General features: G+C 40.6%; 2 protein-coding genes across 3 annotated transcripts; both read right to left on the bottom strand.

Moving 5' to 3' along the window:
• Positions 1-37,260: 37,260 nt before the first annotated feature.
• Positions 37,261-104,375, bottom strand: LOC310923578 (ephrin type-B receptor 5). Of its 2 annotated transcripts, none has more exons than XM_083884645.1 (17): positions 104,266-104,375; positions 85,487-85,705; positions 75,088-75,152; positions 72,435-73,131; positions 59,987-60,142; positions 58,646-58,984; positions 49,978-50,102; positions 48,795-48,957; positions 47,874-47,988; positions 45,053-45,108; positions 44,818-44,937; positions 44,175-44,422; positions 43,058-43,273; positions 41,865-42,014; positions 41,532-41,725; positions 40,155-40,310; positions 37,261-39,124 (listed from the first exon to the last, which is right to left on the bottom strand). In XM_083884645.1, exons 2-17 carry the CDS (start codon positions 85,578-85,580, stop codon positions 39,016-39,018), a joined length of 3,003 nt encoding a protein of 1,000 aa, XP_083740771.1. In that variant the 5' UTR covers positions 85,581-85,705; positions 104,266-104,375; the 3' UTR covers positions 37,261-39,015. The 2 variants fall into 2 exon arrangements, with proteins under 2 accessions (XP_083740771.1, XP_083740770.1); XM_083884644.1 differs by lacking the exon at positions 104,266-104,375 and adding an exon at positions 103,770-103,953.
• A 28,064-nt stretch (positions 104,376-132,439) lies between these two features.
• Positions 132,440-140,808, bottom strand: LOC310906508 (T cell receptor beta chain MC.7.G5-like). Its single transcript, XM_083855833.1, has 5 exons — positions 140,750-140,808; positions 136,361-136,696; positions 135,962-135,979; positions 134,711-134,817; positions 132,440-133,147 (listed from the first exon to the last, which is right to left on the bottom strand). Exons 1-5 carry the CDS (start codon positions 140,784-140,786, stop codon positions 133,121-133,123), a joined length of 525 nt encoding a protein of 174 aa, XP_083711959.1. The 5' UTR covers positions 140,787-140,808; the 3' UTR covers positions 132,440-133,120.
• Between the last annotated feature and the right edge of the window lie 1,038 nt (positions 140,809-141,846).

Here is a 141,846-nt window from a genome sequence, read left to right as displayed (position 1 = left end):
TTCCTCTGGAAATCTCATGAGCAAAACATGATTGTCTAGGTATATTCTTGGGTTGTGTTAATGGCCTTCACTTGGGGTGGTGCAGTGCTACAGCTCTTACTTTCCATATCCTGTTTGAATTTGAATTTATATTTTCTAGGCTAGCACATAACTGAGCAGTTCTCAATTATTTAAAACTTTTCTACTTAAAAAATTCCTTTGCGGCTCTCTCTCAGAAGATTATGATAAAGAGGTCAGATGCTGAGCCTCTAACATTACCCTAACTCTTCATTATGTCAGCTCAGTAAGTCAAAACATTTGCCTCTAGAAATTGGGAACTTATCCAAAATTTTGTTTGCCAAGTCTCATAATTTTATTATATTTTTTACATTTCAGCCAACTACAAAAGTGTTTGAAAAGAAAACCCAAGCCAGAACTATGAGAAAAAAAGTAGTCAGAAATAACTTTTAGCAAATAAATAAAGGCATTTTTATCATCAAAACATCACACAGTTGTCAGACACTCCTCTCTTTCACTTTTGTTCACTTAGTAAAAATGCAATTTAAAATAGGGCTCCATGGTGTATTTGCTTCATTCAGGCACTGCTATATTTGAAAACTACCTTGTACTCTGCAGTTATAATATTACCTGGGTATTTTCAGAAGGCTTTGTAAATGTGAAACTGGAAATGCAATCATTTTAATTGTAAAGGAAAAATTTCTGCTGAGCTCCAATCTATACTTGAGAAGAAAAATTTGAGACAATCAAGAAATTATTTTCCAATCTAGTTCATTTCAGTGCATTTCATCAAGATTGTTCTATGAAGCTAAATTTAAAACCAAATAAAGTTTTTGATGCTATCTTTTTCTAAAATCTATTAAGAAATGTCCAAAAAGTAGATTCCTGAAAACCTCAAGATAAGTAATTTTGGCCAGGAATTTTGATATCATTCAGGAAGTCTACAAGACAGGGCAATTGATCTCCAAACCTTGAGCTTAGAAGCTGAGCACCAAATTGGAGGGTTAGGTATAAGACAGCAGAAATATAATTTTTAACTGTAAGAGGACAACTGTAGGTTCAGAGAATTGTCTGACTAGAAAAACCAGAATTTCTCCATTCCATCTTTCTATTTTCTTGCATTCCACATTTCTAATAAATTTTCTGCTTCGTGTGGAGAAGATGAAGGAAAGGAAAAGAAATAATGATCAGACTGAAATAAAAATGACAAAAAAGAGAAAAGAGAGAGTGATTCCCAGAAAGTTTTCATCATGTCTGTATTATATGCCAATATGAAAATAAGGAAAAGTTTCTGTACCATCATCACAGGTGGTGGTGAATGCACCCTCTGAAACAGCTTGAACACTGCACAGTGCAGGTGATCACAGACCTGAACATGAAGGCATTGCCTCAGATTTCCATCTTTCATTTCATACACATGGGATGTATGAATTTGGTAACCCCTAACTAAAATGGGTAAAACATCACAGTCTGAGAAAGAACAAAGTAAAGGCTTCCATGGTCCACAGTCCATTCTGCCTTAATCTTGCCTTGAACAAATGGAGTGTGTCGTGTACAGGGAGTTGTATTAGCCTTGGAGGAGTCATGAGTTTCATGGGATATTTATGCATGAGCAAGGCAGGGTCTGTTCCACATCAGTGGATGAACTGTCATTGGAATGGTGATGAAGGGCTTGAGTTCATTCAGCCTTGGCTTGACTATCACAAAAAGGGAAACAACTTCTGTAGACAAGCCAACAGAGTGAGGATGAGATCCTGATACAGACAACAGAGCATTGCTAACTCCCAGAATTCATTATTTCTTATCAAAGCAATGAAGAACATCTGAAATATTTTCTTTACTAGCTGAAAGGACAGCTTGGAGAAATCTGTTTAGAGTCCCTTAAGCTTGCTCCAGAGCTGTGTGCATGATTTTTTTTTTTTCATTTGAGAAAGCATGAGAATCATTCCATCTGAATATGTGGTTCCAATTATTCCTCTAGTGCTATGTGGCTTCGTCTTTGCCAATTTTCCTTTCCAGAAACTATTTCTTCTTCTGTTTGTCAGACAATACCCAAGACAATAGACATTGTTTTACGTTGTCTATTGTCTAATAGAACAATGCTGAGGGATTCCAGGCATTATCAAAAGTACCCAGTACTTAGAAAATAAAGGCAGTCGTTACTCTTTCAAGCTACAACTCAGTATAAGTAGGAAAGGAAAAGAATCAATGATTTGTTAAGTGCAACATTTCTCATATTTACTAGAATAGGAATGCAAAATTTTTTCATTAATATATACTGAAATCCTGGCAAGCAGAGATCCAAGTGAATGGGATTAAGAGACATTCTGAATTCTCCATTTGTGGCTGAGTTTTTCCTGATCAGCATCCTTGGCCAGCCCATGGCTGAATTTCATTATTCTCTCCCAGCTCAGAGCCTGCCAGTGCATATGTGAGAAAGAGATGTTTCCCAGAGACATGTAGCATAATGTGACAGGAAACCCTAAAACATTGTGGCATGAAGATGGATCCAATACATTGCACATATCAGATGTTGCCAGGCCTTTTTCTTTTTGTTTTCTGCTTAAGGCATAAATAGAAGAAAACAACAGTCTTCAGTAACTGGTCTGCCAGACACAGTGTGAAATATTGCTTTGCCTTAACCTTAAAAAGTCTTAAAGATAAGAGAAGAAGATAGCAGAGGATCAGAGGGGCTAAAGGCAGATACACTATTTAGGTTTCTACCTATTAACTCAGTGACTCCAAAGAATGCAGAGATGAAAAAATCCTGCACAAGTTGAGGAACGTAAAAGGAAAAAATAGCTCCAATTTCTTATTACAGACAGAGAAGTGGCCATGAGGACATGGAATGAAACAGAAAAATGCAAGCTAGAAAAGCTAATGATCATTGAGGGGAGGCAATGAGTCTTAGCTATTCCCACAGTGCTTACTAGGGACAGCAATTTCCTTCCAGAAGATTAGAAAAATAAATGTTGTCCTCTAGATAAGGATAGAAAAGACTCTGAGCTTTGGCCTCAATCATGTCTGTGTGCCTGTCACTTTGTGAATATTCATGTGTGCACACTCGTGTGTATGAATTCACTTTCAGCTTCTGTAATAATATTTTCCTTTCAGTACTTATGAAAGGTGAATATCAGTCTGGTGGCAGTCTTTTTAGGGATACCTTTATAACTTGATGATGCTTTTAGCTGAGTGGTGTCAGATTAAAAGCTTTTTCTCATAATAGCTGCCTAATTTACTTAATAAACTGTCAAATTATAGTTGACATTTCCAGTACCTGTTCATGTTGGGCCATGTTAGTATTCAGATCTCCCTGCTTCAAAGAGAAACAACGTATGAATCAAGCTTCTACAGTGAGGAAAATATGAATGCTGCAGAATAATAATGAGTAAGTTCAACTGGAAAAAAAAAGGAGAAATTAAATGCATTTAGTAAATTCAATAAATTAGGACTCAGAATTGCAAACTAAACTTTGAAGTTAAGTGTGGGAAGAAAGAGAATTTGTGTTTATATATATATATATATATTCACATATATATAGGTGGCTGCTGATTCTGCTCAGCTATTTAGAGGGGTTATAGAAGAATGGAATAGAGAAGACAATGGATTTACATTTCTCCCTATTTCTGTCTTTCATACCTTTGATAGAAGTTGCTTTGTAAATGTAAAACATCTTGAAAACATTGAGCTTTTTCTCCGAACACACAACTCTTCTGCAGCATCTGTCTCTAAAAGAACAATGTCAGAATTGGTGCTTTTAGGCAACAGATGAAGCTCGTCAAAAGTCCTGTACTATGAGCTCCTATTCCCTGACTGTTCTGGTAAAAGCTTTCCTTAATAAGTGGAAGCATATGCAGATGTACAATGCTGGACATATGCTCCCAATTTGTGATTGCATCTTGGTCTGTAAGACCAAATCATGTGGTCAGTTCAGCTGAGTGTGCAATATATAACAGGCTTTCATCTAGTTTCATGTCAATTTATCTTGACTGTTGCCATTAAAATTTTACATTTCTGTATCCTTAACCATGCAAAGATGTCAAAACACTTGACATATCCTATGGAGTAGGACATAATTATTCATCCTAGCAATAGTCAAATTCAAGGAGTTGAAATGAAGAGTCATTTAAAATTCCCATAGTGTAGAGGGAGGTTACTTTCAAATCAGTCACACAATATTTGAAGAGTCTTAAATGTTCAAGCGAAATACTCCAAAATTGCACAAGGAAATACTACTGGACCTCAACAGAGAAAATTCAACTTCCCTTTGTTCCTACATGTTCCAACCACAGAGCTGTCTTCCCATTATGACCTTCTATAGCAATGTCATGTGGTCCAGTTTTACTGAGATTTTTAATTTGACTCTTTGTGGAGAGTTAGCTGATCTAGAATAAGACTGACTGGCATATTCATTAGAAATGAGCATTTCCTGTGCCACAGCATCTGACTGAATGCAGAAATTTGGCATTTTCCAGGAGCAGCAGGTAGGGCTGAGTTGTTTAGTGGCAGTTTTCCATGTTGACAATGCTCTCTTCAGCCCATAAATATCCAAATAATTTACAACTTCTTCTTTCTCAAGATTTTTTTTCCCGTTGGACATACAAGCAATCAGTAGTGGTTTTGTTTCTCATTCAGACAACAACTCTGTCTGCAGGGAATCTTCAAGCAATATTTCTTCTATTGTTCTCTATAGCCAGATCTTAAGTTTTAATAATAGCAAAATTACTCATGACTATCAGCTTCCAGATGTATGAGGCAAATGATGCTAATGATGCACAGCTAAGTGAATAAATTTCTCTATTTAGAGCAGCGATGTCCTAACAATGTGCTCAGGTGGGGCTGTTTCCTCCAACAGACCCTTTGTATTTGCCTTGTCTAAAGGCTCTTTGTTCAGGGGAGTGTTCCAACTGAAGAACACATTAAAATGCTTTTTCTTCATTCCTTATATACAGGTGACGTCAGTGTTTGTTAATATTGTTATATTTAGAGCCTGTTTTCAAGCTGGGAGGTATGTTAGCCTTTTCTTTTGTTAGTGCAGAGAGGTGAAAGAGTCAGTGCTGCAAAATTATATGTGCTGTGGGCCAGGAAGGGTCATGGAGGTTGATTCCTCACTATAACTAGTGATGACTACCATATAGTCCTGTTCACAAACTTATCAAACTTTAAATTAACCACACAAACAGTAACAAATAAAGAAATCTCATAAACAAATGCAGGATCATGCAAAACATACAAACAATGGCAATGGAAACCAGGCCTAATTCTGTAGATGAGCCCATATGCTTGATTCCAACTAAAACTGCTCAGTTAATTTCTGACATCAGGCAGTGGATTTCCCATAACTTCCATCATGTAAGTATCAGGCAACTGCTCAATGTCAGGTTTTCTCCATGGTCCATAGTGGGAGACAGTTCCAGATGGGAATTCAGCCTGCTTGGAGTGCCTCTTTCTGTTACAGAGTGAACTTGTTGGCTCTCTGACTAGTGGCATACAGATGTCTGCCACTTATATTGCATGTCTGCCCCTGCAGTGTTATGCTTCAAGGAAATTTCTTTTCTTAGCACTCGCTTAGCAGGACATCCCCGTGATAAGATACTTCTTACTTTTTAAACGTGCATGTGTGACTAGTCTAAATTAATAATGACTGCTGGTTAGTGATTTTTATGACCTCTGAAGGCAGAAATAGTTAGAGGTGCACATTTTGATTTCTCTGCAAGTAGTCTAATTTTTAACAGCAATTTCACCCACTTGGGAGCCTTTTCTATATTATGGCAAATATTTAGACAGCTGCATTTGAATCAGAACTACAGCGGCATTGAAATACTACATAAAACTTCCATGGTTTCCTTTCAATTTCCCTTTAAGGGAGGTTTATTGTACTTCCCCTTTTAAAATGGAAGAACAACACATCTGAACAGGTGACATCTCTGAGATTCCAGTGAAAGTGTCCATTTATTTCATATTTGCACTTCAGATAAACTGTAGTTACAGAAAACGAAAGGAATTCAATCCTGTTGCTTGCCTCAGTATCACTTTGGAGATCTGCCATCTGCTTTGACCTCAGTAGCCTCATTATTCAGTATGAACTGAATGCTTCCAGATCTCAGCATTAAGGCTGCTTTTCAATCAGAAATCCAGAAGGGATTTTTAATATGTCAAGAACACTTACTGGAAACTCCTAGTTCTGTGGTATCTCAGTTCTACCTCAGAACATTATTCCACAAGTATGAGGGTATTATTTATTGTAAGTGACCCTCTTCCAAATGAGATCAAAATTTCTAATACTTTAAAAACAGCTCCGTAAAGACTAAATGAGAGACTATAGCCACATTGATTTTCAGGATTATTTCCTCTTAATTTTTGGTTTGTTTCTTGGACCGTCCCTTCCCTTCCCTTCCCTTCCCTTCCCTTCCCTTCCCTTCCCTTCCCTTCCCTTCCCTTCCCTTCCCTTCCCTTCCCTTCCCTTCCCTTCCCTTCCCTTCCCTTCCCTTCCCTTCCCTTCCCTTCCCTTCCCTTCCCTTCCCTTCCCTTCCCTTCCCTTCCCTTCCCTTCCCTTCCCTTCCCTTCCCTTCCCTTCCCTTCCCTTCCCTTCCCTTCCCTTCCCTTCCCTTCCCTTTCTTCAGAATTTTGGAGTTCTTTAACTTCTGATTTTTTTTTCTAGCCTGTGTCTTCAGTTCTGTTTACTCACTAAGTATTTTTCCCTTTCTGAAGATCTTTTTGATTTCTTCCTTCCATCAAAATCCCTCCATTACCCCTGCATTTTTCATTATCTCAACTTTCTTTCCTTATCCTCAACCAACTATGAAAATGCTGCTTTAGGTTGTTCTCCCCATCTTCTACTTCAGAGAACATCAAGACTTGCTTACTTGAGGCATTTGTTATTTCCATGCTTTAAAAATGTCAGCAAGCCTGCCAGGGAGGAGATCCATTATTATACTATTTTGAGAACCACCACGATTGAGTATATTTAATTGTTTTCATATCTGTAATACTTTACAAGGCTGTATTTTATAGGATGAAGAACATGAAGGAAGATTTCTTGCCTCTTAGACCTCAGGTTAAATTTATAAAATAACACTTAATGGGGAGCTAGGCATTTTTAATTTTCAAATAAAAGTGTTGAGTCAGAGATTGTTCTACCAAAGAGTAGATTATAAATAAGAAGTTCTGTGTATGCTCCAACTTCGCAAAGCTGAATTGCACTTGAAAATGTCTGAACAAAGAAACAATAAAATCAGTATCCTCAAATCTTGTTTAAAGGAGGGAGGAGGGCCACAAAGATGACCAGAGGTTTGGAGCACCTCTTCTATGAAGATGAGTTGAGAGCTGGTGCTGTTCAGCATGGAGAAAAGAAAGCTCCAGGGAGACCTCATTACAGCCTTTTAGTACTTAAAGCCGATTAAAAAAAGCATGAGTCACCTTCTACACAGGCAGATAATGACAGGACGGGGGAATGGTTTTAAATTTAAAAAGTGAGACTTAGATTAAACATTAGGAAGAAATTCTTTACTGTGAGGTGTTGAGGCACGGGAACAGGTTTCCCAGAGAGATTGTGGATTCCCCATCCCTGGAAGCATTCAAGGCCATGTTGAAGGGAGTTTTGAGCCCCTGGTCTAGTGGAAGGTGTCCCTGCCCATGGCAGAGGGTTTGGAACTGGATGATATTTAAGAGTTTTTCCATCCCAAACCACTCTATGACTTTATTATTCTCTGAAATACCATTTTTTATTTTTGCTCTTGGGTGTTTAATGAAGGGAAGGGAGAAAATGGAAATGCAGGAAGGACTCTTCATATAAAGCTAGCTAACTCACTATCAAATCCTAATTGAGAGAAAGTTCTTGTTAGTGAAAGTGTTAGGAGATAGGCCCATAGCCCACTTAGGCTTAAACATGCATTGCTAAAGCCAGGGCAAAGTATAATCTTCCTACCCCCTGCAATAGTTCATCAAAGCAAATTCCATATGTAAATAATTCTCCTTCTTTGCCATGCACAATAACTCTCTTGCCTACGGAGAGTTGAAAATACTAAGAACATAAAGGTAATTTACCATAGTAGTATTTGTGATTATCATTGAAGATTGGAACCTAATTGGTCACACTAAGACAAATAAAATTTACTGTTATTGCTCCCATTTTGTATAAGATGGAATTGAGATATTGAGATACAGAGCTGAGCTGCCCAAGGAAATAGCTATACTTGGCAGCACAGCTGCTGTCACATTAATGTCACTTTAGAATACACCTGAGAGAAATACAATGGTGTGGTAAGAAAAAGAAACTTCTTTTCCTCAATCCGTCCTACTGGATATATACAGTATGCTCTGGGTGGTTTCAGATGAACTTCAGGGCATGCAGCCATCCAGAGGGATATCAGCAGGCTGGAGAAATAGACTGACAGGATCTTCATAAAGACAACAAGGAGAAGTGCCAAGTCCTGCAGCTGGGGAGGAGCAATCCCATGCACCAATACATCCTGGGAGCCACCAGCTGGGAAGCAGCTTTGCAGAAAAGGACCTTGAGGTTCTGTTGGACACCAGGTTGACCATGAGCCAGCAATGTGCCCTTGCCACAAAAAATGTTGCATTAGACAAAGCATTACCAGCAGGTCAAGGGAGATGACCTTTCCCCTCTACTCAGCTTTGGCAAGGCCACATTTGGGATTCTGTGTCCAGTTTTGAACTCCCCAGTACAAATGGACATACGGAGAGAGTCCTGCAAAAGGGGCATGAAAATGATTAAGGGATAGGAGCATCCCTTGTATGAAGAGAGACTGAGATAGCGGGGACATTTCAGGCTGGAGAGGAGAAGGCTATGGAGGGGATCCATCAACCTGCACAAATATCTGAGGAAAGGATGCAAAGAGGACAGAGCCAGGGTCTTTTCAGTGGTGCCTAGCAACAGGACAAGAGGTAGTAGGCCCAATCTGGAACCCAGGAGGCTCTGATTGAACTTCAAGAAATGGACGTTTCTGAGCAAAGATAATGGTCCAACTCTTCAAAGCATCTAAAGGATTGTTAGGGAGTGAGAGAGTCTGTTCCGAGTGGGCAGGACAGGATTTTAGCATTTCTAGGTTTTTTTCCTGGTATTTAATTTATTTCCTTGATATTTAATTACTTTTCAAAGGATTTCAGCTAAGAGGACTAAACGAAATTGTGTTTGCCTGATATTTCTCGTAAGTGCTTCTGAGAACACAAGCATCATTGCTTCCCTAAAGGAAAGGCTGGTCACAACCATCAACAGAACAGTGAGACAAATTAGGTTTTCTTGTGTGAACACAGGTTCCTACCTAACCTGAACCAGAACTTATTAAGACCCTCACGTGAGGGTCATGACAGGCAGCTATACAATACTGAGGTACAGAAGTTCCCCTTGCTCTTCATTCTCTTTGGACTAACACAGACCCCTCATCCTGACTGCCCCAGATACAAGGAGGCAACAGAGGTTTATGTTCCCAGTCACTGAGGTTCTCACACTTGTTCACATACAGCTCCCTCTCACCAGGCAATTCCTTTGAGAGCAAAGAATCAGTCTTATGTCCACAGGGGTAGTGAGACTCTTTGAGTTCATAGGGTTTATCCTCATGCACTCAGCAGACAGACTGAACCTAGAGACCTCACTCAAGCCAGCCTGCCAAACCTGCAGCAATTACAGTCATTCCAACTCATGCTTTAAAAATCTAAACTACTTTTCTTTGATTTCTGGTCATAATTAGAGAATGAAGCTGCTGTCCTTGGTTTATGGTGACAGCTAGATGATGCTGTGGCTTTGTTATATTTTTTTTAGCAAGAAACTTGTAACCTAACTGAACTTCCCACGTCAGTTTGGGGTTGGTGTGCTTTGCATGCTCATTCAGTTGAGTAGCATGAGAGATTTGAAATGACAGCCTGATTCCTGGGCCCTCACATGTGTTTTTTTTATTGCTGATATAGCATGATCGAATTTTCATTCAGGGATACCAAACACCTGCAGGGATTATTAAGTAGGCATAACAGAAACCAGCATTAAAGAGATCTTATAAAGGTGGCTGCTTTTCAGTCCCTCTGTTGATATACTTTTGTTTTTATGGCTCAAACAGGGAAAAAGAATGTCTTAAGACAGCTAAAGGCCATGGGCAGCTGTTACCCAGGGCTGGGTTTTAAGTACATGCAGATGGGATTGCTGTTGCCAGAAAGAGACACGAGAGAAGTTTGCCTGGAACTTTAAGCAGAAGAGCTTCAAGCAAACCTTCACATTCTCCTGTTACTAATAGTGTTCTTGAGTCTGCAGACAGAGACAAAATGCACCTGAAAGAGAAAGAAAGTGAAAGGAAGTGGAGGCAAATTGGAGTCCCTGACAATATTTGGTACTCTTCTTATAAGTCTGCTGTTCACCTTTGAAATCCAGAGTTGCAAATAAATACATTCTGCACATCCTGTGTGGAGTATAAATAAGATTATAGGAAGCACAGTAGATTTCTTACAGCCTCTGAAGAAAGCTGACTCTCTTTAAAAGAGGAAGTAGTTTGGGAGAGAGGTGTGTGCTTGCTGTCTTTCACTCAGCAACTCTCCATCAGGCTGTCTGTCCCTGAAAGTCAGCCAAGTTGCATCCTTAGCCAAGTGTTGCAATTCCCTGCCATTCTTCTGCACCAACATTTCCTGCAGAAGCATGATTCTCACTTGGGTAGTCTTACCTCAGGTGGAGTAGTTTTATCCCATGTGGAACAGGGGAAGTGCCATTTACACATGAGAGGGAAAAAGAGATGGAGGTGATGATTCGAGTTCAGCTGAGGATGGCACAGAACCATGGAGATGGCCGTGTCTAAGTATCATGGGTTGCTCTAGAGCACTTTTTAGACACTTTACAGGGTGACAGGACTCAGGTCAGGTGTCTGGATGAAATAACCAAGCACAGTAAAAAAAAGTATGTACAAGGCTTGCTGTGCCTTTCTGTATTTTGTTTCAATTTCTTGTGGGGTTTTGGGGTTTTTTTAGTATGCTGTCCCCTCCTGATGTTTACCTGTTTTCTGCCCTAAACTTGCTGTGTTCAGACAGCTTGGAAACAGTTTTCCCTTTCATATATCATTGGATGTTAAGAAATGGGCATTCCAAAGATGCTAGAAGCAAACTAAAGGACACTATAGCTCAATGGCACAGGTAATTTTACAACTGAGAATTCAGCAGCTCCAAATTGTGAGGGAGAGCACAACAGAGATCATAGTAATCTCTTGCCATCGTTAATGGTTTGTGGTCTTGAGAGAGCCACACTCTGAACTTTGGCCCAATTGCAACCAGAAATTTGGTGTGTCACACCCATGATTATCACAAATCATCTCTGTCTCTTCTCTGCTGAGATATTTATGGAGAGGGACAAATTTTTAAAGCATTTTAAAATTGTGTGACCGTGGAGAAGAGTAAAACAGAGATTACAGGAATGTTCCATCACACCCATGTAAGGTCCTAGGGGAAAAAAGTCGGCCAATGCAAAGTTGTATTGGCCTTTCAGTGAGGCTGAATTTATGTGACCACAGTTAGGTGAGGTTATGTGCTTTGAATGCCACTGAGAGCAGAAGTCTTCTCCCTGTGTCCAAACCCACCTTCTTTACTCTATCACCTTCCTTGTGCCAGCACCAATGCTAATGTTGCTGTTCTGCAGGCTGAAGAAGAGATGTAAGCTTGTTGCAGAAATGAAACCTGAGAAAAAGGACGTATTTTCAGTTGGATGGGCTCTGGATGTGTTGTTGTGAGCTGAACATGAATTAACTTCAACACAAGGAAGTACAGATGACTGCAGGCATGGGGCACAGACAAGGATGAAGCTGAGCCCTCCTGGTCTGCCCACCCCACACCAGTGGTGTGCTGTTGCATCCCAAGACACAACATATGCACTGCTGATCCATCTCTCTCTGCTGCCAGGCTTCTGGCATCCTTTTCTGGCAGAGGCATCCTGTGAGGTGGGAGATAGACAAACAGTTTGAAATTAGGCTGGCAAAGGGACTACCACTGCAGTCTGCTTGGTGAATGAGCATCAAACTTGTTCCTCTGAGCTTTAGCTATCTGAGAAGTATCATAACAATAATCATTGTGACTAATTTTCAAGATCCACAGCATAGGGGCCTTAGCATCTGTTTTTCTGAAACAACATTTAGGAGAGAGAGGGGGTGATCAAGGTGAGCTGCTGGTCTATAGCTGGGTGCTCAGAATACAACCAGAGGGGAAAAAAAAACTCTAGCTATTGTCAGGATAAAAAAAAATCCCCAATCCTAACATAGTACCTGCTGTGGACCCTGTTCTTGCGAAGTATTTGGGGAAACTGAGTACTGCAATGTGGGTGATTATTTCCTGTGTGTGGCCAAACACATGAATCACAGGACTGGCTCGATCAGCTATTTATTCTATTAAGTCTTAGGGTGTGCATACTGTAATTGTATCTGGTTTAATCATGATTAAGGCTTGCACCCAAGGAGCTCATGGACATGGAGGCAGTAATGTCTTGGCTCAGGAACTGAAGTTCAGAGGACCAGTAATTGTACAGTAACTAGAAAGTTAACAACAGGAAACTTTTCCTCTAAGCCCTCCTACTCTATTACCAATTAATGACACTGAATTAATGAACTGTTCAAAGCAAATAATGAAATTAATGGAATGTGTCTGAAAAGAGGAAAGCGGTGGAATGTTAGAATACTTCCATTGTTAGCAACTTCATTTTTTCAAATTTTGGTCTCTTTAAGAGTAGGAAGAAAATAACAATGAGAATATTGTAATGCTTAGGGCTGGAAGCAGCCACAAGTTGAAAAAGACAAGTGAACAGTAACAGAGCCAACATACTGCAAAAAAATTTCTCCTGTCCCAGTCTGTAAAGGAGTTCATTCGGCCTTGGTTATCATATCTTAATAAATGAGGTAAATGTAAGAACGGACACAAAAACTTAGATAAAGCATAAAGAAAATGTGACATGAGACAGTGTTTAAATTGTTTGGTTTAGGAAGATTAGAAACTGGGAGGGTGTGTACACAGAGGGAAAATTTTCTAAAACAATGAATGAGAAAGAAGAGGTTGATCCTGTCCTTCACATAGTGGAAGAAATCAGAGAATTTGTCAACAAAAACAAAATTTACTTTGCATAAGAAATGCAATTTGCTTCTAGAACAGTAAGTTTTCTACAATGAAAAAATTAAACTGCAGAAAACCTTGTTGTTCAGGGTGGGGTTTTTTTGTAAGGTAGGTTACGTTCATACCGATGTCCAGCAGCATGAATCTCCTATATGCAGTGGGAAATGCAAGAGACCTGTCGAACAGCATTCTCCAGGTGAAGCTCTGCCAGGAAAGGGACAGTTAAATGTCCTGCAGATTCTCCCATCATCAGTGCTGTTGTGTGCTGGTTCACAGGACACCACTCCCCAACAAGCACACTTTGCTGCCTTATATACTTAAATGCATGTGTAAGTTGTATCCATGAGTGAAACTGATCCTTAAATGTTGGCATTTAAGAAGCCTCTGCCATCTTTCTGCATTGTACATGTCACTGGTCATTCTCTGACAGGGCACTGAGTGAGCTGCCACTGTGACACAGTATGACTAAGGCTATGTTACCCTAGTTTCACAAAATAAAAAAGGAAATCATCAAAGCATCATGTAACCTTGAAATTTAAATGTAGTGAATGGCCTTGGATAACTTGCACTATCTCTCCTTATTTTCAACCTTACAACCTGTAGGGTAGAGCTCTCCTTTTGGTTATCTCATGTCTCCCAGTAGGTCTATGTTGATTGAAAACTTTGACTATATCTTAAGGGGTAATATATTGTAATTCTTGTATGCATTAAAAATAGGACTAGGTTGATTTTCTCCAGGATTTTGTTAATTTAAATTGTCATATATATTTTGATTATTCATTTAAAAATTATTAAGTACTACTAGATTATGCATATACCATTAGAACATGCATAGTATTTTTTCAACAATACCTGCATTCCTGATGCAGGAAAGGACAACTGCTATCAGTTCACATTTCATGTTACACCAAAGTTGTTTATTCAGATATCTAAAAAGCACCCCACTGCCCAGCAGGAACTGGAATTTCATGTAGAACTGTCTGGGACATTCTTCTAGATGATTACATAGATAACATGCCAAGGAATGCAGCACTGCTAATAGAGTATTAGGAAAGTAGTCATTACCATAAATGACTGTATTTTTAAGAGTGACTTTTTCTAACAGGTTTATCTAAAGGGTTATTATGTAACACAAACAGCCCACAGCTGCTGCATTTTTATGAGGTAAAGCCTACTCTCAGTGACACTGTCCAAACTCATTGACCTCAGTTAGCCCGTTCAAGTGGGTCCAAGAACAGATGACCTTTTGGCCAGCATTCACCTCCTCTTCTGTTGTCTCATGAAGCTGCACAAACAGTTTAAGGTTTCTTTCATGTTTGAAATACAGTTTAATTTTCGTTTAAAATTAGAATAGAATAATTCTTGTTGGAAGGTCCCTTTGGCAATCATCAAGTCCAAACTTAACCAAAAGTTAAAGTAGGCTTTTAAGGGCATTGTCCAAATGCTTCTCAAACTGACAGGCTTGTGGCATTCACCCACTCTCAAGGAAGCCTGTCCAGAAGGATTCTGTAAGAAATAGCATTGAAAGCCTTACTAAAATCCAGAAAATCTTTACTGTCTTTCCTTCATCCAATAAGCAGCTGATATTACAGCAGAAAGGCATCAGATTAATTAGACAGGTCTTTTCCTTTAACTGTGCCTGATGATTTCATTGTTTCATTGCTCTCTAAATACCTTTCAAGGGCATCCAATATGATCTTCTTCATAATTTTCCAAGTACTGAGGTCAGAGTAACAGTTTTGTCATTTCCTGGATCTTCATTCTTGTAAATTGGGATAATGTAGGCTAACTTTCAGCTTCCAGTCAGGAATGAACTTCCCAGACTCCCAAGGCCTGTGATAGATGAGTTCAGCACGTGAACAGACCTGTAAACTGAACGATTTAGTACTATCTGGTTTTTGGAGGAGAAATCTGGTCTTAGTAAGGAAAGACCATGATTATTTGTAATCCTGCAAGATTTAAATTTTCATGACCATAGTAGAGGGATATTTGGAATTGTTCCTTAAAATTGGTTTGATCAAAGAGTCTAAAATTATGTACAATAAATTTAGTGATTTTAAACTTAGACCGACTGTAGGCTTTTCTAACTCTGAGTATACCATCTTTGCTGATACCCTGTGCTACATGGTTTTGATGAAGGTAAAAGAGCACTCACAGTTAACACCTTGGAAAATAATTTATTCACTGTTAGCTTTTATTTTGAAACAAGGGCTGTGTTTTGAAGTTTTACTTGATTGTCCCTAAAATATTGCCCAATAATAATAATTATAATAATAATAATACTTTGTTATTATAAAGTATAAAGTACTTTATAATAATAAAGTATTATTTAGTAATCTAAATAATAATAGATTTATTATTTTCAATAATACACTTAATATAACATGTTGGCAATTCTGACTCTTAAAAAGCAAGCAGATATGATCTACCTTGTTACTTGTTCCTTAGGAGAGGAAGGGAGGAAATAACAGTTTGTCCATGAAGTAAATTTGGCTAAAATACTCACTATAGGATGCTCTGCTTGGCACTTACTCCTGAAAGCCTCCTGGTGATGTAACGTGACCTTTTCCTACAAAACTGTGTACACCTCCAAAACACAGTATTTGTTTATATCTGTAGAAAAGATGCATGTTTTCCTGGGATAGACTATCTTGCTACATAAGAGTTTACTAAGACAGTAATTCTAACCAATGTACTTCTTAAATTACATATAGGTATGGAGAAGTAAGGCAAGGAAAGCAGCAAGAGGAGAAAGGGTGTAGACAGGTTTGCTTAATTTCATGCCAGCTGAGTCCCCACAGCATATTCAGAGTGATGAACAGAAAGGCTAACAGGAGACATTAATACATAAAGAGATTGTGTTTTGATCAGAAACAGATGTGCTGAAATGAGATTTGAAAGGGCTGCTAGCATCAACATCTTGTGTAAGATATACTGACATCAATCAGTATATGTTGGAATTGTTCCTGATTAAAAACTGCATGGACTTTGCAGGATCACTTTCCGGAGAACACCTAATACTGCAAACAATGGTAGTGTTAGAGAGCCACTTCTAGTCTTCTTTGTTATGAAAATGGTAAATGTCATTGTAAATGCAAAAACTATAAGGAAATTTCTTTATTCATTTAGACCAACAGAACAATTTTTGATGGAGGTCTTTATTTCACTTACAGGAAACTTAAGGTATGTATTTAAACCATTTAAAAACAGATATATTTTACCTGTGTATTATTGTTGTTCATATTGTGAACTTTGCAAATTTTATAAAGTTATGTTCTCTGAAAGGAAGCATAAATATAAAGTTTTCTGTAATAGAGACTTCTGTCTTCCTACTTTTGTTTTTGTTTTGTTGTGTTACCCCTATGGAATCCTTTAACTTCCAGGAGAGTTGCAACTAGATTGACATCTATGAGCAACTTATTCTGTGAATTCTTAAAAGTATTCACAGAAATTCCATTTGACTAGCAGCTGGGATGTATCCACGGATTCTCTGCTACCCCTGGTGTTTTGGGAATCAAGTTATCAAGAAGTCATGGCGTCACCAGTGATCTCAGTGGAGCACAGAACATTCCCTAGCAGCAGAAATATCTGATAGTGTGGCACTGCTGGTATGTTTAAGTATCCAGTAAGTTCTCTGAGGTAAGAGCCACATGATGCAGTGAAATTGCTCTTGAACCCTGTGACCACCCCCGTGACAATGAGGAGCACAGCAGGTGTGCCTGCAGCACACTAGAAATTCAGTTCCTTTCTGTCTGCAAGACACAAACTGGAGGCTGTGGCTGTTTGTGTCATTGTTCTGTTTGTGACACAAGATTACTGTCAGAAAGATATTTGAAAAGAGAACACATTATTTTCACACTGTGTTTCATGTGTGATCTTTTCTGTATGAGTTTCCCCATCTGAAGATACTGTGATGTTAGCAGAACGGATGTTCTACCTTGTCACAATTATAAAACAAACATACCACCACAGCGGTGCCTATTCTAATGATCACTTTCCTGTCTTCTGTCCTTCTTTCTCCCTTTCTTTTTCCAAATAAGTTTTGCCTCAAGCCTGTGGATTTTTTTTTTATTGGCTACCTGAAAGGACATCAACAAACAAAACTTCAGACACATCAGTTCCATTGGTTGCCATTTGCCGTGGGTGTAATTAAATAACTGAAATTACTCATGCTCAATAAATGCCATTGGGTTTGTGTATGTTTAAACTTTTCCAGACTCTGTTTCAAAATCTCTGTAAAGGAGGAAGGAAAAAAACCCTTAAAATACAGCTTAGTCTATAGACACTTACCTAAAGTGGAAGGAATTAATCCTTCAGATTAATACAATAATTATTGCATTAATTGTAATTATTATAACTATTAGTTATTAATTAATTATTAATTATTTATTAAAATTATAGTGATTAGTTGTATAAAATACAATACATATGCTCGCAGATTACAGGGCTACAAATTGAGAGCAAACACTAACTGCTGGTTTTTAGAATTTATCATTTTATTCCAGAGGGACACAGAACCCTTTCTACACTAGTTTCAGACAGTGCAGAGTGGTGAAGAGGTGATGTGGGAAAACAGAAAATTCTAGGCCCATGCTTTCTTGTAGCAGAATGTAAGGTAAGAAGGCAGCATATCGTATGTGTGGATAAACCTTTTAGGACCAGGACATTGCTCCTGTTACTGTTCAGTCATTCTGTTAGGAAGATGGGAGAATGGAAAATGAGACCAGGTTCTTTTGCTCCTGGATTCTCTTTCAGGTTTCACTGTGAGCTTAGTGTAAAACTGGGTAACGTAAAGATTAATTAAAAGAGAGAAGGAGCATATCAATGCTGTTCACTCTGTCTTCAGCACTGCAACAATAAACAGAATAAAGATTAAAACAGAGGGGTTTTACAAGACACTGGGAGTTTTTTGGCAATTTGGATCCATACTTAGAGATGTAAGTCTTGTGAGTTTGTTTTCCTGTTTTTAATAATACAGCTAAATAAACCAAGATTATCAAAGAAGAAAGCTGTCTAAAACAATGGACAAAGGTGTGAGGGGGAGCACAGAACTGAAAACCATTCTGGGGTAGTAGAGGACAAAGGAATCAACACAGACAATCAGTGTGAAACTCTTGGTGTGCATATTGAAAGTATTATGCAAGAGAAAGAATGTAAAATGTCAATTAATATGCAAATTGTTAAAGCATCTGAAAAGTTAAAAAACTTGTTGACAGGAACCCTAACAATGAATCAATGATTGGGAAACATGCCTGATTCTGTAAAGCTTAAAAAGTACAATCCATACAAGTATTAAATAAAAATGAGAAGTGGCATGTTACAAGTGTTAAGTATGTCCAAAAGGAGAAAATACCAGCCTGGCAGCAGCTCTGTAAAGTACCTGAAAATGATGTAACAAAAAACAGTGGCTTGGAGCTTAAGCCAATGTTAATTTTAAACAAAAAGAGTGATATTATCTGTAACAGCAGCATTGATTAACTGGGCAACAAAATTCTGCAACAAATGGTAAATTTTTAATCCTCAACAGTTTCTCAAAAACAAGCTCCATCTTTACCCAGAGCTCTGGTATGTGGAGTTACAAGCATCTAAGAGGTGTGGAATGTCAGGCTATGTGATTTTAGGGTTGCTTCTGGCCTTAAATTCTAACAATCTCCTTTATTTCAATGAGGTAGTGGGCACAAACTCCGTAAACATGAGAATGAGGTGGAGAAGACGAGTAATGAGAAAAAAGCTACGAACAGCTACACATAACCAAGTTCAGAACTTATTACGTACAAGCATCAACTTCTGCCAAAATGGTGATAAAGCACATTTTGTCTTTGACCTTGTACTGCTCCTTCTACGCTGTCTAAAGCCAGAGGTGAAGAACACCCTGTATTCTGAGGAGCCTGTTAGTGCTGTGCTAGTCAGCTGGAGACCTATTTATTCAGTAAGAAAAATGCCTGTGCCTCATTAAACTGTTCCTTGTATGTTGCAGTTGAAATGGTTTTGCTCTTTGTCATGCTACCATTGCATTCTGTGTCCTCTCCTGTTTTGTAAAATGGAGCAGAATTAATAGAATCATGGAAAGTTAAGAGGTTGGAAGGGACCTTAAAAGGTCACCTAGTCCCAACCTGCTCTGCCTTTGGCAGGGCTGTCTCCTACCAGACCAGGTTACTCAAAGCCCCATCCAGCCTGGCTTTGAACACAGCCAGGGTTGAGACATCATCAACTTCTCTGGGTAACCTGTTCCAGCGCCTCATCACCCTCATAGTAAAAAGTTTCTTCCTAATACCTAACCTCTGCTATGACCAGAAGTTGTCAGTCACATGAGGAGTTCTGCTTATACTTTGAAATATTTGTGTGCATCTTGCTGGGTTAATCATTGCATATGAAGTTACTTCTTATAAGATTGCATCAAATAGTGATAACCTACATATTTAAAAGACAATAAATCTAGGGAAGAATTTCCAGTCTCTGTTTAGATGGTATATTGTGAGAGAAGTGGTTGCACAATGCACAGCCAGCTGCAATAAACATCATCACAGGCTTCTATCCTGTTTCTGGATATTGGCTAGTATTATAATCCAGTCTTGAGTGTTAGTCATTGGAGCCAAGGCAATTAGTGGCTGCTGCTTCATAACTCTTACATGGTCCTTTACCTCACACACTAAAGGTACTTGCCTTGAGAGTTACAATTTAGGGTTCTGGGCACAATTCTGTGCAACGGAGCCCATCCTATATTTTATGGGAGAGTGCACTGACTACAGCAAGACACATGTATGAAATAACTGTTAGGATAAAGAGAAAGCTAATTTTAGATAAGATTTCTAACTTCTGATACATAATATTTGATGATCTTCCCTTTACTAGCAATGCTATTTTTATCTGTGCTGTGGCTGGGATTGGGGTTCCATAACTGTAGAGCACAAACCAAAAGAAGGCTCCAGTGCCAAAGACCTTTGGTGTCTTTTGTGCAAGAGCCCATAGATCCTGCATTGAGCTGGTCACTAGTCACTCTCTTCTGATAGAAATTCTGTGTAAATATATGTGTAACAGCACTGGTGTAAGCAAAAAACTAAGGACAGACCAATATTAATTTGTGTTGCTGTACAATTTCCCAGTCAGCTTATTTTTTCAGTATTTTAAAATCCTTCAAATGGTCTTCACGTTTGCAAAGGTAAAACCTCATCTTTTCCTTCCTGTGTTTCAAGGTATATGTGCTGGCTTTCTGCGTGCTTATCTTATTCAGGGGTTTTTTTTAAGCAAAGGACTAAATGCTATGGCCCTGAGTGCAACAGATCAAAAATTAGGAAGACAATAGAACAAGAAAGTGTGAAGAAACTCCCAGTTCGAAAGATTTTATGTAGGAATGTTTGTGGAAGGTTGGGTGCCTGGGATTTATTCAGCTTTTTGAGTAGGTTTTTCACCTGTAGTGATGCCTGTGTTGCCTTGGTTGCATTTAAAGCTTGCTCAGGTAAATAAGCTGGAAGACACAGTTGTGACATCAGTTTAAAATCCCCAAGTAGGATAGCATTTTCAACTACTCAGAGAGAACAGCTATATTTGTTCTCAGCTTAATGTTTCCGCTGTTTGGAAGTGCAGCACACACAGAGCAGAGACATGGAAGTCTTAGTACTCTGCAGCCTGTATTCATAGCCATGATGCATTTTGAAATTTTTTTGGTTTGTATCCCCACTGAGAAGCAGAATGCTGTGAGTGGTCAGGTTCCTGGCATTGGTTTAAATACTTCTGTGATGTGTAAGAAAGAGGGGTCAATCATCAACTCCCTTAAAAAAATTGCTGAACCCATTCATCCCCAGCCTTTGGCATGTTGAACAGGTCTACACTCTTTCACTAAGGAAATACAAAAGCCTGCAATCACCTGGATCACAGCTGATTGCAAATAAGTATATATTCAGAATCTATAATAAGGAAAGCAGAATTCTGGCACAAATTAGTGAAACTAATCTCTGAGGGATTGGCCTAGATGGGTTTCCTTTTGTGTGGAATCCAACTTAACTCTGTCAGAAACATAACTCTGATTAAGAAAATGTCAGCCCTCTTAAGGGGGTCTCAGACTCCTGATTTGAGAAGAGTGGCTTTAATTTCAGAATTGCTGGCATTTTTCCAACTGTCATTATTCAGAATAAATTGCCACACAATTATTAAAGAAATAATAAAACATCAAAGCTTTATATTTGCTAACATGGAGCCATCTTGGGTTAAGAAAATAAAAAACAGTTTATGTTTTGCCATTATGGCTTCTGAACCAGAACTGCTTCAAAGGAAAATGTCATTTCAGCAGGTATGTAGACGCAGATATCAGAACTTTTCTATGTCCAAGTAGAGATTAAATAAACTTCTGTTTGACTGAGCATTTTCAGCAATGAGTATCTTCACATTCAGGTGATCTGATTTTCAGAAAAGCTAAACTCCTATGAATTTTGATGGAGTGCTTAGCCATAGAGCAATAGATACCACCCATATAGAAAACTTTTTGCTATTTACATGGGCTGCATGTCTGCTAACCTCACTCGCTGTATTGTGAGTCAGTGGAGACAAATTATGCAGCAGCTGATGCTTATCATGACCAGAGTGAATCACCTCTATCATTCCCTTCTGCTGCTGCCTGGAAAGTTCTATTGTTGCTTCTTCTAAGTGGAATCTTGAGAACAAGCCCAAATCATTTGTTCATTTATGTAGGTGATTTTTTTTTAGTTAGAAAAGAATGTAATATGTTTTATTCAAAGATGACAGGATTTTTGTGGGGAGAGAGGAACTTCACTGAAAACTCTTTTCAAGGGATCTTCAGTGTCTCAGAATGCAAACCATTATGTACAGCAAGATATTCTTTTCTTCTAAAATATCTTTTGGGCAAATCTTGTTCTGTAACTACCAGCCCTCCTCCTGTGCAAATAGCTTCACTCTGAGCAGCATGCAGGAGTTTGTACTGAGGGGCTCAGGAGCCAGAAATGTGGCACAGCTAAAAAAAAAAATGTAATTAAATCAAGCAGACAAAGAATGCTACCTTTAAAAAAATTTAAAAAATCAATTATTTATATTACAAGAGCTCTGTTAGCTGATATAGCATTTTCAAATGAACCAAGTGAGACTCATTGTCTGAGCCAGGTTGCAGTCAAGCCTGGGAATGAGAACCAGGTGTATAGTTTTATGGACAAAAGCCCGGACATTTAGAGGTAGCAGCTGCATTCCAAGGTTGTAAATCTGGCCTCATAAAGCCTGTGCACTTTTTATATATGGGGTCTGACATACCCCCAGGTGTCAATGGTTTAGCCAAAGCACAGAGTTTAGGGGGGGGTTATGTTGATGTTTGTAGCCACTGGAACTAAAACCTAGTTCAAATGGCATGTGTTTAATTGGAGTTGGCAAATACATGCCTTCTCCAAACAGAGATAAGCTGAGCAAGTCTTTATATGTCAGGTTCAGACAGATTAATTTCCTCAAGCCCTCCCTGTCCTCCACTCAAATCTCTGCTGCTGCCTTGTGTTCATTTATTCTCACTGCAGCAGAATGGCTACATCCTCACCGTGGCCTGCCTGTGGTCCTAGAGTGACCAGCAAAATGAGAGTTTCAAGTTTAAATAAACATTTGAGGTAGGCCTTTTTGTGCTGAGTCAAGCAAACTCTCAGCTCAGCAAATCTTTTTTTAGTGTTAGAAAAATCAAATAAACTGTTGTTCCTGTCTCAGATCAAATTCATTACATTTGCTTTCAAAAACATAAATCACCATCAGATCTGCTGCCAATTCAATGCTGGGCTTTTCTCGAGGAGAGGAGAGGAGAGGAGAGGAGAGGAGAGGAGAGGAGAGGAGAGGAGAGGAGAGGAGAGGAGAGGAGAGGAGAGGAGAGGAGAGGCGCTCTTCAAATTAAAGCACTGCAAAACGAAACTGGTCAATATATGTATCCTGCTGTTCTCCTTGAAAAATCCATGTTGCTCAGCTCTGTGTCCTAGAAAAAAATTTATATGTTTATCTTTTGCAGGCCACTAACACACCTGTGAGAACTGTTGTTACCTAAATTAGCCAGCCAAGCCAATCCAACTGGATATCACAAGACAGCTACCAAAGGGAGCAGATGCTCTTATTTTATTCAAATAAAAGCAAGTGAAGTTCTGTCCTTGGTTAAATTCTGTGACACTATTACAGTATTTAGACAAACATAAATGGAACGACAGCCTCAAAATCTGGAAGGGCTATCTGATAGTCAAACTGAAATCATCATTAGTGACCCACCATCAGGCTTTAAGGATTGCTTTAAGTATCAATAATTAAACAATAAAAAGATTTCGTAATTGTATGAACTTCCAAGAAAAGTGACAGAATCTCACTGCTTGAGTCAACTTAGTATGAATAATCAGTGAGTAACACAATCAAACACGTCTGGGAAGAATAAGTCTAGTGAGGCATGAGCAGAGATTAATTCCTCTATTGAAAGGTAAGAGGGACAAAAAGGCAGGGAGCTTCTCCTTTTTCTCTTCCTCTGTTGAGTGGGACTTCATTACAGACTAGCAATAACATTTCAGAGCATGGAACTACAAGTCAAGTGGTATTTTGATACTCTTCAAAATAATTTTAATCAAAATATATTTAATGTTTCCTTACTAAAATCATCAGGCTTTAGCCATTCTGAAAATTTGACTTTAGCTACCTGGGGAAAAAAAAAATTCTGCAACAAAAGAATGTAGTTTCTTGATTCCTGAACACTTTACAAGTAGTACATCAAGACACACACTCTTCCACAGCTCTGTTACAAAAAGTTCGTGAGATCTGTACAATTATCCAGTCTTATGTGGATACACATATCCAATCATGTGATGAGCACCTACATTAAAAATCATTACAAATAGTATATTATATATTTTACAGTTTTGATTAAAGTTTTAATTAAGGGGTATTGCATTTACTGCATCTTCACAAAATTTTAATAGTAGAATTTAAAAATTCACTTTAGGCATTTTAGCATAATGAACATCCTGCTGAGAATAAAGACAGAGAACATGTCAGGCACAGATGCAAACAATTTTAAGGCAAAGGTAGAATTATACAGACAGTGATCATATCCTTAAAGATAAAGCAATAAAATGGATTAGAGTGGCTCGAATGAACACAGGGAACTAAAGAAAATAATCAGGAAAACCCAGAAGATTCAGGTAGAATTATAAGAGATTCTTCAGCACAAATACTGCTCTGTAAACCTGCAAAACAGTTCCCTCAAGCACAGAAGCCCAAACATTTGTAATCTAAAAGATCTAGACTTCGGCAACTGCAAAAAATGTGATTTTGCTGTTGAGTAGATCACAATGAAATTACATTCCAGACTTTCATGTATATTTTATTCTGAGAAAAAAATATTACTTTAAGCTTGACTTTTGTCCATATTTTAAATTTCCTGCAACTTCATGCTCGAAAATTTAATTATTCTGTAATCAGCTATCAGTTTGTTTTTTAAAAAAACTTATCTTATAAATAATTCAGACTTAATCTGATTTAATTCTTGTCTCTCTCTAGGAGTAACAACTGACAGGAAGACCTGATAAGTTTTCCTGAGGAACCTGCTAAACTGAGGGACATCTTCATTGCTGTCACCTACATTTTGGCCCTTTCCTAGGACTGAGGACATCATAGTCTGCATGGATAGAGAGAAGCTGTAAAGACTCAGAACTGCCCCTTTTCTATGAAGGGCTCAGGAACCATGCAGAAAAACATGAAGGGAACTTACAAGACTTGGTAGAAGGGTTTCTTCCATCTTTTTGTGGGAAACTAATGGAGAATCAGGACCTACTTTCCACACTGGGTTTAGGGTAAATTATGAGCCCTATATGTTCTTTCACTGTTTCATTGAGACTAACATCCAAATACATGTGCATGATACCTCTGTTTCCTTGAGCAGAAAGGCAGCAAAACAGAGATCCTGGGCTGTGATAGGAGATGTTTACCCACTGAACCATGAGGAACTATGACAACCATTTATCTTACCTATCTTTTTAATAAATCAAGTATTGCAGGGCTGGTAGAGATGAGTAGCTGACAGCACTACCTAGTGTTGTGCAAAGCCAGTGAATGCTGAACAAGGGCTGACTCTATATTCAAGTATACTCCTGTCTCTTCATCCTTTTCAGCTCTTTCTTCTTTGATTTCTGTATCACATTTTGGAGATGCAGGTCAGAGAGACACAGCTCTTTTCCTAACTTTGTTCTGCAGCCTTGTATTTCTGTGGTGTGATACCTGTTGGCAAGATCTGCTGTTACCCTAATCTTGCCCTTTCAGCATGTTTGTCAGTAACTGCAGGCTTGACTTCTCAATTTATTAAGCACAGCCCACCTCATTAAAAGCAGGCAGAAGGGTTTTCATTCTCTCCTTTATGAAAAGCATGATGCTGCATGTTGTTAGTACATTTTCGTATGGTATCATGTTATTTTACTTAAGTTAATAAAGAGATGAAGAAGAAGCTTCTTTTTTTATTTTGATGATTTTTTTTTTTTCCATTTTGGCAGATTAGGCTGGCTGGGTCTTTACAGGCAGAACCCCTGTGGCTCTCAGTATCAGAGATAATTACAATGGGCATGCAGCCAACCTTTATTTTACTTAAAAATTATTTATTTCTCTTAACAATGACATCTTTATTTTCAAACTTTCCAGAGGGGTCATTATGTATTGTATTGAGCTGAAGCTCCCATGCTGGGATGGAGCAAGATGAAAGGTTTGAATCTTTAATTAGGATTCCTTTTTATCTGAATTTCCTGGTTAGAGCAGGAGGATGAGAATCAAAGAGATGGTTTTGTGTTCTATCTGTGTATTTCCATCTGTCAGAAAGAAAGGATTTGGTTACTGAATATTGTACTATGGCAAGAATCAATGATCCAGTCTACCTGAGACTGGTTGATGAATGTGAAATGGGAAGAGAAATCCAGAAATAATGTCAGGAATATGTGCAATTTCTGCATGGATCTCAGATGTCTCGTGCTGGAAAATGCTGAGGCCTGGCCATGTAAGATTGGAAGGTAATTTGACACCTTGTACAAAGTCTAGTCAAGTACAGTAAATGTGCAATAACCCTGGAATGCTGAATTACCACCTGGGTCAGAATTATATTTCCTTTGTGATATCTTCATCAGCTCCCTAGTCATGTAAAATCTGAATTATAGATCTTCTGGTTATGCAAAACGTCTGACCAATAAAAGGTGGATCATTTATATGTGTGTCTTGAGAGTTCTCAAAGTGTCCGCTACCTTGAGAACAAAAACCTCTAACCAAGTCTGGTTTGCTGATGCAGCAAAACTCCTTTCCTGTAACAAATGTATTTATTTTAAGACTGTGAATGGGCAATTTTTATTGTTCCAGGCTTTGAGAATCTCCCATGCTCCAGGCCTTGGAGGATAATGAGGTATTCAGAAACTACTTGCTTGTAAAATCTGTGGTACTTGTGAGACAGGTAATGCCCCTTCTTGTACTAGCCTAGGCTGCAATATTTTTTTAGAAGGAAACTACTGGAGCCTGTGTGTTTGGACAATGAGTACCAGACTGTAGCTGTAGAAAACACATTTGCCAGTGTGAAGGGGAAATGGCTGAACAGTGAGGACTCAGGAATGGGATGGTTAATTTATTAAAATGTCTCTAGATGCAGTGGGAGAAGCCCCTCATGTGACTCCCTTGCAGGACAGCGTGGGTGTTACTCAGCTGTGATGGACACAGCCCCAGAGCTTGGCAATGGAACAATGACATTTGAGCTGAAAGCAGGTATTAATACATGAAAGGACAGCATCAGGACATCCAAATGATCAAAAATGGTCCAGTAATGATCCAGAACCATGTTAGAGATTCACTCAGGATCCCCAAGAGCTAGTGAAAATTACCTACTCAAGGGTGTTCTATTACATTTACCTATGACTCAGTTTCTTGATCCCTCTGAATAATTTGCTTTCATTCCAAGAGATGAACTGTGTACCTACATGGCCTAAAACACCCATGTTCCTAAACTCTGTATTTATGATGACCTAAAAAGCCCATAAGTCAATTTGGTCCTTGGAATGTATCCCATTCTCAGCCTTTTTTCTCCATTTCTTTTTCCTATATGATTTGTCTGGATTGATAATTGAGAAAGATCATGTTGTGATCACCTCTGCAGACACGTTTCAGTGCTGACAGAAACAGTGTGGATCCAGATGATGCTTTTCCTATCTGGAGCTCATTCTCACAAATGTTGCTACACAGACCTGCCAGAGAAAAGCAATGTAAATAGTCATGGGGAGGAGCCTCCTCCTTGAATAAACATAATTCATGAGAGGAGAATGCATCTGAAGGTCTTGTAAGATCATGTAGCCCTCAGGAGCCGTAGTATTTATTTGTGGTTTTGCCCAAATTTCAGGGTGAACACTATGTTTTACCCTGTGAATTTTTGGAGGGCTATGTCACTTTCTTAAATGCTTTCATAGCAACTCTGCATTGTGAGAGAATTGCATCCACCTATTTCAGAAGCCTAAAAAAAGGTAGGGAATAGTGATTTATGTGTGAAACCTAGTTATGGTCAATTTCCTATTTATGAACAAGGATCTTCATTTTTCTGTGCCTTAGCTTCTCCATCTGTAAAAGATTATTAATTATTTCAGAGCCATAAACAAAGGCTACTTCACCAAAATCTGGTGAAGTAACATTTCCAAGGGCTTGAGATACTCACACAGAAGTGATCAGAGAGTACAAAAATATGACTGGGAACAGAAGTGGAATAAACAAAGTGCTAAAACACTTTAATGAGAAATGCTGAAAGTGAATTTGTTCGCTCTGAGTGGCAATTCATTTCACAGATCTAATATCTGCCTTTGGGTCCAAACAAATTGAATACTGCATGGCTGAGAGAACAGATCAGATCTTATGGTCCTTCTCATAGGACAAACCTCAGATTGTCTTCTACAAAGTCACGCCTAACATGAAAATGAGATGAGTCTTGAACTGACAATTTCCTGAGACTTGAAAGAAATCTTATGCTTCATCTCCCGTGTTCCATGGATATTCATCACTCATTGTCATGGAAATCTTTGAAAATCCTGTAGTTTCCTATTATCTCTCAGTTTTTCGCTAATAAAATACCTGTGTCTGTGCAGTGGATTTCTAGTTGTTGAAGTGTTTCTGGCACCTTTGATACAGTGTGAGAGACAACAAGGAAATTGTGTGCTGCAGGAGAGAGTGCTCTTCTCTGTGCTGTGGTGAAAGAAACCATCAGTTTGGTGAAGGTGATAATGGAAAAGGGAGATGATGTCAGGAAACCTCGGGCCACTAATAAATTTTCAGTCACTGACTCTCATCTACTTAGGTATTCATCTGTGGGTTAAACTGCTGTGTTTTCTTTATTTCTGACATGGGGTGTCTCTGCAACTGTCCACTGTTTCTTCCTCTTTCTATCAACCTGTCTAATCAGTAGCATGTCTGTGTCTCTTCCATAAATCCTAACTTCAGAATCGTCAAGGAAGACAAATCTTTTCAGAGAACTTTTCTGCAGAAGTTTGATCTTAAAAAGGAAAGCAGTTTTTTGTCCCTGTACCCATATGGAACTGTGACCCGTGGGGAAATGCCTGCCTGAGCCTGCAGGCAGCCTGATGCAGTGAAAAGAAACAGAAAATTTTAATCCTGTAAGATAATGGTACTGACAAGAGCTGTTAATAACCTCACTGTCACCCATTACAACACTAATACAACTAATCTGAAATTTCATACCATGCTTTCTCTCTCATACCGTGCCCAAAAACATTGGCTCTTCATATGCAACTATGAAAGCATTCTGCAACCTCAACTGTGAATACAAATATGCAATATGAAGTCCTGATGTCTGTGGAAAGTGATTCTAAACCAAAGTCAGCACAAAAAAATCATTGAAAGAACCCAAAAGGGCAGATTGTGCGAATGCATCTACATTGTTAATAATGTTTTCTTTTTGAATGGAACTGTTGTTCTGTGGGTCCAGATATATTATAAGGTAACATTTGGCATCAGACATGGCTTCATGGTTTGCCCCTTCAATTAATAGAGATGGCTTTGTGACAGTGATATTATTAATTTAAAATTTAGATGTCTGAACATATGTATACATGAAATATTCATATAATCTATAATCTACCCTTCTGAAATTGAAAAGTATTGCTTCAGAGTGCACAAGACTTGTGATTTTCTTTCCAAAGCTGTCTTTCCAATTTCTTTCTCATGTGGATGCATTTCCTTCTTCCATTCTCTCCTATAGTCTTCGTGTCATGTCACATCACAGCACGCCACATCATCTCATCCCACCTAATCATACACTTCAAAAAAGCATACAACAGTCACAGACAGCATATTCAAAAATGCCTCAAAAATACACCAACAAAAAAGGGGTTGAAATTTGATAAGCAAAAGTGTGGGCTGAGTATCAGGAAATATTTGTGATAGTATGGAACTGGGGATATGAAGCGTTAGGCACTGAGTAGACAAATCCCTGCTCACTTCAAATTAGAGTAGATAAAGTAAAGAATTATTATTAATATGCTAACACTCAGTAAGTCTCTCTCTTGACAGAAAACATCTGTCTATGATAAAAAAAAAGTCTCTGAAATGCTGGAACGCCTCTGCTGGCAGGATTTGGCAAGGCAGAGATGGAAGATCAGCATAGTACCTTGTTGCAGGAGAGAATAATCTTTTCATTATACTGTTAATCTGAATTACCCTTGAAGAGCAGAAAATCTCTGCAGGACAGGTGGAAAAGAATGCAAATCCAAAACAATTTTTTTTTATTTCCATATTTCATTTCTGTTTTCATTTCTCCAAATTCTGTAGCTTGCTTGTTGTATTGCTTATTCCTATAATGCTGTTTTTTTTTCCTAAGATACTACTGGGCTAAATTGTCATTTGATAAAAACTGGAATAATGCAATAAATTCCAGTATTTTATTTATGTTAGTCAATCAGCTGGCTACTGTATTTAGTAATTGTCAATGAGTGTAAGGAAATAAGAAGAGAAATTTACTATTACTTTTATACTGACAGTTGGATTCATTTTTAAGCCGAGCATCTATATGGTGTATGTATGTATATACCTGTGGTGTGTACAGAAACGTGTACTTTGTTCTTATATATGACTGTACTTTGCCTATATTACATTTTTGCTTCCATTTCTTTCCTGGGAACATCAAAATCTTCTCCTACTGAAACAAATATCATAGATCTTTCCATTCCATTGAGTTTTCAATATTCTCCTTTAAAACTGGTCTATTGTCTAAATTCCAATTGAGAAAGCATAAAAATTTACAGAAGAAAGTTACTTATCTCTCCATGTAGATACTTAATAAAAGCAACTTTTCAGAGAGTTAAGACATTTTTCAAATCAAATCTGCTACAGATGGTGGTCTAATCTTACTCTTGATTACTTCACTGTAAATATAGTGACATTTCATTGAACTAAAGGCATTTTAAGTGAACTACTTCTGTGAGGAAAAAAAAATATCTTTGTAAATAGAGCCATTATGAGGCTGATGAACTCCTTTACATCCTACTCACACTATAAAATAAGATTGAAGTGGGACGTAAGGCTTGCTCTGTGCATGATGAACTTCTCTTACATGATGAATTCTAAGTAAGTTCATCCACTAAGGTTCTGTATTGCCCTGCTAATAGACACCATGAGTAAGAGCTAAGATTATAAACAGGAGTTATGATTAATACAAACAATTCCTTTCCCCTTTTGTTTGCCCTTTCTAATGTTTGCAAATAATTATTTTCTTTGTTATGCTTCCACTTGTATTTCACTACATGAATAGTTCTTTCTCTCCATCCCCCAAAATCAAGGAGACATTTCTCTTTTAACTACTTCACTAAAATGAAATGCTGAAAAAAACCCACCCTGTTATAAATTATGCCTCTGGCTGTATGGCTTTGCAGAAAAAGTCTGGGGATACTGAAGTACCACAAGTTGAACATGAGCCAGCAATGTGTCCTTGACCCCAAGAAAGCTACTCCTGGGCTGCATTAGTCAAAATGCTGCCAGCAGATTGAGAGAGGTGATCCTTCCCCTCTGCTCAGCTCTGGTGGGGACCACCTGTATCCAGATCTGGGCTTGCAAGTTAAGAGAGACATGTAGCTGCCACACAGAGTCCAACAAAAGGCCACTAAGACAATTTAGGCAGTGGAGTTTCTTTCCTATGAGGTGAGACAGGGAGACCTGGGACTGTCCAACACGTACAGAAGTCTGAAGGGAATGTCTGAAGAAGGCAGATCTGGACAGGCTCTTTCTGTGGTGTCCAGTGACAGAAAAAAACCCAATCAGCATGAACTAAAACACAGCATGTTCCCTCTGAACATCAGGAAATGTATGTTTCTGGAGGGTGATAAAGTACAGGAGCAGGTTGCCTAGAGATTTTGTAAAATCTAGATTTGCTGCATTTTCAGTCATTCTGAAATCCAAAGCAATTGCTAAATCCAAAGCAATTTCTTACTTTAAAATTCTTCACAGGTTTGCTTGTTTGTGTCTTATGTATTTGCACAGTCTGTAAGTTCTTACTCTCTTTTCCTTCTTCTCTGAAGAACATAAATCTTTCATTTGCTCTGTCTTTACTCTCTGCTATGACTTGATTCTTGTCAAAATAATTTTCTCTCTCTTTCATGCATCCCCCCCCTCCCCCCAGATTCTTTTACTGTTTTTGCCTTCAGCAAATAATTCTGGAATGTTGTTGTGGGAATTTCAAATGAAGTGGTGGTGTGTAAATGGAGGCATTTGTTCACACAGAGTCCTCCCTCTGGATCATTTGAATGGTACTTTTCAACCTCATGGTGAAAAATATTCAGTCTTAGGCACTGGTATGCTACAAACTTGAAGAAAATAAAATTAGTTCTCCAGTTTAGATTAGTTTGGATTAGGGATAAATCTATACTTCTTTTTTACCTATGCCACCATCTAAACAGATGATTAAACACGACATAGGAGATTCAAGAATAGATCCTTGACCTGACTTGGTATGCCAAAAAATGAAAAAGCAGAGGAGATTGACAGATCAGTTTGAAAAGAGGACTGTAAGGGGTGCATGTTATTTTTATATGTATGATCAGCTTAAAAGATGCAGTAATTCACTTGGTACATTCCCATGTGAATGGGATCACAGATCCCAAGTGATGTATGGACAACCATTGAGTTGCTATGATGAAAAACACACATCACAGCCCTGTGCAATCCAACAGCACAGCCAGTTTTTTAACAAATGACAGGATAATTTTACAGCATGGCCATCCAGATCCACTAAAAGATTTGAAGACCTAAATGACTGAGCCTGTGATCCATAGCTGCTCCAGCTAATCTATTTCAGTTTCAGAGAGGATGTAGTTAAAGAATTTCTTGACTGAGTTATTTTAGACCCTAGGATACTGCTGCTATGCTTACCCATCAGATCACACATATGTGACTTAGAGTTTATCTCATCTAGCTTTGCCCTGGCTGTAACTTGTAAGGGACCTATAGGTATTTCTCTAAGCAGGCATGGAAAAAATGGAAATGTTTGACAGGATACAAACCAGCAGTCATGAACCAGCATCTGGCAGGTGGTAAAGCCTACCTTTGATAGGGCCATTAGGGATTCAGAAGTTCTGGATAATTTTCATTTTTAGACATCTTGTATTTGTAAATTCATGGTTGTAATTAAAAAATGCTATAGCAATATGGCCCAGAATTTGTAACTCCTCTGCCCTTCGAGTTTCACCAAATTGAAGTCACAGGTTCATTCCTTATTGCATTTAAGAAGGGTTTACAACCCAGGAAGAGCTAGATGCTGGATTCTTCTGACGAGGTGCTGAACAAGCAAGGGAAAACTGTGTCTAGGGAGAAGTGACAGACACTGATACATTTTCCTTAATTTAGGTGGTTCTTGTGAATATTTACTTTGAGATTTGGATAGCAAAGTTCTCATAAAATTGATCTTATGTAGTCCAGACTCGACTTATGGATCATTTTGTGGTCTGTTAGATTGAAAATACTAATTAAAAACTGCTTAGCACTGTGAAATGCCAATATGAAGATCCATTTTTTGAAAACTCTCCTCTAAGAGTAGTGCTTGACAGCTGGGAAAAAAAAAAAAAAGAGTGCACTTTCTATCTACATAGAATGGGTTTCCTAAAAAAACATTTACGTCAGATGGATCAGAGTGTCCTGATTGAGTCAAAGAACTCAATTGTGAAAGGCTTACTGTGATCTGTGGGTGAATAAGCAGCAGTCAGTGTGAGAGGCTGGTTTCCTGTCCATGGAGAGTATTAGTGAGACTAGTTCTGTCTGTTCTTCACATACTCTTCTTAGAAAAGAAGGCAGAAAATGTGATGAAGAAGAGAACCATAACAAGGATGGGAGAACCAGACAGGATGTGTGACAAGCAGACATGTAAATATTTCCTTTTTTTAGAATATAAAGAAGCAAATATGTGACCCAATGATGGTGGAAAATGCAGAAGTATCAGATTACAAACAGCTCTTTATCCAAATTGGGTAGTATACAAAAAATGCCAGGCAAACTGCAAGTAGAAATTATCACAGCCATAGGAAAAAACAGTTCAAGGTATCTTGTAGATTCATTATTCCTGAGTTAACCAAGATTAGAAGCCTTTCTAGCAAAAAAATTCTTCAGTCAAACTTAACAATGGGTCAAGAGGTGAACTGTACTGTCCTAGAGGGTAAAGATCAATGTTCCCTCTTCTACCTTAATAGTAGAGACAGTAAGGCACATTGTAATTACTATCTTTTCTAACAGAGCAACATGAATAGAGCCATTTTAAAATAGCTTATTTCAGATAGTGCCTTGCCATCATATCTGTCCAACTAGCTGACTTCTCTGAATAAATCTGATTTTCTTATTTTTAATCTCTAATTCACTTGCAGAGCTAGTATGGTTCAAAGAGGGCAAAGTGTCTGATCTCAGCAACAGAATTGTTTATAAACGATCAATCTCTTCCAGCTGTCCAAATGCATAGGAAGTAGTAGGTTTGGCTAAAAGTGTCCAAAATGTGATGAGAGTTGCATAGATGTAGCTCAAATTCCAATTGTAGCCAGCACCCTGTGTAGTTTCTAGTGTCACTGTAAACTAGAAAAAATCCTTACTTAGCATGGTCTGAATTTAAGGAATTAGTTTTCAGAAGCAAACAACTTTATCACTGTCAGCTAAGCACACTTGGTCTTGTATAAGAGACATAAATAACAGGCCAAACTATTAACTATTTGAGACTGATGTCAACCCATTGCACTCATACTTGTGACTTGGCTCTTGCAGCAGTTGAGTAAAAGACTATATTACTGGTGGCCTCTCTTTGTTTGAGGAACAGAGGTCATGGAAAAGCCAGAAGGAAATGGTTTCATCAATCTGCATGTTTCAACTGAGAATATTTCAGGAAGAAATTTTATCATCACCTGGGAATGGGAAATGAAATAACCAAACTCCAAGGCTTTTTGAGGGCAGTTCTGTACTTCAGCACACTGGGACACTTCAGTTCTGTATTTCAGCACACCAGGGGGAGCGATTCCCCTTTGAACAGATCCCAGTCACAGCTCTGCATGGTCTAGAAGGCACAGTGGCCTTTCATGAGCTCAGCGCAGCCCTTTCAGCAACACTGAAGTGGAACAGCTTTAAACAAAAGAGCACGATGACCTTGAATGCCACAATAAAATGTAAATTCTCAGAGAGATGCCATTTTTTCAATATAGACTTGAAGCCTGAAGGATTAGACTAGCTTTCAGGTAAGAGCAATGAGGTTTGCCCTTCCATACTATCTTTTAATGACATCCAAAGATTTGAATTTATGTGTGACCTGCAATCCTCTGGATGCCTGGTATTCATAAACAGTTGCTAACACACAACACATGAGATCAGCTGATTGCATTGCCTCTCTAGCATTACCTGGTTTCAGGAAGAGAATTTATCACTTTTGTCCTGAACCCAAATCTACTGTCTAGCTGCATCTCTAGGTGTAGAAGACATGAACTTCATGTAGAAGACATGAATTCTTCATGATGAAGAATTGTATAGCCAGCTGGTGAGAAAATGTGCCAAAAGCAGGATGGATTCAAGCCGATTACCTTCACTTGGAATAGCCCTCAGGTAGACTTGTTGACTGGAATTGTGACCAAGGAAAATCCAGTGGTAGGGACAGATCTACTCTTGTTTGCTTAGTAAAGCCGAGTTCCTTGGTGCTGTGCATCATTTCCCACCACACCCACAGGTTTCATTCAGCTTCATAACATATAAATTGTCTGAGACTAGCTACAGCAGCTTCTTTCTAGCCCTAGCAGCTGAATATATTTGTGCTAAACGGACAGACACTTTCAGCATTTCTCTCCACTGAGCAGCTTGTGCTCAATTAGCCCTAATACAGTGTTGCTGAAGCGTGCACTAAGATCACACCCTACAATTTTAAAAACAAACAAACAAACTAACAAAGAAACAATCAAGAAACCAGGGACTTCAGCCATTTCACCCACACATGCATTGAAGCTACTTGGGTGCAAAGCACAGAAACCTCTGTGTAAGTCACACTGTCATTGAGCCCATCCTTAAAATCATTTCAGGCATGGAAGAAAAAAATCTTAGCTTACGTGCTTGTCTTTGAACACTCTGGTGAGCAGGGCCTGCTTCTGGCAGAAACATGCCATGGCTTAGTGAGGCAGGAGTGCACAGGCATGTAGCTCCTGGCTGAGGATTTCACTTGGCTGCCAAAGCAGCATAGGTGGGAACTTGCTTGCCCGACTTGCTCTCTGGCAGCACAGAACATTAACTGACACCCTGGTGCAGATCCAATTATCTGTCTGGGAGGCTATCCAGCAATAGACACCAAAAAGACAGGTTCAAGGAACCTCATCAGGAATAATTACAGAACAGCTTGCCTTAAGGTGAAGTTTCTTCCTGTTTCCAGACAGTAAAAAGTTGGTGTTCAAGCACAAAAGACATTAATCTTTGGAACATATTCTTTCTAGCTATAGGTATGACTCTTCTGAGCTTTCATACAAATGCCTAACACCCTTAAGGTCTGTCCACTGATCCCTGTGCATTTAGTTTATTATTACTCTCGTACACTGCCTGTTACAGAAATCATATGGAGTAAGGGTGGGCAATAACTTGTTAGTCTCCCATTGCTTCTCTGGCAAAGAACACAGCTCTGTAAGACTTTTTTGGCATTGTTTTTCACTCTTCTGGTGAAGGGCAGGTAACAGGTGCCTAGGTGACCCCACTCCTTTCCCTCCTCATTCTCATGCCTACCTGTTAAGGGTGCTCATATACTGCAGAATATCCAATATAGCTGTGGAAACAGAATGTAAAATTTCTGGTTTCAGATGCTTGAGAAAAGTAAGACCACGGTATTTCTAATGCTTCTGCCATGACTGCCTTTCCTCCATGCTTGCAGAGCTAAGGAGTGACACAATGGCAAATAACACAAGCTGCACTGCAACTTGAGAACCTTTGCATCCCAAACTGTGTAAGAGAATAACCACCTGAAAACTGGGAAGACACTGGGGATAAAGAGAATGGAGACAATTCTTACAGAAAAGAGTTATCCATTTGCACTGAAATGTGATGCCAAGCCTGTTCCTTGTGCAGTTCTAAGCCTCACTGTCAACACAATAGAATTAAGGCAAGGCTGCCATTTAATCTCCTGTTGCACAAAGAGAGAGAGAGATGATGTTTTTTCTGCATGTAAGTTTCTACTAGGCTGAGAAGAAGATATAGAATTTGATCTAGATTGCTAATCTCTCCAGTAATCCTGACCACTCAAGGCATGGAAAAGAAAGGCTGCCTTGTTTCCCCAAATGGCACACAGAACTTCTAGAATACACTCATATATGAAGATGCATACATGCACTGTTGTCCTCTGGTGAATATATATGGAAGGTGCTAGAGACCACAGATTCCCCTCAACATCTTGTGCTCAATATGCTTTCTGAAGAGGACAACACTTGTTCTGTCTCGGATGCCGTGGGTGGAGCTGACAGTCAGTCAGCATACATGTGACTGGATGTGTGAGTATTACAAGTTTCCAGAAACCCCTTAAAAAGCACAGACTGAGATTTTCTAGGTTGGACTCTAGTCGGATGTGATTCGGGGTTTTTTTAATCTTCACACTCTCTTTGTACTGTCATGAATGTTTTATTCATGTTTCCTTTTATTGTTTTTGTATTGACTTTTTTATATCTTGAAAAATGCACTGCTGTTCTCCCTCTTCAGCTAAAAAAATTAAAAGTAACATTACTCTAATGCTGTAACAAAAAGTCTGAATTGCATTGGATATTCCAGTGCAACTATTCTAGAGCACCTTCCATCATTATTGGACTCTTCAATCACTCTTAAATGTGGTTTCTTGGTCTTCAGTTGTTAGGTTGACGAGGGGAATCTTTAAATCCATACAGGAATAGTATGTGAAGAAGTTGTGATGTTCCAATCTTGACAGCTGGAGAAATACACGAGGTTCATGTCTAGTTCACAGCAAGCCAACAGAGGAGCACACAGATCAGAGCAGTTGGGGTTATTTCCTCTCTAGACACACAGAGGGTCTCATAACCAGGGTCTTGTTTACCAGGGCCATTTCCATTTCCCTTCCTACATGTTGATGAGGTAGACAAGTGTATAGTTTATGAGTTTTCCTCTCAAGCTCAACTTCATAGGGATTGATAAAGAGATACAGTCCCCAGATACTGCTCCTTCTCGAAGCAGATTTTCCCATAAGCAGGTACTAGTCTGTCTGAAGGGATCCATAAGCTCTGCCATTCTGGTCACCCTCATGTTCCTGTACCACACAACATTGTTGATCCCAAGAACACTGTTAGCCCTTTTTTAAGGACTGAAGTGACTTATGGGATTGGTACTATTCCCTGATCTATCTTGGCAAAAATTTGTGAAAGAGTTTCACCTCATTCATTCCAACTGTCTGTTTGAAGTTGACTACTGCATGTCTGCCTTTTCTTCAAAAACAGTATCCAAACAACTGTGTCTAATGGCTAGGGTGAGAAAAAGAGGAAGTATTTTTCAGCAGCAAAAGGTTTCAGATTTTTTCATCCTGCTTTTCATCATAAGGGGCTCAGAAGAAAACAGAACCCAAGATCTGGTTACTCAGGATTTCAGAGTATCACAGGTTATGCCTTTCCTCACAAGAATGGGCTTGTGAGAACCAGAACCAATTTGTTTCCTCATTCACTTGCAGATCTTGCAGGATGGATTTTAGGAATTGTTATTTACTCATTCTGTTGCAGTCCCATAAACAGAGATGGACTGTGCCTCACATCAGCACAAAAGATTAGCAATTCCCATCATGGAGCAACCCAAGAACTGCACACGAAATTGCATTGAATTTCGAACCCTTTACTCTGAACCTGTTTACCAGGTGACATCTGTTTTTGTTTACCACATACTGTGCACTAGCTGGAACTTCAGTTTTGAACTGAGCTGGCACACCAAGTGATAGCCTGATGCTCATCTCCATCTGAGGAATAATCTCTCACACCACGACGGCATTCTTCTGAAAAAAAAAAAGCTAATTTTTTGTTGCCTTTACTATGTCTTTGCAGCTTTGCTAGGCTCTCAGCCATAAATAAAGCCTGCTGATGACTTTGTAAAGTTGTCAGATACCTTTTGTTGGCAGACAGTAGGCAACAGGTGCTTGTGATCTGTCCAAGCCATTATTCCATCTCCGCTCCATGTTATTATAACCTTCCCTCCCCAAACCCATTCCCAATGTATGACATCAGCCACATGTAATTGTCACCAGTCACTCAGTTCTGCTTTCAAATCACAGCAAGGCTTTGTTGTTGTTCATGGAACAGGACATGTAGTGAGCACTCTGTGGGTGCATTAAGTCTCCAAGTGGCATACCGACATCTTTTTCTTACATTGAAAATCCCTCTGAATTCCCCCAGAACCTTTCCAGAGTTTGAGACTAGTGGAATGAGGTTGATGTAAACATCACACTTCAACTGGTTCAAGTTGATTCAAATGGACTCGCATGAGCTGGATGCTGTTTAGAATTTTCTTCTGGTGACCAACAAGGGTGATTCCAATACGCTGGATATCTCTGCAAAAGAACAGAGGACAGCGAAGTTGTTAAAATGAACTTGCTTGCTCTGAACAGTCTCAGTCTATTTTGCTGTAGATGCAAATCAACGTTTATGGATATGTGCGTGTGTGCCTATCTGTGTCTGGGAAACAACTGACGAAGCTTCTGCTCTTGCTTGACAAATGTGTGTGGGTGGAGGGGGTGTTGGCAGAACTTGGTAGGTACAAAAAGAAGCAGTGTAATTGGGCCACAAAAAGGATCAGAGGGCTGATCTCCTAGAGAAAAAAGAGAGAGCTGGAGTTGTTCAGCTAGAAGAGAAGGCTCCAGAAAGATCTTTCTCAATATATGAAGGAGGCTTAGAAGAAAGATGGAGAATGACTTTTTACCAGGCCCTGTAGTGACAGGACAAGGGGCAGTGGTTCTTAACAGAAAGAGGGTAGGTTTAGACTGGAGATAAGGAAGGATGGTGAGACACAGAATAAGGTTGCCAGAAGAAGTTGTGGATGTCCCCATTCCTGTAAGCATCCAAGGTCAGATTGGACAGTGCTGTGAACAATATCATCTAGTGAAAGGTGTCCCTGCTTATGGCAGGGGTGTTGGACTAGATGATCTTTAAAGGTCCCTTCCAACCCAAACCACTCTATGATTCCGAGAACATTTGTTTTCCTGGATCCTGTCTTTTACGTAACATTTCAACCCAGTATATGGTGTGGCTGGTTCTACGCATCTGCTTAAAAGTGGTTGTTATTATCTGTGCTAGTTGTCATGAACACTGATACAACAGGCTCTCTGGAGTACTGATAATACAGTTTCAGAAAGCATACTGGATCAGAATTAGTGCTTATAGATACAGATTACAAGTGTATCAGAGCATGGATGGTGTTCAAAGGCCCTCCTAATATGGAAGAAACAGTAGCTACTTTGGTTTGGCTTTCCTCTCCTTTTTCATGTGTATGTATTTTCCATGTAGCCAATTCCTCAGTTGCTTTCACCTTCTGCATGGAAAACTCAGTGTCTGGTATCTGTTGCTCTCTGTTGTGTTACTTACTCAAGAGTCATGCGTGATATAACATCGAATGTAGCCAGACCAGCCTGGTCAAAGTTCTCCTTGTAGCGGCCCATCTTGATAGCATCCAACCACTCATGGGCATTGCTGAGGGAAGGGAAATCTGGAGGACAGTTGCTCAGGAGAGGCTGAGATGGTCTGCAAAAGAGGCAGATTCTAAAACCCAAGTCACCAGCATCAGCTGAGCACACTAGTAAAGTAAGAATTATGAGAGGAAGAGAATGCAGCCTCTGAAGAGGACAGAATGAAGAACAATGACATTTGTTCTTCATGCCCTGACTCCTGAAGTCCCACATTGATGTGCTGTTTCTAGGCTTCCATTGTCCCCTTTTCTGCCTGAAAACAATCCACCAACCCAAGAAATTGATTCTCCCTTCCCATTTCCCATTCTCTCTCGGGCACATTCTCTTTCTGTTGCCCAAGATCCTTCCACAGTTTCTTGGTCTAGACCTATTAGCTGGGCAAAGAACTGCAGTGAGGAGGTTTCTGAAAGAGACATGAGACCTTATACACCTTTTTACCTTTGTGAGTAGGTCTCCCTCTCCTAAATGTTCTCTTTCAGTCAGTGACCCATGAAACGAGTGTGTTTTTTCAGCTCCCACACCCATCAGATAAAAAAAATGCAGTAAAAGGCCAAAGATATGAATGTTTACATATGACATTTGCTCTTTTCCCCATCATCTGAATCTGTCCCAAAGCTACAACTCTTTATGTGCTGCTTTTAGTAAACGAGATACTTTTCCCCTCCCTGCTGTGGAGTACATTCCACTGAGACAAGATTTATAACCACAGGGAAAAACCCTCCAGGCCAGCAGGATGTAATTTCGTCATTAGCCCAGCAGCCAACTAACCTTGGCACCGTTTATCCCTCCAGAGACTTCTTCTTTGCTGACCTCCTGCCTCTTGTTCCATCAGACTGCAAAATGCAGTTCGGAAAATATGGGATGTAAGCTGCAGTTCTAATTATTCTTATGTAGAAACTTCCTTCCCTCCATAAGCAAAGGTCTTCTTCATCATCTCTTGTGGTCACACAATATGGTGTGATCACAGAATATCTTGTGCCACTGCACCCAGATGTATCCCTCCCTTCATCCCCTATGACCCCTCAGTCATTCATCCTCAGTGCAACTCGAGATTTATCTCCTGTCACATTCAGCACTCAGAGCTGCCCATTAACTGAATCAGGATATACAGTTCTTCCAACTTCCTTCCTCTCTTTTTTTCTGCTTCCTGTTTGCTCTCAGTCTCAAATGAGGGGGTTAGAAAAAAACCCTATATAGCCTGATTGATGGCTTTCTTTTCCTCATGATGCCAGCTAAGAGACAAGTCCTATTATTTTACATTAAATCCCCACCTCACCTGCTGGTCCCAGTGCCAATGGCTTTGAGGGCTGATGGCTTGCGAATCATTTTATCCAGGGCACTGACTATTTGCTCAAATTTGGGTCTCTGGACCCGTTCCTTCTGCCAGCAGTCGAGCATCAGCAGGTGCAAAACAGTAGGGCAGTCTGGGGGTGGTGGTAGGCGATAGTCCTGGTCAATGGCATTGATTACCTGCAGGAAAACAAGAACAAAGCTTTATCACAATTGGGAAAATAAAAGAGCTTCAATCGCTCGGTGTGTGTGGCTTTTTTCTGCTTGAACTCATACAGGACAGAGGCAGATGTACATCCTCACCACTTCTAGAACTTACATCCTGATTGGACATGTCCCAGTAAGGCCTCTCACCGTAGGACATCACCTCCCACATGACAATACCATAGCTCCAGACATCACTGGAGGAGGTGAACTTGCGGTACTGGATGGCTTCAGGGGCAGTCCAGCGGATGGGGATTTTGCAGCCCTGGGAAGCAGACAGAAAGCAACCAGAATGTAGTGAGGTAAGGACTGCTTGTGAAAATAACATCACTGAAACAATCAGATGTTAGCAGCACAACACAACCCAGAGCACAGGGTGACAGCCCCATTGATCCTGTCTTGGAAACACTGCTGGGTTAAATTCAATCCTATGCTCAAGGTCTCCACCTTGTTTTACTGACAAGTATAAATGAAAAGAGAGAATCATGCCTACTTGCTGCTACAAATCCCATGATTTTATACTTTGACAGCTTTACTTTGCAGCATTTCAAAGTGGCATATAGCAAAATCCTCCTGAGTCACAAACCTTTGGAAATCTAAAGCCATTTAAATAATGCCAAACAGCAGCACTAGGGACAGACAGACTGAGTAGCTAGCATTAAGACCTTTCTCTTTCCATCCTGACCTCTCTAACTGCAGGTATGACCTGTAAGATGAAATATCATGGAGGTGCTGGTTCTTCAAAATGCACAGATCTAAAAATTGTTCCACTTTTCAGTGATTGAATTCTTCATCCCCTTCTTTTTCAATCCACCTGTTACACTCCCACCCCTTTTGTAGTATGTGTGACAGGTGTCACAACTTCATAGGCAATAAGCTCATTTGATGGCTGGTTGCAAGCCCATAAATACACTTAGGCCATTTATCTTTTCTGTTGGAAAAAACCCAACTCTTTCTTCAAAGAGTGGTAGTACAGGATTGTAAACTCTTGTTCAGTCCCTTATCCTTCCTATAAAAACCTAATGAAAGGAGAAAGATAATAGCTACATCAGGCTGTGAGGTTTGACCTATTCACCATCATATTACAAAGAACAGCACTGAGATTTCACAGGGCAGAGTGGCTCAGATACTCAGTTATTTTTAACTTTTACTGCTTTGGAAGAAATAGCCCACAAGACAGAAGGCTCTACTCCACGCCTCTCTATGGTCCCAAGATGGACTAAAGAGGGTACACCAAACCCAGGAGGAACACAGGAAAAAATTCTATCTGTCAGTACTACAGTAACTCCCACCAGAGCAGTCACTCACCAGACCCCCAGTGTAGGTGGGATTGGAAGCATCATCCTCCAGGAAGCGGGACAAGCCGAAGTCTGACACCTTGCACACCAGGTTGCTGTTGACCAGGATGTTTCGCGCTGCCAGGTCACGATGCACGTAGTTCATGTCGGACAGGTAGCGCATGCCAGCGGCAATCCCCCGCAGCATTCCCACCAGCTGCAGCACACTGAACTGCCCTTCTTTCTGCTGCAAGGGAGGGGGCAAACACAGGCTCTCATGGCCACAGAACATGAAGCCAACAGGGGAGACTAACAAAGAGCAAGGTAACAAAGTGGATTTATGAAGTTAGAGAACACACATCTTAATTTCAGCCCAAATCTGAAGGTTCAAGGATGACAAATAACAAAGGAGGGTGGACTTAAAGCAATGAACCTCAAATAAAATCAGACCTTTTCCAGAAGGCAAATCTCCTCTTGTGGCCACACCCCCTTTAGCATCCTACACGTAATCTCAATAACTACTAATAAATGAATGTCAGCAGACAAAACTGCTTTTACTAAGATCTTTACAATCAATGGCTTCCATGCAGTTCTACTCAAGGGGTTAATGTGCTCTTCAAATTGTACCTGCCAAAGAATTTGTGGCTGAATGAGCACATGAATCAGTAAAAATGGAGAAGTGAAGCAGCTATACTACATAGATTGTCCATATTTGTGTTTCCTTACTAGAAAACTCAAAATCCAAAAATAACTGCAAGTTTCATTACTTCATTACAATGTTGAAATTTGAAAATATTCTGTGAAATAAAGTCTGAAAAACATTATTGCAAAGGAAAAATTTGGAACATGCACATAAGCAACTGAAAGGGTGTGTACAAAGATTTGGTGCTGTTTACAATAATTATTGGAGTTGAAGAAGTCTAAAATACTGAAATTTTATATGGTTGTTGAGCCCTTGGAGTATTTTCACCATGTTGACCTGAAACCACTAACTGTGGCTATTTGCCATCATTTCTATTGCACCTGAAGAGGGTAACTGAAGACTTAAGGAGACAGGAGTGAAGAGGAAGGACAGACAAAATTATCAGGTCTGAGACTGGCACACAGCAAGATGGAGAGGTTAATGGTTGTGGGAGACTCTGTGGTACCCTGAGGAAGGAATCCAGCGATCCATTCTCCATGAACTCTGTGACAATCATGACTGGTCGGCTCTTGGTGACCACCCCCTCCAGGTGGATGACATTGGGATGCTCAAACTGCCCCATGATGCTGGCCTCGCTCAGGAACTCCCGCCGCTGGTCCTCTGTGTAACCTGACTTCAAGGTCTTAATAGCTACCATGTATTCACGCTTCCCTGGGTGTTTTAGGCGCCCAAAGCACACCTCTCCAAACTCTCCTGGCAGGGAGGGAAGAAACACACCCCAGGTAAGGAAACACAGCAATGGATTTTAGTCACACGTACTAAAGCATTCTACTGTGGATGACTTTGGGTGGTGCTTGGAAATAGGGTTATGAGACCACGTAGATTAAGGGAAAGTTTTTGGTGAAGGCTGGAGACTACTACATCTTCAGGGTTCAAATGAGGAGTTCTGAGTCTTCAAACAGTGTTTTAAACTTGGTTTAGAGTCAGCATCTAAGTAGGTTAAAATGAATCTTGTTTAAAATGACGGTTTAGATATCCTGGGACACTTGATGTATCATGGATCCATGGGTCCATTTCAGGCCAGTAGTGTGCCAGGTCTCAAGGTAAACAAGAAGGCACTTTAAATAATCTGCAGATTCTCACACTACCTGATCCAATGACCTCCTCAATCTTGATGAGGGACACATCAATCTCCTTGGCAAATTCTCGAATGGCTTCATTGGGATCTTCATAGGTTGAAGGATCAATGTAATACTTCACTCCGAGTCCTGCAGTGAGGGAAACAGCCCAAAACATGACCAGAATCAAACCCTGAGACACACAGCTGTTAATGAGTCCTGAAAAGAGACAGGCCCTTGCCATCTGTTGCTCAAACACACTTACCTCGTGCACCGATATACTGCTGCAGGCGGTCTGTGTATGGAGTCTCTCGCCTTTTACTGCAGGACACAAAGGAAAAGAAAGTCAAAACACACACAAGAGCCTCTCATCAGATGATGGGGTAGGCTTCTCCATGCAAGGCTCAGAGAATCCTTGAAATTAGGGGAAGAAGATGGATGTTAAGATCCTGCCCATATTCTGGTAACCAGTGCATGCTTGTTTTCTATGTACTGGTTTTTATACCACTCTTGGCATCCCCACTTTAGAAATGACAAATGATAGGGCTTCCAACACTATCCTGAAAAAGAATATTGCAGTTTAATGATACTGTCTTGGAAGTTTTCTTGCTATTCAGGCTAAATTTGCATTTTAATTTAATTTAATTACAACAAATTATTCTTTTCAATTATAATGTATGCCGCCTTCTGTGATGCCTTTTAAGTTCTTCAAAAGCATACTAAGAGCTATTTACTCCAATGCTTAATATGTATAGGTCTCCCCCAATTATTCTTCCTCCTGTTTAAGAGCATTTACTTTGGCCATTCTATTCGTAAGTATAGTACCCAAACCAGACCACACAGACCCAAACAGATGGAAATCTGTTCCTTGATGTGACTTTTGCATATGCAGATAAAAACAAGTATAGTATTTATTATTGTAAGGTTTAATGCATATATGCATCTAATTTCCACTAAGCATAGGTCCTTCTCAGCACAGGCATTTCTCAGATTTCATTCTCCTTCTGAATGTGTATGATTCAACCATTTTTTTCCCACACAATCTAATTATTTTATAAGTTTCCTTCTATTCTTTGTTTGCGCTAAATCTATTTGCTATTTTCAAGCTACTTCCTTTGTTCCAAGCAGTGTTCATTTAAAAAAAAAAAAGTACATTTCATGCTAGTTTCCAATCATCCTATTAATTAGACCAGATTGTAAATCAAACCCTACAGTATCCTGCAGTATCCCTGCTGTCTGCATGGATTTGTGTCAACTCATGTTTTGCTGTTTCAGCATGAGACCTTTTAGCTGCTGATTCAATTAGCATTTGAAGGCAAAGTATCATGAAACATTATGTTACTTTTCTTTACGAACATAAGTAATTCTGACATTCTAACAGCTAACTGTATCATTCTTATTTGTCAGACTTATCTCTTTAAATTCTGCTTTCAAAACCACAGACAGTTTATCTTGAAAATTCTTCCTCCTGTGCAAAGAAATTGTCTTTTCTGGGGGCCTATACCTAAGAACTCTAACTCTGTTGTTGAACCTGAAAGTCAGGTCTACACTAATGGTTTTTATATGTTATCTAACAAATTAATTGTTTTCCATATAAAAAGCCAACAAAACAATTAACTAAAATAGGTGTTTCATAGTGCATACTGCCTGAAAAATGTGTACCAACAATTTATAAAAACAAGTTAAAGTCACAGCATTTGACTCTACATATGTTCAACCTTTTAAAGAACTACTAATTTCATCTGGTGTTCCTCATTTTCTGCATATTCAAATTTACTTTTCTTATCAAGGACAAATTTAAAATAGAAATTTGGTATCTCCACTTTTTCTGAAAAACTGTCTATTAAATGTACACAATTCTTTAATGATAAATGAATGTATTTTTTATGATATTTCCTCATATGTATATTTACAGATGCCATTAATGTCTTTCCCCAACACAGTTTTGGTAATATTAACTTATTCTGGGTTTGGTTTATTTTTTTTAGAAAAATATATGCTTTATTGAGTTGTGCACATAGTATCACATTTCCAGCTGTAACAAGAAATTGTATTTTTAACAGTTCAAAGCAACAAAAGGAGCCAACATTTCAAATATAACAATACTTGATAATTCTTTTCTTTCTCAAAAAAATATTAAAAGAAAATATACATAGGAGGAGAAAACAAATGTAGAAGAGTGAAGAGAACAAAAAAGAAATCATTAAAACTAGATGTCACTTCCTAAAGTTAAGTAGTTTATACATTTTTTTAGGTCAGCAGAAAAAGCTAAAAAGTCCCTCTTGTGCAGAGGCACAGTAGAGCAAAGATACAGAAATCCATTACTGACAATCTAGGGGATTAAGTTCAAACCTCAGTAAATTCAAGGAGCAGGTAATGACTGTTTCTTTTCTTCAAATAACAAACCTCCCACTGTTTACTTTTGTACCTCTACAAAAATAGCAACCCTTACTTTTTTCTTTAGAATTAGTCCCTTTTTTTTTTTTTTTTTTTTTTTTTTTTTTTTTTTTTTCTGTAACAGATTATCTCTACAATCTTTTATATGCCCTTTACTATTTCCTAAATGGAAAGTGGCATTTGCTTTCTCTAACCTATATTTTATGAGCTAGTGTTCAATGGAACCATTTGAATTGTATAGATTTTATTCTTCAGCAAATGAGCCCTTCTCTCTTGGTCCTTGGTGAAAGGGTATTTATCACATTCTAAATAACTGGGTATGCATACTTATTCCACCAGTCCTTCTCCACTACATTATTTCATTCTCCACTTGCTTGCCTAAAATGCAATTTACAGTCCCTCCTTCACAGCGATGCATTTAAATACCTTTTGAGTACCAGCTTTGAAGTGCTTTCCTTGTGTTCATATTGCTAACTAGCCAAATATCAGCTAAGTACATGAGTGGTTTACCAAAGGAGAGGCTCCTCAGATAGGAGTAATGGGGCAGGATCTTTCCTTAATTAGAGAATGGCATCTCAAGGACATCTGGATAAATGCAGATCAGGCTGTTTCCCTTGGGACGGGGTTATGTTGCGGGGGTAAGGAAGTTCCACTGTCTGAAGTGCACATGAGCAGGTCAAGGAATTCACCTCTTGAAGATGATGGCAAGGATGGCAATGGCAGCAATTACCAAGAAGGCCAGACCCCCGAGCGCTGAGCCCACGATCAGAGGCAGCCGGTCCTGCACCATCTCCGAGCGCTCCCCTGGCAAGGAAGACACACATACATGCACACGGATGCTGAGGACAGGAACTGTGCAGATTTTCTCTTCTGCTCACTGAGGTCTCACCCACAGTTCCATCCCTTCCAGCCTTTTGCTCCCCAGTCACAGTGCTTCTTCAGTGCCTTCTTTCCTACATCTGAAAAGTCACTGCTCCCTCTGAATCTATTTTCTCTTCCCCTGGCCCATTATCAGCTGACAAGGCACTTAAGCACAAGGCCAGCTCTACACCTGGGCTGTAATCCCACAGCCTCCTGTTAATGTAGCTTGCTGGTGACGTACTTGAGTACCTTTGATCCATACCAAAAGGATGGTGATCCTGCTGGAAGGTAAGCTTCTGCACATATGCCTGTGTCCCATCTACCTTTGTGTCCTGTGTCCCACCTACCTTTGTAGAACCTGTGTCCCACCTGTCTTTTAGACATTCACAGAGCTTTCAGCTGTAAGATGTCCCATGACAGCTGAGGGCCAAGCTACAGCAGTGTACAGTGCTATGTACTGCCATATTCCCCTAAAGAGATTTTTACTGGCACACTCTGCATCTGCTGGTCAGAGGCACAGAAGCAACAAGGAGCAGGGCTGGGGAGTTTAAGCAGTAGCATAAACAATATCCTCTGACAGCATGAAGCTTCTCTGAGTGAGCAAATCTGCATATGCAAATTATTTTAAACAGAAATACAAGTTGAGTAGGAGTGTCTGTTGCAGTCCTCCAGAGGATAAGCCAATACACTCAGGGACATAGGCAAGTGGAAGATCACATGCAGACCTGGGCACAAATGGCAGCACTTACCTCCCGTTAAAGTCTGGAAGTACATCTTCCCACTGTAAGGGCCATAGCCGACGGCTGTCCTGGCACGCACTTGGAAGGCATAGATCTTGCCTGGGCTCAGACTTGATATTGTGGCCATGTTGGTCTCACTAGTTAAGGTCAATGAATTATCCTCATCTTCTGCCTGTGAATTTCAATGACCAAAAAGGAATGTGAAACTTCTGCTTACGCTGCTCACCCTCCCCATCAAGGCATGACAGTTTCCATGTCAACTCAATATTCTTTGAACTTTTACAGAGCCTCCCAACAGCAGCTGCTATTCCAGACCTTACTTCTTGCACACTACCCATTCCTCACTGCAGCTTTTCATTCCCCCAGGCCTGGGCTTCCCACAAAGCTCAGCTAAAGTCTCAATCTAAACAAAAATGAAAGACAAAACTTTGTCCTGTGGCTCGCTTTCTATATACTCCAAACTCATGTATTTTCCTAGGAGAATTCAGAGCAAGAACACATGTAAAGCTGTATCCAGGAAGCTGCTACACACATTATCACAAATAGCAGTCCTTTTTACCACTAAAAAATAGTAGCCCTGCCAAATCCTACAAAGATATTTATGTGAAAGATCAGTAATATGGAATGGGAGTTTGTCTGAATACCCTCAAACATCTCTTCCCCTCAAGTCAGATGGATTGGGAGTCACAAGACACGTGAATGGAGGACAAATTTGTATTTGCTACCCTGTAATTCCAGGACACAAAGAGTTCTTTGCCACTTAGCAAATGAAAGAGTCCATTTGTCCTCATAAATTTTCTTAGAGATGTCTGTCCAGGCATAAATGAGGACACAAGACTTCTCCTCATAAACAAATGACAGACTTGCAGTGAATCTAATTCCAATAAACATATTTAGAAACTTCAGCTGCTTCCACTGTTACCTGTGTCAGCTTATACTAAACTTATTGTTAGCCGCAGCTTTTAAGCTTAAACAAGTATCTTCTCTTTTCCTAAAATCTGCCTTGTCTTTAGGTGTTTCCAAGTTGGGAAATGCAGATGGACTGATGTCAGATGACATGTATATCACATACTTCTAGTATTGCTGAAGTTTGTTCCTTACTCATAACTGAAGCATTTTTTCCCACCTTGTTCATCCTGATGCAGGGGTGCATCTCCCAGAGAGAAAAGTCTCAGTATCACTTCTTGCTCACCTTGTCAAAGTAGCGTAGCTGGTAATCCAGGATGATCCCATTGGGCTGGTCTGGCTGAGGCCACGACAGTGTGATGCTATTGGTAGTACGACTCACCTGATGCATCATAGGCACAGCAGAGGGGACTGGAATAAAAGACAAAAAGGAGAGATTACAAAGGGATAATCTTAAACAATATCTGGATATTCCATGCAATGAGTTAATAAATTAGGCCAGCTCTTCCTTTAATTTTCCTTAATTTGCTTTATGAAGTAGGTTGTAAATAACCAGAAGAAATCCAGGCACAATACTACCCCACTGGGAGACACCGTCATTGACAACTTGGACTAAAGAAAATGAAGAAATCCACATCCAACTGATTATGCACAGGAGTTAAGAAATTATCTATATTACAGCTGGAATACAATTCTGGTCTTCAAATGTGCAAGTTTTACATGCAAGATAAGAAGGTGCTCCATGCCACTGCCTTGTTTTAAGATCATGCTTGGACAAAGATTACGACAATGGTCACAACAAAAGCAGTGGCTTTTCTCTTTCTGCTTCTCCCCCAGACTGTAATTTTTTTCCCTGGGGGGAAAAATCAATTATGGGTTACCAGAGTAGTGGAGGCCTTGCATATGAAGCATTCTGGAGAATAGAAATCCACTTCTACCAAAATCATTCATGAACCCATGTGCACACACATGTACACTCTCCAGATTTGTGCGAAATCTAAGAGTGTATGAGTTTCATCTTGAAAAGAGATTTCCAAGCAGAAATTTCAGGACAATTTTACTGTCTTTCCACAAAGCTCTTCTCAAGTTTTCTTTCTCTCTGCAAAGAAAATGTCATGTTGCCAAGAAACCTACAGGTAAGCAGCTAGGGTATCCTCATTTTCCTAATGGGTGCAACATTTTCAGCAACATTTAAATCTTCCAGAAAAAGCATACCAATGAAAAGCTGCCACCAAACCCCACTGGCTTTAGAAAATAGACATAAACTTCCTTGATGTGAAGAATGAAGCAGAGATATTTGGCAAATGATCAAAACCTGCAGAATGGCATTTTCTTCCCTCATTAATCATGAAAAAGATAAAAGGATTGTTTTTAATAACAAGATAGAATTATTCTGAAAAACATATTTCAGATGGGCTTCAAACAGCTCAGGCAAGTGGGAACTAATTTAAAAATGCAAATGAAACAAAATAAGAGTCTAAGCAATAAAATGCTTTCTCTCCTTGTTACTTACTCCTTTTATTTTTTACCATTGCTTGTCCTTCAAACAAGATTACACAACTACTTCACCTGCCAATGAGAATGTTGTGACAAGAATGGAAGAGTAACAATTAACTAAGACCATATGGAACACTTAAGATGCAAATGAATAAAGCTGTATTAAAATGTCAGGAGGTAACTGGTCAGTTAACATTTGACCAAGACAGATTCTACTACATTTAATGTCCTAAAAAGTTTAACTCTCTTCCACTGAGACACAAAGTAAACACAAAGGAGAGATGCAAACCTAAATGCATAGCTACATTGCCAGGGAACAGCCCACTTCCTTCTAAGATTTTTACAGAATGATCAAAGTTAATTGTTCCCTCAATTCCTCTCCTTCCCACCTCTAAAAGTTATTCTTCTCTTGCTTCTCATTTCTTTCCAATCCCCAATTTTTCACCTATCTGCAAGAATTAACCAAACAAAGAAATAATAAGAACATCACTCAAGTGTATCTCTCGACCATGTGCCACAGCATTCTAGAATGTTCCTATAATCCAGATATGTCCATCGCTCAGGGTAATCAGATGGTGGCAGGGGGAAACAACCAGGATACTGCAGTCTGTTGTATCAATTGTAGTAATTTCAGTGATTTGTACCTAATAAACAGACACTACTTAGAGCAAAAGCCATTAAAACTTCTCAGAAATAAAACCAGCTAAGAATCACTGGAAGGCAAGTTGTCTTTAATCTGCCCCTCTGACACACAATTTAGATTTTTATACATTTGCCTCTCTTCAAAGAACCTAAGAAACTATGAAACACTGGCCAAGGAGCCCTTCTATCACTTAAACTAAAAGAGATATCAAGATTTCTCCTTTGAAAAATTTCATACTAACATGGCATGAATACTAATACTAATATGATATGCAATGCAAACATAATTATTGGTGGAGTTAAGTACATATTTCCTGTTAGAGTTGTATTATAAGGTTATTCTCTCAGTGTTAATACATTAGGAAAATATAAAATTCAAGATTTTATGTCTATAGACATTCAAAGTACCGTATCTCTGCTGCCACAGAAGTGCTAGATTAGTATTTTCCCTTATTGCATGCCAACTATTAATAATGTTTATAACAGAACTTTGCTTTCAAAGCTTTCTTTTGTATACACAGATGTGTCCAGGTCTATATTGATTTGTCAGTTTTATTCTTTTCTTTTTACATGAGGTTTATAGACATAGACATGTTAGATCCCTGTCTAATGGCAGAATCAGTGTCTGATTTATTCCAGTCTGGGCAGCTGGACTAGATGACCATTGTAGGTTCATTTCCAACTATTCTATTCTATTCTATTCTATTCTATTCTATTCTACTCACTGAGAGCAAAAAACATGCTGTGAGATCAGATCTTTAATTAAGACTGAAAAAGCAGCTAGCTTTGTATGCAAATTAAATAAAAACAAATGTATGGAAAATTCTTGCCCACAAAACCTAGTTAAAGTTGTAAATAAATTCAAACACCAGTTAAATACAACTCCTAGATTCTATATTTTGTGGGTTGTCAGTTGCCAACCCTTCTACATTGCAGGACAGATTTTTTCCTGGCAGCAGACACGTGCCTTCAAGAGCAAAAATCTATCTCAGTCAACAGACTAGGCAAGTAAGGAATATGAAGGAAGTGCAGACTCATGTAACAATACATGGCAATCCCCACATCTGCAGAGCACAGCCAAGTGCTGTTCTCAGCAGACCATGAGCATATCTGGCATGTGACATTCAGACCATATTCTATTCCATGAAGATACTTCAGGAGAGCAGATGTAACCCCTTTGTGGTTCTGCCTGGAGGAGTCCCATGGGACAACGCCCTGGAGGGAAGAGTGACTCAAAAAAGCTAGTTCACGTGCAAGGATTACCTCTTCCAGGTGCAAAAGTAGTCCATCCAAACAAGCGCAAGAATTCAGGCAAAAAATGCCAACAGGCCTGCATGTTTGAACAAGGAGCTCCTAACTAAACTCAGACACAAAAAGGAAGTACATGGAGGCTGGAAGCATGGACAGGCAGCCTGAGAGGAACATAGAGGCACTGTCCAAACACGTAGACACACTGCTAGGAAAGCCAGAGCCTACCTGGAATCACATCTGACACAGCATGTCAAAAGTGAGAAGGATTTCTCTAAGAACAGAAGTGGCTCAAGGAAGACTAGAGAAAATATGGGTTGACTGCTGGGTGATGCAGGGATCCTGGTGACACAGGGCATCTTCTTCACATCAGTCTTTCCCAGCAAGTCTTGCCTTTAGGAACTCTAGGTCCTGCAGACCTTTGGGAAGTCTGCAGATGGGAAGATCTTCTTCCTCGTGCCAGATCAGGTGACTGAACATTTAGGCAAACTGCATCATTCCATGGGCCCTGATGGGATGCATCCTTTGGGCTGATGTGATTTGGAGGGCACTCTTGATAATCTTAGAATCATCTTTGTGACTGTGAGAGGTGCCTGAGGACTAGTGAAAAACAAACACTTCTCAATAAGAGAAAGAAAGAGAATGCAGGGATATGCAGGCAACTAAGCCTCAACCTTCATCCAAAGGGGTTGTTGAGTCTACCACCTTGGTGACATTCAAAGGTGTTCTGGGTGTGGTCAGGGGCAATTTGCTGGAGGTGACCCCGATGAGCAGGTAGGTTGGAGAATATGTTCTCCAGTGGTATCTTCCAAGCTTAGCCATTTTCTGATTCTGAGGAGACTCATTCAGCAGTACTGACTAGACATCCACAGAGTACAATAGGAGTTCAGACACCTGGCTGGTGGGTCATCACTCACCTGGGATTCAAACTAAACCCTGCCAAGACCTGGGTGTTATATCTAGTTATGCATTATCTTTCCCTTCCATCTTGCCCCACAATCTTCAGAAGTTACACAGTTTGGTCAACCTCAGCTAGGCCTCTAATGTTCACTAACATGCCTCTACATTCTTTCATAGTTATTTCACTTTTGTTACCTCTTCAGGTATTCTATTCTCCTCATATTCCAAGCAGATGACATGAAGACCCTGGCTTTGTTCCTGGCTTTTTTCCAGTTTCCCAAATATCATCTTCTAGGAAGATCAGTCTGAATGCAGCATGGAAATTCCCTTCTTGATGTGTTTATTATCTTATCTCTATTTTAAAAATGTCCTACATTTTTCTACGCATTTAAATTTAGTCTTGGCCCTTTCTCTAAATAACAAAAAATCCTTTAAAAGTATCTTGAATTGTCTTCTGTCATAACCTTGTACTTTTGCTCCCTATGGATGAAGAGTACTTTAAAAGGGCAAATTAGTCAGTTATTTTAACTTCCTTTCCCTCTCTTATTATTAGTTTTTGTGTATGCATTCCATTCATGCTTAATGAAAAGGAAAACAGCCTTTATGACACAAGGTGCCATGTTTTACTTTTGATTTTATATTTATACTTGCTTAAAAGGTTTCTGACTTCATTTAAACAGTAAGTGAAACCTGAATTTTGAAAACAAGCACATTTGTTCTCTGCTCATACTGCAGAGATTGGGCATAGTAAAGAGTGAAACTGGAATAGTTCCTTTTTGTGGAGTGACCATGGAGATTGTTATTAATTCCCAGTCATAGCTGGGCAAATCCATTAAAGATGGCTAAGTTGACAAATGTCATTAACGTCACTAAGGGAAAAATTAGAACTTAAAAGAGCATTTTTGTTGTTCCTGAGTGAATACAAAACAAAGAAGTTGAATTCTTAGGGAACTTTGGTGAATGCTCAGGATTGGCAATTAGATCACAAATAAGCAAACAGCTAACTTTGAAAAACGATGTATTTCATTCAGAGGACAATGAATACTCACACTCCACTACTTTACCTGCCAACTTTAGCCTGGCAAAACACAATGACATGTAGCTTTTGACAGCTCTCTTCTTATTTCTTTCTTGTTTTGAACTAGAAAATGCCTTGCCTTTGTCCCTGTTTTTGCTAGCTAAGTCTACTGTACTCTTTTGTGTCTCTTGTGAAAAGCAAACATCTTCAAGCAATTCATCATTTCCCTACACTATCTCATAATCATACTTGGCATTTAATTCCTTTCCTCTTCTCACATCGTTTCATGTGAAAATATTCTGTCAGGTCCTCTTAAACTTCCTGGTGCTACCCAAAAGTGTCCTTGTCCCCATTCAGCCTCTTACACAAGCCTTCAGACTGTCTAGCACTCATTTCTGCAGCGCTACAGATTTTTGGTATTGCCGGGTCCCACTGCTATGATTCCCACTGATGCAGAAGGCTGCTACATATATTTTCACAGGTACAAGGCAACCTGGTCAAATAACCTTTATCTTCACACACCTCTAGTAGGTCTCAGAATGTCTGGACTCAGCTAAAAAAAAACCCCAATACATTTGCTTTTAAAAGTCTGCATTGATTTGTTCCAGCATTTAAATCTCTGCTGCCTTTCTTTTTTCCTCTTCTTTCTAGGAATGTAACAACTGCCTGAACGAATAAGTTCAGCAGCATTTCTCTGGCAACAGACATTACTACATGCTTCAGTGAAAGCTGCAGAGAAAAAAAAAATGGTAGTTACAGGTAGTTACAGCTGTGCACAGAAAGAGTTTCTTCACAGTTCTTTAAATGAAAACCTGACTTCTGTTCTGAGACATGATAAGAGAGATTTGTTTACCCTGATAAGTACATTTGAAGATGTTAAAATAATGAATAAAAATTTAGTCAGTTTTATTTTTTGTAATAATATGGTAGGAGTTTAAGTTCTTTGCATTTTTGTGTGTCAGGTTCACACCTGTGAAGAAGTATAACTTCATTAGAATTACATAATTGCCTTTCATCATGCGGTTCCTGCTATCTGGAACAGCCTTCCAACATCCCTCTATACATCCTGACATTTATTTAGGTATTCACCCTCAGCGCTTCAAACCTGAGCTGAAAGCAATTCCCTTCTCTTGTCTCATCTTTGTACAGTTTTCCGGTGATTAGCATATCATATTTGCATTTCACACTATTACTATCCAAACAGGTTTTATTACTGCTATCCAAACAGGCCTCATATTTCAGGTTAAGTCTTACAGTTAAGGAGGTTTTTCAGTGCCAGTCCTTCTAATTCTGATTTCAAGTACATGTTCACTGAAGAGTAGGAATATCGTAATCAGTCTGCCACAGAAATATGTGATTGTGCAACCAAAGGATCCTATCAAGGTCTGAAGAAGGGCCAGAAGACTGTGAGGGGTAAGCAAAGTCCTACAGGAACAGTGTTTTGGAGACAAAGATGAAGAGTGAATAGGTATCACAGGAAGAAGAAAAAGTAGACTGTTTCCACACAGAACATTGCCTAAGACACCTCTAACAAAGAAGCAGGAGTATTTTTTGGAAATAACAGCAATTATTCTAATTGCTTCCCAGCAATTAGAAGAAGAGAGAGAACTCAGACTGATGTATGAGTAAGCAGAATCTCCAGAAACTGCCAGGACTGGAGGGTCTTTTTTTGCATCATCTCTAATTCAATGGAGAGAAAAATTTTGCTATGGCCCTTTATCCTGACACTGTACATTTTTCTGATTTGCCTTTTTTTTTTTTTTTTTGGTACCTTTCATGTTTTCCTGTACCCTTTTTTCCTCAGCACATAAAATCCTGAAAGTTATATCTCTGCTCATGTAATAATAATAATAATAATAATAATAATAATAATAATAATTGTTGCTAAAACAAACATCAACAAGCAGTGCTAAAGTGAAAAGCTGCTGAAGGGATCAAAATGAGGGGGTATGGGCGAGACAGACCATGTGACGGAGGAAGCAGGGCTCTGTTAGTATGAGCTGTCAGTACAAATCGAGGGCAGCTCATCTCAAGCTCACTCCTAACAATCCCAAGGAAAAGCAAGGAAGAAAAACTGTGACCAAACACAAAAAGAAGTCACTCCCTACACACTGATGTTTAAGGAAGTTGTTCTCCCCTGAAACAGCTTTACTGCACAAGAGAGGCACCTTAGAGAGAAGCACCCAACATAAACAAGACACCCAGAGACACGATGAGACACCTGGAAGAGGAGTGGTCAGAAAATTCAAATAGAAACAGAAGAAGAGGGCAGATTTTTTTGATTCCGGGAAGGAGGAGGCTCCTCCTTCTCAATTAAGTTATCTCTGATATAGATAAAGAAGGTTGAGATGAGAACCATGAAGAAAGAGAATTCTGTAGCATGGTAATAGAACACCCACTTTTCTCCAGAAGAAGCCAGAGGAACTGCCTGGAATTATCATACAAATTACCCAGCCACATTTTACTGTAAACAAAAACTGATCACCCACTTGCAGCCAGCCTCTTAAGGGGACAAGGCCTAGAGGTGCGTTGCTACTTGATGTCTGTCAGGTAACATTTCAAAGGGAACAAACAGATCAACCCCCTGGCATCTGTTAACAGTAGGAAATGAGTTGGGGGGGTATAAACTCCCTTTCTTTCTATATAATAGAAGCAGAAATGATAAGACCTGATTTAACCAAGCCCATGATGCCACATCTGGTTTCATAGCACTTCTCTGGAGCTTTACCAAAACCTTATTCTGCAGGGGTTTCCACTCTACACTCTGGAATTGCATGCAGGATTTGTTTCAGTTTAAAATTTACACAACTCTAAATGTTTGCAGACATTTTGTGTCACTCAGTTCCCCCTCTTTCTCCTCTTCATCACATTATTCTTCATTATATCCTCTTAAACAAGCTGTGTATAATTCCTCTCCGTATTAGCTTATACATGCTTGTGAAGAACAACATATGCCCAGTCTCTTAATTATGACATTTAGCAGAACTCTATGCCTGGATGTATGTGTCACTCCAGCTCCAGTCCATGTAAATGATATTTACAGGAAACAGAACTCCTCTGACTTGCCCACACAACCCATTAGTATCTTAGTTTAGTCATCCCCACGGTTTAGTTTCTAGTTACAAGGATCACGACATCTTTGAATATAATTGCACAACACGTTTTAATATTTCTACCATGTAAAGAGGAAAAAAATAAAATTGTTTCTTATAAGAGGAAAGTAAGATGTTGAGACAGAGAAGAGTAGGGGATAGAAAAAATTATTAGCTTCTCTGTCAAATTGATGCTCACAAAGTCCTCATCAAACCCTGACAGTGTCCCCTCTCTTGCACAATGAAACAATGTGCTTTGTCTGACCCACAGCACAATGTATCTCATTGGAATCTTTTCCAGGGCAGCTTCTTCCCCAACAATCACATCAGCTGCCAAACTTCTGTTTTTCTGCCAAGAGGGAAGAATGGAAAGCCCATTTATAGATAAGGCAAGAACGAGAAGGGCAAAAGTGAAACTATGGAACTAGCAAGGCAGGATAAAAAAAGGCACAAGACACGAGTAAAAAGACAAAACTCCAGGACTCAAAAGATAAAAGCAAATCAAGTGAGAGAGAGAAGGAAGAACTCGGGGACTCGGGTGCAGGGGGTCTCCTCACCTGCCTGGCTGGTGCTCACGTTGATGGTGGCGAAATGAGGCGCCTCTGAGCTGAGCTCCGTCACCAGGTTGACGGCCTGGATCTCGAAGGTGTAGTGCACGCGGGCCAGGAGGTTGGAGACCTGGACGCGGCTCTCGGTGAGCCCCACCTGGCGCGGCTCGAAGTGCACGCTGTCCCCGCAGCGCACGCACGGCCCCGCCGCCCCCGCCGGGCACACCTTGCAGACCACATTGAAGAAAACGTCCTTGCGCCCACCCAGGTCCTTGGGCAGGCGCCAGGTCAGCAGCACGTTGGAGCCGACGATTTCATAGCTGAGGTCACGAGGAGCAGAGGGGATGCCTAGAAAACAGAATGGAGGATCAAAATCCCATGAAAGAATGGGAGAGAGGTCGGGGAAGGCAGGAGGCAAAACAAAGGGAAAAGAATAGAAGAACAACTTGCTGCTTCTTCTCATTCTTACTCTTCTTCAGCTCTTTCTTTGAGCGAGGCTAAGAAAAAACATACTCTTTGCTACATCAAGTACATGCATTAACAAAAGAACAACTGTATTAGCACATTTTAGACAAACAAAATTACAAAGAAGAGTCTTCGTTTCAAGGGTGTGACTTCTTCATTTCCCTAAAAGAACAGCCATTGTTTAGGGAAGTGCTGATCCCTTGAAATTTTAAACTTTACCCAAGCTTAGTAAAGATTTCTCTCTACTGAGACCTAATTCTCCCCTTTGGCACCAAGTATATCTAAACTTTCTCAGACTTCAGTTAACCTGTTGCATATGTTCCAGGAACTGGACACCAGTTTTGCCCACAATTATTTCTGGTGCCAGCCAGATTCCTCAACGGCATCAGAGGTAAACTCTGACAGCTGAAAAACTGCCCATTCTGTGCATCCAACACTTCCCTTGATGGCACAGACACAGTGAAGAGAAGAAGGAAAATGCAGAGGATGAGAAGAAGACATGGGCATGAGAATGGGACAAGACACTGCAGCTAAGAAGTGACAAGTTCAGAAAGGTAGAAGTAGGCAGCAGAATTGCACTGTTAAAGCTGGGCTCAGACACAAAGCAGGACAGGAAGGGGAGGGACAGAGAGGCTGAGCTCAGTAACAGGGAGGGGTAAAGGAAACATTATTTACAGAACATTTCCCTCTGAAGGCTGTAATGAAACCCAAGAATCCTCATTCTCACCATCACTCTGTAACTGCATGCAGGAGCAAAGGGAAGTTCTGGGTTATTTCAAAGGTCTTGAGAAGAGGGGAATTGCAACCCTCCCCTCAAATCATTTGGGCACATTCTCTCTCATTAACTGCCCTTCTTGCTTTCAGACACTTCATCCAAACACTTACCAGTGCAGGGAGCATCGGAATTGTCTGAAGCAGATCGATAGTACCGGTTCTGACACACACATTCCCGGGAACCTGGCAGTGGAGCGTGGCTGTGGGCAGGGCACAGATGGCAGGGATCATCTCCCACAGATACTTTAAAGAAACCAGGGGCACAGGCTAAGAGGAGGAAAATAAGAGATGCAAAAGCAGGAAAATCATTAATTCAGATTTCAGAAACACTGTAATCTTATTTACATTTAACTTGTACTGCTCCTGCTGGGAGAAGTTATTGCACAGAACTACTACTGGTTTTGGTTCTTTATGGAGCATATTTTGTTCAAGTTGCCCTTTTAAAACAGTTTATTTTATTCTATATGTAAGTGCCTAAATTGATTCACTGGCAGATGAAAGAGAACCAGTCCAGAGACAGCTTTGGCCACCTTGAATAATTGTCTTCTCATTATTCAGTCAAAGAGCTTTTAAATTGCAGAAGCCAAGGAGCCCAGCCAAGTGATTTGTCTTGAAATATCAAACAGTTACCCACACCTCCTTCCCCCACCCAACACAGCCACAAAATTGGATTTTTTATGCTGCCTACAACAGTTTCATTGCTTAAAGTAATATACACTACCACTGCTGATTTTGCATTAAAACTAAGAGCAGACACTAAGACTGGCAGTGCTATTTTTTCCTGTAGGTCTGAAAACTTCCCAGTAATGGATAAAAGCATGTTAATTAGTCAAATTTAATCTGCAAAGGCATAGGAACATGTATATGCAACAAGCTGAAACAAGGATGGAGATCCATCCTACAGGGAAAGAAAATGAAAAAATAATTTATTAACAATATGGGAGTATAGTACATTATAGGTTTGGCAAAGAGGCTAGGCTGAATTGCCTAATAGGAGGTTCCTGGACCTTACACTGAAGTGCTAGGATACAGCTTTTACTATTTTTATGTAAGTTTTCTAAAGCTGATTTTCTATATAAATAGATATAGCTCTTTTAGATTTTATGGACTAACAAGCTCAGGTGAAAGTTCATTTGCAGTTGCCATTTGGTTCATTAACTTTGCAATAAAGAACATTTACAAGGAATGGGAAGCTTTCAGATAGACCCCAGATAAGCATTTGATGTCAAGAGACACAGAACTGTTCTTAGTGTTTACTGTAAGCAGAATATTACAAAGGACTGAGGATAGCAAAAAGTTACCTAAAAAAAGCAAAGCAAGTAAGAGAAGAATATTGTATAGAGGCATTATATGAAATTAGGATCATATGTGTTCAATCCCCTTTGCAGCTACAGGCTCAGCCCAGAAATAACAGCCAATAACATCTGTGGAGCCCCATCGGGTTTATGCCTCTTGTATTACCTCATCTTCTCCGTCAAAATTCTTGGATGCAGAGGAACGTCCACATGTTCACAGAGAGTGGTAAGTCATTGAACAGGTCAGACTATAAAGCAGACTTCAGTATCTCTGAATGATTGCTATCAGATAGGAGAACACTGTTTCTTTCCAGCACTCAAAATATGACAACATTCAGTGTGTGATACATTGCCATTTGGAAAGGAAAGGGGAAGAAGAGACTGTAATTTTTCATGTGATGGATGATGGTAGGAAAAGTACAACTGTCTTTGCCTTCAGGACTTTGTCCAGCACAAAATCAATTTATTCCCATACGGAGAGATACGCCCATATGTTTGTATGGAAAAAAAATGAGTATGAAAGATTTTATCCACTTTATAAATTATACACCTTTCACTCAATTTTAGGATCTCCTAACAGCCACAAATGTAGAATATAATATTCACACTTCTTGGCAAATGCACATGTAGTGAAACTATGAGTAGTATGAACAGGAAGTTCTCATTCAACACACTGCATAATCACTCAACAAAAATTTCAGGGATCTTTCTTTCTTTATTTCAAGTCTGAAAATGCTGAACTTAATGTGGATGTCTTTATTTTCTTAATTTTATCTCATCTATTTTTTCTTGCATCAAACTCCTTCTTGAGTTGTTGAGGCTTAGAACTAATGACACATTCATTCCACTTGTCAAGGCAGACCCTGTAGAATGGTTCTTTCACTCAGTATTACAGCCTGATATCAAGTAGGACAATGACCTTGCTGCTCGTCACAATAATGAAAATGAACAGGTAATGGTAGTGTCTGCCATGGATGTGATGCTAAAGGGAAACATGTAGAAGGTACAGACTTTACCCTTGAAGTACAAAACCATATTTACCCTACAAGGACAGTGCAAAAAGATTTCAGGTAAATTCACCTTTAGCCCAATGGCCATTCATACAGAAAACCAGCAAAGGTATGAATGGAGAATTTGCCTGGTATTTAGTAAACAAAGTTAATTTAAAAATAAACATGTTGCGTTACAATAAACAAACATTTATTTTACAGTTCTTTGAAGTCTACTGGCAACTTGCTGTTGAGCCTGGGGATGCAGGGATGAGGTCTGCAGAGATGGCACACTGTTGATGAATTAGCCAAAAGTAGTAAGCCCAAGTGCAGTGCTGAAGGTCTTATGCAATGGAACAAAATGGTGCAGCACGTCCTCAGTAAAGGCAGTCTATGTAAGAATGCCTCTATTGCTTAAAAGGCCATGCAAGATTTCATCCATGTTATGGGGCAGTCACTCCAAGTGACCATGAACATTCAAAAGCTGCTTGTAAAAACCAACCAACCAACACAGAGAGCAAGAACACAAGCCTCTGGACAGGGACTTGATGTCAGCTAATGGATAACAATGTTATCCGGCCAGATCACTAAGGCAGATCACTACTGTAGGGGTAACACTTTGGAACAGGTATGTGCAACAAACACTAGTCATCAAACACACCTGTTCTTAACTGCCTCACAAAGCCTAATTCCACTGTCCATGCACTGTGCTTGGCATTGTATGTCTGAACCACAGGCAAAGGTAGGTTATTGCTGTCTCCCCAAGCACTGCCCAGTGTCCAATGCCTTGTCTTGCCACACTGAGCTGATTCCTTGCTACCTCAGAGATCTCTCACTCACTGAGGGAGCATCTATTTTTGAATGCAATTCCAGAACTGTAAGAATCATTCAATGAAGAATTGTTTATTTAGACTCAAGAGTAATGACAGCATGAGAACAGGTGACTTTACAGTAAATTACAGGTTTAAACAAGAATAATACTTCCACCAATTAAAGTAGTAGGCCACTGAGAAAAACTTCAAATATGAGCAGTAAACAAAAAAGAAGAGCAAGAAAAAAAGCCTAATCACATTTAAAAAGGAACCTCGCCCTGTTCCTAAAGTGATTTTGATACAGTTGCCATTTACAGTAAAGTAGCAGAATTAATGTAAACATATCTCTTCCTTCCAACATTTCCAGGTCAAATTATTCCCTTGTCCTTAATTTAACTTAAGCAGAGTGAAGCAGCCACACAGGCTTATTAATAAGCACTCCACTAGAGCTGAGTAAACAAGAAATAAAACTTCACTGCAGCTGTTCCACCAACTAAACAAATTTCAGTAATATGCTCTCATGTCCTATGTGCTAGACCAGAGTAGACTGATGTCTTGGCTACACCGGAGTGTCTCAGATGGCTTTCAATATTTACCTGTGAAAAACCGGATGGAGCTCAGACCTCATAGCTGGAATTAGCCTCCCATTCAGAGGCACTGATCTTCAAGGGGGGCCACAACCACCCTACTATACTGGAGGAGGAACACAGCAGAGTAGAAGCATTCCAGGGAGTTCCTGGAAAGGATCGAGAACTACTTCCTTACCCAAGCAATAGAGGAGGCAATGAGGGGAAGTGCCCCCTGGACCTGATGCTCACAAACAAGAAGGGCTCACGGGTGATGTGAAGGCTGAAGGCAGCCTTGGCTACAGTGACCATGACGTGGAGGAGTTCAAGATCCAGAGGGCAGTGACCAGAGCAAAAAGCAAGCTCATAACACTGAACTCTGGGAGAGCAAACGTGACCACTTGGGTGATCTGGAGGAGTCCCGTGGGACAATGCCCTGGAGGGAAGAGTGACTCAAAAAAGCTAGTTCATGTGCAAGGATTACCTCTTCCAGGTGCAAAAGCAGTCCATCCAAACAAGCGCAAGAATTCAGGCAAAAAATGCCAACAGGCCTGCATGTTTGAACAAGGAGCTCCTAACTAAACTCAGACACAAAAAGGAAGTACATGGAGGCTGGAAGCATGGACAGGCAGCCTGAGAGGAACATAGAGGCACTGTCCAAACACGTAGACACGCTGCTAGGAAAGCCAGAGCCTACCTGGAATCACATCTGGCACAGCCTGTCAAAAGTGAGAAGGATTTCTCTAAGAACAGAAGTGGCTCAAGGAAGACTAGAGAAAATATGGGTTGATTGCTGGGTGATGCAGGGATCGTGGTGACACAGGGCATCTTCTTCACATCAGTCTTTCCCAGCAAGTCTTGCCTTTAGGAACTGTAGGTCCTGGAGACCTTGAGGAATTCTGCAGCAAGGAAGATGATCTTTGCCTTCTACTCAGCTTTGGTGAGGGTACACTTGGAGTTCTGTGCTGAGTTCTGGGTTCCCCAGTACACCAGAGACATTAACATATTGGAGAGAATCCAGCAGAAGGCCACAAAGATGGTGAAGGGGATGGAGTATTTCCCACAGGAGGAAAGGCTGACAAGAGATGCTCAGCCTGGAAAGGAGAAGGCTTCCAGCAACCTCAAGAATGAGCACAAATAGTTGAAGGGAGGATGTGAAGAGGATAGAGCCAGGCTTTTTTCAGTGTTTCTCAGTGACAGGCCCAGAGGTGAACAGCACCAAGTGAAACACAGGGGGTTCCCTCTGAACACAAGGAAACGATTTTTTACTGTGAGAGTGACAGGGAACTGAAGCAGGTAATCCTGAGGGGTTGTAGAGTCTCCTTCCTTCGGGAAATTCAAAAATAGTCTGGACCTAGTGCTGGGCAACTTGCTAGAGATGACCCTGTTTGTGCAGGGAGGGGGTTAAGGTAGCTTCTTTCCTTACTTTTTTAAGACTGCTTGTTCTATGTTACTATATGGCAGATTTCTCCAGCTAAATAGAAGAGTGAAACAGCAAGGTGTATTCCAGAGATCTCTTCCAAGTTCAGCTATTCTGTTTTCCCTAAAACACAAGCCAATTAAAATGTGTGGATAGAGCCCTGTGGTCTTGGTTGCCTCATTGCCAGATCATTCATCACATATATGATTATGGGTGGGTGGATAGGGAACAATGAATGGAAAGTTCTTGACACTAGACTACATCTCATTTCAGATGTTCAGAAGTGAAATGAGAATAGGATTGTCAGGTTCCCTCTGAGGGAGGAGCCTGAGAAAAGACATTAAACAAGAGAGAAAAGTCTAAAGAAAAGCAATAAGGAAGAGATTCACCTGCCCAGTTCCACTCACATTGCAGAAATTGCACCTGAAGAACTGTGGAGTGGAATACTGAGCAACTTGGGAGGGAAGATCTCTCTGCAGTGATTATTTTTTATTGTCTAGTGAAAAAAATAATTACTACATAAACCTATAATCTCAGGTTGTTATTTCCAGGAGGGATGGCAGATACAGAGAAACAATCATGCTTTGAAACTCTCGTTCTGCCCCTGGGTATTTCTATTTCCAGAAGAAAAACAGCAAAATGAAATCATATAGCATACTGCAAGCAAAGCTGATTTACAGTGATTAAACATGATTCACATCTCTCTCACCTTCCTAATAAAATATTGTTGGAAAAAGAATACTATGGCCTGAATTTTGTTGTTTCTTATATTTTAGATCTGTAATTTTGGCCAAAATAGCTGGACTGCATAAAGTAGACACTAAATGGCCTCCAGCCACCCATATGGTAGCTGGAATACGAAGCTAAAGAATGGCCTCCAAAAGCAGACATTGCAGCTATCACAAACTTTTTGCTTCCACCTGAACCCTGCCTCTGCATCCAGTCTGAGAGCTGCTTACATTCACGAGCACCTTTATCCCTTTCCAAAATTGCCTAAGATAGGCTGCCCACAGCACTCAGGACTTCAGCCCACAGATAGTAATAATAATTGTTCCCAGGACATGGAGCTTTTCCTGGCATTGCCTCAGTCCAGTCACTATAAATAGTATATCGAAGGTCAAGTCAGGAGGAAAGAGAAAAAAACTCCCTGGCAATCTAAATAGGCAAAAGCCACTTCCTTTTATTCAAGCAGTTACAGTGAGCCTAGGGCTGTCTTTGCATAGACAGAATCCATCTCTCATTTGTTTCTGAATATTTTACCTTGCATTCCCTTCTTACTGCAGATCATGGCATCAGGTCCACTTGCTGTGGTCCTAGAGCCTCTGCAGATGACTCTGCTCGCTGGAGACAGTCGTAACAAATATTCAGACTGAAGTGGGCCCAGTGTCACTAGGACTAGTATGTTTTCCTTTAGTGAATACTACCACTTCAGGACCATCCCTGAACAAGAGCAGCTTCTCCTGGAACACCTCCACTGTGTTCCTGCAGCACAACTCCACACAAAACATGAACACCAGCTAAGCCACAGGCCTTGACCCTGGCAATAGTACGACTTACCATCCCCCAGCACCAGGACTTTCCAAGAAAACACGGATCTAGCTCTGATTGATTCACAATATCCAATGCATGGACAGAGGGTTGCAGAGCTAGCCCCTCAGGGGGCAGAGCAGGCTGCCACTTCCCATCAAGTCAAGCCTACTATGAAAGGAGAAGGCAGAGTCTGGAGTGCGCAAGCGCTTTTCCCTCAGCTTGTCTCAGTCATTTTTCATATCTTGGCACAGTGTCAGAATGCCACAACAGTTCAGCTGGGCACAGCTCATCTCAGACACTGACCCAGTTTTCCTCAGCTCCCCCTACAACATTCGCCCCCGTGCTGCCTGTGTTTGCCTGACTGCTCACTGGAGACAAGTTCCACCCGGGAGGCTGGAGGAGCAGCTTCTGACAGACTTCTAGCAGGAACAAATAGCAAAACCAGCAGAGAAAAGTGCTGGAATCATGGAATGGCAGTGGGGAGAGGGGTAAAAAAAATGAAAACGAAGACAGACCAAGAACCAAAGAGGCAAGAGAAAGAGGTATCAAAAAGCTCACTTGCACAGTAAGGGCAGAGAGGGAAATATTTAGAGAACTACACAAATTGCAGCAAGGGGAGGAGGACCAAGAAAGGCAGTTGGGAACTTCAAAAGAGCTTTAGGTACACCCAGCAGTGACTTTAGGGAATTTGATACAGGTGACACCGACTTCTTGTATGCAGCTATCACTTGGCACTGAACTGGGACACAGGAAGACACTGAGAAGAGCATAAAATTGCTCTCTTCTTGACTGAGACAAGTGATCTCTCAAATGAGAATGACTCAAGGCAAAGGGACGGAGTTTGGCACTTAGAGGGCAGGATGAGGGAAAGGAGTTAGCAACTGATAATATTGTAGAATCATGATGTAGGCATTTAGACATTACATTTCTCAAAATTCTAGAAAGATAGCATAATTAGCATGCAGAAAACACAGAGGAAAATAAAAATTGTAATGTCTTTCAGATAAAGCACTTCTTTCCCCCTCTCCCCCAGTAAATGTATCTATGGCTAGCTTATGGTGGTAGTAAATTCCTACTGGGACAGGCTATTCCACAGTGACTGCAACTGTGCATCTTGCATCTTGTTCTGAATAAGGTGGGATCAGCCAGCAATAGAAGCAAGGCACAGTGATGCAACAGGGCCCTGGGTTGATCTAGAGTTTCACAGTTACTACAACTGTTTGGGTGGGGAAGAGAGAGTGGAAAATGAAAGAAGCATAAGGAGAGAAAAGTGTGTCTTTTGAGTCTTAAAGAAGAGCATCAAATCAACTGAGATAAAATAAATGAAGTGACTAAGAACTCTTTCCTGCTTAACTGTTGATAGGAGATCAGTTGAGTAAGGGATTTTTTAGGTAAAAGAGGTGGAGCTGAAGCAATTACTGGCTAATTATATGTGGGAGAACTGCCAGGGAATGGGTTGTGTGAGGAAAAAAAAGGCAAAAAACATGAGAGGAAAGATTTGGGCAGGGTAGGACAGAGTATGGGTAGACAGCAAACACTTGATACAAGAAAAAAAGCAAACTACTTGAGAAGCACCAAAATGTACAAATGTGCAAGTATCAGAAGAAGGCTGGAGAAGCTGATGAAAGGAGCAATATGGAAGAAAAAAAATGAAAAAGGTAATCTAGATCAAGGCACCAAACATCACTGTCAACTGTGGGTTTACCTTGAAATTAAAGCTCTTACCCAGGAGAGGCTAAGACACTGGGCTTGCTCATTTTAAAGCAGAGCAGGCTGTGGGGCGGGAGCTTACGGCTGTCATCAGCCACCTAATGGGAGGATATGAAGGTGTAGGTGGCAGAACATGAGATAACAGACACAAGTTGTAATAACCTCTTACTACAACTCGCTAGAATCTTCTTCTACATAGGAAAAAGTAACTTCACCATGGGTGTTGTCAAATATTGGAACAGCAGCCCAGGGACGTAGTTTAATCTTCATCTTCAGTAATAACTAAAACTAGACTAGAACAGGCCTTGAGTGACGTAACCCAATTTGGTGCTTCTTTGAGCACAAGGTTGGAACAGATGACTTTCACAAGTCCCTGCAATGTAAATTATCCTGTGGTTTTAAAGGAAGCATCCTTTAAGTGATTAAAATTGAAGAAGAGCTTATTGCGCTCTTTTCTTCCTTTGCTACTAGTATGTGCATATTTTTAGCAGACTATTGAATCTTTTACTTTAACATAAATCTTAACATTCTCTTAGCCTCACATACTGAAAAAGGTTTATCCAAGCTGGTGAGAAAGGGCATTTTTTTAATAACACAAAAATAATCATGCAATATTCTTGCCAAATGGGACCTCCAACAGCTCTGTGCACAGTTGCTTGCTCCTGCAGTTATCAGTAATACAGATGTGATTCCTTCTGCAATCAGAAGGGACTGCATATAGGCAAAGGACATGGGCAATTTTATGGAATCCTTACAGCTACTGCAGATGACAGGCAGACCTTTTGCTTGCTAAATACTCTTAGAAACAAGCATCCAGAGAAAGAAGAGAGGAGAAGCAGCCATGTGGATGGCTAACCTTGGTAAACACCCAAATGCCCACCCAGCCACCCTCTTACTCTCCCTCCTCAGCAAGACATAGGGAGAAAAGTAGATGAAAAAGCTCATGGGCAGAGGTAAAGAAGTTACAAAGACAGGGAGCTTGTTTACCAATTACTATCACAGGCAAAACAGACTTGGCTTAGGGAAATTTAATTTATTGCTGATTAACATAGATTTAGGTAATGAGAAAACAAAAACAAACATTAATCCAACACCTTTCCTCCTCCCTCTCCCAACTTCAGCTTAATGCTTTTCACTCCAAACTTGTTCCCTCCTCCTCTTTCTGGCTGGTGTTTTCTGCCTCCGGTTGTATATGTTTGTACAGAGGTGCCACACACACAGCTAATCAGCTCAGCTCTGTCCAGAGCTCTGTCCTTCTTTATTTGGAATTCAGCTTAGCACTTTATCAGGCATTCATCTTCTCTTTTTTGTCTACATTGCCGTTTTTTAAATACTTTTTAAAATGTCCCAGTCATAAATTCTAAATATTCTTTTCAAAAGCACCTGGTAATTTAAATCCTATATGATTTTGCAAAGCAAGGCACCCTGTGTGTATACATCTACAGAAAGAAAAGGAACCAAGGTCCCAACCTTCTTTTTTCCTCTGTAGACTCCCATTCTCTTTTCTGATGGTTCAGCATGACAAGTCTACTCAGATAAAGTCAGAAGTGAATCCCACGCAGATTACACCCCACATCACCAAAGGGCTTGCTAAGGATTGCTGTTTCACTCTTCTATTTAGCTGGAGAAATCTGCCATATAGTAACATAGAACAGGCAGTCTTAAAAAAGTACAGAAAGAAACTACCTTAAATCATGATAGGGGGCAGGGGGGAAAAAAGGGCTTTCTATCTATCTGCCCAGAATGGCTCTTGGCAGATTTGTTGTTCTAAATAAAGAGGTAACAGCTGGTCCAGGAAGGACTCCACGGGCTTGCATATGGTGAGGGGGAAGGCAATGCCCACACACTCATCTACCAAAGTGTAAGAAGGAAACTTGCTTCTCCTTCTTATCCTTGGTTGATTCTTCAGTCTTATTAAGAACACCTCTCTGTATTATCATCAGTAGAAATCTGTCCTTGAGCTACTGCTTTTGTTCTGTGTTTCATCTAGAACACTATGGCAGCTCTGTATCATGGTGTATGTCTGCTGTTAGGAAGGGAGAACACATGTACAGAGGAGAAGGGCTGGAGAGTATTCCATGCAGAGAAACACCAAACAACAGGACACGAGCTGAATGTGACTTCAATCAGACAGGACAGCAACATGTGGTTAGCAGGACAAGAGATCAGGAAGGATGATCAAGCCAGAGGAGTTTACAAGAAACGAGGAGAAAAGATTACCCTTTAACATTATTATTAGTATTTGGTTGTCATTGGCTGCTCCAGGGTGCTCATGGAATCTTAGGAAGTAAATGGTGGGAACTGACTTGTGTAGCTTGATAAGACTGTCATTATTTCAGTTACTCCTAATAATATTAACCATTGTCATCTAACTCCAGCTTCTATGACAATGAGGCTGTAAGGAAGTATCAGCTTTTACTGAATACTACAAAAAATGGAAGACAGATTTATTTTTTTTTAAACCCTTATTTTTATTTGGTAAGCCAAATTTCTTTTCTTTTTTTTTTTTTTTTTATTTTTTTTTAACTGCTTAAGACTACTATCTGAAACTAAATTATTGACTGGCAGTTTATTTAGACCATGAACTAGTCCTGCTACTGACACAGACAACAAATTTAGTGCCATACAGAGCTGTTCTATGTCAGCGCTTACTGTCTCTGGAGCAGCACTAAATAAATGTAGCTACATTTCTCTCAGAAAGAGCAGGATAAAAAGGCACACATATTTTAATTATTCTCAAAGTTTAAACAAATGAAAAGCATGTAACAATTTTAATTGCTTTTTAAGTCTCCAGCACAATGACCTGTATTTTAATAAAGCTATTTTGGATGACCCAAATCACTTAATGAAGCAGGAATTTAAGGTAACATATTGACAACCATTAATTATTCGTTGCATTTGCACTATTTGTACGTTCTGAGTAGAACCCTTGTCTGAATAAATCAAACTTGTAAATTTTGTCTGCAGCCAAAACTGGGCGCCACATGACTTATTTTTTAGACTACTGAGTGTAGGGCAGCAGCATTACACACTGCTGAGAGATTTCGAGTAGATGTGCATTAAAACAAAGGAAGCACCAGAAGAACATCATACACAAATTATATAATCAACATAAGCAGTTTGCTCTAATGGACTGCTCTAAGCTTGAGATAGGAACACAGTCATGACATTACACTGGGTGTTCAGGCTGGGCCAGATTTTAGCCCAATACTTCCTCCTACAAACAGAAATACCACTGACACTGGGGAAGAGAGTACATTATGGGTAATGATGATACCACTATGATTGCTTTTTCTAGTCAGTACAGGCTCACAGAGCCACATTTTCTATGTCCCATGACCAGGCTGCTGATATTTCCCCTTTTTTATTTTATTACTATACACTAGCAAAAGGGCCAGAAATAACTAGGACAGAGAGTGTATTATCTCTGGGCTCAGCTCTCCTCCATGTGGCATCTTTCTTCTAATGCTGTTGCCTCTTGGTAAAGAAGTAAAATCATGGTAGATCTGGCTAGTGACAGCTTCTGCTAGTTCTGTATAAGTACCCTGAGAGGCTGTCTCTGGTGGCAGCTGTAACTAAGGCCTGAGTAGAGTTTCCAACCACATTCATAGCAGCAAGCAGCGGTGTCCTGTTTTCAGTCAGGACAAGGACAATTTTTTGCACTAGCTGGGAGTGGGTGTGGCTGTGGGGGTGTAACCAGGACCAGATGTTACTCTACACCACCTCTTATCATTGACAGGGGTGGGGGAAAGGCACTCACACTCCAAGAAAAAGGGCATTCCTTTCTGTTGGGAGAAAACATATTGGAAAGAGCCAATCGGATCGGTATTTGTTTATTGTCACTCCCCATGTAAATCATCTGTCCTACACATTTTGTTGTTATTATCATTGGGGTTAGTGTTCATTTTATTATCTCATTGCTGTTTCCAGTAAACTGTTCTTATCTTAACCAATGATCTTTGCCTTTTGTGCTTCCAGTTAGAGAGAAGCGAGTGGCAGCTTGATTTTAGTGGCAATACCAAACTAGAGAACACCATTCCTAAACCATGACAACTGGTCACTCCAGCTCCATTCTGAGGAGCTAAATGTGTGAGAACGGGCTGCTACAAGGCAATCTCTGTGAGAAATGATTTACTCGCCCAGCTCTGTGAAATTTTGGCTAGGTTCAAACATTGCTGACACAGAGAATCAATGAAGGAATGGCTGCCTAAGGGGGAGAGGAAAAAAGTTCTCTCACCTTGGCAGGCTCGTTCATCATCCACAGGCTGGTAGCCAGCCTTGCAGGTACATCTTCCAATGGCCACCATCCACTCCCCTTCTCCATTGCAGTGCAGCCGAACACTGGAGGACCCCGTCGTGCTCGTCTCCTCAGCGTTGGGTACACACGTCCCCGGGGACTCCACCAGTGAGGTCCTCTCCCCGCCAGCAAACGTTTCAGGAAAGGAAGCAAATCCTTTCACCACAGCTGGGCACTTGTAGAAAAAGACTTGGACTGCCACCAAGGACATGCAGGCTCCCGAATCCTGGAAGGCCAGGTAGAAGCCGTGCTTGGTGAGTGGCCCAAAGCTACGTACTTTAACATTCATCTTGACCACCTTCCCAGTGCTGTCCACCTGGGAAAAGCTTTCATCAGCTGCAATAGTATCCACTTTGGTCCAGGGGCCCTCATGCCACTCTGGCACATCCTGAGAGGCTATGTCAGCCTCTGACTGGTGGTAGTAGAGTGTGAAAGTCTCCTTGCAGGAGGAGGCCACGGTGCGCATGCTGGCACAGTCCCTCACGGAGAAGCGGAGGCGCACGTGGACGCGGTGGGCTCCGCGCCGCTCTATGAAGTGGGTGCGTAGCCAGTTATTCTGACCTGGTTCAGCCACGTTGCACACTTGAAAGGTTCGGATCAGGCGCTTCTTGTCATCCAGGACACTTACCTCATCCCACTACAATGGATATAGAGGAGAAAAAAAGAAACAGTAAAAAAAAATAAACGGATTCAGCATTCAACTGCACCAAAAATACAGTACAGGTCTTTTTCTTCCCCTTCCCCTTGCTGTGTCTATGACAAGATTTGAACTTGTTGATGCCATTTGCAGCAGGGCATTCTAGATAGAGTATGACCCTGTAAAGAAGAGCAGTCAAAACTGTGAAGTAAGAACTGTTGTGACAGAAAACATAAATCATGCAAACTTGGTCACACGACATCGAGAATCTTAAAATGCGAGTGTCACACTTTCTTCCTTTCTATCTTCCATCTCTTATCTCCAGAGAGAAAACAAAGGACACAAACAAATGAGACAGAGCAACATGGCACTGTTCTCTGGAAAACACATTGAAACAGAAGTCCCTTTACCCATCTTTACCACAGTGGGAGCTGTGTTCTGACATCTCCTAGTGGCACATAAACTACTCAGCATGGCCACTACAGGGGCAGGTCCAGATCTGATTTGTGCCCGGAGGAAGGCACAAGGGAGGGGTAAGGAGGGGTGGAAGCAGGTTCCTGTACAAAGCTTAGACTACAAAGGAGCTACAAAGGTTAAGACAGAGGTTAGCTTACAAAGGTTAAGACAAAACCCTCCTTACCCTCTCAACAAGCTTTACAGAATAGGTACAAGGCCCTGTGTATGACTGGTATCATGCTGGGACATGACAGGATCCACTGCTCTGATGGAAGAAATGTATCTTTGCTCTTAAACTGGAGGGGACCGATTGAGGGATTTAATCTCTAATTGATGGAGGAAGGGCATATCAGCAGGACACCTGAAGGAAAACCAAGGATTGCCACAGCATAGACTTAGGATGGCAGTGCTAGTTGGGATCATATATGCTGCTCCTGGGAGCACGGAGGGCTCAGGAGCACAACTGAAATGTTTGTACACCATGGACAATCATTCATGGCACAAAACTTACCAAGTGCCAGATCCTGCACCTGGGATGGAGTAACTGCAAGCACAAGTACAAACCGAGACAGGAGTGTCTGGGGAGTGCCCTGCAGGGAGGGCCCTGGGGGTGCTGGCGGCAGCAGCTCAGTGAGAGTCAGCAGGGTGTGCCCGGGCAGCCCAGAGGGCACAAACCGTGTCCTGGGGGGATCAAACACGGCAGCACAGCCGGGCAGAGCAGAGCGGGATCATCCGCTGTGCTCAGCGCTGCTGCCGCCTCACCCGGAGTGCCGGGAGCAGGGCTGGGCACCACCACGCCAGAGGGGTGGGAAAGTCTTTGGATGTGTGCAGAGGAGGGAAACAAAGCTGGTGGAAGGGCTGGAAGATGTGTCCTGGGAGGAGTGGCTGAGGGCTCTGGGCTTGTCCAGTTTGGAGAAAGGAGAGGCTGAGGGGTGACCCCCTTGCTCTTTGCATCTCCCTGAGGAGGGAAAAGAGAGACAGAGGTGCTGATCCTTTCTCCCTCAGATCCATGACAGGATGCATGGGAATTATTCAAATCTGCCTCATTAGAAGCTCAGAACTGACATCATGAAACACTTCTTTACCTTGAGGGTGGTCAGACAATGGAACAGGCTTCCTAGAGAGGTGGTCAATACCCCAAGCCTGTCAGCGCAAAGGAGACATCTGACACTGCCCTTTATAACGTGCTTTGACTTTTGGTCAGCCCTTATGTGGTTAGGCAGCTGGACTAGGTGATTGTTGTAGATACCTTCCAACTGAAATATTCTATTTATTCTATTCTATTCTGTATTTGCATGGGGGTAAGGAGGTGGCATTAGCATCCCACTCAGCATCCTTCTCTCTTAATAATCTGGCTTTGCACAACACCCTGTGTTCAAATGTTCATATGACATGTACAAAATCTATAAACCAAGTCTCAGTGCTTCCAGTTTCCCTTTCTTCATCACATGCATGCATGTCTTCCCAGAAGAGGTACAGTCAAGAAGAGGAAATGCTTACCCCATCAGTAGGGTGTGCAGTCCAGCCAATCTCTGAGGTCTCTTGAGTTGTATCCAGAAGTATTTCTGTTTGTATTTAAAGAAATTAAATAAGGAAAATATTTTGTGGTATTCCAAGTCAGACTAAAATTTTATCTGTTCCTTACAAGACTGTCTTGTAGAGGGCTTCCATACACGAAAAATAAACGTTCATGTTTTGAGATCAAATATGACAGGTTATGTCCATACTAATAAATTAAGAAAGGCCAAGACAAGGGCAGAGGCACTGGGCACATAATCAGGCTAACTCCTGATTCTCAAGTTGCTTGGCAATATTCTCACCAGACTTTCCCAGGCAAAGTATAAGCACACTGACAGCATGGAGCAGAGTTATCATAATGAGCACTACAGATGAGGCCACTCTCTTTTTGGAAAGGAAAGGGTGGGACACATGATGAATTACATGAATGCATGCAAGACTCCTGAGAACTATGGCTGCCCATTTTATTTGCACATGTAAGTGTGGACATGAGGCCAAGACATGTTTGTTCCCAGTTCTGGAACCAAATTTCCTTGAGAGTTTAAGACTATGACCCAGCCGATCTTGTAATGGATTCACTTTGTTCTGGAGCTGGGCATTACACTGCAAGCCTGTGTAGGAATCCCAGTATTAAATAATCTCTTGGGTTACACTGCTCAAGAGTAGGGTACATGCAGAACTTCACAGGCCTAGTTTATTCCCACAGCTAGTCTGCATTTCCATTTTTACTAAATCTACCACTGGAGACGGATACTAGCCTTGACTGCTCTTGGGCACGTTATTCTCTGCTTGGGCAGAAAGAAACACAGAAGAGATTTTGACAGTTCAAACTATAAGCATTCTAAAACTAAAAACTTTCTCCAAAAGAGAATGTCAGGGTCTGAGACCACCGTGGTATGCAAGCATGTGCTCTTCACTCTGTGTATTTAGGACACAGAGTAAGAAAATTACTCATTTGATTAGGTATATACATGTGTTGATATACACTGTATAAAACAACTGGCTTTTCCTAAATTCTGGGAAGCTTTATTTGCGTATTTTGATTTTCATATTTCTATCTTATTGCTTAAAAAAAAAAACAACTCAAAAAAACAGATTAATAAAAACCAACTCAAAACCTAACAGCAACAACCAGCTTACTTGCAAATAAAATTCATGATCCACTATTAAACCTTGTAAAGATTTATTAAAACGATTGTTCCATGTTTTATGCAGGAGAGAGATCCTCAATGTTCTTCATTTCCAGTTTATGGATTGCTTATGTCACTAGCCCTACCAATACTCCTGGGGATTCACTCCACATTAATCACTGGAAAGGAAAGACTAGGCTCATCCTAAAGCAGACATGATCAAGTGAGCAAGTTTATACAGACCTCAGCCTTCACTGATGCCCCTGAACTATATTCTCTATATTCCTACAGGATGTTTTATAATTTTTAGACCCCCACTGAGGATGCAGCTCCTTGATTCAAAAGCAGTGCAAAATACCTGGGCTGGCTTGCCAAAACTGGAAAGAACTATGGTTACATCTAAAGTACAACACCACTAAAATTATGTAACAGACCTCAGGAAATGCTGAGCTGCTGAGTTCTCACAGACAGCTCAGCTCAGACAGCCCCTCTGAGCAGCAGAACATCTGCAAAAGGCCTATGTCTCCCTGAGGCACAGTCTTCCCTAGCCTGTCCTGGCAGCAGAGGAACTTGGCATTACCCCATGCCCATTACCTTCTCAATTGCACAGTCTGGCACAGGGATTGCACTGTGTCATGTCATTACTTTGCCACTGGGATCCCAGAAACTGCCTTGATATGCTGAAATAATATACAAGGCCATTTTTCAACATAAAAAGAACTTTTTTCCTAATCAGAATTGAGTCTCCTGTTTACTAAAGTATAATGCTTCTACCCCATGGAAACTTTAGGAGAAAGTAAAATAGAGAAAAGTTAATCAGGGCATGGAAAGACATATAGAAAGTGAGAAAGGAATGGAGAAGAAAGAAAATAGAGAAGACTTACTCAGTATGTCAAGCATATTCTCCAGACAACTTCTCACCAGTGAGCAAGGTAGTATTTACCCAGCACATGAGTATTTTACAAGCAAACAGAAATAGGCAGCCTGAAGCAGACAGAAGGGTCCCTTTCACAGTGAATACTTTAAGTCAAAAATCATTAGAAAAATAAGAAAAGTACACAAGTGCATAAATCTCATTTTGCAACCTACAGGCAAAAGTCCTTCACTATTTTTCTTCTTCCTCCCTCTCCTACTGGCTGTATGCCTTGAATCACATCCCCAGTCATACTAGCTGCATGCACACTCATAAATCTAACAAGCTGTTAAACTGCTCTCTAGCTCTGAGGACAACAGGCACAGAATGGTTCATGTTCCCATGGCTAGAAACTTCAATCCCACAGAAGTGTATGGCTGCATCCAAACTGCCTCCTAGGAATGGTCCTCAGTCCATCCTAACCTCTGACCTAAGTGTAGGCACTGTTTGTGGTAAGATTATTTGGCATGGGCCAAACAAACCCAGAGCTGTGCTCATAATTGAACAGTATGAATTACTACTTGTGTACAGGTCTAAGCCTTTCACTCTGACACTTTATTAGCACTGATGACTGATGTAGCATTCCACATCCTCACTGTGCTGGGCCAGACCAGTATTCTGCTGCTCTTCAGTGCAGGTAGAAATGATCTGTTCAGCCAAATTTACCACGCTGGAAGAAAAATGGCTTACACCCTTTCAACATTACTCAAAAGGAAGCATCTTGCAAGATCAGGTTAGACTCAGGTTCAGTCTAACCCATGATGACGCTAGAGGCAACACTGAGGTATCTCAGGGTATCATTGGAGCAATATTCTACTCTGCATTAAAAATTAGGAATAGGCAAGATATCTGAGCAATCTAGAAGCTTTCAAACAAGTGAAATTACAACAATTCTACAATTTTTCTTTCACTCCTGCTTTAATCTCAGTTTTGAAGAATGATATTCCAATTTCATATTACAAGTGTTATTTTAGTTCAAGGAAGATAAAAATAACTGATAAGAGATTCTCCTGTATTTCTCTTCCCTAAACTAAAAAGAAAAAAACATAACTTTTTATAGAAGAGTCAAGATGGGTTCATTACACTCTGTAAAATCTAAGCTCTCATTTTAGAGTTCTTGCAGGCCAGAAAGGGTGAAATAAAAATCCCAAATACTTCAGCTAGTACTATTCTATATTTACATCACAAACCAATCTCTTGGGCTACATTATGCTATAATGTCAACATCCAGAAAAACTGGGCAAAGGCTGGAAGCTGCTATTACAGATCAGGCTATTCAGAATAGGCACATTACATTAATGATTTCAGATTTTGGTCTGCCTGTACTTCCAAGCAAGACTATTAAGCGCTTGTGTTACAGACAAAATGATCCCCTGATGCAAGAGTATGACAATTCACCCAAGGACAACTGACCCTCAGACAACCTTCATGGAGGCAGAGATGGCCTAAGAGCTTTCTGGATTGAAGAACATTTGCCCTCAGTGTCTTAACAGTGCAGTGGTGCAAGAGGGAATTATACAACCAAAGCCTTGCAAACTACAGCCACAGACAAGAGGGACGATCCTGAGAAGAGAGTAAAAGAATCCCTTTACCTGTGCAATGAGAATCTGGTACTAAAACTGTAGAATCACAGAATGAAACAAGCTGGAAGGGAGGTACAGAGGTCATCTTGATCAACACCCTGCTCAAGGCCAGGCTAAATTACAGTAGGTTGCTCCAAACCTTGACCAGTTGAATTCTGAATATATCCAAATGTATGCTGGTAGGAGGCAAAGGGCACTATGGTAATAGGTAACATTCAGAGAGTTTGCTTTGCTAGGGAGCTGAATGCCCCAAGCAGTAAAACTTGCTTGCTTAACAGACTTGAACTGAAACATTTCTGAGCTTATTCTGCCTTCTATGATCATGCCTTGAACAAGTGGGAAGAGTGTGAATGCTCTCTAAGAAGGCTGGGAAAAGAAAGCATTCCCTGGGCTTGTGCAAAAATAGTGTTAGGAGTTGTCAAATCCAGTAACTTCACACAAGCCAGGCTGCTGCAGCTCTGTGGCCCCAGGTACAACCAATAGCAGGGTTAAGTGGGTATTCCCAACAGGCACACACAAACACATGCAGGCACTGCATATCTATGAATGGCCAGCCACAAAGATCAACACAGACAGAAGCACTCAGCAGCCATGCAAACAGAAACAGCACCACCAACAGCCTCATCCTGCTCCCCTTTCTGCTCGGTCAGGATTAAGGTCTGTTAGTGGGAAGTATATATGCATTTATATACAATGAGGATCTCTGCAATAACCGTCCTCAAAGATTTACCCTCCTGACCTCTGGATCTGTGGTCTCTCCACCTGCTGGCACCTGAAGCTTGCAGCCCCACTCCTGGTGTGAGTAGTCAGCCAGCCTCACTCATCCCTTCACACAGAGGCATGCTATGGATCCTCCACTAACTGGCTTTAAGGGTGCAGCCTACCCAGCAGCTAGCCCTGGGTGCTTGCCCTCCTGGGCTGCTATTCTATGGATCTCTCCATGAAGCTGTCTTTGACACTCAGCCTACCCAGGAGTTGGCCCTGGGATCATCTTGTCTCCAGGTGCACTGAAATACACAACACATAGAGAGCACTCCCTAAGAACTCCCAGAATTTATGGCAACCAGAATAACTGACCTGGACCACCTGATAGTTGACCTTCCCTCACTAGATAAACCCCTCCATTTGTCTCGCTCACAGAGACACAAATATTCAAACTGGTTTCTCCTTCCTCCGCCAGACTCTGCTCTTTCCCTGCCTTCTCAACCCACGAACTCCACCATCAAGCTAGTCAGGCTTGATATAGAGATCACAGACTCACTAATACAAGCTCGGTCACTCCAGCTGCTTGCATCACAGATGCACAGATCCTATGACCTGTGGTCCACCTTGAGTTTCTAGCACTTGATTTTTCATCCATTCTGTGATCTCCAGCTGCTGGTAGTGCTGACTCATGGGCCACTATGACCTGTGGTTCAACTCCAGTGCTGATATATAAATGTGCATACACACACACACACACACCCCAAAGCTCCCTCATCCAGATAACTGGTGAAAAATGGAATTTAATAAGAAGATAGGATAGACTGTGGTGATCAAATGCCTGACAGTCATACTGACCTGCAGTTGGTGTATGTGACCCTTATCTCTCTACTTTCTCACACTTATTCCTCCCTTTCCACACCTACGGTTACTCCCCTAAACAACCCGCAGTAAATTTTGCCAATTATCTTTCCTACATCCCATAATGAATCCCATGCCCCTGTTGGCAACAATCTCCTTCAATCTGAAAGGCATTCCAGAGAGCACTTCCATTGATTTAACTTAATGGGCTCCATTCCTATCCCATGGACTGATCACACTCCTGTGATAGCTCTGGGAGAAGCTGTGTCAGGGCATTTATTTCCCTGTTAGGTTATTCAGGTTCCCCTGCCTTTCACTGTTCCTCTGTGCTCCTTTGAGTATGGGGAGAGGACCCTTTTATCAGGAACCTTTAATCACCCATATAAACAAATACATTTATGCATGAGGTCTATCATCTGGAAGACAAAATACAGTGAAACCTTTGGGAAGCCTTAAATACACTAGAACTCCTTCCAAAAACTAAACAGCAATTGTGGTGAAGTAAATAATATATCAATAGCTAATGACATATGCAACTATATAAAGTATTCTGTTTTTCAAAAATGAGTTGATGAAACAAGTAAATAACCAAACAAAAATAGCCAAAATCCCACTTGTTCATAACTATCCAACACAAAGGTTGCTGATATTTTTTAAAAGAAAATGTCTTAAAGTTTAGCTATGACTTAACATGAAAAAACAGGGTTCAGAGTTATAGAATATGCCTCCTAATATAAGAGAATATGTACAAAATTAATCTATATGAGACAAATGAGTTTGAATTTTTTCTTGTATAAAGCTGTACTGTCAATTCTGCAATGAATGATCCTGTATTACTTTGGCAATACTATTCTCAAATGCAATTAATTTTAGAAAAGCTATTTGGAATCAATGGCATATGTGTTTAGTAAGTTCCATGAAGTATAATGTAATTTAACTGCTTGCTATGTCACAGCAAAATGCTGACACTATCAGAACATCAAAGTTGTCATCTGCAAGGAGGAATTCTCACACTCTAACCAGGAGTTATGTACCATCTGTGAAAGAGAGGAATGACAGCCAAATGGTGTAGGATATGGAAATACACAGCTTTTTGCAAGGTAACACAGTTTTTAAGCTTTATGAATGATTGTGTATTTTCCTCTTTCCCAGCCCCTTTCTTTTGTTAAAGCTCTAAGGAAACTGCCGGGATTAGCATGTTGCACTACTACTGATGTCAGAAAATGCAGACATCAAGAAATTAAAATAAAAAAAGTTCCAACTTTGCATATGAAATCAAGTTAAATTACTATCTACAACCTTCCTAGTGATACAATATAGTATCTACTCTTCTACAGCTCAAGAAATTAATTATCCAAACACCAGCTATTAAGTCTAGAACTTGGGTCCAACTGCCACTGCCACCAAACCAGATACTTTTGATGACAGCGCAGTGTGACTTTTGATGGTTATCTATGTTTTCTTGCTTGCTTTTTTTCATGGACTTTAAAAAGTGAGCTTATGTCTTCCAAAGTTTTACCAAAGCATACACTGAAAGTCCCAGAGACCCTATATTACAAGAAAGCCATTTCCTTTTCTATGAAGCTTTAATTAGCTTTGAATATAAACAGTGTTAGTTGCAGCATGAGTAGTCTCTCCTGTCCTACTGGCCTCCATGCAGCAGTTTGGGAATGGATTGAACACAGGGCATGGTACAAACCTGGGAACAGGGATGGCCCTAGCACAGGAGCTACAAAGGAATCTATTGGGGAAGAAAACAAATCAAATGGAGCTGCTGAGACTGACCAAAAGGATAAACCCCTGTCTATTCCCCCTTTGAAAATAGGCTACACATCCAGCCCAGTCTCATTCACGTTCTGCATGTCTACAACAGGATATTCCTCTGCCCTGGGCGTTCCAAGCATGTGGCAAAGTTTTTGAAATGCAGGATTTAATACCTCATGTGAATCACAAACAATCAAGCTAAAAAGTTAATTTCACTTTTTTTTTTTTTCCCTGAAGTAAAATGACACTGATTTAAACCCTTCTTTGTATATACTAAACTGTATATAATAAACCAAAAGACAGTGGTATTTTTCACTCTGAAGCTTCCCTCTGAGGAAGGTACATTTTCCTCCACTTCAAAGGCAAGCCAATTTGAGCAATCAATACATGTTTTTGAACAGCCCAAAACAACAACCAGTTAGTAGAAAAAATACAGAAAAAATGAAATAAGAATATATGACCTCACTACCATTTTTTTCCATGTTCCCTTTTGCCAAAGAGACACTCCTAATGCAAAAATTGTTTTACCAAAGCAGAAGAATTATTCTCTCTATATCTTGAATTTCTGGAAGGTACTTAGAAAGATTGTCCAGCTATTCTACAGGCTTGAAAGCTTGTTGTAAAATAAATGCAGTCACTTACATACAGAACACATCATTCCTTTGGAACATACTTAATGAGTTCTGCAAAATGAACTCTGCTTGTGTTTACAGCTGTAGACACTTAGAACTCCATCAAAGCAAAACCAATATTCCTCATAAAATTGATCTCAGTGCCCTAGCAAGAGCTATTTCATTAACAAGTTATCACTTGCTCTCACCTGTCTTGACTGCAGCCCATCAAGCATTCTTAAATTCTATGCTTCACAAACTTTTACAGAGAGGTTAACCTAAAATGTTAACTTAAATATTCAGTGATAAACTGTAATTACATACATGTATAGATTTTCAAAGAAATAAAATTACTGTATTTTTATGTAGCTTTGAGAAAAAGGAAAAATCCATTACTTCATCCAGCATGTAGCTCAAAAATAATGCTCTCAAAAGTAAACCCTCAAAAACTCTTGTCATAAAGAGCCATAAACTTTGAGAAATGTGATCTTAATGAAAACTTCAGTGCAATTGCATTTCCTTTTACAAAGCTAAAATAACAAATGTACAAATGTTTTCTGTTTGCAAAGCAGTCTTCCCTCATTTCCATTCAGCTATTTTTTGGTGTAAAAATCATGTCCGAAAAACTTTGCACAGACGTGCTCATTCCTAGTGAAATCAGTGGGTCCAAATACTACAGCTCTATTGAATAAATTCAGCCAAATGTCTTTTTATGCATTAAAACCAATACCAACAAAATAATTTCAATTGCTTACAAGAACTTCCTTGCTTCTGAGTCATGAGGGAGTTTAAAGTCCAATTAGGTCCTGTAAAAGCACGTTGCCTTCTTTCTATCTGAAAGGCATTCTGCTTAACTATATTTGCTCTCTTCATAACATGTATAAAGATGGTCTGAATATTTTGACTATTTTCTTTCCCTTCTCTACAACTTCTCCCTCTTTTTCTAGTGATTAACATTAAGGTTTAAAAAAATTCAAATAATGTAGAAGCGTTCAAACAAAGTTTGAACAACATTTAGTTTGAGACAAAATGCGACTTACATTCAGACTTTAAATCTAACCCAAATGCCTGAGGAACAATAGGAAGAATTGATTGATTGATTGATTTTCCCACTCAGTCAATTCTCTGTAGTCAGAAGTGAAAGGTATTTTAAACACCATCTAAAACCTTAAAGAAGCTCCACAAAAACTAAAGACCACACTGGATATTCCCTATATTTTTCAACTCAAATCTGAAACCTGAATTTCAAGTTTCTTCTGTATATAATAATGAGTCAACAAACAAGCCATGGGCCTTTTTTCCTCCTTATGGACAACTCTGCACTAAAGCAAAACTTTCTACATAGTTATCATCAGATTTTCCTCCCTTACCTTATAATTTTTCTTTGACTTTTGACCACAACAAAAATACTACCTCTGAGATGCAAATCAGCTTGGAGTGCAAACTTAGGACCATGCTGTACAGTCACAATGAAGATGCTGACTCCTCTGACCCTGAATTGAGAGCTGAAGTTTGGCTCATGGACACCTTACTGTTCCCTCTCCATAGGCATAACTTTACTGTCCTATTTTAATCCAGGAAGGTCAACTATGTGATCTGTGAAGCTGTATCACACAGTACTTTCTAAACTCTTTTATCTCTACAAACTTTCAGGAGTGAGCACTGAATTAAAAAAAATGTTCATTTGTAAAGGCATCACTCAGTTACTTCATATTTGCAGAGAGAATTTACATTTTTCCCCCCTTTTTATCTCAGTTTCTCTACCATTTACACAAGGCATTATATAGTAATTTGTAATACAATTTTAAAATCAGTAATTCACAGAATTTCAGAGATTTAAGAATGTTATATAATCTTACATCAATTATTTAGTTTCTGAACTTCCCACACACACTTCATTCCCCTCCTGTTAAGAGAAGGGATGCTTTAACAAGCTTTCTCCTTTTTATTAGATCTCACACTATTTTCCTTTCCTTTCTTCTAGGTCTTTCCCTGTTTCCTTTGATGCCATCTCTCTCTTCTCTCCTCTTTCAGTGGCTTTCAGAAATGCAAGAGATGAACATTCATCATAAAGCAGTACAGTTCACTGAGCACATGTAGCTGCAAGGATATTCTTGGAACAAACAAGGGAAGTGTTTACAGTACCTCTGCCCTTCTCCAACTCTCTTCCACAGCTCTCATCTTATCTCCTGCTCTCATCGCCCTCCCTTCTATCATCTATTCTTTCTTCTACCGTTTTCTTGGCACTTCTTTTCCCCTGCCTACCTTTCCCTACCCTGCCTTCGGTGCTTTCTCCCTCCTCTCTCTGCTGCCTGAATGTGAACTGCCTCTTCTTGTTAATGCAAAACATTCTCTCCATATCTATTATTTGAGGCAAGTTTTTCAAAGGTGAGACATAAACTCTTGATTTCATCCCATTGTATGCTGTCTTCTCAAACAGTGTAAACGTCCAGAGATCATTTCACAAAAGCAAATGTGGTGCAAGAACAGGAACACAAGAATCAAAAACACAGAAAGGATAAACAAGGAGCTTATCCCTGGAGAAAAAAATCTATTCTTGGAGATGGTCACTTCTGAGATAGTTAGTAGTAATGTTCACTAATGATCCTTCATATAAGAGGGTTTGCCTCCCCCACCAGAAACAATGCTAATAACTTTTTAAATCCCAAGAGAAGGTGATCAATCATCAAACAAAAAGACATGTGCTCCATGCTCATCTGGACCAAGATACAAGCATACTGGAGAGCACACTTTTCTTTTTTTTTTTTAACCTCTACAGAAAACTCTTTAAAGTTGTTGCAAAACATCTGTTCTTACCTTCTAATGAGGTGACTAGATGAAAGAAGAAGACCATCCAGAGCCAACCCATTCCCGACACTCTTCTTGCACTGCTGCCAGCATTAGAATCCATGAAGATTCTCTGTAAATACCACCATCTTCAACAAGCACACACCACTCCCTTGAAATGGTCTGAGATTTCTTGGAGTGTTTTAATATCTTCCCAAATTAAAGCACAGAGGTCTTCACAGAGAAGTACTGTTTAAAAAAAAACCAGAAGGTAGAAACAGAAATCAGGTCACTCTAACACAAAACTGACAGTTTTTATACACCCATTCCATCATTCATACGTCCAAGATATGCGTGAAAAGGAGTAGCACTGACCCAGTATGTACCATGTACCCACTCCTCAAGACTTCAGTCAGTCATAGGTGTTTTGTGCACTGCCAGTACACACAGATTTTGAGACTTTCATGGCATCAGTGACAGTGTGGTTCCCAAATCAATGTTAACCAGAGTATAGGCTGTACTATTACTTAAGTCCTGACCCCTTCTGCATCTTGGCAATGCTTCTTGGAAGGTGTCCATTCCATTTCCTCTGCATGCTTTTCAAATTCAGTCTCTTGTAATTTACACTTTGCCTTTTAAGGACTCTGCAGGGCAGTAGCCATGACAGAAGTGTTTTTGCCAACACAAATCTGCACAGCTGACACACTTGCAACTGTGTTTCAGATGCAGGCATTTGTCCCTTTAAGCATATGACTGCACAACACTACTAAGTTGGACAGTATTTTTCCCACTGATACGTCGTACGTGAGGAAGCAAACGTTGTGATATTTAAGGTCAAATAGGGAGCCTGCATTACAGCCAGAAAAAGCACACAAGTCCAACTTTATTATCTTAAGTGGGAAAAAATCCAAACAAAACTCTACCACCACCATTAAGAACCTGACATAAAAGCTTATCTTACAGTAAGGGAGCAGCATGTAGCCTAATCCAGCATTGCATTAGATCAATACAGCATAACAATTTTGCTAAGCAAGGTAATTCTAGCTCCATCTGTCCAATTCTCAGCCCACCAGAGAAATATCACAGTAATATGTAGGTTGCATGCAAAAAGCCAGTATGTTTTGTTTCTTCAGGTGCTCTTTGAGCAGAGCATTGAAAATGCTCCAATGTCTTCAGTGAGACAGTGAAGCGTAGCTAAGGAGAAAGAAAAATGTCTCAGGCAATATACAGAAATGGCTCAATAACTTGGCTGAAAGAGGGGAGGGAAGAGTTGTAATTAAAAGGGGCAGCCTCAGTGCGATTATCTGAAAACCTTGCAATAGGGGATTTGAGCAAGTTGGGCATAGCAGAGGAAAAAGCAGCCTGGGGAGTATGAGAAAAGGCAGTGGAGTGCAATTAGATTTGCTTTGCTGGAGAGAAATTCTGGACAGGATGGAACAGTTCTCTCTTCTGCTGCCCCCAGTAGTAACCTGGAGCACCCAAGACAGTTGAACCAAAGGCACTCTGGGCATCACTAAAATGTAAGGAAGCTGAAGGGATCTCAGCAAGAGGCAAAAACTTTGATTCATGACTTCCGAGGAAAGAGAAAAATAAAGTCCGTTAAGTGTAACAGGAAAAATGAAGATTAAATATGAGGATGGGTATAATGCAGGTACTGCTTATTAAATATGAGGATGGGTATAATGCAGGTACTGCTTATTAGTTTATGAAGCATGTATACAACAGAACATGTCACAGAATAAAACACCACTGAATGCAACTGCAAAAAGGAGAAAATTTCAGGGTGAAAGATCAGAAAGTTCTTCTTTACCGAAAGAACTATCCAAGCACAGAGCAGAGTTCTCCTGGAACAGGAGTGAAGACTGCTGCCTGAGCCACCAAAACTAAGAGTGGGTACACCAAAATCAAGCCTGCAAGACACTTCTACATGGAGACATAAATACTCATCATTTTTACTGCCAGTCAATCTATATTATTATAATATCTAATGTTTTTTTATTAGACCAGTAAAATCCTAAGAGATGGGGACTTAAGCATTCATAATGAAGGCAAACAAATGCAGAAACAGAGGTCAAACAAACTGAAGAATACTTTAATCTCAGTCAATGGGACTTCATTTATCTGGAGAAGGCTTGAAAACAGCTCGCAATTCAGATTTTCTCACCTCACATAACTTCTGAGACCCGAAGCAGAAAACAGAACCCAAATAAACTTTGGCTGCTGGATTTCAGGCCAAAGTATTGAAATTACCACAAAACAGATACATCTAAAAAACCCCTTGTACATGAAACCAGACACAAAACAATTTCTGGCTCCAAGGAAACCAATTGTTCTTCTGCTGCTCTCCTCACCTGCGTATCTCTCTTACAACATCTGTTTCCCTTATCCTGGTTGACCCTGTATCCCACCAAAGTTACAGTGCTCTTCAAGAGGAATCATACAGCCTTTGTCTGGATTAGACTGGCAGTCATTTTTCCGGAAATAAACTGTGGCTAAGTCAAAAAGCCTGTTGTGATTTAGCAGATAAAAAAGGTAATTTTTTTTTGTTTGTTTGTTTTTTGTTTTTTTTTTTTTAATTATTTTTATTCTGACTCTTCCACACCTCCATGAAAAATGCTTACTCCACAATGAAGGATAGAGAGAACATTATGGAAGCATTTAAGGGAGAGTAGGAGGGAAGCACTAGCCTCTGTGAATTAAAGAGTACCAAGGCCCTAAATTGCTAACCACTGCCCTGCCCTTCCCCTTAGCACTTGATGTGTACAGAATCTGACTACACCCAAAGACGCTCATCTTTCATTCTTCAGTTCTCCTACCACTTCTACCCTACACCAAACTACGTAAACAGAAACCTCAAACCATCCCAACTTTTAAATCACCCTCTTCTCTTGTCCACACAAGCACCTTTCCATGGCCTTCTCAGCTAGTTACTTCTTCCAAAACTGCTTCCAGCAAGATTACTTCTCTTTGCTACGGAATCCACTATTCCCCACTCTCCTCCAAATCCAACTGCAAAGCAATACATCTGTGCACAGGATCCTTCAATAAACTTCCTTAAATACCCCTTCTCATCCTCTCTCTCTTCCAAGTACATGAACTTGCCACTCATGTGCCAGCTGTAAATCCTCTTATGCAAACCTTTCCATAAAGGATTTAACCCATTTTCAGGCATACATTTCCTCAGCTAGTGATCTAATTATCTTCATCTCCTTGGATATCCTGAAAATTTTAAAGCATCTGAGAAGTGACAGCTTTGGAGGATCAAAATGTCTTTTAATGATTCAACCCTATAAAACTGTGAAGATCCCAAGCAGTCAGAAAAGACCAGTCACATATTACTTGTACTGTAATACAAAGCTCCAGGATATGGGAGACAGAAGTTTCTGTGTTGCCTCCTTACATTATTCACCAAAGCTATCATGACTGCTTACTTTGGCACCATCACTGTGGTACCGAGATTACCAAAAGTTATGTTTGAGATCCCAGTTGAAGAGATAAATACAATCACCACCACTATTTTCAAGAATCCTGGTTTCTTAGTCGAACAACCAGTAAGGGAGAAGAGTTCTTTGTGAAGCTTGTCAAGGTGAGTTTTGAACACCAACAAGGACAGCGACTCCTCAACATTCTTGTCTTCTGTAGGACTGTTGAACTAGGTAATTTTAATTTTTTTTTACTGGGGATTTTTTTCTTCCTTATATGTAGTCAGAATGTCCTTTGCTCTCTTCTGTTTTCTATCTCAACAGACGAGAGTCAGCTCTTGCCAAGCACCTGAAAGCACCTTCTACCCAAGACTGAAAACAAAAGCCATTTCAGCTGGGAAGCCTTGAATGTGAAACAGCATGCCTGACTTGACTGGCACTGCTTAAGTCCTGTTTATTCTCACCAGACAGGGCCAGTGCTGTAATTTCTCACTTTTTCTGAACTCAATCTTGAAGTGGGAACACTTCAGTACCATCTCCAGGCAAATGATGCTCAGTGCCACAGAAGAGATAGTGATAGTGCTCCCACATGTGCTAAAACAACTGACAGTAGTACAGCTCTGTGCTTGTGAGATTCCTGTCACAAAGAGGGCTGCTGTCTCCCCATGCTGTATCTAAGCTGTGGCAAAGCATTTCATCCAGCCAGTACCTTTGCAGCAGCTTCTTTATGCAAATAAAGGATTCCCTCAAAGTTCAAGCACTGTCAGTGATGACACCTGAAGAGCCATAGGGCACCAGTGCTGAGAAACAGGTCAGCATTAATTGAGAATTCCCTTCCATCAGCGCATGTGTTTTTGTTAGAAAGGAAGCAGGTTTGCTCCAAGGTTTGTGCAATCACTTATTTTAGAGTACCCCAATGGTGTACGTCTGGAGCCTTGCTGGAGGTGGTCATGCATGTGACAAACCTAAGAGGGGTCTCCTTAGAATGGACTGCTTTTTTATTCTTCTGGAGATTGCATGGCACTCTGAGACTGATCGAAAACAGTGACAAATAGATAAACTGTGTAAATTCTGTTCTGACCACAGGTTCTGGACCTAGGCTTTGAACAATACCCCTCCTTTTCTAAACCTTTTGACTCCAACCATAAAACTGTAGACAGACCTTCACTGACGCATGTTCTAGCTTACTAACCAGACAACATGTAGTCACAGATCAGAAAGTAATGTACAGTGACCCTATTTCCCTCTGACAGATACCACCTGCAGAACCTGTCATCAAATAGCATCTGAACCATGCATCTGTCTGGCTTCCATGGGAGGAATCCAGGCACGCATTTAGGATTAATAAAAAAGCTAGGATTGTTCAGGTACTGCACAAGCTTTCTGGAGAAAACATGAGGGCCTGAATATAGAATTTCTTTGTACGTTTCAAACCACAGGAAAACATAGAAGCAGATGAATGTCCACCTAAGCCAAGTTTTTTCCATGTCTCCAGTGCCAGGAAGAGGTGCTGTGTGCAGATGGCTTGCAAGCCTGGCCTCTGTGTGACCCACTTCCCTACTCTTCCTCCGGAATCCACAAATATAAAATAGGGATAACTAGAGAATATCCCCCAATTCATTCCCTTTAGTATCTCTTTAGGAATTCATCCAATCCCTGCTGTGAACTTACTACAGATTTGGAAAGATACCTATTCTCATGCAACAAAGTATTTTCACGTACTTTAAATTGTTCTACTAATAGAAGCTGAAATCGTAACAGTGCCAAATTTTTTATGCTTTCAATTCTTCTTATCTGTTCCAAGAACTTTTCCAAATCATCTTGTTTCCTCCCACTGGAACAATGCTTCTTCCTCGTTCATTGTTAACTGACTCCTCTAGGCCTATTTCACAGTAGAAATCATTATATGGGTCTAACTTCCCTCTGCTACACTTACTCCACAATTTTTCCCCGTATTTGTCATACTTATTCCTCACACAAAGTATCTAGATGCAAAATAAATGCACTTCAAAAACTCTCCAGGGTAGAGAAAATGCTGTACCTTTACAAACAGTCTTTCCTTCTCCTGCACATTTTGCACTGTGACTCATATCAGCTTAATATTATCTCTCAGCAAGAACCATTAAAAAGATAAACGAGCACAACATCTGGGAGAGTCAATAAACTACTATTCCAATTAATTTGCACTGCACACTGATTCATCACATTTAGGCAGAGTACAAAAAGTGGAATTAATACCTCTCATTCATGATAAATAGGGAATCATGATAGTGTTACACATCAAGCAAAAGGCCTCTCCCCTCCTTTGCTGTCCCCAGTTCTGTCCTACTAAAATTGCTCCTTTGCCACTGGGATGCCCTTGCAGCAATGGTCATGCATCTCACTGGGATAAATCTCACAATGCTGTTGTGAAAAGCTGTCACTCAGTGCCTGTCCAGCACTCTGAGCATGACATAATACTGCCTACCTTCTTTCTTAGACAATAATTACAATAACTGCTATTCATAGAAATCTTTCTACGCCCCAAACAGGAAGTGAAGGGGAGGGGGGAGCAACACATAATTTATCGCTCAGAGTTTTAATATAATGAAGTTAATATCTTTTCTTCAAATATTCTATTACTGGGGCACATAAAGCACCACAGAAAAATGATTGATTAAATAAACAGATCATTTTGATAGTTGCTGTATCCTTTTATCCTGTTAATAATTGAGATTATTTTTAATGACTCCAAACTACTTTGAAAATATTGAGAGCAGAGTAGAAATTATAGAAAAAAAAAGCCCTGTGGATTTTTTACAGCCTGTTCAGTTGATTCATTTAATTTGGAGAGAAATGCTCTAGATGAAATGTATAACTAAGTTTAAAGGAATACTTCCTCAAGAGCATACTTCATAAAATATTTCTTCCAGCTGGCTTGATCATTTGCTTCCTACAGATTATCTAGATCGAGTTGTGTCTCTTGGGATCCCTTACGTTTACAATGACACTCCAAAAGCTGACTCTGAATGTTCTCCAAAGAAAGGCATTTATTTCCTTATTTACCATGGAAACACCAGGAGTCTTGAAGCTGATCTTCCATGCTCTGATTATACATTTCCTAGTGGGATCCAAATTAAGAACGTCCATAGCTCTTAAAGAGAAGAAAGAGATGCTGATTTTCATGAATTTTTATTAAACCCTTGAGGCTCGAATAGGGTGCCCAACTTAGAAGCATAATCACTCAAATGACCTCTACAGTCAGTGGACTGAGCTGAATCATGTTCACCGGGTAACTGAGAGCTGCGCTAATTAAAAAAGAGAGCTATGGACAGCTGAACAGCTCCCTCCCCATGACTCCCTAGGTGCAGCCCCAAGGTACCTGGGGAGATTCCAAGCCTCTGTGCGATCTCCCAACCCACACAGGCGGCCAGGTTAGCATCTCTTTAGATAACTACAGTGCTTTCCCTTAAATCTCTCTTCTCTGCCATGACACATACTTGGCTAGAGTAGCTTTACAGCTTAGCGTGTAAATCTGGTCTTTCTTCCTAAGCAAAATTCATTCATGGCTGCCCTGTTTCTGCAGACTTTTTCAATGCTTCCACATCACGTTTTGCTATGCCTAACAAAGATGGACACCGATCTCTTGAAACTACAGCAATTAAAAAAAATATTCTAATTAAAGATGCAGATTCTTTCTTCATCTATTATGTACTTGAATTACACACATATTAAACACAATTAAGCTCCTGAAAAAAAATCTCTTCACATTTCACAAGATTTGACTTCACTGACAATTTTTATAGTGATTTGTGTAGTTTTTAAAGAAACATTGGCAATTATAGTCAAGTTTCTAACACTAACTACTGGAGGCAAAATGCTCTAGAATATTAACAGCATTATAGAATGAAAAATATGAAGAAATTAATTGTTATTTATGTTATCCATTACTTTCTAGATAGAAACTCTTCTAAAATATAACAGGAATTGAAATGATACAGCAATTACTCCCTTTGAATTTTCATACAGTAAATAAAGGAGACTGTGCAAACAGGGAGAAATGAATTAACAACTGTCCATCACATTTATCTTCTTTGATGCAAAGAGAAGGTGACAACTGTACCCACTGGGTATGGTGGTTTCACTATCCTGTTATTGATTTTACTCCAATTTCTCAGGATACTTCTCTCAGTACAACTGTGCACAGATTCCACTTTTATCTATGTGGAAATAAACATGATGTTATCAACTTCAAGTGTAGTTTATCTTTGACAATTATACTTTCATCTGTACAAAAAGAAGACATAAGGCTTCAGCAAGGAAAAAAATACACAATTCACAAACTCTAGGCCACAGCAGCAAACCTTTGTCAAGCACAGTGTAAAACGTTGTATTTCCAAAATTCTAAGCACAGAATTTTAAGTTTAGAATACTAGACTCAAGTATCCCAGTGAAGATCACCACATGATTAACTTCTAGGTGAAAATAATCTGTGGTACTAAAAATTCTTTGAAAATTGACACTTCCTTCTCTGATACAACTAAAGTTTAAACAAACACCCCATAATTCACTGAAATTTTATTATAGAAGATGTCTGAAAAAAAGAAAAAATATGCATCCTGTTTTGGCATTTAAAAGGGGGAGGGAAATAACATATTTTCACAAACGGTTATTAAACAAAGAATGTGTTACTGTCCTGGTTTGGCTGGGATAGAGTTAAATTTCTTCTGAGGAGCTGGCACAGTGCTGTGTTTTGGATTGAGAATACTCTCAATAACACAGATGTTTTAGTTGTTGCTAAGTAGAGCTTACTCTAAATCAAGAACTTTTCAATTTCCCATGCTCTGCCAGTAAAGAGATGGACAAGAAACTGGGAGAGAGCATGGACGGAACAGCTGACCCGAACAGGCTGAAGAGATATTCCACACTATGGAATGTCATGCTCAGTGCATAAACAGAGGGGAGGTGGCCAGGATCTGTTATCACTGGTCAAGGATGTGTTGGCCATCCATCAGTGGGTGGTGAGAAACTGTACCATGCATCACTTGGGGTTTATGCCTCTCTCTCCGTTTCCTTTCCATCATCATCACCATTATTATCATTATTATTTTATTTCAATTATTGCACTCTTCTTATTGTTGTTTTCTCAACCCATGTCTTTTACTTTATTCTGATTCTTCTTCCCATCCCACAGAGGGGTGGGAGGATAGGGGCTATGCAAGCAGCTGTGTGCTGCTCAGCTGCCAGCTGGGGTTAAACCATGACAGTGACGTAAAGAGAATGTCCCTAAAATCATGTTCTCATCTATTCAGCAATGCTGATCATGCTTTTTTTTTTTTTTTTTTTTTTTTTTTTTTTTTTTTTTTTTTTTTTTCCTCAAGTGAATTGAAGTTATTATATACCAAGTTCTGATCACTGATGGGTGGAAAGTGGTAAAGAAGCCAAGCACAGTGTTTGCAATGGCCAGACAAGCAATGCCACAAATCAGAAAAATAACCCTGACATTTGCTGACCAAGTCGGCAAATGCAACTGCAAATCTGCACAGACAACCCAAACACAGAGCTGCAAAACAGCCTTAAAGGCACTCTCAGGACACTGGGAAAGAAATCAAAGGCCTGAAGGGTTGAGCAGGAGCAAAAGTGAGAGTGGCTTGCAAAACTAAGATATGAATAAGTCTAAGAAAAGAAGTCTTTTATACTAATGCTCTTTCCCACTGTAACTTTAAAATGTAGCTTTACATGCCATGTCTAGAAATGGATGAACCAAGATCCACGCACAAACACTCAAAAGATACAATGGAGGCAAAAAAAAAGAACAAGCTGAAAATACTTTTCTTCAACTGCTCATTGTGGACCAGTCTGCAAAATCCTTTAGTAAGGATTAATATTTTCTTCAGCTGCAGTAAAGAACTTCATTTTTTGCAAAAATATGCTTACTGTCTTCATCTCTAATTTTGCTTTTGACTTCATGAGGGTTTTACACTAAGAAATATTTAGCATAAGCAGAAAATGCTTGCTATTTGTATTCACAGTATCCAAGGTTATGTTGTCTATTGGGATATAGTGGCAGTACTGACAGCCAGTTAAAAGATAATGTTCCTCTTCTATGGGAATTCCCATCATTTTGAAATTGCTTTTCATTTCATGAGAGAAACTGTCATTTCAAAACAGATTATAGAAAGGACTAATAATATTAAAGCATCTTAAATTAAGTGCAGCTCTTTTTATTAACCTCCTTTCTGGCTTCAATCAGGCAGCTTGGGTTTTCAGAGAATGTACCTCATAATTTAAGGGTTAATTAAAACTACTTTTTTCCATTTTAATCAGTTTCACAGCCTTGGGCTGTCATAGAGCTTGGTTCACAAATTGTTGGCTTCATGCATTTGCAGATAGAGGCTACTTTTAAAACTATTTAATTACTAGCATTATTTATCATCACTGCTTGTATTCCAGTTAAGAGAAGCAAGAATGCTTCTTTGTAAAACAACAAGGCAGAAAAGCACTGAAGCACAATCACTTTACTGACTTTTTCACTGCCTTGACCTTGCTGTCTAAACCTACACTCCTACCTTCACTCCATGCAGATGATTACCAGGTACCTTCCATCTAGTTGTAAACCCACAGAATTGCAAATACCAGTTTTTGAGTTCATAAGGTTGCCATAACAGAGGGCTGTAACATAACATATTCTCCAAATGGTAGTGAGAATAAAAAATATATTCAGTCAAGCTGATTCCCTTACATTTTGCTGACTGCACCAACAGGCTGTACAATATACAAGCTTTAGCTCCAGCACGTAAATTAGAGCGTTTGATGTGGAAATATATGCACAAAACTAGGAAGCTGTGAGGGAGAGAGAAAATGGCTCAGAGAAGAGCTCTACCACACAGCCTTCCATTCTTTAATGACCACTGTTTGCCTAGATGGGAATTCTGTCTGTTCTACCATTAGTTTGAGTCTCATGCTCATGTTAGGACTAAAACATCACAAAACAACCCTGCACTGCACTGGTCATACTCTGAAGTGCACACCAACGGTTACTACAGTCTGTCTGCAACAATTTCTTCAGGTGGTGTTACTTCACGGGGCAGTAACAGGCAATTAGGTAGCTACCCTGGCAGCAATCTCTCAAGAACCCAGGAAAAAGAACTGTGAGACCTAGAACTTTTTCTGGAAAGACTTTGAGAAAAGAGATGGTTTCTCCAGTTTTTCTGTCTTCAGTTCCAGTCTTGATATCCATAATATTCATTCAGATCAGCTGTGTTTCCTCTTAGTGCCTTGGTCTCACTGTTAAAGATGACTGAACTGAGCAACAAGAACAGACACTACAGAAGTCCTGTTGGACTTTAGAAACATCTCACTTGGTCTTTAACACTAAGTTTCTTTTAACTTTTGTCAACATCTAGATATTTATTTAGAGAACAACACTAATGATTCATGCTGATTCAAGGTTTCGACCAGGTTTTCACTTTGATTTTGGGAATCAGGTTTCCCAAAACAGGCTCTCGTCTATGGGACAATCAAGAGGAAAATGAAGCAGAAATGGTAGCTTGAAAAAAGAAGTCAGATGAAGGCTGCAAAGAAGAGACGATCTGAATGGCAATGACTGCTTGGAACAATTACCTGAGTTCAGTGAAGCATCACAAGGAGCCATGTGTAGCAAAAGTGGGTTAGAGAGCTCCACCAAAAATTTGAACTTGCCACTGGCAGAGCCTGAAGAGCAGCCAATTTTGTTCTCAGGTCCTTCCCTCCTCCTCCATCCTGCATTTCCAGTTCGATGTTTCAACCCTCAGGAAATGGGAACATTATGTGCCACTAATACTTCAGCAGAACAGAAATAGTCTTAAGAGGAAAAGGGAAGGCCAAGCAGGTTATGGTAGAAAGATATTTCAGGCTCACAGCATCTCTTTCCAATGCATGTTTGTATTATTTTTTGTGCCAGAGATGAAAGCAACAACACATAAATCTCAGAGTTCATCCTGCCTCCTCAGTGTCTCAAAGGCTTATTTATATTTTAGTGTGGAAGCTGGGGCTCACTGCTCTTGTTACATCCACGTCCAACCTCAAAACCAAAGGATTACATTTTAAATGCAGTGAGTACAATACACCACTTCCTTTCCTTGGACATCAACCAGTCTTGGTCATAACAGAGGAGATCCAAGATACATTTTCTCTCAGGAAGGTAATCCCTCTCCTAGTTGTTGGTACAACTACAACAATAGAAATGAAATGAGGGGGATGGGCACCTTTATATAGACAACATCTGGCCTACAGTCCCTGGTCAACTTTTGCAGGATTTTTGTTGGTGTATTTCTTTAAGCTTTCCTAGTCATATTTTTAAATGTCATTAGCAATAGGGCTACCATGACTTTTTACAATCTATGTGGACTCTTGCTGGAAGATACCACACCTTAATACTGAACCCAAACCTATCTACTCTGGGCAACTTGAGCCAGTTGTTCTACTTTGGCCACCACATTGCCTAGGATCCTATCAACAGTCTTTTAGGTACTCTAGCTACTCCACAACTAACCCTTTTCACTCACCAGTAAGCTAGTGCTTTTTAATAGCATTTTTAGAATTCCCTATAGTCACCTAATCACTTCTGTTGCTCTTCACTGAGCTCCCAGTTCATCAGTGCTGTGGCAGAGAAGTTCATGCAGTCAAACACAAATAGTCTCTAGTGCATTTGAATTAGTGCCATAAAGTCACAGACTGTCTAATTTCAACACCACAGGTTCAGAGGCACAAAAGGAAAAAAGTAGAAAATGCCAGGCTGGGTGGAGGAGGGGAAAGCTAAGCCTTAAAAAAATTTTTTTTTAAAAAAATCTATAAACTAATTTTAAAAGAACTTTCTGAGGGTTTAGGGGAAGTTCTGCCTTCCCACTCTGATTTCCATACACACAACTCTTTTCAACACTATTAGACACAGTGGCCCAGTACAGACTATCAGCCAAGAGAAGCAGGAAAAATACAACTATTCAACAGAGTCTATTCTGATCCTTTCAAATGAGGACTGTCCAGTAGGTGGTAATTTATCAAATAAGTAAGATCTGTTTTAGCTTAATTCTTTTAAAGAATTCAACACTTTTATTTTTACTCTTTTTCCAATGACTGATTTGTTTTCTTTACACTCTGTCATCACGCACACTTTTTGCGGGGTAACACATTAGACATAATCAAAAGAATCTATTTATGAGACAATTTTAAGCTATTCTTTTCACGTAACAGGGCTCTAGTCACTAATTCGATATCACAGAATGGTTTGCATTGGAGGGGACCTTAAAGACCATTCAATTCTTCCACGGGCAGGGACGCCTTCCACTAGACCAGATTGTTCCAAGCCCCATCAGGGCCTGGTCTTGAACACTTTCAGGGATGGGGTACCCACGGCTTCTCCAAGCAATGCGTACCAGTGCCTCACCCTCTCTGAGTAAAGAATTCCTTCCTCTACACCAACACCTCAAGTCTGGTTGTATTGCTTACATGCCCTGCCAAAAGTCCCTTTCTGGCTCTCTTATATCCTCTTTAGATACTGGAAGGCGACAGTAATGTTACTTCAGTCTTCTCCAGTCTGAGCAATCCCAGCTCTCTCAGCTTGTCTTCAGGAGAGGTGCTTCACTTCTCTTCCTGGCCTCCTCTGGCCTTCCCTTCATGGCCCTCCATCTTCTACCTGAAGATGTCCTTAGTTCTTCCAAGAACCTGCAGCTCTCTGAGACCATCCAGAGCCACTTCTAATTCAAGACTGGTAAAATTATCCATGAGAAACATGCAACTGTCAACACCATTCTTGCAGTCTGAGTTAAGAAGACTTCTGACTGAAATAAGGAGCACAAGTCATGCATCATTCCCATAACATTATTTCACCAAATGTATTTCTGGTGCTCAGCCTGGGGCCCCAAGCAAAAAGGTAGCTACAGTAAGGCTCAAAATGAAGACTAATTACTCTTCAGCATCTGACTCCATATGCATGTCCCAGCAGAACAAGGCACGTGCAAACTAAGAAAATTCCCTCTGTCAAGCCTCTGTCTATCCCCTAGATTTTAACAGACTGCTGATTTATACTCAAGTCACCAGAATTTGTTCTCACATCCCATGGTACGGCACCTTTATGTATTTCTGACATGGTTAGATACTGGAAGAGGAGAAGATCACTGAAATCCTCTCTGCACTAGCAATGAAACAAACATTCCTCAACAGAACTATTCCATTTCTGATACCACAGTAATGGCAGTGGTAACTGCTGATATGGTATCCCCTTTATGGACAATACATGCACCAAACGGGATTAGCAAACCCACTGAAAAGTGAAAATGTCAGTACATATTTGCATCCCCACTGCTGCTGGCACCAGCTGAAAGCCTACTGACATTAGGAAAGGAAGGGACCATCTGGGAGACAACTGCAGGCACGCATCCCAATCCAGCTGTGCTTCCAGCAGCTTCTTCCTGGCTCAAATCCAAAACCGAGTAATTTCAAACATGTTCCTGGTGCAGAAAGCATTCCAGATTCTGCGTACCAGAATGAAATTGATCCTAGCTGTGAGCGAAACCTAACATTTGGAAATCCAGTCTCACAAACAGTGAATTTCCAAATTGAAATTATTCAAAACATGCCCAGAAATCTCTGTCATATTGTCCCTCTTGTGACATCCCACCCTCTTCTTAGAGAATAGTCAGGAAGTTAAGAGAGATCTGCCAAGGAACCATGCTTCCATTTGCAGACATCCCCAGGATCTGAGAGAACCTGTGGTAAGCCTGATGCTAAAGGCTTCCACACAGGCGTCTGTATCCTACACACTGCCTCTGAAGTGGTCAGCTGGGCCAAACAGATTCATATCATGTGAGTGCTTGCAGTAAGTGGGAGAGAGATCAGGTCATTTAGGGAGCTTTCAAAGCTTTACAGTAACTTGGGAGAAACATCAGTATGCTAAAACAAAAATATCTTACATAGAGTCAGTAGTTCTGTCTTTAGCTTCTAGGGTTTAATTACATGATTTAGACACATTGGATATTTTCCAGAGACATGGCACAGAGCAAAAAACTGTACTTGGAAACTGCAGAATCAGCAGAGGAATCATTTACTTGGCAAGCTTAAGGAGACGGGGGAAAAAAAAAAAAGCCTGTCTGAAAATGAAGTCATGTATGTTTCAATGTGCAGGTCTGGGCTGGCGAGAATTTCCATCCTAAGGTGAATCAAGACCTCAAGGATCCAGCTTTCTTATGTAAGATGGTAGTTTTCAGGCTGGATAGGCTGTGTTCTTACATTTGTGCTCTTACAGTACCCAGCATCTTCTCTGCTGCCAGGACAGCCCTTTTTTCCGCTCTTTGCCCGTAGCTGTGCGCACACACGGGCATGCGCACACGCGCGTGTGCATACAGGAGTGGGGGTGTGCATGTGAAATGTCTGAACAAAAATCTTCTTGACAAGCAGGCCTGAGTAGCAGAATGCACAGGGGCCTCTGGAGGCATGGAAAAATTGCAACCAGTGACTAGAAGAGCTTTTGTGAGAAGTGGTCTCAAGAGGAGCAATCTTCAAGTAGGACATCTGTGACAGAAGCATGAGCTTGCTCCATGGTGACTTTTTAAGAGGCAAGGCAGTGCCTTCAGTATAAAATAATGTGCCCGGATCTCCAAAAAGTACATATATTTTAATCGCATTTTTAAAAACACAACATATATTAACAGTACACTTCCGATAGAATTCTACTTCTAGTGGCAGAGGAGTATTTCTTGAAAGCGCAACACACGCCTCTGAGAAGGAAGTACTCCTCAATACTTCTCAGAGTGTACTTCTTCTTTGTTAACTTTAAAACTCCTTGTATAAATCAAGTGTGAGAAGAGTGACAACATGAAATGGCTTTTTCTTACTCAGACTTGCTGTTCACATGTTTGACTGCTATGGCTGACACGAGCAATTAAGGAGCTTTCATCCTTTTGGGGGTCTGTTTACATGGCACAGTTGGCAGCACTGGAGAAAGAGAGCTAGCTTGCTGTTGTACAACATCCAGAGAATTATTTACAAAATACACCTGTGTTACACTTGTGTACACCCCTGAAGCCCATGACACTTCATGGTTGCCAAAGAGCAGATATGCAGAGAAGAGTGATACCCAACCCAAGATTTATCAGGCAGAAGCTGAAGTATAAGGTCATAATGAGTTGGAAAACTGCTGAATGTGTGGAGCCAGCAGCTAGAAGAAATACCTTACCTGTATTTCTGTAAGGTGATACAAAACTTGCTAACAAAATCAAAATCAAATATAACAGTAATATAATATGAAATCAGGTTTAAGGAAAAAAATACCCAGCAAACAAGACTAAATAATGACAATATTATAGGGGCTCATCAGTTTCCCCCTAAACCTTTAATCAGCTTTTCACAGAAATAAGTCTTTGAGCTTTTTCAAAATAAATCATCACATGTTTATGACCGAAACCAGCCAATCTGGAATATTCTCAATAAATACTTTTTCATGACAGCACCCTTTTTAAAAGATACTGCCCTCTTGTTTGGTAGCTAAAAGACATTATAAAGCTCTAGCTTGACCACACACACCAATTTGTACTTCTTCCACCTTCTATTGTTTATGTGTGCAGTAAACATATGCAATATGGCCACAGAAATGAAAAACAAAAATATATTGTGCAACCTTAAGTGTGCTCCAAAAGTACCCTGCACTAATCTGGAGGGACTTCAGGTTAACCCTCTGCACAGGGACTGCTGATGGATAAAGAAATACAAGGAAACTAAGGTTTTAGGGAGAGCAGATCTGGAGAGAGGAGGATTCCTGAACAAAAGGAAAAGCACACATAAATCTTCTGACAATCCAGGGAAGGAAAGTTGGCCAAAAAACAAAACTGTCTTAATTGGAAGCACACAAGATAAGGGGGGAGAAAATACACTCATCTCTTACATGATTCTCTGCATATGGCACACACAATATCAGAGGAGAGAAGGGGAAGCCATTGCACCTGGGCACAAAGAGGGATGCACACAGTGAATCTGTACAGGCATAAAGAAGACAATTCTCAATGGACTGAGGGTTCAGCTCCCTCGTCAGACACATCTGCTAGCAGCCTATGAGAGTATGCTGGAGAATAAGCAGCTGTCTCCTTGGAGCCACCAGCTGCCTTCCCCCAAAAAAGTGATTTACACTGTGCCATTGGTCAGCCTCCAAGTAAAATACAGAAGGCAAAGACAGTAGCAGCCTTGGGCAAAAGAAAAGAGAAGAGACTTCTCCTCAACTCCTTCCAAACAGTCTCCACAGCCTAAGCTGTTCTTGCCACAGATAACAGCCTGAAAGAGCTGAGAACTTCAAAACAATGCAAAAAACCATGACTTTCTGTGAGGTTTCAGTGATTAAATTAGAAAGATATAATCCTACTTCATACAATATCCAGTGCTCCAAATTGATGCTATTTCCAAGAATCAAAACACATGGCCATGCAAACAATTCTGAGCAGCTCAGTGCAAGTGCAAGAACGCCAAATAGGAGAGAACTCAGAAGACAAGTAAAAATGTTTAGTGGCTAGAGGGGCACACAAGTCAAGGAATTAAAAACTACACATGCAAAATTTGGCTAAGAAAGCATACATGCAAAAGGTCGTAAAAGAAGGGATGCAGTTATGTACAGTTATCTGAAGCTTGTCAGTACATAAGCAAAGTAAACTGAAGTAGTGTAAGGTGTGGAATTTAGGGAATGAACTTCTACAGGAAAACAGTACTTTTTTTCTGCAGAGAGAAAGGGTGGCATCAAAATAGAAGGATTATTAGATCGTGGACTATCTTTTCCTTTCCTTCTCCCAAAGGAACATAACCACTGGAATTATTTCAAACTGGTGATGAAGAAATAACTAAAAATAGCCAATAAATCTTGTATTAACGGCTCAGGGCAGGTGGATCAGCTGTGACCAAACAAGAGGGGTACTCACATCCAGTTCTATATTTTGGATTAGAATCTATATAACAAAGAGGAAGTCTCCTCCTTCATTGCAGCTGAGGCTTCAGATTTGTCTCTGTAACAGATGTGTCTGGTGGCAGCTAACTCTCCTTGACTTTGTTGTTTCCATTTGCCCCCTCACTCTACTTCACCATGAATCTGCATGACTTGGTATCACTGCTAGTGAAGGATGCCCCTTGGGAGATTTGCTTCCCCATCTTTACTCTCTCATTTCTGGAACTTATAGGAAAGGCAGGTGATGCTCACTCTCCTCCCCATCCAAATGAGTGTGGTAACAGCAAGAGAAACTTCAGAGTAAGTGAAATCATCTCGGTGGATCCCACAAAAGGCAAAATTAAAATTACCCATCACAACAGCCCCTCCCACATTCACAGATTTATTTAGCTTGAGTAGTAGTAACTTGCATCATCTCCTTGAAAAATAGCCTAACATGGCTTTTCTCTGCCACAAGCACTCATAGAGCCATCTGTCCCCCACAAGAGCGCTGAGCAACCCTCCCCACAGGCAAGGCCACACAGCCTCCCTTGTGCCGTTCCACGAGGATGGGGAACCCACACCAGCATCCATCAAGCCCCACTTCAGCGACTTCAAAGGCAGCATTTCCCTATGGCTCTTCAGGGGGCTGGAGAGAGGGGAAACGGCGCTCAGGGGAGCAGACGGGAGGCACCATGGCGGTGTGGATGGGCTCTGGGGATGATGCTAATCCCCGAGAGCGGGGAGGCCGTGACCCCATTCCCCACATCTGTCCTGCCCGCACCTGACAGCAGCGGGGCGCCCGGGGGAGGGTCCGGGTAACGCCGCCTGTGCACAGCACACACCGGGAAAGGAGGGGAAAAACATCACCTAAAGGAGTTTTAACCCCTTTAGAAGTAGTGCTCGTTTGTTCTGTGCCCCCTCCCGCGTCCCGGCCGGACTCACAAAGCCCGTGCTCGCCCGCCCGCCACGGTACCTTGTGCAGGACTCCAGCAACACCCCCTCCACTTCCCAGCATTACTCCAGCGGTGTCGGCAGCAGCCCTTCCCGCTAGAGCCGTGCCGCCCGGCCTCCCGGCATCAGAAAAGTTGGACAAAGAGCGTTTTCACGGCGCGAGTGGCACCATCCCGGCGGGTTGAGAGCCAGCGCCGGCTCCTCTCGCTCCGCGCCCGGCGCCGCTTTGTCCCCCGGCCCCGGGCACAGCTCTGGCCTCGCTCGACGCCTTTCAACAAGTCGGATGCTTCTGAGCAGTCCCGATCCCTGCGCTCCCCTCCGGGCCCTTCACCGGGAATGTCCTCTCCCCGCCCAGATTCCCCCCTCCTGCAGGAGTCTCTCTTCCTCTCGCTTCACAGGATCTGCCTTGTCCCTTTCTCCGGGCTCCTCTCTCTCTCTCCCTCGCTTTCTCTCCCCCTTCCCTCCCTCCCTCCCTTCCTCGCCGTGCCCCTCCTCCATTCTCTCTCCGCCCCCCCGACCTGCTTTCCTCCGCAGACGCCCAGCGACGGCAAATGGGGGTGGGGGCGCTGCCAGATCCCGTACTCGGAGGCGCTGCGGCCACTCCTGTCCCTCCTGCGGCCATCGCCGGCCCCTGTGCCGCCCGCCCTGTGCCGGCAGCCTCCCCTCGGGGCCGCTCCGCTGGGCGGGTCTGGGCGGCACCGGCTTCCCTCCGCGATCCCTGCCTGTGCTTCCCAACCCCTCCCGCTTCCCCCACCCAGCCTCTTCCAGAGGGGGGTTTTCCAAAAGGGTCTTCCCTCCACCGCCTGCGCTCCGGGGAGCCCGAGCGTGGCCGCAGCTGTGCCCGCCCCAACCTCTGCCCCAGCCCCTTGCCAGGAAGGACGGTGTGGCTGCATAAGGCTGATGCTTGGTCAGTCTCTCTTGACATTGTTGAAATCCATGTTACTGTGTGCCGTCTCTTGGTCTGCATAACCCAGGCTCCAGTTCGTGCATCTGTGCCCACTTGTATTCCATCTCCAATGCTTCCTCTTTACTCAGCCCCAGTGAGGCGCTTCTGGAGTGCAGTGTCCAGTTCTGGACTCCTCATTAAAGAGACATGGAGTTACAGGAGTGAGTCCAGTGGAAGGCTACAAAGATTATTAACAGACTGGAGCACCTTTCTTGTGAGGAGAGGCTGAGGGAGCTGGGCCTGTTTAGCCTTGAGAAGAGATGCCTGAGAGGGACTCAGCAGTGTCTGTGAGTATCTGCAAGGAGGGTGTCGAGGGTGGTGCCAAGCACTAGGTGGAAACTGCTGCACAGGGAATTCCACCTGAATATGAGGAAGAACTTCTTCACTGTGCGGGTGACTGACCACTGGGGCGGATTGCCCAGAGAGGTTGGTGGAGTCTCCTTCACTGCAGATATTCCAGAACAACCCAGACACAATCCTGTGCCATGTGCTCTGGGATGACCCTGCTTGAGCAGGGAGGTTGGAGCAGATGACCCCTCCTGTGATCCCTTCCAACCTGACCCATGCTGTGTTTCTGTGAAATGTCACAGAGGCGAGGTGCTTCCTTGATTCTAGGTACTGACAAACCTCAGTCATGTGGGTGGATCAAATAGGGCTTCTCAGTTCTTCCAAAGGAGAGCCTCACCTTCCAATGTGGAAATAAAGGACTGAAAGCATCTTTCTTGAAGAATCTTTCTCCTGTTTCCTGCTGGTGTAAGAACAAGTCTACTTACTCATTCTGCAAATGTCACTGGGCTGAATACAGAGAAATGCCAGTGGATGAGGCATACAGCATTACCCTCTGCTCGTTCCTACCATTCAGTGAGTTACACTGCCAAGCAGCAGAAAATGATTGAGGGTGCAGTGAACACAGTGTGCATTAAGACTTAGCAGAAAAAAATATCAAAACTCAGTGCCTTACAATTCATAAATACTTCTGTGATAACACAGAGCAGAATTCTGGGCTTCTGTTCCCAAAGTAACTCCCTTTGGTTTGAAGTATGAGCTTCACAATACACACAATAGAAAGTGACCATGATTCCCTTCCATGTAAGATGCTGGTACACATACAAAAGAAGAAAGTGCATTGAATAAAGTTCTGCTTAAAAGAAGTACCATCAGCAGACAGTGGTACATCTCAGCATTCAAAAAGCTAGGGCTAGTTTCCACAGAGCAGAGCCTTTTCTAGCAGTTCTGTATATATGCAGAGTAACACAAATACCTACTTCTTCCCAGACAGCATAGTTTCTTTCTTAATCCTCTCTGTGGGGGTTTCTAGACACCAATTACAACAGACCTCTTTCCTTACAACTTCCCTCCCTCTCCCTCTATGCCATCTGATTCTAAAAGAATTTTACTTTAGAAGAAATTGCAGGTATTCAGCTCCTCCTGGAATCTGGTCCTTACTCAGCTGGGTAGTAAATTTTTGCACATATGTTTTCCTTTCTTTCTTGTTTTACTACTATGAGGGAGCATCTGGCCCCTAGAAAGGAGCAGTGGGACTGTACCATTGCACTGGGGTCGGGAAAGAGGTTAACTAGCTGCTTTGTTCAATAGCTGCAGAAACACTTCCTCCCCTTTATGGTAACGGAATATTCCCCCCAAAACCTCCTCCTCCTCCTTCTTGTGGAATGAAAGCCAAGCATGAGCGAACTGCTATGAACTACACTGAATGGGGAAGTCTGAGGAGAGTTCCTGTGCACGCGTGCACATGCAACAGCCAAACCCTCTTTAAAACCTCACCAGGTGAAAGGCGAGCTGACAGTCAATCTTTTACGAGGGATTAATTTTTACATCAGCGTTTAAATGGGTTTTTTCCTCCATGTTTTTTCTCCAGTGTTGCAGCATTTTGAAATGTTGCAGAATTTGTATCTTAAAAAAAAAAAAAAAATCCAGTTTCTTGAAATCTCCCTCTGCTCGGCAAACTATCGCACCCTACCAGAAAAACTCAGCCCTCTCAATATATAAACAACCACAGCCGACGTGACAGAAACAGAGAAGAAAAAGCTCTCAATCCCAAACTACCACGCATGGATCGGATTCTCAGGAGAATCTTAAATGTGATAAAACCAGCATATATCATGCAACAGTGTGGCTTGTGTGATATAGATCTGTGATCTCCAAAGTTAGGTGCATGCACCCCAAAGGGGTATGCAAGGCAACCCACTGGTGTGCAGAAGGACAGTAATAGAACTTCAGTAGTATTTAATTTATAAATAAGTAAATATTACAGGAGTGTATGCTAAAGCCTTTTACCAAGAGGGAAAGTGGTCAAGAAAGTTTAGAGACACTGATAAAGACAATCATGTACCCCAGATTACACAGACATTCATTTTATAGACATGATTTCACACAATAGTGAGTTTCAAATGTCCAGACACACAAACAGATCTCGTAATATTTAAAGTTGCAGTTATCAAAACAATGGTCAGAGCAGCAAAGCATAATTCATTTCTCAAATAGTCTCCTCACTGTGTGAAACGTGTTAGGTCTTGAAGAGAAAAGAATTGGAATGTGCAGGGCAGACCACACAAACCAAAGAGAAGAAAACCACCCATGAGAGAATATCTGAGGAGGATAAAAGGGAGGGGTGAGGCTAAGACGAGGGGAATAGAGTTTCAAAGAAAAAGGAGAGAAGAAGGAGGGTAAGAGTGAGAGAGGTGGGAGACAGAGGTAGAGAAAGCAAGATACATAAAGAGCTACTATAAAAGACAGACAAGGAAAGAAAGGGATGTGAAGAAGAAAGGGAGGAGCTGGGAACAGCGAATAGAATAGCAGGCAGAGGAAAGAATAAGAAGGGTACTATTTATACATGAGAGAACATGTTTGACAAGCAGTTTTGAAGCAGAACTATTTAGTGGATAAAATCTTCAAGAAGATTTTTTCAAGAGCAGATTTATCACTGCAACTGTCTGAAATAGCACATTTTCCTTCACAGATTTCTGAAAAATAATCATTCAGATCAGTAAACTAAAACCTTATAATATCCTTCTGGATACCCTATATCCAAAGCCTTGTTGTTTTGTTTGTTGCTGTTTGGTGAAGTACAAAGGTATTTTCTCCCTAAGAAAGCCTGGCACAGAAAGAAGAGAAGCTTGCAGAAAATTCATAAGAGATAACTGAAAATAATTTGGGGAAGCAGAGAAGTGCAAAGGACTGAGAGACAGCTCAAGATGGAATGTGAAAAACCAGACCCTGCACCTTTATAGTCTTCACACTGGCTCTTGGCAATCACCAGTATACAGTCATGCTTTTTAATTTTTTTTTTAATCTTTATCGCAAATAATGAGATTTTTTTACCAGGAAGAAGGCTTCTGAGTCTCAGTTCTACCTTGAAACAAGCAGTGTTCTTTTGCCTACAGACCAGGCTTATTCTCTGCTTTGTTTCTTCTTTGCCAGCATTCATTTCTGCTTAGGGCTTTGCTCATGAGCTTTAATGGAAATAAATGCCAATCTGCATTAGCTGACTACTCACCCACCTGTATTTTTAATTATTATTTTCATTAAGTATGTGTATCAGTTGTTATGAAAATTATTTTCCTTGACTATTATATCAACCAATCTTTATAGTGTAACAGTGTATTCATTTTGTTAACATATATTAGTTCACATTATACAATGTATTGTCACAAAGTTGTGGAATTTTACTGAAGTTAGTATTGTTCCTGCTTAAGTAAAAGAAACTAAAGGGTGACCTAGTCCTGGAAATGTGGATTTTGACAACCAAGACAGCAGCATCCTCCTAGACCACATCTTCCCAGCATCTTCTGGCATCAGATCAAGTAATTATAGCAAAACTGACTCCAGGGATGTCTGGATCAACAGATAAGTAGTAAGAATTCTGCAAAAATGCAGGTGCTTTGCAGAGATTTACTGTTATTAATAATCAGTAGTGTGGGTGTAAGTGATTAGTCAAATCATGTATTACCTGAATGTTTGAAGGGTACAAGAATTGTGTGTAAAACCACATTCAGGTTACCCAAATTTGGCTGGGACACCTCATGCACGTGAATTAACATTTGCCCATTGTAATTCTATGCTTTGCATCCTAACCTCTCTCCTCAGTTGGCACGGGCCAGCTGCAAATTTTCATGGCAGTCTCAAAGGTGAAGAAAGAGCTAGACTTGTGCCAGTTCATGAGAGCTACAGTCTAAATGTCTGTTTATCTATCCATTTTTCCAGCTTCCTACCTATGCAACCTGGGCATTCTAACACCCTCATCACACAGACTGAATGCCAGTGTTTATCATGCTAACACCCAGAGGGAAAAACAGTCATTTATGCTGTGGACCAGGATTTGGGGAACTTTAAAAATCCATGACTGGTTTTACACGAAGCCTTGTTCCTTGCTGGGACTGGACACTATTTAGTCAATTCTGTGCAGACCTGCAATCCAGCTGTGTAAGTTCAATACTGCTACTAGGTTTTACCTGAATGCTCAGACCTTGTAAATTAATTTTTTGTTTACTGGAACATGAGACACTACAGGGTTTCTGAAGCTAACAAAGGGAGAAAAAATAAAATTCATGAGCTCTGCAGCCATGGCCCAGGAACAGAAATGTGCAGTTAAAGAGATGAATATTTATCTTGTATATATTGTTATTAAAATCCTATGAATTCCCTAGAAAGTTTGAATGTGTAGATATATCTTTTATATAAAGGTATTGAAGTTGTGAACTTCTATGTTTTACAGTCTCCTCTATATTCTGTAAAGCACCTGAGACTAGCCCTGTCTATCTGCTAATCTGTGTTGATCCAAGCTTCATTCACTTCCTTTGAATGTGTGCTGCACCCTGAGTTCTTGACCAAGCATGAAATTTCCAATTTTTCCTTGTGAAAACCAGAAACTCCAAACTCCTTTTGGAATAGCACAGACAAAGTACCTCTGTATTTTTTTCAGTGTTGTCTGTTTGACTTGGAAGGAAGAGAGGCACAAGTAAACTGTAATTATCCTACTGTTCTGCTGCTTCCATAAGAGTGTTTGGAAATATTCCATACTGTAAGGAGATCTCTGCTAGATTCAAGTGACTGTTGTTCATCTGAAGAATGACTCCAGAAAGCTGCAGAAGATTCCAAAAAAGCTGTTTTCACTTGCATGCTTATGCTGTAGTGGAAAAAATGGATCAACAGTTACGTGGATGGAAAGGGAAGTTGCACTTCCTAAGTGCCCTGGGATTTAAGCAAAATTGCCCTGCTAAAAAGATCACATAACATACAACTTATTCTTGGAAAGAAAAATAAGATTAAAACAAATTAAATTACTGGCACTGAAAGGCAGAGAGATGAAGGCTTCACACCCTCAGGAAGCTGAAAGAGATGGAGCTGAGCTGCTGTGAGAGAACATAAGGTACACACAGGATTTTTCTTTTTGGCTGCCAAAGAGGGTGGCTGGTGCCACCCTATGTCCAGATCCATCAGTTAGGGTCTGAGCCCTGCTCAAACTTGCAGCAAGGGGTTACATAAGTGACTGACTTTTTCATTTAGCACTTAGCTGAAAAATGAGTAGGAAAGGAGAACTACAAATTTAGTTGAGAATAAAACGATTTCTTTTTTTTTCAAAGAGAAAAAAGAACGTGGGAAGTGTTAAAAGAATTTTGTTTAGCATGAAATTCCACTTAATGTAATTATTTCAAGAGTTTTTCAGAGAAGGGAATGAATGGCTGGATACATCTCCTGGTAGAAAGTGTATTTCAGAAACAAAACTGATCTGTATCCTGGCACTTCCTAGGTCTCAGTTTGTTGCCTGGGTGCCAGTTTCTTCCCCAAGGAATGCTTAATTACTTGTAAGATATGGAAACATCTCAACAGAAAAATTAATTTCTCATTCAATCTCCCAAGCACAGACTGGCATATTCAGGAACCCAGAGGTGGAAATGTATTTATAGAAAACAGTCTAAAAGCACTGTAGTGCAAAATGAGATTTTACTTCTAAGACTGTAGTCCCATAGATATTTCAACCCCACAAGAATATGAACCTCTACTGAGACAGATAACCTTACACTCTTTTTTTCCTCTGCCCTTTCTTCATCATCTTCTCGGTGCTATCAGCAAAGATTTGTGCAGTGATCTGGATCAAGGATCTGATCTGTCTGAAAACCAATTCATCAAAAATTAAATGAACAATTTTGATGCACATGTAGGAGACTTTATGGAATTGAATAAAATGCTACAGCTAGAAGATGGATGGGAAGGCAAAGGGTGTGCAGGTTGGGGAGGGACAGTCAAGAGAGTTGATGTTTGTTTTAAGTGGACATATGCCAGTCCCCAGAGTATGAAGCCTTTGAAACTGAGTATCCCATAACAGGGTTGTGTTTTCAGTACCCCTTGCTGTTGCGGTCTGTGTATGAAACTGTTCCCTTCCCACCAAAAATAAAGCTGCAAAAAGAAAGAAAGAAAATTGCTAAGAAACTATGCAAGAAAATAAACCTGAAAATGCCTCCAAAAATTGCTGAAATGCCCTTGTTGAGTAAATCTGGAAAACACCAAGGGTGTAGAGGTGTGAAGTCACACAGGTTTAGCCACAGGGTAACATGCAAAGAGTAAACCCCCTATTCATAAGGCAGCACAGCTGCAGAAGGTGAGTAAGCACCTTGAAGGTAACAAAAGCAATGAACAACTGCTTCTCTTCATCTTGTTGGGAGTTATCTATTAAAATCACATCAGCTCTCCTGCTTATCACCATGAATCACAGGATTATAGAATCACAGGATATCTTGAGTTGGAAGGGACCCATTAGGATCATTGAGTCCAACCCCCTGCTCCTGACAGGACTGCCTAAATCTAAACCATATGACTTAAGTGCTCCTTGAACTCCAACAAGCTTGGTGCTGAGACCACTTCCCTGGGGAGCATGTTCCAGTGACCAACAGTGCTCTCAGTGAAGGAATTCTTCTTAATGTCCAATGTAAACTTCCCCTAACACAGCTTCATATAATTTCAGTGGAATGAAAAGACAATAAAAATGTCTTTATAAATACATCAGCAACAAATGGAGGGCTAAGGAGAATCTCCATCCTTTACTGGATGCTATGGGGACAAATGCAGTGACGCAGGATGAGGAAAAGGTACATCATAAACCGTCCTTGCCTCAGTCCTTAATAGCAAGACCAGTTGTTTTTCAGGTACCCAGCTCTCTGAGGTGGAAGACAGGGACAGGGAGCAGAATGCACCCCCCACAATCCAATGGAAATGCTCAGTGACCTGCTGTACCACTCAGACACACACAGGACTCTGGATCCAGATGGGATCCACCTGAGGGACCTGGATCACCAGGGAGGGCCCAGTTGACTGGATGTTGACAAACGTGACCTCCATCCAAAAGAAGGGCTAGAAGGAAGATCCAGGGAGCTACAGACCTGTCAGGCTGAGCTCAGTGCCTGGGAATGTCATGGAACAGCTCATCCTGAGTGCCATCACACAGCATGTGCAGGGCAACCAAGGGTTCAAGCCCAGCCAGCATGGATTTAAGAAAGGCAGGTCCTACTTGAACAACCTGATCTCCTTCCATGGCAGGGTGACCTGCTTATGGGATGAGGGGAAGGCTGTGGATGTTATTTTCTACCTGGACTTTAGTAAAGCCTTTGACACCATTTCCCTCAACATTTTTTTGGGGGGAAACTGGCTGCTTATCACTTGGACAGGTATACTTTTCAATGGATTAAAAACTGGCTGGATGGCTGGGCCCAGGAAGTGGTGGTGAATGGAGTTGTGTCCAGTTGGCATCTGGTCACTAGTGGGGTTGTCCAGAGCTCAGTATTGGGGCCAGACCTGTTTAATATCTTTACTGATGATCTGGACAAAGTGATCAAAGGCATCTTCAGTCAGTTCACAGGACACACCAAGCTGAGTGGGAGTGTTGGTCTGCTGGAGGGCAGGAGGGCTCTGCAGAGGGATCTGGACAGGCTGGATTCATGAGCTGAGGCCAATTGCATGAGGTTCAATGAAGCTGAGTGTGGAGTTCTGCACTTGGATCACAACATGCAGAGTTAACAGGCTTGGAACAGAGTGAAAGGAATGTGGCCCAGTGTAAAAAGACCTGGAGTTGTGGCTGAACAGGAACTGGGAGTGTGCCCAGGTGGCAAAGAAGGCCAATGGCACCTGGCCTATATGATCAATATTGTGGCCAGCAGGGATCATTCCCTCTTTCCTTGGCACTGCTGAGGCCACACCTCAAATCCTGTGTTCAGTGCGGGGCCCCTCACTGCAAGAAAAACACTGAGGTGCTGGAGCAAGTCCAGAGAAGGGCAACAGAGCTGGGGAAGGGCCTGGAGCACAAGTCTTGTGAGGAGCTGCTGAGGGAGCTGGGGTTATTTGGCCTGGAAAAAAGGAGGCTCAGGGGGGACCATATCACACTCCACAACTGCCTGAAAGGAGGGTGTAACCAGGTGGGGGTGAGTCTATTTTTCCATGTAAGATGCAACAAGACAAGAAGAAACAACTTCAAGTTGTGTCAGGGCAGGTTTAGATTGGAAATTAAGGAAGATTTGTTCACCAAAAGGTTTATCAAACACTGGAACAGGCTGTCCAAGAAAGTGGATGAGTCACCATCCCTGGAGGCATTTGAAAGATGTGCAAATGTGGCAATTAGGGACATGTTTTAAAGACTTGGCAGTGTTGGGTTTATGGTTGGATTTGATGATCTTAAAGGCTTTTTTCAACCTTAATGATTCTAGATTTCCTTGTGTCCTATCTTTGGTCACCAGGGAGAGAAGATCAGCACCTCTCACTCTATCCCACGAGGAAGCTGTAGGTCACTCCTCAGCCTTCTTTGGGCTGAACAAACCAAGTGACCTCTTGCTCTGGAGACCTTTCATCATCTTGGCCGCCTTTCCCTAGACACACTCTAATAATCTGATGTTGTTACACTGTGGTGCCCAAAACTGCACACAGAACTTGAGGTGGGGTCATATCAATGCAGAGCAGAGCAGCACAATCTCCTCCCTTGCCTGGCTGGTGATGCTGTGCCTGATAATGTGCTTGTGGACACAGTTAGCCCTTTTGGCTGCCAGGGCACTGCTGATTCACATTCTGCTTGCCATCAAACCCAAACCCCCATATCCCTTTCCACAGGGCTCACCAGCCTCTCATGCCTCAGTTTGTATGTATTAAGAATCCAAGCTGTGAACAGAGATGGCTAAGAATTGTGAAAAAGGTACGAAAAAGAACTGAAGAAAACCATGGAGAATAGGGAGTGTAATTTTGAACTAGAGCTGAGGAGAACAGAGAGCCAGCGAAAGCGTTTGAGAACCAGTAATACCATTTTGCTCACGCTGAAGTCTGAGCAGAGGGTGAGGCGACTATGTGGAGGGCCTGGCATCTCTCTCTCAGGAGAGCACGGACCTCTGGCTGTGGGTATGAAGTCACTCGAGGCAGCCCCAGATTTTGGGGCGCCCCTTCCATTGAGGCCCTGCGCTGGGTCGGGTTCTGCGGCGGGACAGTGCCGCCCCGTGGCCACAGCCGGTACTGCCGACCCGCGGCACCATCTGGGAGCCCCAAAGCACCTGCTCGGCCCCGCACATCTCCGGCTCATCCCCGCACACCTCCGGCTCATCCCTCGCGCTTTCCAGAACCAGCCGTGCAAAAGCATGGAGTATTCAAATGTTAGAAACTCCATGAAATAAAAAAGCCCAAAAACTTGGCCAAGTATCAACCCTCTCCTTTTTAGGGTCCTTACTAGCGCTGCGCAGGTCAGGGAACTGAACTCGGTAGGGAAAGCAATTTGAAACTACCTACCTAATTTCTAACATTTCAGGGATATTCATGAATTCTAAGTGACTGATCACTGGTCATTAACTACTACCCTGCTGCAGAAAGTATCTTGAAGCAAAGGATGCTCGCTGTTTAAATTCATCGGTATCATGCTGACACAGTGTGATGGTACATGTAGTTTAAGTAATTTTTTTTCTGTGATTTCCTCTATGATGCTTGCTGAAGCTGTACTCCTTCAGCCAAGACAGTCAGGGTCCTGAGTGCACCAATAAGCTTTAATTGTTCTAGACAAGCTCACCTGCATGCACCAAAAATGCATTTCCCATCCCTTGCCCCAAAAGATGTATTTAAATGTCGGCACACATTCCTTGTCTAAGCCATGTTGTGACCTGTGTTGTTGGTAAGATGGGTGATATGCACCATTGGCCAGCAGGTCCTGCCTTGCATTTGTTGTTAGAAAAAGCTCCAGAGATCTTTTACGGACCATATTTACATATTTACTCATGTAGGCAGTCTTCAGCTGCCTGTCTAAAGACTTTCTCTCCTACTTAGCAACCACTGGGTTGCTGCATAAATGCTTGGGAGCATTTTAAAGGCAGAGTATCATTCAGGAAAGGGCAGCTTAAGGTTTTTTGCCACTGACACAAGTGGATATGTTACTTTGCCAAAATACAGACATTTTTCTCAGATCCCATTAGCAATACTGAGACAATAAATCAGGCCTTGTACAGGCAAGAGCAGGGAAATGTCATCTTAAAAAAACCCTCTAGGTTTTATGGAAAGTGTCATGGAACTAGTTCTGCAAGATCTATCAATTAGAGTTAGGCTTGTGAGGACCCATATGTAGTTAGATCTCACCTGTACTGCAGCTCACTTGTTGCATAAAGAGTAATGGTTTTGACAAAGTATAAGCAAGAACAATAAAGAGCTGCAGGAAAAAAAAAAAAAAAAAAAAAAAAAAGAAAAAAAAAAAAAAAGAAGGGGAACTCGCTGCTGTGCTTTGCAGCATGATTGGACAGGTCATACAAACAAACAAACAAACAAATAAATGTGTGCATACAAAATGTGTGGTAGAGTTGTTTCTTTGCAGTTGATTTTGTGTCTGCTCAGAGAGGACATAGCAAACAGCTGGTCTGGGCACAAAATGCAGGTGAGGAAGAGGACACCTCTCCTAAAGCAGGTAATGTAGGCTGTTTGCAGTGAAGTGCTTTCTGGTTTCACATTCAACAGGATGAACAAGGATGTGGTTGAAAAATTTCTGTCTGTAAACTGCAAGTTTGCATCCTTGACTAAGAATTTTCTGGCTCAGAGAAAAAAAAATCTTCAAGAAAATGCTGGGACTTCAGATAAATGCAAGACTGTATTTGAGGGAGAGTTCTTACACTGTGGCCTGTAAAGAAAGTAAAGCTGTTTTGTCCACAGTAGGGTTCGCTTTCTTCTCCATAAATAACCTAGACTAACGTCTTGCTTCTACCCCAGCATCCTAGGGACAGACCTTAATCTCAAATTACCTGTCTTTTGCTTTCTACAAGTCCATTTTTCTTTCTCATTCACATTTATCCTGAAACACAGCCTGTGTCAATCTGCCTTACAATGAGTCTGTGATAGTCTAATCAGGCAGTCTGGTATTTCTACCTACTGACTTTCTGTCATTCTCTTGATATGAAGTGCTTTTTAATGAACTGCTGAAATTCTTCATTTTCCTGGACTGAGCTACAGCCTGAGCAAGACCAAATCAATAAATGTTTTGAGCCAATCATTTAGGAGAAGAGGAAGTTGCCACATGCAAAGAGGTTCAGGCAGTCGGTTCAGGGTTCAGCATCCTATACTCAAAGAAAAGAAAATAATGTGAAAAAATGTAAAGAACAGAAATTAACGTGAGAAAATCAGGTTTAAGGTGCATTTGTCTCTTTTTTCAAAGATGGAACATAACTCATAAAAGGAATACTGCAGGAAAATGGGACTGATTTCATAACCAGTTTTTCAGTGATTCTATGGTAAAACAATTCTGTGGGAGTGGAATGTTGAATAAAGCACCATAGGAAAAGTATTAACTTCAGATTTTTCAGGAAATTGAAAAAAATAATTAAAGAGGGGGAACTGGGAATACAGGGAGAGTCTAGTAAAAGGAGGGAAAGTAAGAGCCACAGTATAACCGAATAAAAAATCCAGACAAATTAATTAATGGAGACTGGAGAAAGGGAAGTTTTGTAGGGAAGAACATGATCCAGCCAACAGATAGAACATCTGGCTTCGAAATGCCTGATATCTCTTGCTGACATCAGTGCAGTTGCAGGACAGGAAAATGCTGACATGCTTGTTGTTGTTGTTTCTTCTTACAGCTGCTGAATGTACAAACACACTGGGACTGTCAGGACCAAGAGGTGTGTCTTCTCTTTTTCCCTCCTTCTTTCAGATGAGTGCTCTCAGACCTTTTGGTAGCTTCCAGGGATCATCAGTCCAGCTCCTTGGCGAGCTGCAGTGGCAGTCAGGGTTCGTCTGAAGAAGCAGCCGGCCCGTGAGGAAGCTTTCCCAGCGCTGGCGGTGTGTGCTGCTCCGGCTGGTGAGAGCATCCTGCACAAACATGTCACGGCTGGTGGGCAGAAGAGGCAGCTCCCAGAGAGCACAAGGACTTTTATCAGCAATGACACCAGAGGTGTGTTAGTGGTGCCTGGAGGGGAGGCTCATGCTGAGCCACGCAAACACGGCTCTTGCACAGAGCTCGTTTCCAGCTGAGCAGAGCTGGGCTGGTTTCAGCTGGCACTTCCCATCCTCTGTCTGAAGGGAGGTGCCCCGGACTGTTTCCTGCCAAATACAGGGTGTTTACCTTTTGTTAATCCTGGAAGCCGAATGGAGGAGGAACTCCTCATTAGTGAAGTCTTTTCAGAGGTTTTATTTCAAATCACAAGTTCCAAAAAAATTCTGAGTTATTCAAAAGGCTTATTATTATTTTTTCCAATGTCTCTGATAAGTTTTGTACTTCTTTCATTGCTATTTTACATATAAAAATAAGATTCCCAGGAAAATATAGAATGACCTTCTCCTTGAGAGTGTTCTTAAAATCTGCATTTTCAGGATGTATGGAATGTGGTTCATCCACCTCAGTCTAAGGAATGCTCATCAGTGAGAAATCCACGGAAAGGTGAGCCCTCAAGTGTGTTCATGCCCTAGGGGAAGGGGAAATAGGATCAGCTCACAATCAGTTTAATTATGTGTGGGAGGGACAATTCCTTTTGACTCACCCTTCCCTGAGATTTTATTAATGAATAGGGAACAGGTTGTTCTTAAATCTTGTTTAGGCATTGTGCCTGTTCACTAAAATCCTGCTCAGGGGCTGGCTGGCACAGCTCATGCTAAGGCCTGATGGATGCTGGGACTCAGGGTCAGATAGAGAGCACCGGTGGGCAGGACAGGTGCCCAGAGAGGGGCAAAGGGACATTATGCCACCGTTGTCACCTGCAGATCACTGGCACTTGCAGCCATCCTCTCCATCTGCCACCTTCTGCACAATCTGCTGATTTATGAAAATGATGCAGACCAAACCTTTAGGCTGGAAGATACGAAATCAGCTTAGTCAGAACGCGTTTGGAGCAGACACAATAGCAGCTGAATTGCTGAGACCACCGTGATGTTTCACAGGGGATGCCAAACCGCGATGGAAGAGGAAGGATGAATATTCTCACTATCAGCTAGATGACTAAATGATTTTTTTTCCTTTTAAGGGCATGAATTAACAATTATGGGTTCTAAGATTTAAAACTGTATGATTTGAATGCTGAATAAGTGAATTTATGTGACAGACTAGTCTAGGCAAAAGGGGGTTGAGCCCCTGTTTGTCAGACTGGCTGCATTTCTTTATAAGCTCATGAAATAAAGGTATTTTATCCTGTGAATTTGAGATATCCCAATGGACCTATGAAATATCCCAATGACCAGGCATTTAATTTGACAGCACATTAAAACATTGAGTATATCCTAATGCTGTTCCATCTGCAGTTTTTTCTAGAGATACTTGACATTTTCCCTCAGGTCAAGGAAAACTGAAGGGTAAATGATGCATAAGAACTTGTTTTAGGGACAGAAAAATATTGAATATTTTCAAGTAGAAAAAACGAGGTTATAAATAACATCTTCCTTGGTCTGCATTATGAGAGAAAAATTAATGTCTTTACAATTTGATGGGTGAAGGTGTGGGTTGTAATGTCTTTGAAATGGGTCTTAATGCCTCTACTCACTTAGGGCAGCAGGTTTGTTGCAGAGCCCAGAGAGCTTGGCTCCTGAAACAGACAGGGGTCTGCACAAGCCTCAGCTTCTGAGCTTTGGGGTAAAATAGTAGGTTCAGGAGGGAATATGTGGTAGGTGGTTTGGAAAGGCTGTACCTTCCCTGTACCTCAGCAATGGGGAAAGGGAGAGAGTAACCTGTGGCTGGGAGTTTAGGATAAAAGGCTGTGCCCTCTGAAACCTCGAGAGAGGAAACCCCGTGGTGTGTGCCCCAGAGGACTCTCCCTTTATTCAAATAAAGGTGAAGGACTCCCCTGCCTTCTTTTTGGACATAAATCTCTGGCATTTGTGGATTTCCCTGAAAATGATAAGAGTTTTTTAACATAAATAAACTTTGTCTCCTGCTTTCTTTTACAGTATCTTAATACAAATTTAACTATTTTGAATAATATGAATAGGAAAGCATCCTTTAGCACTACTGCTGGTAGAAATTCAGCCTAGTTCTTCTTAAATCATCTTATGTAACAGCAGAAATAAGAGATTAATTGATTTCTAATATTTTACATTCCTTTTTGTGTCCATATACTAATTTATTGACATATATTTGATGCCAAATTTAAGTCATACTTTGAGAGAAAATTGTGTTATCACATTTTGTATGCACATCAACATAAATTCATTCCTATAATAACATTGCTCCCCAAACTCTTTATCAGCTTCACTAAACAGCTTCAAAAGTGTTACAAATAACCATGTAGTTGTTTGCTTTCGCTATTACATATTGGCTTTTGCAAATTATTATTAATCACAACAACTTTGATATAATACAGTTTGTAGTCACTTTTCTGCTTTTGATATAGTACAATTTGCCACCTTTTTGTGGCCAATGCCCTAGTCCCTGTGTAGCTCATATATTCAGAACATCATTTATGGATGATATTTTAATTTGTGGACAGTGTGGTAAGCACATACATAGTTTTGGCTTTCACAAACATTAAAGTGAATGTTATGTGCTGTGCATTTATAATGTTAACTTTTGCAGAAATAACTGCAGTCGTGAAATAATAACTTTTATTTTTGTAACTAACAATAATGAAAATAACTCAAATATATTTATAAAATAACTGATGTGAATTTAAGGTGCTTTTAGTTAACTTAAAATAACAAAAAAAAGCTAAAACCATAAAATTTAAAGAACAAGTGTAATGAGAACCCCTTTGACTATCAATAATTGTCACCTACTGAAACCACGGAACAAAAAAAGTTGTGAAAAAATAAAATAAGATAAATAAAATAAAATAAAATAAAATAAAATAAAACCCTCAAAACCACATCTACATGTACTCTAAAAAGACAAATCAAGAGCGGAACAACCTAAAGAATTCCCAAAGCATATTAATGAATGCAAAAAATCCTTATAAATATGTATTTAACCAATACAATAGAAAAAGTATGCAAGAAGAATTACTAAGTTAGCCAGTATGCCTCTGACTATTGCCAAACATCCAATACTGTTATTGGTTTGTCTCTTATTATCCCTTGTTAAACTTTTAAAAATTTTGAAAAATGAAGTTTGTAGTTGGGAAAGATGGGACAGGAAGGACTTATGGATATGATTGTCTGGTAAGAAATACTGCAGAGGTAAAACCTGTGTGTGACATAGAAATGAAAGCCAGCTTTGAGATGTGGGCATGGGAGGCAGGAAAACGGTGATTATCTGGAGATGGGTTGAAGGACAGAGAAACAAAAGGACTCAGGAATGTTGCCTTTCCACCTGCCAAGGCATCAGGGAGAAAACAGATAAGAAAAGTAGTCTTTAGAGTTTAGAATATAAAATGACATGGTAATATAGTAGTTTTTATGGGCTCATGCAAAGTTTGTAGGTTTTGTATTTTGCACTGGTTGGTCACTGTAAGTTAGAATATTCAACACAAAAAGAGATATAATGTATTGTAACAAGGTGCTCTCTCTCTTGCTTTTGCCTCCACACTCTTGCTTTTCCCCCCTACTCTCTTGCTTGCTCTCTTCCCCCTACTCTTACCCTGCTTCTATTTCTACCCTCTCTCTCTCTCCCCATTCTCTCTTTAGGGCTTTGCTTCAGCCGAGGCTGGTGGCTGAAGGCAAAGCCTTCTTTACTCACAACCCTTGTAATAAAACCACGTGTTTCAAGAATATCTCAGGTCTGCAGAGTTCCTTGTCCCTGCCGTCCACAGATGTTACTACACTTTGTTTCTCACAATAAGCTTTTAAAGAAAATGTCATAAGGGTTTTTCTGTCAATTCAAGTATATTTGTTAAAGTCAGTAGTGTTAAAGCAATGGAGAAACTCACATATATCTTAGTTATGGAAGTTTATCAAAGCTTATTCAAAATCCTTCATCTTTCTCTATGGAAAAGTCCAGATACTCAAGTTTTCAAGTGGAATAGTAAAGTTTATCTGTACTTTATTGTCCCGGTTTCAGCTGGGGTAGAGTTAACTTCCTTCCTAGCTCTTGCAGTGCTGCGTTCTGGATTTGGATTTTGGATTTGGTGTTGGTAACACACTGATGTTTCAGTTTTTGGCTAAATTGTGTTTATTCTGAGTCAAGGACTTCTTTTTATTTTCCATGTCTCAGGCTCTGTCAGTGAGGAAGAACATGAAATAAGCTGGGAGGGAGCATAGATGGCACAGCAGACCCAAACTGACTAGAGGGATATTCCGCACCATTGAACCTCTTGTCCAGTACTTAAACTGGGGGGAGTTCATGGAACCACAGCCATCTGGGGCTGGTAAGTGAGGTCTGGCATTGATCACAGGGTGGTAAGCAATTGCATTGTGCACCACTTTTTTGTTTCATCATCATCATTATTATTATTACTATTAATACTCATTATTATTATATTGACTTAATTTTCAATTATTAAACTGTTCTTAACTCAACATACAAGTTTTACTTTCATTCTCCTCCCCATTCCACCGGGGGAGGTGTGGGGGGAAAAGGAGGTGCTGTTTCATCTCCAGCTGAGCTTAAACCCACAACAGCTTTTTCTGCCAAAGTGGGCCACGTAGGGTTGAAATAAGGACAGACCCAACCAGAGTGTGTTGTGAGATTTTTTTCTTGCAAGACATACTTTGATTACCAACACAACACCAAATATCATCACAAAGAAGGCTGTTTATGGACTTAGCTGTTGTTTATGGTTCCTGTCTTCTTTCCCAGAGAAGTGTGTTCAAGCAAGTATTATTAACTGCATGAGGTCTTTTCTCAGGATGTGATACAAATTATGAAATATAACAGGGTTTGTGTACATTGTTGCACAGTGAAAGTGGCCTGATAGACCATGCTCCTCAAACTACAAAAAAAGTTATTAATGTTATTCAGATTCAGCCCTCTTTCCCCTCCTTTCTCCTCTATGTTTTAACTGTTCGTAGAATCAGCTTCTAGTCAATTTTAGCCAATATGTAATAATATTTTTGGAATAACCTGAACAGTGAAAAAATGGATCATTGTGGCAGATACAGAAATAGTAGTAGTCTTTCTCAACCACATCCTATTACCAAATATATAGTTATATCATTAATTCAAACTACTTTAAATACTGTAGGGTTATACCTCTGTGTTGTAGTATCATCAGCCAGAAAGACTTCTTCCTTCTCCCATACAGTTTTGCTAGCATCATAAAATGCAGGCTGTGTTTCTTGGTCCTGCTAGTATGTGGCTCTCACATTCACTGCCTGGCTATATGTCACTTTTGTGTTGTATGCAAAGTCAAATGCTTTTGGTTTAGGGTTTTTTTTTTTTTTTTTTGTTGTTGGTGTTTTTTGGTTTTTTTTTTTTTTTTTTGGTTTTTTTTTTTTGTTTTTTTTTTTTGTTTTTTTTTAATCATATGGGTAAGCTTGGCAGCAAGGAAATTAATTTTGTTTAGTGGTTATATGTGAGATTTTGTACAGATGTGCCAGAAAGAAAACTCCGCAATTAAATACTTTTATCACCAAGTGATAAAATACAGTTTCAGGCTGGTTTTGAGGTTTTGCTGACTTGTCTTCTTTCCTTGGTTTTTCAGTAAACTGTTGAATAGTTAATGAGCAGTGTCTTCTACTCGAAAATGTGTGGCAGCCAGCATTCTTTAGGTCTTATTTGCAGCTGTGCTGTAAAACATGCTTCTTTACTTACATGAGAATTTAGAGATCTATAGCTTTTGCTTCCTCTGCAAAGTATTTTATTGACTGCATTGACAGCAAATATACTCAAAATCAATACCTTGAATGTTAGGCATTGCTTAGGTGAAGGACAAGGAGCTGTAATTGCTGCACCTCAGTCCACAGCATTGCAAGTAGACTAAACATCCTTTCCTTGACTTTATATTCTCTTTATTTCAGCCTCCACCTATCTCCCGTCTGGCTGAGGTAATGCACCTGTTGGTCTCCTGTCTGCTGTTTCCAGTTCTATCTTCCCCCTCACCAAAGTAGTTCCATTGCTAATAAACAAGAGGGACTTAGCTTTATGCCAACCTTTCTCTTTTACTGTTCAACTCCTGATGCTGCCTATTCTCCCACTGGCTCTCCTGTCTAAAGCACTCACAAGCTGATTTATTAGTGAGAAGCAAAAGATCATTAGGGCTGCAACATGCTTGATGCTGGCAGCCAAAATAGGAGGCAGACTAATAGGAGCTGTGATCAGCTACCCAGGGAGTCATCAGTCCTGCAGGACAGGATATTCATGGCCTCTGAGTAGTGTGATATGAAAGACTAAATGTGGATGAATGGGAGAATGTGCTTTATTCTGGTGTTGACTGCCAAACAGAAGAAGGCCTTCAGTATAATTCCCCTCACTCTGTTTGTGTGTTTGAAAGAACAGAGGGTAGAACTTGCACAATGAGGTTGTGTAGACCAGATGAGTGGGTGGGGAAAGCCTGAGACTTTCTTGTGTTCTTAAACACTTACAAGATGACAAAAAGTAGTCATCTGAAGGTCTAGTAATGGAAATTTTAAAAGGCTGCTTTGTTATCTGGAGACTAACAAAAGTACAGTCTGATCACAGCTGTGAGGTTTGACAGGCCCTGATGCAAATGGGCCATGTAGTTGGCACAGGCACAGAAAACTTGTTTAGAAATAATGAGTTGAGGAAGAGGAAAAGCAAGAAGATGAGAGGAGGGGAGAATGGAAATAATCTGTATGAGTGTTGTATGCGAATTCTGGAGCAAATTAGGATTAGCTTGAGGTTAAGACAAATGATAATGGAAGATTGAATGTCTGAGATGGTATGTGATTCATCTGGTCTGTAGATTTTACCTGCCTGGAGGAAGGAAAATTATCTGAGATCAGTGATGTTTAAGGAAAGAAAAATACCTGGGTAGCCATGGCTGCTTGTTTTTATCACGACATTCACTAAATACATGAACAGAAATTATCTGCTGTGCATGAGAAGACTTTATCCTTTTGCTGGTTTTGTTTGGGTTTTTTTGTTAGTTTTACTCCTTCCCTATTTCACTGTTTCTTTTTCAGGCAGATTCTCTGATTCTCCACCAGGAGGGGCACAGAGACAATCTTGCATTTACTGCTTCCCACAACCAGTTCCGGGAGTCGAGACAGCATGTTTTAGTGCAGGCAGCAAAAAAAGTGGAGGTTTAGACTGAGCATAGAAACACTTTATCCGAAAAAAAAGAAACCCTAAAACATTTGGGTCCATTATAATGCCAGGAGCTTTCAGTATGCAACAATAACAACAAAATGTCTTTTGCTCTCACTGTGAGTAGCTGAAGACTGTGTCCATCAGTAGGCCAGTTTCTTTGCTTCCACCCTCACTAATGGATGTTCCTGTGATGCAGAGTCTATTCCTTTATTCCATTATATTTGCAATAAGAATTTAGAACTCGTTCAAAAGGAAAAAAAAAAAAAACAAAGAAGCCGTCTTAAAAAAGTGAATTGTAATTCCAGGACTAACTAGGAGGGCTGTAGTACCAAACCTACATTGCCAGTGGCTTAACTGCAATGACAACCATCTCGTGCTGTGCTGAAACTTCCATAACCCTCACTGAGCAACACTCAGGGTTCTGAGACAGAGACATCATCAAGGAGTTTGGGATCTCCTGAAAGAAAAACTATCATTCAGCCCTGAATAATAGTAGCATTCAAATTTCTGACAATGAAGAGAGTTACGAGACCCCTGATTTATGAGATAAATATTTTTGCAACATCTCTGGATGTTATAAAATTCATGGTGAAACCCACGCTGAAATTCTTCTCTGTGTAACTCATCCTCACCAAAAGTGCTGTGTTGAAATTGAACTAAACCAAGAAGAGATTGTGGAACAGGCAAACTATACTAAATACCATTATCATATCTTTTTCAAATAAAAATAATGTGACAACACAAGTTTGAAACAGCTGGCTTACAGACAGGAGTGAGTATTCTGTCATGTAAAATGTTCCTGATACTCATGACTGGAAAGTGACAAACATAACTAATTTTAAAATAAATTTGACTAATTGAGGAAAAAAAAAAAGGGAAGTGCAGGAGGTTTTATCTATTTTTTAAATTAAATTAATAATGTAACTTTTTTTCCTGAAAGATGTATTTGTATTTACCGAATCAGTTCTATTAACATTGCAAGTCATAACTTTTTTCCACATCTTGTAATTTCAGTATCACACAAAAATTTTAAAAAACCTGACTAAAAGGTTAATCATGACATTTGTTGAGAGTGAAGCCCATATTACATGTGTTCATTCTCATTAAGGAGAAAGTAAGTCTATCACAACACTGAGCTGATCATTAGGTGAATAGGTTATCAGCCATGTTATGCTCAAAATGTCAGTAAGACATTTTGATGCCTTTATTTTTACAACTTCATCAGGAAGACTAACCTCCCAACAAATTCACTGCCAGGATTAGGTGATGATTAGGTGGGCTCCAACTGCCCACACTTAACCACTTCGATTTAACCAGTGGTGTGCAACAGGATGATGTAAATCAGATTTTCCTCTTGAAATTCTTTCACTTTATATTAAATACTTAAATATTTATTGTTCAAACATAGAATCTGAAGTCTAAGCTATAAAATTGTATTTTTATACAGTAGGAAAACATTAGTCATTAATCCCTTTATGGTACCTTACTGCACAGTGGACTAGAGAGCTGGTTTGTCTGGATTCAGATCCTGTCTCAAAACAACAACATGGGATTTAAATCTGGATATTGTTCTGAAAGGTTTTACCTGTAACATTGCTGTAGACCTCTCCTCTGCCCCCTGTACCATGTAAAACCCAGAGGAGAACTGTTCTGAGTGAAAAAAGGTTTCTCTTTCCAGCCCTTTTACCTGGATCTTAGGAAAATTTTTACAGCATATCTAGTTAGGAACTTCAACAGCTACTACACACACCAGTTCCCCTGCTCATCTGCATTATGTTTTTGAAATCTCATTCTCAATATCACCTCTGAGATTTTTCTTGTCCAGATAAAGAACTTGTGTACTTGTGAGTCAACACTTTCAATGCACAATTGTACAGTCTCCAGTTTAATGACATATATATCTCTGGTGCATTAGTTCCAGTTCCTTTTCCATTAATATCTGCCAATACAAAAATAAAGGTCTCTGAAAAATAATCCTCTAAGCATCACTGTAAACGCCACCTCACTCCACCAGATGGTACCCTTTCACTTAAATAAGAAAGAATATTTTCAGTAGCACAGATCTTGTGTTGCTTGATATGAGCACTGGCCTCTGGGGCCACACTTCAAAGCTATAAATGGCAGATTATGAGTACTGTGATGGTTCCCATTGTGCTTCCAAAATACCATGGTGGGACAGCAATCAATCGTCTTAACACAGGTTAAAAAGTTGTGTCAGAATCAGTGGTGTCACTCTGGATCCTGCAAGATGCACTTATAATTAGTACAGGTAATGCTGGCCAAGAAGTTGTTAGATATTTACCTCAGGAATAACCCAGTTTTCCTTCATTTTTGCTGTGTACTATGGCTGAAACAGGCTCTCATATTAAGCTCTTCACAAAATAACATAATGCATGTTTGCTCTAACACGTGGAGAAGGAAGAAAAAAGATTAAGATCTGAGAATAGGTATTGCATTTTTCCTGAAAGAAAAGATCCATCAATTACCAATACAGAATGAAACCACATTATTTTGTTGCACTAAACATTTCCTAGTTTATTCTGGAAACAAAATATCAAAAGGTAAAAAAAGACATGCAAGGGTAAATAAAACCACAATTGTCATTGGTAGAGTATGAAAAGCTTCCAGATGAGTCAGTTTGAAACTTTCTGTGTGTTTTCAATGCATGCACTTCAATTAAAGTGTTTGCTTGAAATCTTGCAGGAAGGAGCTTGTTTTTAAGCGCAGATGTAGCTGTCACAGAGATATCTGCTATTGGTTTAGAGGAAGCAGGTGAAACAGTTCTATAGAAGTCCTGTCTAGGGTAGGTTCACTGACTCCTGAGGCAGAAATGAGGATGTGGACAGCTCTGTGTGTGACAATTTACTTCTTTGGAACAAGTAAGGAATCAGTAGAGCCATAATGTCTGCTCTGCTGCTGGGAGAATGTGGCTTACTTGTTTTACTGTGTTTTAATTTTGTTCTGTTTTACAGGAGCTGAAATCACCCAAACTTCAAGTCTTGTGGTGAGAGAAGATGAGAAAGTTACTCTGAAATGCAGTCAAAATGATAATCACAATTCTATGTACTGGTATCTGCAGCATGCAGGGAAGGCGATGCAATCAATTTATTATTCCTATGGTCCAAATCAAAAGGAAAAGGGTGACATTCCAGTTGGATTCCAAGCTAACCGGCCGAACCTCACAGAATTCTATTTGGATATTTTGTCTGTGAATTTGAACCACTCAGCCATCTATTTCTGTGCCAGTAGTTTGAACACAACACTTCAAAGTCACTTACTTTCTTTACATAAACCTCTCCCCTTTCAGCACCCTCCCTCCGAAGGGAGCCGCTCTCAGCACAGGAAAAGGATGTGTAGGGCAATCACCTACTCACAAACCAGATGTTACTGAGAAGGTGGAACAAGAATAGGTAGAAATAAGACTTAGGCAAAATAGGTATTTGAAGTGCAGGCTAATTGCTGAACTCCTCTGTCCTGATCAGCCACTTATCCTCCTTCTCATCAGAACAATCAATAAAGATGGTTAACCAAATGCAGATACAAAAGAAAGGAAATGTAAATTATAGTGGACACAGCCACAAGTTGTTGTCCCCTAAGACATTTTCTTACCTGACACAGAACAGTTGCTTGACATATACAAGTCTGAAATACTTTAGTGCACTCTCATTCCTTCCTGAACTACAGTGTTTTTCACTGTTCATGGAAAGGTTACCCCAATCACAAGAAAACTGTTGAATGATTATTTTCAATGGTGCTGAAGAGGAGTCTGAACAAAAGATGATGCAGGCATAGAATCTAAACAGAACTACTGTGCAACAGACTAATTAAAATGACAAAAGTGGAGTCATTACCATGACCTGCAAGTGCATAGACAAAATCCTGAAAACCTGTATGTAGATGGAGAGTATAAAGTGGAAAGGCAGGTAGTCAGAGTAGTATGCAACTTGGAACAAATTCACATTCAAGAAAAAATAACATGTAGATTTTCATTTGTTCAAAAATTGTTCTGACTGTGGGGTTTACTTCTGGCTGCGTAGTGAATCCCATACCACTATGTGTGTCATATCTGTCTCTTTATCTCCCTCTCTCACTACTCAATAAGCAGCAGTATTCAGTATTAATCTGGTTGAGTCCTTCTCTCTGTGGCTGAGTTTTGAGGGTTTTTTTAATCTAAGGCAACTTTGTGATGTTTCTCAAGGCCTTGTAGATCTTTCTGACTGTGATATAAGTTCTGACATGAACACTGCTTCAGAAAGCATTCATATTTTGAAGACAAAAATATAGAGGGATGAACAAACAGGATGTGAATGTAAATTTATATACTGCATAACCTCTTCCTGACAGGATATTTCTGGTTTGGCATGAAGACTCTTTTCGTGCCACACAAAAAGACTTACCAGTGTCTTTCCATCCCTACCATTCTCCCAGATAGTGTAACTGATGCAGTGGGATTAGTCATAGCCTGAGATACTCTTGGTCTAAGTCTTTGATGATGATAATGTAACAAATTGTCTTAAATTGTTCTAAACCAAAAAAGCACTAAGCAAGGTTCTTGTGATGTCTAAAAGTCACCTGCATAATTTGCTGGTTCTGAAATAAAGAATAATAATAATATGTTTCCAGTTCTGGAAAGGTTTAATTAAATCAAGGATGTAGAATGGGAACATTCCATAATTAGACATAGCATCCACACTGTGATATTATTCTTATCCCAGTTTGAACTCTGTCAGATTATATTGTAAATGTTGTAGGGCCAAGGAGTTACCACACATGCAGGATAACCATATTGATCTTCAAAGGAAATTTTCAATTTGTGATTATTGTGCCGTGTTTCTTCATTGGGAGAAGAATTATTGGACTACAGGCACATCCTTGGAGAAAAGGCGAAAGAACTTTTATGTGAATCCTTTAGATATCAGCTGAATGGCTAGAACAACTTTGCTGAAAAGTAATTAAACATGAATAGACAGCAATCCCTTTCAGCAATGAAGGCTAGTTGCATTTTTGGTTGCATTAGCTAGGGTGCAGTTAGCATGTTGGAGCACTCTTGAGACTACATCTGGAATACCACTGCTCTAGTCCACACACATTCCTGCCCCCCCTGCAACCCCAGTACAACAGAGATATCAAAAACTGTGGAGTGCAGGAGAAGGTCAGTAACTGAGATGATCAAGAGACTGGAGTAGAAACATTAGAGAGGTTGAGGGAATTGATTTTTTTGTTCATTATGGAGAGAAGAAGGCTAAAAGATTAGTAATTGCATGACTCCAAATGCCAAACCAGAGTTGTAGACTTAGAGGGGCACAGTGGAATCAAGTGGAAAAAGCTGCAGCAAGATAACCTCTGATTACACATAACAAAAGTACTTTCTCTTCATGATACTTCCACACTGGAATATGTTTTTCAGAGATCTTGTCAAATCTCTGTCCTTGAAGATATTCAGAAATCACCTGGACAAAGCTCTGAGCCTTAGTTGGAAGATGAGTTGAAGCATTGGAGTTAGCCCTGTTTTGAACAGGAATTTGTATTGAGACACGTCAAGAAGTCCTCTCCCATCAATTTTTCTACAAGTCTGTGATTATTATTATCTTGCTTTGCTGATTTGAGATGCCTAGAAAAAGCATTAGAGTTTTTTTTAATTCGTAAAAGCAGATCAACAACTCTCCCCAAAGCCACAAATTCTTTTTTGTTTGTTTGTTTGTTTGCACAAAAGAAAGAGCAGCTGCACATGCAGGACCCATCTGCAGACTTCAGTAACGAGAAGATTGTGTGATAATTTGAAGCAAAAAACCCAACAGCTTTCACGAGACCGTTTATGTGTCACTTTTTCTGCCCAACTGTAAAATGGTGAACAGAAAGCCACATCCTGTGCTTCGTCCTGAGAAGCCTGGGTGATGTTGTGGTAAGAGAGGCTGATGCGTTATCAAAATGTTTTTTTGAGTAAATGTCAAACCGCATCCTGTTTTGCTAAAATTTAACTGCTGTTCTTTTAAGAAGTATTTTCCAGCACATTTTGGCACACCACCTGCTCTCATTCTGAGGCACCATTTTCTGTGGAGGCCTTCTGAGACAGTTTCCTCTGCTGTTGACTCTATGATAGACAGAAACTCCCTTTAGGGCCTCCGCTCTAAGCTTTCTACTCCTTCTGCCTGGATAGAACATTCTCAGGGCTTCTGCTTCCAAAGCTCCACAACTGCTTCTCTACCTTAGTATGCATTTTTTCTACATCTAAGCATGAAATATTTATACATAAAATGTATGACTCCATTCTTCATTTACTCCTGTGTGAGCTTCCACTGAATTAACAATGGTTTAAATTGTGGTGTGAAGTAGTAATGAGATGCAAAGTGGATGAAAGATCTCCAGAAAGACCCTCCACATTTAATAATCCCTTGATTATTGTAACTTTATTATAACTATAGATATATATATAACTATATTATAACTATAAAGTTCATGGTGCACAGAAAACGTCCCAACAAACACGGTTTTACAGAAACACACTCTGATTTCATTGCTTCTCCTCCACTACAGATAAGATTGTTCTCTTCCCCATCTCTCAATTGTATCCTTTTTACCCTATCTCTAAGTTCTGTCTTTGTTTTCATTCTTGGTTTTCTTAGTCTTTCCTTTTTACTCTTTTCTTTGAAGGGTCAACACAATTTCATCATTCCTCATTGATTGTCTTGGCAGTATTTTCCTGGAAGATTTCCCCTCTTTTTGTCTAAAACTCTCCCCTTCATTCTCACTAGTTGGTTCTCTTGAAAATTATTAGAGACACATTGTAGCAAAGTGGCCTTACATGAATATCACCCTGAAGATATCACTTTGTCCAAAGTGATCTCCTGGATGGTCAGAATGAGGGATAACAGGCATGTGCAGAGCAGAACTTTGCTTCTACCCTTGGACCTAAGTAACAACCAGACCCAGCCCCATCACAAACATCCTCTGCCCAAAACACTCTTGGAAATGAGCTTAATGAACAAAACCTTTCCTTTAAATATACTTCAATCCAAGAGGGGGAAAAAATACGGAGGTATTATATGTATCTGTCTTTCTTTCAAAGTGCTCTCTTTGCACAATCACATGTATTATAGCATGTATTATAGAGTGTGTGGGAATGAGATTTTACAAGATTAGCAGCAAGCTTGGAAAAAGACAGGATTGGACTGCTCTGCTTGGTCACAATTTCCATGACTGAGAGATATGAATTCAGTGTGGTAGCATTCTACTTATTCCAGACTCTCAAAGGAAGTCTCTGTCATTTACCAAGTTATTTTCTGGCATACAACTGCTGTGTTGTGTCCCTCCTTCACACTGTGGCTTGCCTGCTCCTAAACTGCAATGCCCAAGTTTGTTCTCTGTTCACTTTGACCAAGTTCTGCCATGACCACTCTGAAAGTCTGTGCATGTGAGGACAAGATTGATCTGGGGTTTTTTTTCTGACAGCTCTGATAATTGCAGCCATTTTCACCAAGTGTCCCAATAAGTTATATCTATCTAAATGTGTTTCAGACTGAGCTAGAATTATTTTTTAATATTCCATTCTGCTGTGCCCCAGTCTATTCTGACTTCATTGAGCATGAATAATGAGGCATCTTGGGCAAAGAACCCATCACCAGAACCAGAAGATATCTCTGTTTGTCTTTGTTTCTCCCCCTGAAATGTGTCCCTATATACAAGCTTCTCACAATTCCCACTTGCCAAGAACTGTTCGTTTTGTTTCTTCTCCAAAGAGGAAGGGGACACTTTCCTTAGATCAGGTTGTTCACATCTTGTGCATGTAAGAGCCCTTAAAGCCCTTTTGTGAAAATTATTTTTCAGGAAACCTTTTTCTGTTCTGTTTGAAGCAGCCACGAGACAACGTAAGTAATTTCCATATTCAGAACACCAAATAAATCTCTTGGTTCAGGAGGATATTTTCTCCTGTTCAGAAGTGTTTTGAAGAGATGAAAGGCGTGAGAACCACAGAGCAGGAACAGTAACTCCATTTTAACGCATTATACCCATCTCTTCTCTAGCCCTGAGATACGGCTTTTTTCTTTAATGACATTAAAAGAGATGTGACAGATTCCTCTCAAGGCTGTCATCAGATGCTTTTGAAACAAATGCATTAAGTGGCAGGTGACTTTTAACATATTCACCAAATTTTTCTTCACTACCACAGTGAGTCTGGTGCCATCACCAAGGTAATCCCATGGAAGGAGAAAGGAAAAGAAAAAGCAGCTTCCATGCCTCTGCCCAGACAGTGCCACTTCTCATCTGGCTGGAGTGCTGTTTCCTTCTCTGTCACCTTGGAATTATGCAGCTATTTTGGCTCAAAATCAGACCCTGGTGAGGGCAAGCCTCCAAAGCCTGCAGCCCTGCTCCACTTGTTGGTACAGTCTAAGTACTCAATGAGTCTCTGCTGTTCCCATAGAAAGTAACATATTCCTACAGAAATTGTCAGGGCATGATCTTTAATGTGCCTTCCCTTATGGCACTATTCATCACTGCAGGTTGTGTGGTAGACATTACTACTACAGAAGACCACATTTATAAACAACAAATCATGCTTTTGCAAGGGAATTAAGTGAAAACTTTATTCCTAAATGAAGGAGATGAGTTCTCAGCCTCTGAGCTTTAAGAAGGTGCTAGTTTTCAAGATATGTTACAATAACACACGATACAGTCTGATATGGAAGTACAGGGAAAGCTCAGCAGTAATTACAACAAAGTGAAGAACAGGAAGACAACAGATAATTATAGCAAAATTACATTCTGAAGTTCTCAGAAACATGGATATTCTGCTATGGGAAGATAGAGAACTTGCTGCGTTCCTGCTGATGTGATGACAAGGGCTCTTCATTTATTCTCTGGATAACTTGACACCAGTCTGATTGAAAACAAAATGGAATAAAATAATAAGAATAATATAACACAAATGATAACAAGAACACCAAACAACAAGAACAAGCACAGGAATTGGCTGGATGACCTTGTCCAAAGAGTTACCATCAATGGTTGAATGTTCAAGTGGTAACCAGTAATAAAATTGTTTCCCTCAAGGGTGTGCACAGGGACCAAAAGCATTTTTTCAGCTTTCATCAGTGTGTCATTGATACTGGGATCAAGTGCCCCCTCAGCAAGTTCAGAGATGACCCCAAGCTGTGTGGCCACTGATGTGTTTGAGGGAAGGGATGCCATCCAGAGGGCCCTGGACAGACTTTGAGAGTGAGCCCATGGGAACCCCCACCAATCCCACCTGCAGTTCTGTGTCCAGCTCTGGGGGCCTGGCACAGGACACTCATGGATGTGTGAGAGCAGGGCCACAGGAGACCCACAAAAAACAGCCACAGGGCCTCAGGGTATGAAGACAGGCTTAGAGAGCAACTCATCTTCACATGGAGAGGAGGAGCCAGTGGAGAGGCCTGCCTGAGCCCTTTCAATACATGGCCCTGGGGGACTTTTGAGAAAAACACAGATGTTTTACCAAGGCCTGCAGGGACAGGACAAAGAGGCCTGCTTCTAAACTCATACAAGGCAGCTTCAGATTAAAGGAAGACATTTGTTTTGGTGAGGGTGGTGAGACAGTTTCCCAGGTTTCCCAGAAACACTGTGGATGTCCCACTCCTGGAAGTGTTCAAGGCTGGGTTGCATGGGGCTTGGAGCAACCTGGTCTAGTGAAAAATGGCCCTGCCCATTGCAGTGTGGGGATGGAACTGGACAATCCTTAAATGTTCTTTCTAGCCTAAATAACTCTGTGATTCTATTCTTGTGATGCAGAAAAGGACAAGTCTACCCCCTTCAGTAAATCCTTGCAAAAGGACCAATAAATATATTTGAGATTGTCTTTCTCCTTGCCCTCAACTCTACCAGCTCAATGTTCATATACATCTCCCTGTTCTGCTTTTGAACAGACAAGTGCTGGGGTTTCTGCTGCTCTCACTGGGTGTATCCTTCAGCCCCAGAAAAAACTTACAAATAAAAGACATTTACTGGCAGTTAGTTCAATTCATCCCATCTTTTCAGATTGATCCCACTATTGCTTGTAGTTTTTTGTAAATGTTTGATCACATTTACCCTCTGCATCAACTCAAAAAACCACCTTATTATTTTCACTACAGGTGTAAGCCCCTTTACTATGGTTAGACAAATGCATGATATATCTGATATTTCCTTATTTACTTTCTGGGCAACTGGTCTATAATTCTCATCTTTTTCACGGGTTTAAAGAGGAATGCAAGAGGGAATTTCCTTGCTAGATAGCATTGAATTTATTTGAGTTCTGGAAAAACAGTAAGAGAACACCCATCACTTGTGATTTTTCAAGCCAGACTGCAACAAAACTTGGCAGAGCACCTGCAGAACCAGCACACTTCTGAGAACAGGTTTAGCCTGCATCCAATGATCCTTGACTAGTGAGTAAGCCCAGCCTTCCAGGGGCACTCTGACTTACCTTGGCTGTCCACACCAGGCCACTCACCAAAACTGCATAGACCAAGGCTTTGCCACAGAGGATGAGGTAAGTGAGCTTCAGAGAATTCCCATACCGCAGGTACGAGTCTGCAAGTCAAACAGCATTTGTGTATTCAGTTATCACCACCATCATCATCATGAGATGCTGCTTGTAATGGAGCTCTTATCAAATGAGCACCCTTGAAGTCTTTAGCTAAGTGACATAAAGGAACAAGAGCCAAATGAGTGGCTCTGTTGACACCAGGGAACTGGGGATGGGACAGAACATAGACTCAAAGGACTGAAAGAGAAAGCAAGTCTAGGAAAGACATAAGTATTGGCTTTATGCTAGGAAAGTACTGAATTGCCACATCTACCTATAAATGCAGCTGTTCGTCTGAGTTCCCTGCTATGAACGCAAAACAGGCTGAATTACAAAGTCCAAATTTTTTTTTTCTCATTTTTGTCCAGGTCTTATGCGTTCTGCTGATGTATCAGGAAGGTTTTACAAAGCCCAGAATGATATGGCTTCTATAAATTTTATTCTTGTAGATTTCCCATAGCATTGAGAAATCTACCCTTTTTTTTTTTTCAAGGGTTTCCCATAGCATTGAGACACCATCTGTGTCTTGGTGCACCCTCAAGATTCCTGAAGCATCAAAGAAGTTGTTGAAAAACAGGAGGATGCACATATGTATACAAAGGGGAAAGAAATGTAATTTTTAATACGAATATCCTCCATACATGACAGCAGTGTGGAGGGGAATTGGAGTTGTCATGAGAAGTGTTCTGAGATTGATACTAAGAAATATTCAAAATATCATATCCTGTGTCTTGATGTCAGAATCCGTTGGATAAGAAGGGATCATTTCTTTCATGGCTGAGAAAGAATCTTCCCCATGGAAGTCAGTTTCTAGGACTGGAGAAGATGATAAAGAGTGAATTACAGTCTACAGGAAAGTACCGTGATTTCTTTTATTTTCAAAATGGAATCATATGGGAGAGCTAATGCCCAAAGCAGAGATATATATACTATGCACAAAAAACCTTCCCAAAACCTTGTTTTCCTTTTTTTTTTGTTTGTTTTGTAATATCACATACAAATCACTTAGATGTGAAAGTAGGAGCTATTCACACAGCAGATATCTCCCACACGTTGTACTTAATGTCAGTAAAGCTGGAATTAAAATACACACTGATAATTGCCTGAGAGAAGAGGCAAAATTCTCTTTATGTGAGAAGCCACACGTACCTTCTCTGAGTGCACAACCTGAAAGACAAAAATGAACTGAAAGTCATGTTTCTCTTCAAAACCAACAGAATACAGATTTTAGAAGTCTCAGTTTACAAAACACTGCCTCATTCATATTACTACACACAAGGTGTTTTATGATACTGGGCCATTTACTCTACTACACAGATTTCTCAGTGGAAAGCCAGAAGAGACTATAGCTGTCCAATGGTAATGCAAGTACAGAAGTCCAGGAATGGGAAGAGACATATGCTAATCCCTACATATTTAGGTGTGTATTTGTGCCAGAAGAACACCCTGAAGGGAAGCTGTATATAGATGTGGTCCATATCATAACACACACCCTTTTGATTTGAGATTTCTGTCTCGTACAGCATGGTGAGAGAGTTTTTTACTCACCAGCATCACCATGGATAAATTTCTGCATTGATTGCATTGTTTCATTCTGAAAAAAACTGGCAACACACTCAAAGCGATTTGCGGGGTCGAACCACTGCCAGGCTGGAATCCTCAGTCGGCTGGTCAGTGAGTAGGTGCTGCCATTCTTTGTGGAGGACTCGTCTGTCCCCACCCCTTCGGTCCTTTCCACCCCATTCACCCTCCAGCGCAGAGTCAGGTGGTCAGGGTAGAAACCAGAGGCCAGACACACCAGCGTGGCCTTGCTCTTCTGCTGGATCTCCTGCTTTGATGGGGAAAAGATGGCCACAGCTGGAGGTATGATTTCCTCATTCTTCCCTGAAACACAAAGCAACATGGTCCAGAGCCTCCATCACTCCCTTCAATCAGAGCTCCCTGAAAATGGTCCTGACTTTGTGCCATGTTACTCCTGAGAGAGCTGGCCTTTCACCAGCTGTCTATTGGACAATTAATGTCTATTGGACAGGAGACCTCAGGAAAGTGGAGGGAATGGTTTTCACTCGTCACACGGGAACATAAAGATCTGGCCACAGAAATGCACAAGCACATGAATTTCTTCTATTGCCTCTGTCAGAAGAACAGAAAGCTGCAAAGAAGCTGAGCAATCAGATGGGCAGAAAAGTGCCCAGTTTTGCTGCAAGGTCTGTGTCTGTAAAATTGTATTAAGAGATAGGAGTGTGTCTTAGAAGGCACAAATATCTTCAGCAAACTGAGTTACATTCCTGGAGATGGAGTTAAGACATGGTGGTCATTGCAGTGTTCAGAATGATACTGCCATTAGGTTACCCTACTTGGCCCCCATCTAAGAGATATCTGGAAGGAGGAGCTGATCCTTCTCACTGTCTGAAGTGAAAAACACTTGAGGCAGATAACATGAATCTGCCAGGGACAGGTTTTTGCCTTGGGTCTTAACCAATCAATATTTAACAACATTCAACATGTCTTTATGTAGTTTAATTTTTAGGTTACAGTATGTATGAGAAGCTCTGATCCTAGGCTACACGTCTTCCCAAAATGATGTAAGATTCTATACACTAGCAAATCAAAAATTGTTCCCTGTCCTTACATGTTTAATACCTGCTTGTAAGATTTATGAGAACAGACTTCAGTTAAAAGGATGTGCAAGGCAGCCATGAGAAGTTACTCAGAAGACAAGCAGTGACTCTTAAAGCAGGAGGTTTTCCATATACTATATCAGGGAGTCTTTTTTACTCATCTAGCATGAGAAAGCCATGAGGTCTGTAGAGTAGTGCTGGAAAAAGAAATGCAGAGAAAACTGTGGAGCCAAAGAGAAAATAATTACTCCAGGGTGAGTTTTTTTTTTTTTTTGTATGAAGGCACTATGAATTGTAGATGTTTTTCCTGATGACCCTCTCCTTTGCTGAGGAAGAGAGGTAGAAGAATTAGCAGAAATTAATATCTTGCAGAGATCTTGTCCCCTAAGCCCTCATGTTTGCATTGAAATGGTGCCTTAATTGTGACCACCAGGGCTTGTTCTGCAAAGATCCCTGGGCTGCTTCTGTATGAGCTTGTACAGACTTTAAATGACCTGGATATTAAATAGAGAGAACTCTCTAGAGGGTTTAGCACTCTTCTTTCTTTTCAGTTTTTTTGTAGAGAGTTTGATGGCTTCTACTTCTCCCTTCAAGCACTTGGGCAGTATGATTTTTATCCTATTCAAAAATTATTTCTGAAAAATTCTTTGGCTAATTGCCTAAAAACCTAATGAATGAAGAGATGGAACCTGAGAAAAGACAAGGGAAAAAGGAGAGACTGAATGGACTAAAGAAGGCAAGAAACAAACAACAAAAAAGATGAAAATATGTGAAACAGGGAGAAAAACAGAAAGAAAGATGGATAAAACTCCTGAAACAACTGGAAAGACAAAGACAGCCAGAAAATCAGCATGCTTAAAATGAAATAAAGGGATTGGTAAAAGCAGAAGCTAGGAAAAAAAAGTGTGATCAGCAGCCCATTGTGTTCTGGTTTTCCACACTGCTCATGGTAGACCCTGCCACAAAGCTCAATCACTTCCATGCATAAAGACATGCATTCCCTGTCACACCGACTTCACCCACCTGGGAGAAAAAGTACCTCAGTTCCTCCATTCTCATCGTGGCAAGGTCAGCGTTTTAATTTCTTGTTATCTTTCACTCCTACTCTCATTTTAAAGTCATCTGTGTATATGCCACATGTCATTAACGCAAGGGAAATTTTCCAGCAGCCTTCACACTGAGCACTTGGGTTAACAACAGCTCCTTACCTATAACTCTGAGCACAGTGCCGACTCCAAACTGTAGCTGCTGGTTTGCACAGCTGTACAAAGTCAGGCTGTAACCCCCAGTGTCATTATGCTCTTCCTGCCAGCCACATAGTGCCTTAAAATGGTACTCGGTAAAGAAGCTGGCACCAGGGAGTATTTCTACAGTATTTGCTATCAAATGGGGCAGTTGCAAATGGAAAAAGTACTTTGCCCCGGGATTCCAACACGCCCTGATATAGGTGATGTTAAATCCTTTGCTGGGATGGGAGAAAACAGAGAAAGAAAACGGGGAAAAAGAAGAGAGGAGCAAAGTAAGCTGAGAGAAAAATAATACAGTCTTGGCTGAGTGGTAGAAGTTGTGAGAAAGACTGTTAGCAGAAGCCAGCATCCCACAGCTACTTTAGACAGCCTGCCAAGCATCTGTGGAGAGGCCAGCAAAGTGACAGCAAGATTACTCTTTCCATCCGTGATTCAGCACACAGGAGAAACCAGACTCTAACTTCAAAATGCTGCTTTGGGTCATTACACAGATGAACTGCAGAAACCAGCAGACCAGAGGAGCATTTTCCATTCCCAACCTCTATAATATTTTCTTGGAGAACGGATGAAAATGAAATGATTTATTCCCTTCTCCCTTCATGAAGTTCCCAGAAATGAAAGACAAAGGCTGCAGACAAAAGGACATCAACATCTGTGCCTGCAAATTCTACACTTCATAATGGCACATCTCATTTTAGTAAGCAAGTAAAGTAAGCAACTATGTAAGTAAGCAACTTTAGTAAGCAACTATGCATTAATCCTGTTCTCGTGGCTGCAGGAAAAATTATCATTATTAAGTTTTTCATTAAGAATATTCTTGTCTTCTAAACAAGTATCACATAGATCACTGAGATCTGACTTCTTACTTACCTATGACCGTAAGTTTTGTCCCACTGCCAAAGGACACTCTATCATTATTCACACCGTTTTGCAGCTGCAGAAAAACCTCTCCTATACTCCCAGACCTCTGAGCAAGCCTGTGGACTAACCCGCCCCTCATGTGGTGCCCGCAGAAGAAGAAACATGGAGTACAGTTTTCTCAGGTCTCCTAGAAAGCAGGGCTGTAAGGGAACACTATCATATGTCTGTCTAAAAACCTGAGATCAACATCAGAAATACTCTGTCCAGAGCCCTTTTGGTTCAGGCTTAGGTGAATCAGTTATTGGAGCTTCCACCATTTCTTCAGAGGATATTTATCTATTTTTTAGGTGTCATATTTGAATAATAGAAAACATTTCCTATATGCCAACATTCCTTGAGATCTCCTTCTCTTTGAAAATAAATAATATGTTATTTTTCTGTGGTTCTCAGTGGCTATTTAGCACCTATTCTGAATTGTAAGGCCATTGTCCTTTGTGATCCATTGTATCACCATCCTGGTGAGCCTGTTCAGTGGAAAGAAACTGCCTGTGCTGTGGAGAGCTACTTTATATATCAAGGACTTTAAAAGCTGAAGCAAGTTTTTTGTATTGCTTATTATATGAGCATTTATTGAGCATTTATTTGTGCCTTCTTTTTTATTAATTAAAAATGCTAGCACCCTTGTTTTTCCCAGGTATCTGAGATATCACGTTCTTAATTTACCCTGGGAAGCTCCAGGGTATTTTGAGCTTGTATCATCTTGATTTTGTTTTCTACACCCCTTCAATATGTAACTGTAAGTCAGTTCTTTCCAGGCAGATAGACAGCATTTCACTGACTTGTCCTTAATCATCTCATGCCCCAGCAGAACCAGTGTTATAGAGAGTAGCTGCATTTTTGGGAATTTTTGCATGTCTTGATCATTAGGACAATTTTTTTTAATGTCATGCACATATTATTCATCGCATTCCTTATCCAAATTCTTTCTATGGACAGCTTTTTCTTTACTGAAAATGCATTCATTCAGCTCTTCAAAATCAAAGGTGTGTACCTACCTAGACTACTAAACTATTCTCCAAAGCAGACTGGATTACAAGCACACCAGGAAAATACCTATTTAATAATGAATGGGAGGTTAATTATGATGTCCTCTGAAGAGAAAACATGGCATTTGCAGTGATTTAAAAGAGGAAACAAAAATTTCTTACCTATTACTGTAAGTTTTGTGCCACTGCCGAAGAGCATATTAGCGCCAGTCACAGTGACAAAGTGATGTATCAGAAGCTAAGGGAAGGGATGCACTGCATGTGACTTGCTATCAGCGCAAGCTACAGAAACCATTACAGTTTTGGGAATCCCAAACTCATTGTCTGTCTGAGGTGGTGCACCATTGGCAGAGAACGAAACAAAGGCCTTTGTTTTCCCTTCCATGGCAGGCCAGCTGTCTTGGATAGTCTTTCAGGATCCCATTCATTTTTCTGATTGGTTAAAATCATCCACACAAAGAGAGCCCAGAAAAATCTATTGACTGGTCCTAGACAAACCCTTTAGGAAGAACTGCAGTGACACACTGGGGAGAAGGATTAGAGGCAACCTTTGTTCTCACAAACATGAGGCAGTCTGCAGATATGGGAGGACTATTTAAGAGACAAAACCCCAACACATTTTATGTAGTGCCTCTGAGAGATACCTGCTACATGTCAGGATTCTTTTTCTAACACTTGTGTCACACTAAGGAAGAACCATTTTGTCATCTCTTGCAAACATTGGTACATTAGGACAAAATAATAATTCCAGCTTTGCATGGTTGATAGGCTTTAGGTGCATCTGCAGTCAGTTTGCTTTGCTGAAAATTAATTTCAATTATCTCAGAAATTCCTAGCTTGCTTCCCAGAGAGGGCAGGCTCAGTTCTCAGATGATGGAAGTAAGTCCCAGCACACAAGTCCGTTAAGAGAAACCAAGGCAGAGCACGCCTGCTCTGCTGCACAATTCTCTGCAGCTGCCTTAGCAGGCTCTGCCACACGGCTCATGAACCTATGGGTTTTTGTAAAGGCTTCCTGGAAAAGGTATCATCGTGGCCCCCACCCCCCTGAGGTGCCACAATGATACAGCCTGGTTCAAAAACAATCCCACCCATGACTCCACCCCCTGTTTTTGTCAACCAGGAAGGATTGCCATGAGTGCCTGTGCTGGTTTGGGCTGTGGTAGAGTTAATTTCCTTCAAAGAGGCTACTATGGGTTTGTGTTTGGGGCTTGTCCTGAAAATACTGTTGACAAGAGAGAAATGGTCTTGTTATTGCTAAG

This window comes from Zosterops lateralis, assembly GCF_965231275.1.
Source record: "Zosterops lateralis genome assembly, chromosome: 2".
NCBI classification, from domain to species: domain Eukaryota; kingdom Metazoa; phylum Chordata; class Aves; order Passeriformes; family Zosteropidae; genus Zosterops; species Zosterops lateralis.
Note: the sequence above shows the minus strand (reverse complement) of the source record. Positions and strands in the feature narration are given on the sequence as shown.

What these genes read in the sequence shown, in the direction of transcription:
- LOC310923578 (XM_083884645.1), bottom strand. Translation starts at nt 85,580, where the DNA reads ATGGATTCTAATGCTGGCAGCAGTGCAAGAAGAGTGTCGGGAATGGGT. An exon ending in CGTGAGCACCAGCCAGGCAG is followed by an intron (nt 50,103 to 58,645) that starts GTGAGGAGACCC and finishes CTTTTATTCCAG; the next exon opens with TCCCCTCTGCTGTGCCTATG. An exon ending in AGCTACGCTACTTTGACAAG is followed by an intron (nt 48,958 to 49,977) that starts GTGAGCAAGAAG and finishes TGAAATTCACAG; the next exon opens with GCAGAAGATGAGGATAATTC.
- LOC310906508 (XM_083855833.1), bottom strand. Translation starts at nt 140,786, where the DNA reads ATGCTCTTCGGCAGTGGCACAAAACTTACAGTAATAG. An exon ending in CACAAAACTTACAGTAATAG is followed by an intron (nt 136,697 to 140,749) that starts GTAAGAAATTTT and finishes TTTGTGTTTCAG; the next exon opens with GGAAGAATGAGGAAATCATA. An exon ending in GCCTGGTGTGGACAGCCAAG is followed by an intron (nt 133,148 to 134,710) that starts GTAAGTCAGAGT and finishes GTTTTCAATCAG; the next exon opens with ACTGGTGTCAAGTTATCCAG.